The sequence below is a fragment of the Halichoerus grypus genome, chromosome 4 (genome assembly GCF_964656455.1).
Source record: "Halichoerus grypus chromosome 4, mHalGry1.hap1.1, whole genome shotgun sequence".
Lineage (NCBI taxonomy): Eukaryota > Metazoa > Chordata > Mammalia > Carnivora > Phocidae > Halichoerus > Halichoerus grypus.
The window spans coordinates 164,348,555-164,470,807 of record NC_135715.1 but is presented as its reverse complement, the minus strand read 5'-3'; the positions used below and the strand labels follow the sequence as shown (position 1 = coordinate 164,470,807).

Here is a 122,253-nt window from a genome sequence, read left to right as displayed (position 1 = left end):
AATGCTGTTCCTTCAATTTGGAAAGCATCTCCCAGGCACTTGGCTGGGCCAGCTCCTCCTTATCTCTTCAGGTTTTAGCTTAAATATTACCTCCTCAGAGAGGCCTTCCCGGTCAACCATTTAGTGGGAGTAACCCTAGTAATTCTTTTTAAAAGGAGTTTTAAAGAACTATATTGTAGTAGATTTCAGATTCATTAGGTTTCATTATGGTAAGTGTTGTTGACTATAAAAGACCATTGTATTTAATTACAGCAAATCCTGTAACATCAGTAACAAAGAGACGTGTTTTGCAAATACAAACTCACGTAACACAAATATTACACTTTTACTGTCTAGTAATTTTCCATCAGAGCTACCTGTTTACTGCCTTCACCACATTTATGTAACCAATCCTTATTTTATGTGTTTGGCTATTTGCTTTCGGTCCCCCTCACTGGAGTGTAAGCTCCAAGAGTTTACAGAATCAGGAAGCGCTCAAAAACATTTCCTGAGTAAATGATTGAACCAAATTTTCTTTCCGGGGGGAACAGAACCCCAGATGGGGGCAAATTTGGTTTGTTGACTCCTATTCATGTGTGTATGTGTGGGAAGTTCATAATAAAGCTTCTCCTTCCTCCTCCCTTGGGAACTTGTACTACCTGGAATGAACGGCCTCCTTTAGCTTTCCTGGGCCAAAGTCTAGTTTTTTTCGAATCCAAAAACCCACAGGTGAAAGATCCCTATTGGTTTTGGGAGGCCAGGCTACTTTTCCTTTCTCCTAGACCAGAGGTTCTTAAACTTGAAAGTATACCAGAAGCCCCTAGAAAGCTGGTTAAAACACAGAGCCCTAGGCCCTCCTCCCAGAGTTTTTGATTCAGTAGATCTGGAGCAGAGCCCAAGAATGTACACCTCTGACAAGTTCCCAAGTGATGCTAATCCACTGGTCCAGGGACCACACGTTGAGAAGCATGGCCACAGACCTTAGAATCACCACAGATATTGACAAGCAAATGTTTGCACAGGAAGGAAGCAGCGAAGAGTCAAAAGTTGCAGGGCATTGGCCATGTCTTGGGAGGAAGAGGTTTTACAGGGATGACAGGCTCAGAAATCTACCAGCCAAGTCTTTGAGTTAAAGCAGCCCACCTGGCCAGGTAGCCCAACCCCCATCCCCATCATATTTTCATTTTATAAAAAGCCAGCCAGCCAATCAACCTACTAACTCCATAAGAAGGGTTAAGAAACACTGTCCCAGGAGAATGACTAACCATCCTGGTTTGGCTGGGATTGAGGGGTTTCCAGGGATTTTCAGAGCTAACACTCAAGAAAGTCTTGGGCAAACTGGGATGACTTGGTCACCCTAAACCCAAGTCTCTTTGTCTCCAACAAAAACATGCAGAAAATATCTCTGGTATAATGTTTATTTAAATAGCAATCTTAAAAAGGCTTTATACAAATCATATAAACACAGTTTGACCTTGTTGTTTATTTTTTACATTGAAGAATCACAGTAAAAGCTCTCAAGTTCCCGTGATCTGGCTCAGCCAGCAAATGGTCGAATACCTTTAACTGCAAACCCTGGAAAAGTTAACCTTCTGTGTGACCGTTTAACTTTTCTCCTTGTTTTCTTGCATTCATGCTCATTCCTCGGACCCTCATCCCTGTTGACTCCCCATCCCCACCGAAGAGAGAAAGCAAGCCTGTGGCCCTGTTGACTGCCTAGTCCGGGAGAGCGTGGAGGTAATGTGTCATTCAATACAAGGCAAAATAGATCAATACTGTGAGTTGGGTTTCCCAAAGGGAATGACTCAAGGAGACGGGTCAGCTAGCCTACCTGCAGATAGAGACAACAAATGCACCAGGGTGCCCCCTGGCCGAGTTAGAACCAGGCCCCACTGTCTTTCTGTCTTACAATAGACCAGTCTCCAGTGTTGGTGAGGTATCTACGCGTAGCCCTGGGTGGCCTGCTTTTGTGTAGCAGGGCCCACCCAGGGCTTCAAACCAGCCAATGGTGAGTATGGATGGAGGACCCTCATGGGGATGCAGGTTGGCTTGTGCGTAACTTAGAGGTGAACTGCAGGCTGAAGACAGGGCTGGTCTTGGGTGGGGGGCACTGTATAAGGACCCACAGAGCGTGAGAGGGCCCAGACCCTCAGAGTAAGCTTTTGAACTTCTCTTCTTCTGCAGGCAACTTCTGGAAATCCCTAGGACTTGCTAGCTTCCTGAACACTGAGCTACGTGGGAAGGCGAAGAGGAGGGTGGGCTAATTAAAAACTTGTTTTCGATAAAGCGTTAAGAACTTGCTTCTGCTGCATGCCCAGCTTGGAGGGGGGGGGGGTTCCTAAAGCTAAGCCCTTGGGCTTGACAGCTTTACTTTTCACCTCTAACTACCCCTGTGCCAACGAGTGCCGAGATCAGCAGTTACACTCGGGGCCCTAGGTCAAAGTCACAACAACATCACGGAGTCCCACATGACCATTCACATACACAGTAGATACAGAGAACTCAAAGGCTTGCAAAGACACACACACATATGAATAAATAGCTGTTGGTTTGGACTCGCCCTCTCCGCATACAAAACACTGTGACATTACCATTTGAACTAGCATTTCCATAAGTTAACATTGAAAGGAACCAGCCAGTCCCATTCACCCTTTTCCTTTCACCTGGGTAGGAGACAAATGAAATTGTGGGTGACCATAGCAGCAAAAATGGTCTGACAGTTTACCACTGATAAGCATACTGGTTGGGTTTCAAATGTATTTCCAGCACACAGGCAATCTTTAGGCATTACTACAATATCAAGATTTGGATCTTGACGTGGACAATCTTATCCTTCACACAGTTTGATGCCTCCCGTCCTGGAGTAGTTGAGAGTCATCTAGGGCCATGCCTACCTCTCCGGCAGCAGGGCTCAATCCGTTAATAGGATCAGCGGTGAGCTAGGGGAACTGGCAGTGGAGTCACGGGGGTTTGGGAAGAAGGAATGCCTTACTTTTATGATATTCACTGATTTCTACATAGAGGGAAAATACAGTTTTTCTTCATTGTTTCAAGGCACTTAATAAAAAACACATAAATTGTGTGTGTGTATGTGTGTGTGTGTGTGTGTAAGAACATAGATCTCTCTGGGGCTGAAGCAGTGTTGTTAGTGTTTTGGTCCATAGTACTTGCACACTTCTGGTTAAAATCAGCTCGCAAACATCCTACCTGACTCTCCTGAAATGCTGAGGTGGGGGCTCTTACCCCAAGGAAAACTCAATGTTTACTAGCCTATCAAAGAGACTAATTCATCAAAATGTCTCTGTAGAGTCTGCTTAGCCTTTGCCATGACACAATCACAGAAGTTGGACTTCTTTTTCCCTCTCCACTGTTCTCCTTTTCGTCCAGTGGTCACCAGTTACATCTCACCGGTGGAGAAAACATACTAACAGCCAGTCTTTGTACCCTCCCTCCATCTCTGAAGATATCCAACAATGCTACGTCTTGGGGAGTAGACACCTGATGAATGTGTGTGTGTGCATGTGTATGTGTGTGTGTATGTATATGTTTTAGAAGAACCAGGAGGAGGCAAAAGAAAAAGCAAATCCACCACCAGAGGCCCCACGCAGTGGCCTCACAGCCACAAATTCTGGGTCTAGATTTAATGAATAGCTCCTAGTCATGAAGCACGTTAAGGCTTGTCCGCTTCTAACATGGAGGTGCTTCTATGGATTTTGACGTGTGAAGTTTCCTTTCTGGTTTTAAATCACATATAAGAAAGAGCTATTCATCCTGACCCAAAAATGGCAATTTTCCCCTGGATAAAAAAAGTTAAAGGCAACAACATCCTACTTAAATGCTAGGACTGGAAACGGCAGCTTGTAGGATTGGCTGGAAGGACCTACACCACAGCAAATCCCGGGAGTCATAAGACGATCAGAGGACAGGATAAGTTGGACGGTTTTTTTTGTTTTCTTTTGTTTTTGTTTTTTTCTAAAAGATGAAAAGTCTGAAAAGACCTTTTGCTTTTCAAGTGTTGATTAGAATGAGAGAGCAGAGTACCACTGACCACTACTCTGCTTCCATCCTGGAAAAGTCATTCTTCTCTTCTGCCTCTTGGAGTTGCTCACAGACCAAAGAAATAAAATATATAATAATAACAAACTCACAAACAAAATAGAACTGTGACCCCAAAGAGATGAGCTCCCGTCTTAGTCCCAGCAATGACTCAGCTGCGCCGCTCCCAGGTGGGTCCTAGCCCCCTGTGTGGCCGCAATCTCCCCGCCTCCCTCGACTCGTCTGTCCATTCTGTCCACACCTTCGGTATTCTGGATCGGTTTGATTGAGATTATGGCATTCAATTTCCAAAGGGGAAAAAAAAAATGTAATCTCCACTAGCCCCTCTTGCTGGAATGAAACGTCAGATGTGATTTGGATGCAATCTGTCATGCTTCGGAGCAGCACTTCTGGTGGTTCATCTTGACCTTGTGCTTGAGGCCGTCGTAGAGCTCAAAGTTGTAGTTCTCCAGGGTGGTGCAGCTGCGGGAACTCAGCCCCGAGTAGGAGCAGGTACAGTAGAGCAGAAGCCCCGCACACGTGGCCCCCAGGAGGACGCCCAGGGAGCTCATGGCGATAATGGTGATGAGGATGGGATCCAGTGTGTAGAGCCAGCTCTTTTCTTTGTCGGCCGAAGGGGCCCCAGACCCTGAGGTTGGGGAAGAAGAGTTGCTCCAGTCCACCTCGTACTCATCTGTGACATAAAGTACACGAGAGATTGCGGGTGCTGCCCCTTGCAAGGTGAAGTAACTGAGCCTCCCCAGCCCGGTTGACAGGGTCTCCAGAGCACCGGGACGATCGGGGGGACTCTGGAACTATGCTGGCTGGCGTCAAAGCCCACCCTCATCACATCCTGGCTGTGTAACTTTGGGCATGTTATTTAACCCCTCTTTGCCTCAGTTCCCTCCTCTATAAACCGGGGGTACTCTTATGTATCCCTCACTGGGTTGCTAGGAGAATTAAATGAATTAATATTTGTAAAGTTCTTGGTGTCCAGCACACACCTAGTATGGTCTAAGTATTTGATATTTAAATAATTTAATTCCTACTAGGGAAGTTCGGATTTTGACAGAAGCTTCGGGGTGCCTTTGGAGCACTGGGGTGGTCCTGTGTTCTGGGCACGCTTCTTTCTTTGCCCCCTCATCCCCCACTTCCATTTGCTTCAAGTTAAACCAAAGGACAGGATGAGACTATTTTTTACATGACAAGTTTCCCAATGTAGCATCCCTGGCCGTCCGAGCTGTAGACTTTTTTCCGAGCCACCACACCTCACTTGACATACATCTTACCTAACTGTTATGGGTTGAATTACATCCCCCAAGGCTCATATGTTGCCGTTCTAACCCCTAGTACCTCAGAATGTGACCTTATTTGGAGATAGGTCTTTATAGAAATAATCAACTTAACATGAGCTCATTAGGGTGGACCCTAATCCAATATGGACCGTGTCCGTATTAAAAGGGAAAATTTGGAGACAGACACAGATGGGAGATTGCCTTGAAAACATGGAGATAACCATCTATAAGCCTCATGGTCCTCAGAAGGAACCAACCCTGCTGAACCTTATCTGGGACTCCTAGCCTCCAGAAAGGTGAGAAAATACATTTCTGTTGTTTACGACGCCCAGTTTGTGGTACTTTGTTATGGCAGCCCTAGCAGACTAATATACTCAGGTTTCTATAGTGTGGCCAACGCATGACCACATCCACAGCTCATTTTGTGGGATTTCCTAATAATCCCATGAAGAAGGCAGGGTGCTATTATAATTTTTTTTTTTTTTAATAGATGAAGAAACTCAGGTTTTTCTTAAAAGAAATTAGGTGGCTAGGTAACTCCCTCAAGGTCCCGGAATTAGCAAGCAGTGAAACTAGGAATAGGACTCAGGCTTTCTGCATCCTCACGCCCTGCTCTCTGTATGCATCATAGAGCTTCAGCTGCTTGACCTACAGCAGCCTCTCCTTGTAGGCCAGTTCCCCAGCTTTGTCCATAAAAGGAATGCTAGATGTGGTTTTGCGGGAGAGTCTGCACTGAGTTAACAAGGTGCTGTTTGGGTTAGTCACTCTGTTTCTATAACTGCACTTGAAGTGTTTGATTAAGGTCAGGTTAAAAGCAGCTGTTCTATAAACTGCTCTTCTTAAATGCATCAATCTTGGTCTAAAGTTGTTCTTTGAGGGAAACCTTGGTGATCTGTCTTGGAGATCAGTTCTGGCACTCAGAGAAGCCCAGAGAGACCCATGCTGCCCTGAGTCAAGGGGAGAAATTATATCTACATGTTTGCTCGGTGGCCCTCCAGTCAGGGCTCTTGCTTCAGCCCCCTCAAGTATGTGTATTTGAAGTGGGAGAATAGAGCTTCTAATAAGTATGAAAATACAAGATGGGCATTGTAGAAAGGAAACCTAAATCTTGTAGTGGGCCCCAACTTGGAGTCTTGGATAGTGTGAGAAAGGCTCCCCTCAAGCCAGGAAACAGGAAACCACAGAAAGCCTAGGAGAATATTCACATTTATACTCATTTTCTCAAGTTCTTTTTTGGGAAGAGGTCAATGGGTTCAAGCAGCGACACACATAGGGGAACCTGGCTTTTACTTCTAAAGGGTTTATCCAGATTTGAAGTCCATCAATGTCAAAAGTTGCCTTACGTAGGGGACCTGTTTCCGATTAGGCAGAGGGAACTCAATAAACTTTCTAAATTTCTAAATTTGACCTTGACAAAGCAATTGATGGTTTCGTCATTCCTCTCTGGATTCTTTTCACTTATATTTCTGACTGGTAGTTCTAAATCCTGGCCTTCCAATACCCCGGGCATTACTTTTGTTGACGTCTTTATAACCAAACTTGAATTTCATGATTATCTGCTAAATCATACCAATACTCACCATCAATTTCATCTTCATAGCCTTCTCTCCCATGTATTTCTGGAATGTCCACTATAATGAAAAAGAAAACAAACAAATCAAGTTATAACGAGTTCTATCGCCATGGCTAACAGGCAGAGATGCAACCTTCCTCGGAGTGACTCCCTGGTACAGTAGGAAGCTAAAGAATCACATCTGCTTCTAGATCATTTAGTACGTACATTACTGGATTCTTTCCCCTTCAAACGATTTGTCTTTATTTCTAACAGCAACCAGAAGAAAAGAAACAAAAAAGGTTTTTCGCGCCAAGAAAATCCTCACTTGTGTTGTTGTAATGACTGTAGTTCATTGCCAATATAGGTTTGCATTTATCCAAGGCAACCTGGATGGCATGCCCATCATCAGTTGCCATTACTGTGATGTTTATATAGTATAACTGACCCTCCTCATATGCATGCATCTAAGTAGACATATACTACGAGGGTCTTTCTCCTGGATTTCAAATAAATGTATGGTAATTTAACAAAGTCACATTTCATCATCGTATGTTTTAATGTAGAAGTAGAACTGCAAAGAATGTCATAATGCCTGACCACCTCCACATATCTGTGCTAATCTCTCTCGTCTTTCCTCCTCAGTCTACTTTTCCTACTGGCTTTCTTTATGGCTTAGAATAGGTCAAACACGGGCATCCAGTCTGACTAGCCCAGGCTTGAATAGAGCTAAGTTAATTTACTGTGAATTTTCTCCAGTGTTATCGCTGTCTATCTTTTCTTTTTTTATGATAATTTTTGGGGGGAGGTGGGAAAGACAGTCTCTTTATTCACTATGCTGTCCATCTTATAGAAATCAGAGCCAATGAAAATTACCTGTCTAAAATGGTAAAACATCAAAGAAGAGAATCAAAACGTGGTGATTTATCATTTCTTTCTTTCTCACAAGTTAATTATGCCTGCCCTGGCCGTCAGCTCAGGATGGCACCAGCGAGCATAGGGCCCTTTAGGAGTTTTATTGAACCCCAAGTCAGGTGAACAACCTTGAGGTCAGCACTATAAATTGATACCTGAAAACCCAGGCTTAAGCCAAGCCCAAATTCCAGACAGCTAAAACTATCAAACAAGAGGAAAAAAAAGAAGAAAGAACTTCAGACCGGCCTGAACTTTTCCCTCATCAGCACATCTCAGAGAAGATCTACTTGACCATGACCCGAACTGAGGATTGATCTATCACTGCTACGCTCGAAATTCAGTCTTTTCCTGGAGGCCGTGTTTTTAATCACGTTAGATAGAAGTCTTCCTCATTCCTGACCAAAGTGCTAAAGCACATTCTGATCCCCCTGGTCACCAGCAAGGGATGCAACAAAACAACTTGCCAAGACCCCCACTTGAAAGGATCAATGCCATGTGGCACTGATTTGCCATAAATCCAGCCTGTTTCTGGCATGTTTATAGCACAGCAACTGGCACCTGCAGGTCACGCCAGCTTCCCCACCTCAATGCCCATCCCCTGCATTATTCTCCAGACCCCTACGATGCAGGCTGTTTCCTTGAAATGAAGATGTGAATATGAATCAACAAGAGGCAGGTGGTGTCCGTCATAGGGATCAAACCGAGCTTGTGAAAGTCAACCTGGAGACTTTTTTTTAACCGTATGAAACAAACAAACATGGACGAAAACCATCACATTTCCAACAATTAATTGTTTTGACGGGATGCTCATATGCCTTAACACCTTCACGGTTAAAAGATGCAGAACACTGGATAAGACTATGGGAATCTGCCTAGCACAAAAACTGTGGGGCTCTTGCCAGTGACTTTTGGGCCAAATCCTGTTCTTGCTTTTAGGGATTTGGTTTCTGCCAAGGATGTGACAGATTCTTGGAGGCTAGAATGCCATTTTGCTCCATCTCATACCCTCAGGGAAGAACTCTTAGGACACTATTGATCACGGCTAGAAAGGGGTGTATGTGGCATTGATCTTGAAGGATAAAGGGTAAAAGGATGGTAATGAGTATGAGAACATTTCGCCCCAGGAGATCACGGCCTCTTGTCTCTGGAGACAGAGGACTGGATGAGATGACCTCGCAAGAACTGGTCCATTTCTAAGGTTCTCTGAAATTGATTGCCCAGATGTGGCTGAGATTTCTGCACCTGGAGAATGAAAGGCTACTCAAGGTGAAGAAGAACACTGTAGAGGCTTGACTTGGCTTTTTGTATAATCACTGTTCCCAGGAGTTTAGGTGAGTGGGAAGGGGTCGACAAAAGGATAAGTTAATCAACATTTTCAAAAGCGCATCTGTTCACCAAGCCTTAAAGAAAGAATGGCACACTGGGGAAAACCCAAATAAAGGGAACATTTGTACAAAAAGCAATTTACTTTGATAGCAATTTTCTCTAGTCCCCTTGCTAATATTCTTGATATCTGTGTTTGATTAAGAGCTTTTTTTCTTAAAAGCCCCTTTGCCCTTCACGGGCCACTTTCCTTTTCTGTTAAACCCAATAGGTAAACCTGAGCCTGTTTCCTCAGGATGTTGGCAGGAAAGGAGTGTGGCTCTCCCGCCAGGTCCCTGTAGTTCTAGCTAGAAAAGGCAAGGGTAGAGAGGAGGGAGAAATGGTGAGCTCAAGACACAGAGGGGAGGCAGCACTGCCCTGACAGCAAAAGACAGCAAAAGCATGTAGGGACCAGGGACTCGGAATTGAATTGAATTGTTCTTTTTTGTAAAGGACAAACTTGGAGAGGACCTTTTAGGACTCCGGTTCAGTGGGTGGGTGTATCTGTGAGTGGGAGATGGATGAGGGAGAGTGGAATGGGCCACACCTATAGGATAACACAGATCAGGAACAGATCTTACCACCCACACAACTTCCACTTTCAACCTTTGTGCTCCCATGACCCGATTTCCTCTGGGACCCTGTGTAGACTCGATCTCAGGCCAGTTTGACTCCAAAGCCTGAATTCTGACTCTCAGTACTGTGTTAGGGCCAGAGGAGGCCTCCCACCCCCAAGCAGCGAGTTCTTTGGATATAGACAGGACACCGCAATTACCACCATATCATCACTACCCTCTTCTAACAGGCTAGTAATGGATCCTAGTTGACTGGATATACGCTCTCTGGCTGTTTGCCTGCATCGCCAGCTCACCACTTTGATGGGAACTCAGGAGGATTTCTCATGAATGCGAAAATCTGATTTGAAATTTGAGGCTCATGTTTTCTGTGACAGGCGTTACTCAGAGGGGGGAAGTCTGATTTACCTTGTTCTTCCAAGGGCTGTCTTCATTAACCAACCAATCAACCAACCATCACTTATAAAGGGGATTTACAAGGCGCCCGGGAACCACACTGAGGACTTTGAAAAATGAAGATGTATGGGACCAGGTATCTACAATCAAAGCCCTTCACCATGGTTGGGAAGCAAAGACCCGTCCATGCCAAAACAGCAGAAAAGAAAGCGGGGCATTGTAGACGGGACTCCAAGTGCTGCTGGCGTCCAGGGTGGGGATTGGACACATGAGGCTGGGCCGCTGCCAGGAAGGGAAACATGCGAGTGGGGAGGAGGATGCTTTGGAACCGAGGCTGCTGTGAGGTAAGGGTTGGGGAGTTCTAGCTCCTTTATCTATGGAAAGGAATGGTTCCACACATAGCACCTGAGTCTTTTCACTCATATACTGATCCCTTGGTGTTGGCTTGAATTCACTTCTACCTGATCCATTAAGGAATTCAAAGAGATTGCCATGCCTGGCTACAGATCTTCCACCTGGATTTCCCTTTGCGAGAGTCAGGTCTCTGCTCCTCCCCCCGACTAGCTGCTGTGAGCCAGCAGAGTGAAAGGCAGAAGTGAACTCATGCAGGACTGGAAAGGACTTTCATAGAGTTCAAGTCATCAAGTGAGCAGAGTGGCCACCACTTAAAAAACAAACAACACAATTCAACAAAATCTGGTCGTTTTCATATTGTGATAGAAGCCTTGGCTGCAAAGTCCCGTTTCCCCAGGAGCCCCTCCCCTTAGCACCATCAAGAGGTGGGTTAGGTACACAGTGAAGAGTGATTCAAGTTCTTACCCATCCCCTCTAGTCCTGATTTTTCAGGGCAAGAGGCCTGTAGGGGCTAGTTACGAAAACATTCACTCACTGTTCTAGGAACACCCTCCACACTAGAAGAGTCACAGACTGTCAAGTGTCCTTATCAGTAAACTGCAACACTATGGCACGAAAGTTGAAAGGCCATACCCGTTCACAAACCAAACCTACTCTAAGGAGATGTGTTTTTCCCTGTGGGGTCTGGAACGCTGCCTGGTCAGACCACACATGCTATGCAGGGGAAACACCCCCAACACTCCAACCTGCAGCCGGGAAATTCCCCACTGAGCATGCTTTAGGCCGCAAACAGGAATGCTCTCTCTGTCTTTCCTTCCCATTCTCTCCTTCCCCGCCTTGTGTACGCATGCGCACATGCACACACGCTTTATCTTCCGCTCTCCCTCATTTTCTTCCATTTTTTCCCCCCGTCTTACATGAAGATTCTTTGGGGTTAGACTGCTTTTCTGCAGGTACTCTTAGAAAACTTTCCACCTTCACTTTCCCAACTTCTCCTAGGCTGTGGTCTCCTGCGAGTGTATTGGCATTGACGTTGTTCTGTTTACTTTCTGCATTGTAAAAGGAGCTTTGCAAGATTGCTCAGGGAGTGAGAAGCCTGCCCCAAACCACTGGCTATTTTTAGATAAATTATTTAGGACAGCCCATTCCTGGGTCACTTGAATGTAGATCATTTCAGGATAACTAACATACTTTTCTGTGAAGAGTCCCTTCCATGCCAACTCGGAGCAGTGGATTAAGTGGCCTGGTTGCTGTGTATCTGAGGGGAAGCAGCATGGGCTATGGAGGAGCACTACACTGGGAACAGGCTGCCTACTTCTCGTCTGAGTTTGGCGATCCACCCCAGGTGTGAGAGCCTGGGTGAGACCCCCTGAGCCTCAGTTTGCTCCTCTGTCAAGTAACCACTGGCGTTCTTCCCTGCTGTAGAATTGTGTCTTTTTTTTTTTTTTTTAAAGATTTTTTATTTATTTATTTGAGAGAGAGAGAATGAGAGAGAGCAAGCACATGAGAGGGGGGAGGGTCAGAGGGAGAAGCAGACTCCCTGCCGAGCAGGGAGCCCGATGCGGGACTCGATCCCGGGACTCCAGGATCATGACCTGAGCCGAAGGCAGTCGCTTAACCAACTGAGCCACCCAGGTGCCCCTAGAATTCTGTGTCTCACAGGAAGAAAATGAGAAGGGTCAGAGGGCCTTTCAGATGAGGACTCTCTCAAGAAGCTGCTGGTTGAGGCAGACAAGGTGACTCCCACAGAAAAGGGCCCCACACTACTCATTGCCTCAGTCTTCCCCCCAGGTCTGTCTTCTCCTGGGTCGTTGCTCCCTGAAGGCAGCCATCTTAAGGTGTGTGTGGAAAGAGAAGACCACGAAAAGGACAGGTAAAGGGGAAGCCACGAGGTCCCCTGTTTTCGATACTTGCTCATTTGCCTTAGGAACCAGCCCTGCTAACTGGCAATCAAGGAAGTAAGAGGGTAAATTATGCCCCAAGTGTTAAGCCTCCACCTCAACTGATAAAACCAGTCTGATAACATGGCCACTTAACCCACCAAACCGCAACCGGCCTTTAAAGCAAGGATTGAAGAGTCTCTTACACACAGGGGATCATCGAAATCATTCATTTTCACAGGTACAGGTGTCATCACCTCTAAAGAGGAAGAAATTGAGGAAGGAGGGTCAAAAAATGCAGTAAGTCATTGAACAAATCAGTGGTGAAGTGAGTAAGCCACATTTTCGACACCTTGTTTGGGGCTGTGATTTATGTGGGATAAGCTCTTTGGCTACTTAGAACCCTTGCTGAATTTGATTCCAAGTTCTTGAAACCCCTGAGCCAGCTAAATCACTGGACTGTTCAGACGGGAGTAGTCTTCAGAAAATTCTCTCAGCCATTTTGTTTTGATCCCAGCAGGAGATATAACACCGAGACTGAAATAAATGAGAAATAATGAAGGACTAGGAGATATTTCTTGGCCTTTCAAAGTGTTTAGTTCAGTTTAACATTTAGTATTGGCTGAAGCTCCCCCCGCCCCACCACACTTAATTTCCCTAATTCAGTTTGTTCATCCCCAGTTGCTACAAGGAGCCAAGAGTTCAGATGTTGATGAAAACTTTGCCAAAGCTCCTCCATTAGGGAGTCAGGGTACTCGAGAGCCATTTATCCCTTGCTGGGTTTGGCTTCAGTTTAGAAACACCATCAGAAGATCCTTTATCATGGGTTTTTATCTCTTGGGCTGATAGCCAAATATATGCAAAGTCATGGAAAAAATATCTTTTGGAGTTTTCAAATGGTTTCAAGCTGGAAAACATGGGGGCCTTGGTTTGAGATATCTGGAGTCTGAACTTGAATTTAGCCATTATTTTTTATTATTTTTAGTTGAATAACCAGGAGAAAACACTAAAAAGGCCTGGAAATACCAACTGCAAATGAGAAGGCTGTGAAATGACCTAATAATATTTTCAAGTGTGGAGGCGGATGAGCAGCTGAGGCCAGAATGGCTCCACTGAGCCCCAACAATGGTGTGAAAATAAGAAAAATGCAGCCAGAGAAATATTTTGCTGTAAAGATGGGATTCACAATTGTGCAGGCTGGAAAAACCCCACTACGGTGATGGAGGAAAATTCTGGAATCTGTCCTCCACCCTAAGTCTTGGAAAAATCAGAGACATTCTTCATGACTATAAGTAGATATGTCAACAAGAAATAGGCTGTTCTTTTGTTGGCTACCTTCTTAGAGTAGGAAGGTGAGGAAACTATAAAATTTCAGGGTAGAGGTGTCTCTCCCCAATCTTATTTTTTCCTGAGATAAAAGTCTTACATTTTCACATTTCACAGAGCTCCCCTGGTGGGCTTTGACATTTCTCCTCTCCTCCAATCCTGATGCTCAGGAAGGGTGCATACTGGGAACAGCACTCAGGTGGCATAGTTCCCTACGACCTGGGTGAGCGAAAGGATAGGGTCGAAGAAACAAAACTGCGTTCACTCCCCATGTGACCAAAGATGTCTTCTTAAAGCTTCCCCTCATATTTCATAAGTCCCTGAAGAAAACACCCTATGCATCTCACCAAGGGAGTTTGTTATACTTAAAAGCTGGGCTCTTCTTCAGAACATAAGAATTGACAACTCTGTGAGATGTTAAGGGCTCCATAAAGGTGCCTCTCTCTACCCATTCAGGGGGTGACTTCCCCCAGAAGCCTGCTGGTGACCAAGGACTGTAATTATCACATAAGAGAATACTTTAGTCTCCAGTAAGAATGCAACTCCTTGGAGGAAAGTAACCAACTGAGCTTTGAGGGAATCTGCCCCACACTTTTCTGGGAAAGGGTTTGGTGATGGTGTGACAATGACAGAGGAGAGGAGGAGGGGGGCCCCCAGGAGAGGGGGATGATGCAGAAAGGGGAGTCTGGAGGTTGAAGACGAGCAACATCTGGCACAAAGGCAGATGGGCGGGGACAGGTCCTGCTCGGGGAAAGAGGAGGGGATGGTGGCCCTATGAGGAGTTGCAAAGCCAGACAGCCATGACAGTGTGGTGGGCCTGGACTTCCCATGAACACTATTCCTGAGCTTACCCGCTTGGTCTACAGTTGGCCGAGGCTGATGAGGTTCCCTGGTCAGGGGGCTGCTTTTACAACCCACGTCAGCCCCTGTCTAGGTCCTAATGCTGCTCTCCGCATCTCAGTGCCTGCTGTCAGAACTGCCCACGCGGAGCAATGGGGAGTCCACACGGGCCCCTGAGGTCCTCATACCCCCTCTCCCAGCCCCTGGGTGGCAGTTAGGAAACACAAAGGGACAAAATGGTTCTTTAACAGTCTGCTGAAATGCAGCCTCAATAACTGGCGGGCTGGCTGAGAATAGGACGTTGGTCAAGGCCCCCTCTGGCTCAAAGCTTTCTCTGCACTCACATCATCACTGGAGCCGGCTGCTCTCTAGCAAGTCAGAGAACTCCAGTCCAGGCGTCGTGTTAATGAGTCCCGCTACCTGACAAAGAAAGCGCGATTGCTGAAAGCCAAGACATGGTATACTATCATTCTAGTTCTGGCTTGGAGCCCTTGCTTAGGGGGTATGTTAGTTAATGATCTTTAAAGAGTTCAATTTTGCACAATTAGAAGACAAAACAAGGCGTGTGTGCGTGTGTGTGCGTGTTTGCAGTGACATATCTCTAGCTCATCCGTACCTCACGCTCATGCTGCTCTCTCTCCTGAGCCACCCCGAGTTATCTACTTGAACCCCATGCCCAAGAGGCAGAAGTCCTGGATTTTTTGGCAGGTCAGAGAAAAAAGCCCATAAAACCCATATATGGCAGTAGACACTGTCCATTATGCTCAGAGTCAAAGTCCTATTATTTAAACCCTTTGTCTTAGTGCATAGTAGAAATCAGGGTGGTGCTCTTGGAAGAAACGGTGTTTTGAACAAACAGGCCCCTTGGCTTCTCTTCTACTTGCCACTCCTTGCTGGAGCCATTTGGGGCCAGCAGCTTGGCCTGCACATATAAACCTCCCACTAGAAAACAACCTCACCGCCCGTGATGACTTTCCTTGGGTCACATCAGCCCCGAACCTCCTCGGAAGAAAGCTGGACGCCACCTTTTGGCCTGGAGAGCCTGCTCTGCTCAGGCCCAGTGTGGGGGCCTTGGTCCTAAGGCCACAAGGATTGGAGACTTTCTGTCGGCTCGTGGGCCTGCTTGTGGCTGCTGGAATATTTTAGTCTGCAGCACAATACTGTGCACTGACCTTAAAGGATGTTTTTTACATGAATTTTTTAGTAGAAAACATAAATAAATAAGAGCAAGGCACAGCACAGTCCCTCTTTGAAGAAACCAAGTGGAACTCATTAATCATGGAGAACAGGGCTCTGCCTACAGAAGCCAGGCATGGAGTTAACTCCTGTGCCCCGGCGGCCACAGCTCCTGTGAGCTGCCACGTACTGCCAGGCCCACATCCTCCACCAATGGACAGTTTTTGAAAAAGTCCCCACAACTACAATTCCCTGCAGTTAAAACTATCTAAAGTTTTCTCTGGCAAGCACTCCACCCACTTTAGGGAAGAGAGATAGTCACAGAGATTACATGGCCTGTGCAGATGTGGCAGGGGACAGAACCCAGGATGTCCACTAGAGATCCACTATCCTGCACATGGGGACAGATGCACTGTAAAAGATAAGCCTCAGCCATTTGCAGCATCCCTTAAAGTGAAACTAGGCACACCGTTTGACCCAGAAATTCTGTCGGAGAGAAACGTGCACAAAGAGGCAACCTCAAAGATGTTCATCATGGTATTGTTTACAATAGGGAAAAAAGTGAACTAGACACAACCCGAATGCCCACAAGTAGGGGAGCAGTTAATAAACTATGGTACGTCGACACAATATGGGATGCTATGCAAGAGCTAAGAAGGATGCGGTAAGTCTGGAGGTGTGGACTGAAATATTGTCAAGATTTTGTTAAAGGAAAAGGAAGAAGGTTGTCCAACAAAGGAGGAAATGCTGTGAAATCATTTATGCAGAATAAAACCAAACCACGATCCAACCAGACCACACTAACTGGACACAAATATACATGTTTGTCATGGTATAAATCAAAGCCTGGAAAGAGATACCTCAAACTGTCTCTCGTGATTACTCTCTTTGGAGAAGAGAGTGAGACTGGTTAGCAACGAAATGGACTTCTGCTTCTTCTGTGTTACTTGCATGTTTCCAGGATGTAGTTGTGTATAACTTGTAAGTTAAAGAGAGAGTGAGAAACCCAGGCAGTTATTATCCTAAAATTTCCCCAGCAACTTCTTTCAGGATCAATAACCACTCTGGTCGTAAGCCTCCAAAACAAGATGTTTCCCTACTCAACACCCAGACTGCTACTAGAATGTCCATTGCTGATTTTTCAAACAGCCTCTCCTATTTCTTGGTCCAATGCCCATGGGCCTTTAGGTTTTTTTGGCTCTTGGAGGTCAGTGACAGCAAAGCCCAAGAACAATCACTTTACCCAGAAGAGAGTAGAATGATTCTGGGTCTTCTGCCCACTGGGCTAGGGGCAAGAATGGTTTCTGCTGGTTGCCTGGAAGCGCCTAGATTCTCCACGGTGCCATACTCTGCTAAAAGGGGTTTTGTTTTTTGGAAATTTCATATCTCTTCAGTGCTTAGGTCTGGGGCCAAACGGAACTCCCCCACATAGCGCAAGCATACTCTGGCTGAGGCATGTGGCCTGACGCCTTTTAAGGGTGCGGGTTTCTGATTAGATCTCACCTCTAGACATACTTCAGTGCACCTGATCTATGTCAGGCTTAATTAAATCCTACACTATTCTTAGCTTTTAATTTATTTATGTAAGGCGATTCTTTTCCCTGCCGATTTTAAGACCATCAGCTGGCGTCCCCCTCTCCCCTCCTTCTGCTCTGGCTGGATTTGTTTTGTGTTTTCTTTGGGCCATCATTGAAGTGGATGAAAGGCAAATTACAGCTGTGAGGACCCCAGCGATGTGCACAATTAAAGAGAGAAAATAAGCCGCACCTATAGATCCGCAGTTTGGCTCAGATGGGTAGCCCACGACAGACAAATCAAAACTTAAAAATGAAGCTCTTTTCATCAAAGATTACAGAAAGGCCACAGTGTTTGTGCAAAGCAATCGCAAAGTCAGTGAACAGGGGTGAGGAAAATGAATGCAGTGCTGCTGCAGATTGGCCGGGCTTGGGTGATCTGGGCTGGCGGGGGTGGGGGTGTCTTGCTTCAACAGTGAGAACACACACTTAAACCGTCATAAAGGGCCAGGTAGGAGCCAGAAAAAGACATACTGGGCCTCGACATCTGGCATTTATGATCCATGGAAACACAATTTCTGTAACATTTATACTTGAGCTCGGTGTGAAATGCCACACTGGTAACAGTGCTGTGTTTGATGCCTAAGATTCGAGTCCTAACAGTCTTCTGCCCTTTTGGGGAAGACAGAATACTTCTAGAATAAGCCTTGGGACTAGAACCAAAGCAGGAAGAGCAACGATGAAATGCTCAAAGGTAGTTCCAAAAATGGTAATGCTAATGAAGCGTAAGGGATGGTTAGTTTAACTTAGTCTGGCAAATTTGGTCCTGGAGCTCAGGAAAATGTTGACTGAGCCTGGGTCTTTGCCTGACATAAGTACTTTTGAGATGCTTTCCGTTTCTCCTTTACTAATGGGAACAAATGGCTTTAAGGAAAGCCAAGGGTTATTTAGACAAAAAGGGTAATTATGCTTTGTCATTAGAGTAACAAACAATGCTTGGGCATTCTACTCTATTCTCCCGCAGAGGACAGATAGCAACATTTATACTGAGCCATCTGTGCGAACAGTTTCCTGTAAGATCTGAAAACCAAAAGCCTGCTTCTTTTCAGCACCACTTGGACAGGTTTACAGATGTAAAAAAAAAAAAAATACTCCTTCCTGAATCTAGGTTTTGAGGGGAAAAAGCAGGACTCTGCTGGAAAGAGGGTCTTCTGGACATGTCCCTTTCCTTAGGACCTTTAAGGATGGTTCTTTGACCCCTGAGGAAGGCTCCTGGGTTGATGGAATGCTCTTAATACACCCCATGAGTCGGGGGTGGTGGAAAATCCTTCTACGACTTCTTCTTGACCACCATTTAGAAGCATTAAACAGCCAGGAGGTGGTATTTCCTACATTTTCCCCCCAGCCCCCCACTGATAGAAATATTTTATATAACTAATCACTAACTACTCAGAAAGGAGAAGTGAAGAAAAATACATGTCAACACAATCTGGCTTTCTGCATAAGTTTCCCCAAGCCCCTCTCGAAGTTTTTATAGAAAGTTCCTCTTACAAACTGTTCCAGCCTGATGGTTCCAGGTTCATAGTCATCATATAATTATCTTCATTACTTGCTCCAAAATGAAGTCTGGAATATTTTGGAGCCTTGAACATGCGGTAAGTTCCCATTTTGTCTGGGAAAGTACTCATAAACTGGAGATCAATGTCCCCACGGAAGAAATAATTTGGTAGGCAAGGGGTATGATGTCGCTGCTACCTCTCCAGAGGAAGCTATCTGTCTCCACAGGGCCGAGAACATGATTCAGCTCCACTGGTCCCATTCCCCCTGGGGCCCCTTGACAGGAGAGTCCAATCTCCAGGGATTTGCCGTCAAGAGAAATTTTGTGGAATCACACTGAGCAATTTAGCACTTAGCAACTTTTGCAAAATCCCACACCAATCATAAAAGTTGGCTCAGCTGCTCAAATTGGATAAAACTCCTAACAAGCAGTAATAAAAATAAAAGAAGAAAAAGCTGGCATTCAGCCTCAAGGAGAAAAACCCACCTACCTCCCACAGCAAGGCCCTGTAGCTCAGAAGGCGATATGCAAACTTTGGAAACATCAATTTGTTCAAAGCCTACATTTCAACTTTGTTCTCAGAGGCAAAAGTGAAAAAAAAGCCCAGATGTTTGTATAAAAATATCATCATTTTATTACATTCCACACAATACATTTTCAAATAGTTTCCAATGTCCACAAGTTATTTTGACACACAGGTAACTGAGCAATGCAAGAGATGTCACAGTTATAGGAAGAGGGAATAAGAATAGAAAGTAAAAATCTTTAAGTTTTCTTGTTTTGTTGTTGTTCTTTGGTAATTTTCGATTATTTAGGTGTTTGCTTGCCTGCTAGTTTCATTTGAAAGACAGGGTCTTTTTAAAGATGGGGTATCAATGTTGGAAATATTACTGGATTTCCTATCCTATTCTGGCTTTAATCCCAAAAATGTGGGATAAGGGAAAAGACAATTTCACTTTATTTTCAGTGTCCTGTTTTGTCAATGACAATGCTATGATTTTTTTTTTCTTTTTTCTGCCTTCACCAGCAATTAGGGGGATAGCAGTTGTTAGCATAATATCAAGGAAGGGATTTTTTTTTTTTTTTTTTTTTTTTTTACCCCAGAGATAAGGGTTTCCCTCCTGGAGCTGTTGAGATGGAACCTCTACTAAGGCAAAAACATTACCAGCCCAAGTTAGACCTTCAATTCATTCATTCATTCATTTATATTTTAATAGTTGCTATCACCTCTTTGTCTTCTGAGAAGCAACTCTAAACACATGCATGCATGCATTCCCCTGTCCAGTCTATTTTTCTTAGAAGAGAGTGATCCTTCCCCGCCCTCTATGAAATACAGAATTTCGCTTTCTAAAGCTGCGAAGCATGATTTTATAGAAGAGCTGCCCTTTGAGCATAGTAGCTGGATAATACTATGAAAGTTGCTGGGCCACAGAGAGAGAGAGAGAGAGAGAGAGAGAGAGATGTGACATCCCCAGCTGAACTGCATCATGGGATTCACAAAGATTTGAGCAGTCTCATATTTTCAACTATGGCATGTACATAAAGATGATGCCACATGGGGCATCAGATAAAGACACAGCAAATGCACAAAGTTGTTGTCATCTTCTTTTAAAGAAGGGAAATCCTCAAGGGTATATAGTAACTCAGACAGTTGCTACACTGGCTGGATTTTCCAGGTGTAATTTCCTGACACCATGCCCCTCCACAGGGTGCCTACAGGGATGTCAATCATTTCGAGGGAACGCCTGGCCCCAAACGCACAACTGGATGTGGACACCTGAGATAAAAAGCCCTTAGTGACTGGCATGGAATTCATCACACGGTATGCTGGGCCCTTGCCCCTCCCCCTCTCCTGGCTTCTTTTTCCATCTTTGGCTGGGGTAGGACACTTGAAATCTCAAGGTAGCTCATGCTCTGGCCTTTCATCTTTTCTTTTCTTGGCAGCGCTGCTGTGGTTGAGACAGAGTAGCTCTTTGAAATAGAATAAGAGTGGGAGAGCACCTTTCTTTCAGAAGGATGAAAAAAGCCAGATGTGAAAGTGAGTGTGTGCTGGAGGGATCTGCCAATATACTCTGAAAGAATGCTAAAAGTCTCTCTCTCCCAAGCAGCCAAAAAAAATTAATATTTTGTTCTCAGAAGGTACCTGGAGGCTCTCAGCCCAGGCAACCATCTTTGGAGAGAATCTTATCCTTCCCTGGTGGATTCCGAGCAGGAGGGTGAGAAATCAACACCCCCAAGGCTGAGCCCCAGTTCGCTGAGCATCTCATTAAAATACACATTTCCTATCAATGAAATTGACTTCATTATTGAATCTATCCTTTGTGCAATATCATTAGGCAATTTATCTCCAATATCCCTCTCCCTGCGTTGCTTAGAGAAGACACATGGGCAGCAACAGATTTATTTTCATTATATCCTCTCCTGATGCAGCAACATCTGGAAATGCCAGGCCAGCCTATGAGGGTGTATTTGCCAGATGCTACGAATGCTTTAAGGGGTAGCATACTGACACGTGAAAAAAAAATGATTACTTTTTTATATTCTCATAATATTTAAATAAGTCAGGTGGACAGTCTTATGTTTTAGTGGCTGTAGATTCAGGCACACATTAACACCACGAAAGGAAAGCAAATGATCCCTTTCCCCCATATTTTACAAATGCTATTACAGTGACCAATAGAATACCAAAGAATATGATTTTTAACCTTCTTCCTCAATGCCATCCCAAATTGGGCACAATAAGCCCCCCAACCCCCCCTGAGTGAGGAGACTTTTAAAAGACCACACTTCAGTCCTTCCTTCTCCTCCCTTCTCTCCTCCACCTCCTGCTCCCAACTTAAAACAGGCTACTGCTTTTCCTACGCCAGTCTCAGATTTGTTATTCTTTATGACTTATTCCAAGATTGGACTTAACTGATAAAAGCTAAACATTCATTATGAGCTTCTCTTTTATAAGGCAACATGAGACAGATTTGCTTCAGGGCTGGAAGTCGAGATGGTTCTGCACACACCCGAAGGCCGGCTATCTTGCTCCTTCAAAGACTCCAGGAGACATGACAACGGGTCATGTCTGAGTGCGTTGGGGGGACTTTCCTCTTGGGTCAGATGGGTTGGGAATGGGACAGGGAGGGGAGGGGCCACATTTCATCTCATGTGGCCTCTAGATTTTTAGGTACCTGGAGATGATAATGGTAGCCAACAGAAACCCAGCCAGAGCTAGATAAGGCAACAAAAAGCTTCAATCTCTTCTCCAAGTAAACAAAACTAGTACAGTATATTATTTTCTTGTAACATGTATCCCCGGAGAAGTAACACAAGAATTAAAGGGGGTCCTCTCTGAACACACCCACACACACTACTCCCCACAATGAGTCAGTCTCTCTCTCACACCCACACCCCCCACACACACAGAGCTATTCACACGCAAATGTATACTATGTACAAACACACAGAGCCAGGTTTCCTCTCGAGTCTCCTGGCAGACTGCCCACCGAGAGGAGGTAGGGGATAAGGCAAGGGGAAGAAACAGGGAACCAGTCTCCGAAAGAAAACCAGCTGAGCCTTCAGTTGTGAAGTGCTGAGGGGTGTATCTCTTCTCATATTCCAAGATGCAGCATTAGAGTTGGGGGTGGTTGGTTTGGAATCAACAAAAGGGGGGAAAAAAAGGACCCAAGGACAATGGTCAGGATGAATAAAAGCACACAGGGTTTGGGCCGAGAGAGAGAGAGAGAGAGAGAGAGAGAGAGAGAGAGAGATGTCTGAGAGTTCACACAGAGACTAGGCGAGGAGAAAAAAGTGCAAAATCGAGGCAACGTGTTTGCAGTCTTTCTCGTTTGTTTTGGGTGCTGTCCTTTGCTTCGGCCCTCAGCAGTGCGAGCCGCGGTCTTGCTCTAGTTTAATGGTTAGGGTGGGCTCCACCGCCAGAGGGGCCCCGTTGGTGTAGTGGGAGGTTTTGTAGGTGATGGAGTGATCGGTCTTCTTGGCCGCATAGCGGAACCGGTGGTAGTGGAGCACCAGGGCCAGGGCGACGGAGACCAGCACCAGCACGGCGCCCCCGGCGGCCATTACGTAATACCAGTAGGCTGGGATGGGCTGCACGGGCACCGTGTCCACTGTGGGCTCGGTCCCTGGTAGGAGGGTGCCCCCTGGTGGAGAGACACAGAAGAGTGTTGCTAGGCTGAGAGCATGCAGACTAATCAAAAAATTAATTAAAAAAAAAAAAAGAAACACATACATGCTTTGGAGTGGATAGGGAAGGGGACAGGGGAATAAGATGGTACTGAGTATTTCACTCGTGCCAAGCACTTTTAAATGATTGATATTATTTCCTACTCACAACCGTATGAGATAGGTACTGTTGGACCCATTTCACAGATGAAGTCTAAACAGAGGCTCAGTGAGGTTAAATGAACAGTGGTTATACAGCAAGTAAGTAGGTAAGTATGGGAGTCAACCAAGAGCTGTGTGATTACAAGGCTCTTTTCTTCTTTCTGTTAAACCACAGTTACTTTATCATAGATAGAAGCGTTATTAATTCACACACATACATACACACATGAATACACACAAGTAAATGATGCTGAAATGAGTTCCGGGATTCCGTAAGGCTGATTCTCTGAATGGGTGGAAATTTTTGGTCTGGTTGGCCAGCATTCTTAGACAGTGTATTAATTAGGCTGGCTAGACTTAAAGGTGAATTCCACTTTGGTTTGCCAAAGCTTCCATGCCCATTGAAATCAGCCTGGTCTTGTCTAAGCAGGTCAGTTATCACTGTCAAGCCATGCCTAACACATCTTCGTTTTTTTTTTTTTTTTTTAAATTGGATAGAGGATCTTAAAACCTGATTGGAAAGACGTTGCAACAAAAAAAATGTGGGCACAAATGATAGTGGGTATGAGAGAGAGAGAGAGAGTGAGTGAGTGAGTGAGAGCCAAGGCAGGGAGATCATTCTTAATCACGGAAAAGACAGAGGAGGGAAGAGAAGCTAGCAGAGGATTTCGAAGGCAACCACGTTCACTGGCCAGCCTCTGGTTGCCATGGAGATGATATAGCAGATGTAAGCCCAGGGTAACTCTGGGGAAAGACTGGCTAGAGTCCCACTTGATGCAAAACAGTGCTACAACTTGATTCTCCCAAAGATTTACATCAGATGAGAATCTGGGCCAGAACGGGACTAGGAGCTTTGGAGCTTGCCAAAACCAGACATGATCTTTACTTCTGAAAAATGATGCATGCTTAACCTATGAAAGCTTACATCCCTAGTTGCTTACATCAACTGGTGGTGGCCAGAAAGATGCATCCTCTCTATCCCTGGGATCCCCCCAGGGAGAGCCACGGCTGGGAGGGGCCGATGCCTTCTTCATCCATCCTTGGTCCTACGCTGTGGATGGATCTCTCTGCTCAAGAGGCAGCCAGGGCGGATTTATATTTCCATGCCTCCCCCATGAGACCTGGAGCCCCTCAAGCAGAAGAACTCGCTCTCCCGTTGATTTCTACCTCAGGGTATGCACAAAGAAGGCGCTCATGACTAAAAGACCTTCTGAGGTGAAGACTCGTAGGGGTCAGTGTTGGCCAAGTCCTCAGCCTGAACACCAGAATGCCTCTCTTTGATTTGGGGATTGGCTGAGGGGTGGGTCAGACCTTCTGATGTTTTCTCAGAAGTGGGAGAAACATGAGAACCTTTTTCTTGGAATATCTTTTGGAGCCTCCCCACCCTCCCAGGCTTTACTCACTGGCTCCCCCAGTGTGAGGGATCCTCTTCCGCTAAGGTGCAGGATCTGTCGGTGCCTCTTGGGCCCTCAGGAGTGCCGCGGTATTGGAAGAGCTTTGACAGGGATGTGTCAGACCGCAGACGGACCGGCGGCCACAGCAACAGCCCCACTCTCCCCTTTCTACCTTGTCTTCTTCATGACCACCTACTCTGTTTTTCTTTATTCCCACCTCATTTCTGTCATTTAATAATTTCATTACTGTAGCTGAGGAAGCTCTTTATCTCCCTCCCTCCCCCTCCCTCTCTCTCTTTCTGTCAATCTTTGTGACCATATTGAAAATTATGCACAGAAACAGAGAAAGCAAGGCGCTGAAAACGGCTCCTTGAAATGGCCAGCTTGCGAGCCACAGTGAACTGGTGTCAACTCATTATTCAGGTCACCAAGAGTATCTGCTGCCTGGCAACCGTCCTGCTGTTGGATTTGCACGTGGGCTCAGAAGAAGGCATGAGAAACAACAAAGTGTGTGGGGACGGGCTGACGTTCCCTGGTGCCAACCCCCTCTCCCCAAAGGGCGTCCTTGGGTTTGCCTCTGATTTCTGATTTCTTTTTTTTTTTTTTTAAAGATTTTATTTATTTATTTGAGAGAGAGAGAATGAGAGAGAGCGAGTACATGAGAGGGGGGAGGGTCAGAGGGAGAAGCAGACTCCCTGCCGAGCAGGGAGCCCGATGCGGGACTTGATCCAGGGACTCCAGGATCATGACCTGAGCCGAAGGCAGTCGCTTAACCAACTGAGCCACCCAGGCGCCCCTGATTTCTGATTTCAATTTGGTGCCACAGTGAGAGAGAAAGGAAGGGGATTCGCCCCCAGGGATTAACTCCCCACCTGAACGAAGCACCTGACCAGACCACAGAGGTAGGAGCACACATTTTTGTCGAGTGGAAAAGTCATAACTGCCCACCTTCCCTCCAAATCACATTGTCTCAGGTTCAAAGGCTTTCCTTCAGTCGAGATGCTGGTTTTCAACATTAAATACACCGCCTCCCCCCAAGGCTCAGAGTGCCAGGGCTGGGCCTTAATGCTACTCCTAAAGTGTTTCTTGTGATAGCGACAATGTTGGGGCATGGTGGGGAGGATCTGGGGGCCCACCAGAGGGAGGGGAAATCGTAATACGTGGATTACATGTTCAGAGTCAGAGCTAGACCTCTGGCCTCAGAGTTCTGCTCTGCTTTGGAAGACACACCCCACATTTGGTAGAAGACCCGCTTCCCCTTTCCTACCAATGCTCCTCTCCCCCCAAATTATCAACATGAAGAAAATTTTCATGACAAAAGCCATTTTGTAGACAGCGATGGACAGTATATTAGCTCCTTAAATGTTTTCCTTGGACAATTGTTTTGAGAAATGAGAAAACATGCTACATGAGTTTGTGTTTATAATGTTAAGGGAGTTAGAAAAGAGAGGATCCATTTCACAATTCTCCCCTCATCCCTTGCAGGCAATTTTGGGTGACCCGTAGTTGGGGCCAGAGTTTCTCAGAACATTCTCCAGCTAAAGAGACTCAACTCCCACAGGCAGGCGGATCGCTGGTTTGGAATCTGGCTTTGCGGCAGCCTTCGAGGGCTGCATACTAAGGCTCTGCTTTGCCAGATAGAGGAAAGGTGACAGATCAGTAGGGGCTAAATGTCCTGCCAAAGCAGCAATCCAATGAATGTCAGACGGACGGATGGATGGATGGATGGATGGGGGAATGTATTTGAAACAACATCCAGATTCCCCGGAAAACATTAATGACCCACTGGTACTTCACATAGCAGTTATCCTTGGAAAGTGCTAGTCATGTTGCTGGCTCATATTGTGCCTCTAGGTGAAGTTGCAAGAAAGGGGCCCCCTTCAGACAAATGTCACCTGTACCAGGTCCCCAGGTTGGTGATTGGCTCTATTTTGGCCCCACTTGTCCCCTCAGTCACATGGGGTGACTGGGCCATTGCTTTGCAACAAAGGAGCCTGGGCTGGTCCCCCAACATGGGAGAAAGAGTGTGGAGAAGACTCTAGCCTTGTCCAGAGCTGGCCACGTGCCAACCTGAACGTTCCTTTAGATTGCACTAACTCTTACCACTTACTCACATCCCCTTTTCTCCCCCCCCCCAATTGGAACATGCTTTCAACTCTTGAACTATTTTTCATTAATTACCATCCTCTAATTCTCCACAAAGTCTTCTCATTGTGTGAGATAATGAGAAACAGATATTTAAAGAGTCAATAACGCCAAGTGTATTTGCAAGGTTGAGCAGGCTTCCATCTGTAACAGTTCTAAGCTCCCTGGAGGAAAGGGGGCAATGCAAAGGCAAAGAATTTGAATTGTGACAAACAATACATTGTAAGAAGCCATGCATAGGAGGAGACCAAGGGGGAACAAGGACACAGTGGGTAGTGCTCCTTCCATTCCTATTGTGCAACTAGGGTTACTAATTAATAACCACTGGGAAACGTGGCCAGAACAGCAGCTAGAGTGAGCGGTCATTTCCTGAGTGCTGGGTGTGGGGCTTCGGGCCTCCCATGAATCACCTTGTTTATTCCTCGTGACCCTCAGATGGGAAACCTGAGGATCTGAGAGGACAAGCGATTTTCTCCTGGTTTGATCTGGAGGAAAATTGAGTAAGAGGGCAGAGGAGCACAAAGTAAAATGCTCAGAGGGAGCAGAGTCCTCGGAGGAAGTTCACAGCGCTGATAAGTAGCAGGGTCAGGACCAGAAGCACATGCACCGAATCTCCGGCCAGTACGGGAACCCAGGGCTCAGATAACCTCTCTGGCCCACTGCCTATTTCTGTCCATTCTAGAACAAAGCCGCCCTTATTACCTCGTGCTTATGGCCACTCCGGTGCTACAAGGGCAGAGTTGAGGACCTGTGACACAGAGTCTCCTAAAACCCAACACATTGACTGTCTCTCCTTCTACAGAAGAATTATGCAGAGCCCCGTCCTAACCAAGCTGGGAAGGGACAGAAGTAGTCCTCTCCCTCTCTGCCCCCGACTTCTGCCCAAACCTGTCTGAGGACTGTCTCAGTCAAGTTCCCGCTGAGTCATGGTAAAGAGAAAGCATCTCCCACAGCTAAGCTCATCAAATGTCCTCAGGACCTGGAGGAGTCCCCCAGGTCTCCAAAAGAAATGTTTTGAAGGACACCAACGGTGAGGCATCTCTCTCAGAAGAAAGAAAAAAGGCTCAGGGCAAATAAGAACTGTTTAGGCCTGGCCTGTCTGCAGAGTCCTTTCTGCACAGGTTGAAAATGAGGTGCTAGGGAAGGAGTATTTCAGATAAAAGGCTTGTTTAGTTTGTGAGATTAAACACACAACAACAAAAAAATGGGTTGCCTCCTCTAGAAGAGTTTACAGAAGATAGTAGAAGAATGTGGTCACGCCTACTGATCTGTTTGGAAGAAGAATGTTAAAATACAAAATCTCCCTGAGAAATGGCTCTTCGATTTGCTTACGAGCAGTGTTTGGGCGGGGGCGGAGGGGGGTCCTCGGGAGGCTTCCACGAGGCTAGCAGATGCTGCACTGAGCTCCCATATCTCTCCAAAATGCCCTAAATTCAGATTGGTGGCTGCCAGTTTCGGACCCTTCTCTTCGGTGGCACTCACTTCTTGGAGAGAGGAAAAGTCGGTAAAAAAACCTGTTCTCCCCTTAGAGAAAGTGATGCTGGCAGCTGTTTAGATGAAGGCACGCTTGAGGGGAGGGGCGCGTCAGCCCCCTTTGTGACAGGAGAGGCAGTCTGCGCGAGCAAACCTCACAAAGAATGCCTCGGTGTCCCCTTAGGCAAGCAATGGCAGCCAAGCAGTGACGAGGTTTACACACATCTCATCTCCATGCTCCCTTGCTCAGCAACACCTAGCCTTAATCTGGCAGCTGGAGACGTCAGGGGTGGGGGGGTTGGGGATGAGGAGAGAGAATTGCACACCACAGCTGCCTATCGGGAACCCTGGCAGGCTTCAGGAATACTTCTCTGCCTTTCGTACCGCACCCCCTCTTGGAAGTGCTTCTAGGAGAGAAGAGCAGGGAAGCCAAGGAGAGAGGGAATCTGAGGCCAACCCCAGGTCCTGCGCCCTGGGGTGAGGGACACTACGTTGGTAGGCGACGCCTCTGGGGGGTGGCCCGTGGGGGAATGAGGATGGGGGGAAAAGAGGAGAGATGGGCAGAGATGGACCAGTTGGCACCAAAGAAACAGAACTTAAACCCCGAGGCAAACCCCAGCCAGCTCTGTTGCTACCCCAGGACGGGTCTCTCTCATGACTGAGATGTTCACTTTCTCCTGGTTTTACCTGGAGGAAAATGGAGCAGGACTGTGGAGAGTGAAACCCAGAGATGGGCCCTACAGCTCTCAGAACTGGTCTGACACATAAAACCCAGGCTTACAGCCATTAGTAAGAGATACTGATGTTCCTTTTAGCATCCATCAGTGGTAGACACAGCGGTTCTGAATCCTCTACTGTAACAACCACCCCTCCTGAGTGCACCCGTGCCTGGGACTTCCATGGGTCTCTAACGGGGAAGGTACCAGACCCAGTCTCTCTGCTCCTGCGTTGTTCAAAGTCCCCAGCCTCTAACGTGAACAAAACCTCTTGCTTCTACTGTGAGCTGCTAAAAATAACCACCTGGTCAACAACTACAGAGCTCTGATCATGGGCTTTCCATATTTTTACTGGCTTCTTTATTATTCTTTTTTCTTTTACTGAAAAAAGAAAGTATTGGTTAAGAGGAAATAATCCATCATCTTAATTATACCACTTTTTGGTTCTTTCTTTTTTTTCTTTTCCTTTATACAATTTTTCATTTGTTAAAGCTCAAATTCTAGAAAAAGATACATGACGGCACTACGGTTATAGCTGCTGCTTAAAAAAAAAAAAAAAAGAAAGGAAGAAAAAAATGCACACCCAGGCTACATTGTTTAAAATGTGACTCATAACAACAACAACAAAAGTCTTCTTACAAATCACATGACAACGCAGCTTATTCATTCTCTCTCCTCCTTGTTCCTTCTCTACACATTCTCTTTTTCTCTATGGCTTGTTTCTCTTCATTACGGACTCACACCCTGGTTTTCAATCAAAGTATACACACTAAGCAGAACACACAGGTGACTGGAATAAAAAGAAAATGTTTCATGGCAAGAAATGAGTAAGAGGCAGAGAATGAAAGACACTTTCAAATATAAAAGATCAAGAATACCTCATAAGACCCAGCCCAGAGGCCACTTTTATTGCATTTCCTTAAAGATTTACCTAGTACACATCGGTCTCTCCTAAAGAATGAGATTGCTTCTGTCTCATGCTTAATTTATAATGGAAAAGAAAAACAACCGGGATTCAAAAAAAAAGCCATACTAACAATGTAACCGCCTATTGTTATTAGCGTTACACCATCAACTTTCCACATCCTGCCTGCCCAAACCTGATTTCTCTTTGTTTCCCTTTTTGAGTGAAAAGGCTGATTTAATCCCAGGACACCCACGCCCCCACTGGGGCTGCCACTGACCAGGAGAGGTACGCTATGCCGGTCACTCACTAGGTTAGACAGAGCAAATGGCCATCCCCTTTCCTCTCCCCAGTAGAAGGCTCTGCTTGAGTCAAAACCCAGAGTTGCATGCTGAGGTCAAAGGGGCCTCGGCCCAAAAGAAGACCGGCCCTGAGTTCACCTTGCTACGGCCTCCGAGTTCCGCGTACAACTTGCAAACGTGATAGAAGTTGTCCACTTTCAATTCCAATCCTGCCCTTGACTCTACGTTCCTTGGCCAAGTCTCTGCCCCTCAAGACTTGGTTTCCTTCTTCCAAAATGCTTGCACTCTCCAGAGACAACAGTCAGGGGCCAATCCATGCCTCCCATGCGCTGCTTTTGCTTAACCCCCGAATCAGCCCATCGGGAGCGTGCCGGAGATGCTTACCTTCAAGTCACTAAGCCCTGTGTTTATTTTGGCTAAGTGAGCACTGCGGCTCTGATGATATTTTATTTATATATTGTGTACAAGGGAACATGACTGGACTGTGAAGCCTCACGGTAAACAGAGCCTCAAGAACAGCACATGCGCCCTGCATTGTTGAATCTCTTAAGAAGCAAAGCACTTAGCCCCTGTACCTGTCAGTCATGGACTCAGACATGCGGGCTCACACACAACACTGCGTGCCCGTTGTCAGTCTTTAGCCAGCCTTCCTGGGAGCTTGGAGTCTTAACGAGCAGGTTTGACTTGCCCCACAGAAACATTACCTTGGGTCCTGGAATTCCAAGAACTTGAATTCAACTGTGATCCAAGTGAGTCAGTTCGGATCTCAGCTTCCCTCCCCACACTTGGACCCGCATTAACATAAATCTCACACACCGAAGAGCATCAACACAGGCCCAGGTACACACTCCATACTTTCACATGTGCCGTGGGGAGCGGGGATGGCGTTCGGGAGGCACGGACGGGGGAGAAAGAAAGAAATTGTATTCTGTGTCGGTCTGTCATTCTCTTTCCTGCCACTTTCTTCCTCCCGCCCCACCCCCCTTGTCTTAGAGGATGATGAGTGGAAAATTGGGCCAGATGATTTGGAGTCAAAAGCGCATCTAGGTGGCAAACCGGGAATTCATCTCTTTCTAGCCAGGAGCTGGACAGATTAATGAGAGCGAAGATAACGAGTCTAGACTTCGGATATAAAAATGACTTCCCTTATCTCTGGAATGCTGTCACCCCTGGGGTGAAGGCCAGCCGGTACAAAGAGGGCACAACAAGCCTCGCCGCTGTTCGTATGAAAACCCTCAGGGGTCAGGTGAGGGGGAGTGTTGGTGTGCGCTCTGCCACCCAGGCCAACAGAACGGAAGCCCTTCGAGGGGCTTCTAGACACTCAGCATTGGACAACTGGGTGGAAACTTCATCGGTGTCAAGTCACTGGAGCCCAAGGAGGGCAGGAGGCGAACCCCGCTGCCCCCCGCAGCACAGACCGTCACCACCACCCTCGCTCCGACCACGAGGCAGCATCCCAGATTCGTCTCTCTCTGCTCTGCTCTTTGTTAGGGAGCAAATGTCCTGTTCTGGTTTTCAGTCCTGTATTTAAATGCTCTAAGTCCAGGAGGCAAACATGCCTCCTCGTCCCCTTCACCGGACACCAGCTCCAGGATTCTGCAACTCTTTCTCCTCAGGACCGTCACTCCTTGTGTCTTTTCCCTAACTTTCTACGCTCGCAAAACCGCCTGCCACTGTACCTCACTGGGGGCTCACTGCGACCCCTGTCTTGGTGCCCTGCAGCTGGAAAGAAACCATCTTCAGGCAAAAATAAATCATTGCCACCTCGTTTCACTTTTAATTTACTGCTGATTTTTGTTGTTCAGTCTCCCCCACAGCCTCTCCTTTCTCACCACTCATGCATTTTTAGCCTCATTGCTCCCCGTTGGACAATGCAAGGCTGAAAGGTTTATCTGTAACCTATTTGTCTCTATTATAGGTTTCTAAACTTTAATTAAACAAGAGACAGTGAAGATCTCAATCCTCTTTCTGGGAATCTACAGGTGTTGTTGGTGCCATCTAGTGGCGGGAAGGTGTGGTGTCTGTTTTCTCTGGAGAGATCTGTCAAGTTTGGAGGTTCCTTCCCCACACCAAATTCACATCACATGGGTGGAAGAAAAAGACATGCAAAAAAAAAAAATTTTTTTTTACCTTTAAAATTCTCACCTGCAAAAGCCGAGATGGGTTCTGGGGAAAAGAGAAGAAAAAATATTGAGTTAGATAAGGGGAAGAAATAAGGGGGCAGGTGTAAGGTATGATGAAGATGACTTTTTGTAATACCCCATGGAAAATGTCCCCATGTCCACCTCATGCTCTAGACTGTCTAACACATCATCATCACAGGGGCTGGGGAGGGGGGTGAGAGAGTCCCCAAGTTGCTTTGGAACAAAAAGTCCTTTATAGAGCAATGGGTCTCTAAAGCATTGTAATCAGTCATTTACCACTGATTACTTTCTCAGAGCCTGGAGTACGTTTAGATGCCTGGGGCCTAAAGGGACTGGGGTGGTCCCAGGTGCTTCTGACATCATCAGGCACACACACATCCAGGACCCATGTGCCAAGAAAAGCTCTCGGTGAGTGATTACAGTCACTCTGCCTAGTAAAAGCAGGTCCCGTTCCTTCTCAGGATTCCCTCTTGCTTTTGGAAATGTCCATGTCTCCCATGGGAGACGGTCAGGATGCCCTTGGGGGTGACCTGGGTAAAACGTGTGCATCTTCTGTGGGCTGGCTGCTCAGCACTTCTGTCCAAAGGGACAGCCATGCTGTCCTTCCTGTGCTGGTCACCTGGCATGCAATGCTGAATCTTACAGCTCTGGGATCTTGGGCATTGAAGCTGTTAGCTTCGGAGCAAACTCTAAAATCTTACCTCACCTGCCATAGTTTGCCCTGCAGTTCATTCAGATAAAGGAACAAACTGGGTAGTTGTGTTATCAGTCTGATATAACATATGTACTATTTTTGCTCACCAGTGAAGGCTTCCATTAAAAACATCAAAGCTTTGCAGCATGTAATTCTGACTGGCAGCTGTGCTCATCTTCTAGCATTTTCTTTGCTAAAAGCTGGAGTCTGATGATGGGGTCTTGCCACCCTGAGTTTCCATATACTTAGTGCATGTCTATTTCTGAATGGGAACAGGAGATAGAAGACTTCACCTCATTTCACACCCCTCCCATCCTGAATGCAGCCTAAGCTACAACTACATTCATTCCTCACCTCCTGCATAGACCGTTGCTGTTCTACCCACTGGGTACAACTGGGTTTGAAAATGGCGTGCTGCCTCCTCTTGTATATCCCAGCCCCCGGTGTCTTGTTTGGAAGAGCCACAAAGAGACAGGTGTTCACGTACCCATACAGTTCTCCAGTGGGACATCAGTGCTTATCCGAATGTCGTCGATGGCAATTTCTCCTGAATGTCCTTTTCCTATGACTCCCTCAAACACAATCTAGAAGCCAGAAGAACAAGAGCCATGTTAACCGAGCTCCCTGGTTCAAACAGTGCAAAGATTTCCAATTTTCTGTTAACTGCAGCTTAAAGTGTGTGTGTGTGTGTGTGTGTGTGTGTGTGTGTGTGTGACTGTACCTGGTACACATCTGTTGACCACAGGGCTATGGTACTTGAAATCTTAATTTAAAAAGAGTTGGTTCAAATCAAATGCATATCTGAAGGGATTAAAAATACACATAACAAGGTGATGGACAGTGTTGTCCAGTAACTGGAACATACTGATTAAAAGGACCGGAATCAGGACATGTTTAAAGGAGGGTTGAACTGTCCCTAGCCATTTTTGAAGTTCCTTTCTTGTAAATCTTTCAAATGCCCAATCAGGTATTTGGTAACTCAGAGGACATGACAGGTGGGGTAAGGTGAGAAATACAGTCCGCTGGGTTTGGATTGCCTCTGGCATAGCATTGTCTTATGGCTCCATTATTACAGCTAGGAGGGAGAGGATTTTTTCCTTCACAGTAGTTGACGGAACACCTACTATGTGCCAGGCACAAGGACGGTTACAAAATCTCGTAAGTACAACCTCTGCCCAGAGCTCCTCACCATCTGACGGGTGAGACGAAATGCAAACAGGTCCTTACAACACAGTGCATTAAGGTTTATAAATGGGAACGCAGGCCAGGGTGGGGCAGAACTCAGGACACCTTACAAGCTCCGGAGCGACTGCCAGCTGCATGCAGAAGCCCCTCTGCTCTGTGGTCTTCAATCATTCCTCGCTCTCACCCTCCCTAGGTTCTCTCTGCAAACGAGCACATGTCCTCTGGCAAGCTGAGCGAGCAGTTGGCTGCCTCACCAGCCGTCTGTTGCTGCTTCTCGTCTGGGGAGGAGCAGGTTAATGCCTTGGCTGGTTCTCAGTCACCTCTTCCACAGTGTGTCTACTCCTACCCAAGCCTCAGCCACAGCTGTGCATACCCATCTGTGCCTCAGTCTTTCGCTCTGTGGGGCAGAGATAATAAAGCTCAACTCCTGGAGCGGTGGGGAGAGGAACCACTCATTTAGGAGTCTTTCTGGTTTGCTGGCCACTGAGTGCAAACAGCCACCCTCCCCTTCCCTCGCCCACGTGCCCCGGGACAGGTCTGGCAGGATTCTCCCCTCTTCTTGGAGTGCAAGGGGGCTCGGCAGCCTTCCTCCCCCGTGTGTGGAGGCTGGTTTGGGTTTATTTCCCTGGCTTCTGTGTCCCTTTGTCAGCCTACCTGATAGCAATCTAAACTAAAATGGAGAGAAGAAACATTTGTTGGGAAGATTTCAGCAATATAAAAGGCAATAGGAGGAACAAAGAACCAAGTCTGGGTGTAGAGATAGGCACATTTTGAATAACAAATAAGAGTGTCATTTAGTTGCCATGGCAATGTGAGAAACACAATGAAAACAGCGTCGCTTAACCACGTTCCCTCATGATGAATGGGCACGGCCCTTTGCAATATTGAAATACGGATCACAAAGATTCCCGGGATCTCTGCACCCACCTCCCGTCACCACCCTACCTGATACTCCACGTCATAGCTGGGCAAGATGATCCGCCCGTGTTTCCACTCATTGCCCTGGTCCTCGCGGATGGCCCAGAGGAGCTTGCTCTCCTGGCGGGCCTCGCGCACCACCTGCAGCGCCACCCCGCGGCCACCTGTGGCTTGGTACTGGAACTCCATGCACACGGGGCTTTGGGGCAGGTGCACGGGAGGGCTGATGAGCCGGGCGTACTGGCCCTCTCTCCGCCCGTCGCTCTGCAGCCGCAAGAAATTCCTGTCATCTGTGGGAAAGAAGCCCAGAGGTTCCCATTACACTGGGGAAAGAGACCAGTTTGCGGCTGTGCACCCCCCCCCCGAGAAAGCTGGAACCAGAGTTTGGGGGTCTTGTTTATTCACGTCCTTGTTCTCCAGGCCCTGTGTTTTCTTCTCAAGCTTAAGAGCTGGGCTCCAAAGCTGCTCCCTTTTGAAGCCTCTTTGGGAGCCTTGAGGTCAGGTTGGTCTTTCCTGCCTATTTCTCTGTATCACTCTCTCGGTATCTTTGTGCACAGACGGTACTTGGAGCAGTTGGCCTTACGTCTTGGCTGGTGGTGTCTGTGCCTGTCTTCCCCCCCTAGAACCGAAGATGCCAGACCCATGTCTTATTCCCCATTGGCTTACCCAAAGGGCCAATGCATCCTAATGAACTAAATTCTAAGGGGGCGAGGTGGCTGCTAGACTGGAAGATGATTCTAGCCAGTGGCTTACGCTTCAAGCCTTTGTCATCTTGGCTGGGCACTGGCCAAATGGAAGACATTTAAAACCGTCTGTCTCCACCCGTGCTCCTAGGTGGTACCTGGACTCCAGCGACTGTCAGAAGCCAGCCTCGACCTCAAGCGGAAGAAGGGATGGTGGCTGTGGAGGGGTGGGGGTGAGCCAGGGGGGCCGGACACCCTACTCCCTTCCCTGTCCAGCCCAGGGAGGCCCGAATTGGCCTTTTTCAGGAAGCCAGGCAAACAGCTCCACGAGAACAGGCACAGTCATCATCACTAATGAAGGCTACGTGTTTAACAGAGAATATACACTGGATGGGAAATTAAGGTTTCACCCATCCAAATGTTTGGAGGATGGGCCTTTTGGCTGATTAGTTTGCAAATACATCAGACCCCATGCAGAAGACGGAGGTCTTGTTGCCATTTGCAGACCCCATGCCCTGCAGACGCGCGTATGGGGGCCTGCGCCTGCAAACCCAACGTACACAGGAGCGTTCTGGCCACTTGTACAGAAAACAGGGTGGCATTTGAGAAGACAGTCTCACCGCCTCCTTTTGGCCCCGAAACATCCTATGCCGAACACTTCCGCAAGGTGGCGGGGGATGTTCACACCACACAGCCAGCACATCAGACCCTTGTGGATCATGTTAATCTGAGACACACGCACCCAGCTTTCTTATTCACCAGGGACCGTGAACATCCTGGGCTTGTCAGGGGAGAACAGGCAAGAACTCAGAGCCCTGAATCAACAGGTTACCGTTGCTACCCCTGCTGACATCGTTGTTCTAGCAATGAGCGTGTCACTGGCCCCAAAACAGCGCCTTCCTTCTTTCCCACAGCCATCTCTCTCCTTCCTTCCTGCAACCCCCCCCCCCCCCCCCGCCAAGCCCCTCCAGTTAGATTCTCTAGGATTACTGCTCCAGAAGCTACCCTCCCCTGAAGTCAAATCAGACCAGTTCAGGATGCATAGTTGGGATTCCAGTTTGTCTCCTTAACCATCCAGAACCACATGTCTAATACCCCCACAACAGGAGACCCCTTCAAGGCCAGAGGCAGCACAGATAACCGGGCAGCTGTCCACAGCACACATTTCAAAGGTGGTGATCTGCCAAGGGAGGAGACACGGGGGCCGCAACCAGACACTCCAAGGTCTTCCAAACCTACGCTTCTCCTATCAGATCCCGTTACTACCACTATTAATGATAATAATTATAAGTCATATTTGCAGAATGCTTTGCAGGTTTCCAAAGCACATTCACATGCATTGTTTCGTCTAATCCTTCCTAAATGCTTGTGAGAGCTCTATCTTCTGCATCTTATTTGTACAGGACGAAGACATGGAGGTCAGAAAGGTTCAAAGGACTTGTCCAAAGTAGAGAGGGTGGTAAGGAGTACAGCTGGACCTGACGTCAGGTTTTCCACCTCTGCAGTGGGTTCTTCGCTTCAGCTGTGCCCCAGGTACCTGCCCCACATCCAGGCAATCGTCACACTCTATTCAAGGTAAACTGGGCTTCCCCCCCACACACCCCCGCCCCTGCTCCCGCTTCTCCTTCCTGCCACCCCTCCCTCCCCTACCACTCTACCTCTCCCACCTCTTTCGCTAGTTCTTCTCCTACCCATTCTGGCACATTCCAGCTAACGCCTCTTTTGTCTCCACAACTCGAACATTTTACTGACTGTACCACTGATCTTGTTTTTAAAAAGACTCGAGGCCATTTCTCATGCATTTCAGCAGGTAACCACCCACTGCCTCGCGCTGTAATTTAACTGGTTTGCGTGTGTCTTTCCCCTCGCTACAGTGAGATGACAGAGTCCCAGGCTTACACATATAAGGGTTAATACTCTGCTGCTTCTCCCTGCCCCTCAACGGTGATATATAGATGCTGCTACTCAAGAAAACTTTGTTCCCACAGATGAATGAATGACAAACACACAGATAAAGGAACGATAGGAGGCTCTATATTCTCACAAGACACAAAAACAGAGGAAGAATCAGCTAGCCTTTGCTAATCCCACAGATTCAGATAATCTCTTCACAATTCCCTCCCACTCTCCTGAGCCAACGCCCCTTTCAAAGGTGAGGAGAGCTGATGATAACAGGGTGACCTGGGGACACACCGTGGAGCCACCAGTGAGACCCTCCCCGCCCCTCCCCACTCCAATGCTCCCGTGCTCCAGTAATTTCCAAGCCCTGACTGCTTCCACCTCAGATAGAAAGGAAACCAGATTTCAGAGACTTATTATTCAGCCTTCTTCCTTCACAGTTTCACAAATAAGACCCACTTGCTGCTTGAAAATTGCTTGGCAGAAATACTGTCACTTGTGTGAATTTACATTCTTAAGCGGCAGGGGATTCATAGCATAATGGTTAGAATTTAGTAAGTGAAATGTGTGTGGAGGTGGATTTTATCTGGGTCTGTTCTGTTTACCCATCCTGGTACTAAAACTTCAGGCACCATCAGGCCAAAGGTCTCCCAGGCTACTGTGCCCCGGACCCCAGCTAGCCCCCTCCTCCCCTCCTTCCCCCTCCTCTGCTCTCTCTCTCACAGTAAGACGATAATCGCACCGCATGATTTAAAGGACCACTGGAAGACCGGGGAGTTAATGCTGGTGGCGTGCTAAGCACGAGCAGCTGAAGGATCATAATTCAGTGCTGACATCTAAGCTAATCCACTAGTTTGCAGAATCTCAAGACAAGCAGGCCTCTGGATTTCACTTAGTTAAATCATTTGTGCCCCACTTGTCTGTTAAGTGCTACGAGCTCGAGGGAAGAGAGATGATATGTAAATTTAAGGAATTAGCAGTAGACATCAGTCAGAGGGACGCTGAGCCGCAAAACGTCCCTGCCTGTCGCTGAGGGGGCCTGATTAGAAGCAGGACGTCATGAAGGGATGGCTAAGACCGGGCAGGGCCCAGGGAGGGGACAGGACAGGCAGGGGCAAGGGAACTGGTGTTCACTGAGCACCTACTGTGTGCCCGAAGTCGTGCAGGAAGCGCCGTCTGCCTTTTCTTATATAATCTTCCCTGTGAAATCTAGGTCTGTGAAGCAAGTACCATTTTCTCCATTTTTACCAGAGAGGAAGCAGAGGCTCGGAGAACTGAAGCCACGTGTCCGAGACGGCTGCTAGCTGGAAGCACCGCACAAGGGAGCAGAATCGCCGGAGCGTGGCCGCTCATCTGGGCTGGAGCCCTCGGCTAACGCTCACCCATCATTTAAAGCCTCAGTCTCCCCGTCTGTAAAATGGGTCTAATAAGAACATTACAGGAGAGGGCTGTGAGGAGAAGGAAATGGAACAGGCCATGGGAAATGCTTTGCACGCTAACAGGGACATAGTAACACTCAATAGTAACAGGGACACAGTAAGCACTCAATAAAAGCTCTGATCTTTATCACTACTACTATTATCACTACACACACTGACTCCTATGTCTTGCCTTTTTTTTTTTTTTTTTTAGAAAGGAAAAGGGCCAAAAGAGCACCAATAACCTGGGAAGACCAGTCCTAGACTCACAAGGAAGTATGGTTTGGCCGGAGGGCAGTGGAGGTGCTCCAACCCCAGCAATCAGCCGGCCCCTGCTTGTGCATAATGCACTGCTTACCACATGTCTTTCCTGTCACTGTATAGGAGATGAAATAAACTACTACATGATTCTGGAATGAGAGTGGGACCTCAAGAGACAGCTTAGATCAGGTCAGCCCGGCTGCCCAGAGGAACCACGCTGAAAACGTCCCCAGAACAGCTGTCTACCCTCTGCTTTAAATTCTCCAGAGCAGGAGTTTCCATAGGCCACATCGGCAATGTGTTTTCTGGGTCACAACCCTAACTGTCAGGAACTTCTTAAATTCAGTTTTAAGTTTTCCTGCTGTCACTGAGACACATGTCCTCCTTCTATCCCTGATGGAGCACCGCCAATTTCTGTCCTCTGACTTGGAAACCTTTTCACTCGTGAAGAATTCAGACCCTGAGTCTTCGCTTTCTTGGGAAACTCAGCCCTTGCCTCTTCAAATGTCTACTTTGGGGGGCCTTAGTCATGGGGGTAGGTCTACACTAATGCTCCTCTAAGCTAAGTGCTTCAGTTCTTTGAAGTCATGGCACCCATATATGTGCTGTGAATGAAGTCTGTTCGCGTAGAACGTTCTAATTTATGGCCTACCACTGCCAAACACAGAGGAAAGTTGTAAGCACGCAGTGGGCTGGCATGACGTGGGGGGCGGAGGGCTTTAGCTATTGACTTGGACCTCAAGGAAAAGCCCTTTGGATTGTTAAGAGGTCCCCAGACATGACAACTGACCAGCTCAAGACCAGCTCTGCCTGACTATCTTCTTGTTCTTGTAGCCGAGGGCAGTGATGCCGGCCATGGAGAGCTTCCAACAAAAAGACAATAGAAAGGAAATACGTTCAGTTGCTGAAAGAGAAGGAAGAAATAATGTCCCAGAGATACAATCCCTCTCCTCCTGGACCTGACATATTTGGGAGGCATTTTGCGACTAGGTCCTTGACTCAAAACATCTGTTGTTGCCCATGACACAGGGAAAATAATCACATGGGAACCAACCACAGGAGTTCAAAAGGGCAGGGAGGACATGCAGAGGACAGGGTCATTCAGGCATTTTAACCTGCCGCTGTCTCTAGAAAGGATCTCCTGATACTTCACCTGGCGATTTATGGCCGCATCTGGCTTCAGCTGCAGGAGTGCTGTGTGAGCACGTGACTGTGGCTGGCCCAAAAGCAATGGAATTGGTTGTGTCCACACCTTACCAAACCCTGAAGTACATCACAGTCTGATCGTCCTGGCTACCGCAAAGCCAAACGCACCATCTGTCCGACACACACATCTCCTGGCTCGCATCTTGCCCTCCTACTAGAACAACCATCTGAAAGAATATTTAGTGCTGCAGGAGATGTAATCTCTTTGTATAGGTCATGCTTAAACCATGAGTCAGCCCCTCAGCTGGCCTCCCAAGGTCAGTCTATCTCTGCTAAGGTCCTCAAATTAACAACCGGTTAAGGGAAACATTGACTTTGGATGAACTCAGCAGGATGTTCTCAAGGTTTACAATTGACCATTTTGTGGACATTTGAGGTCTCAGGTCTGGTCTTCCTAGAGCTGGCTCTTTTTTTTTTTAATTTATTTTTTATTTTTTTATTTTTGTATGTCAGCTTTCATGAAGGTTTTACAATTGAGGCAGTCTTGTCATCATTCTGCCCTTTCATTATCAATCTGCACACTGCTGGGGAACTCAGCCAATCATGACTTTCAGAAAAAAAGGAAACGAAACAGATGAACATAGAGGAAGGAAGGAAAAATAAAATAAGAGGAAAATAAGAGGGGAGGTGGGGGAGAATGGGGCAACTGGGTGACAGGCATTAAGGAGGGCGCTTGAGGTAAAGAGCCCTGGGTGTTATATACAACTGATGAATCACTGACTTCCACCTCGGAAACTAATAATACACTATATGTTAATTAAATTGAATTTAAATAAAAAAATTTAAAAAAAGGAATAATAGCTTCTCTTCACTGCTGTCTTTTCTATAAAGTCAGAGATGTTTTTATCCTTCCTATTTTCCTTAAAGAAGAGCCTCTATGCTTTCCTTTTCCAGTTGGAGGTATTCTTTGAATATTGGCTTTCTTTTAGCCAAGTTGTTCCTGGTCTTTAATTGTCCCCCATAGTCTGAGCCCGAGAAGCTCTCGTCTGGCTATGAGCAGTGGCTGTGTCCCGCCACATCATCCTCTTTCCAACGGCAACTCAAGCTAATGCCAATGCAGAGTCTGGATCCTTTGATGCCCTGGTCCCACCTACAGGGGAGGCCTTTTGAGTTCTGAGACAGTTGCTTTTTCATTCACAGGGTCACTACTAGCTCCCGGTCAAATATCAAACCCATCATGAGCAAGTCCACTCATCAATTCTTTTCTGTAATTTATTTGCAACCACCTACCTCCCCCCACCCACAACCCCCACCACACACACTCAATCTCTCGCACCTGTGCCCCAGTGAATCACAGTTCTGGTCCTCTACTTCCATGGAGTTTATAAATGGCCCAATCTGCACCAAAACAGCCCCACGATATGTTAATAACTCTACCACTGACATGTGATGGAATAGCTACCATTAACAGTATTCAAATATTTCAGAACATTGTATTCTTAGTCTGTCTTGAGCTTGTTTTTGAATCCAGAGTAAACATATAAATGCTAGGCAGCCAAAGCTCTGTCTTTTCATAGTGGTGTACTGTTACAAGTAGGCATTGCCTGTTTTCTTTATTTTGTTTTATTTTTTGTTATTTATTTATTTAATTTTAAGTAGGCTCCATGCCCAACGTGGGGCCTGAACCCACAACTCCGAGACCAAGAGTCGCATACTCTACCAGCTGAGCCAGCCAGCACCCTGCCTGTTTCCTTTATATCACTTCCATGATTTGGAGTGACTGAAATGAAGTACTACTGTCACCATAGTTCATGAGGCCAACAAACGTATAAAAGAACACACGTGTAGGGAGCCCACACACTTGAGGATTCTGAAGCTGACCTGCCAAGGTCCGCTCTTTCGCTAGTCTTCTTGTCTCATTCCTGATAACAATGATAATAATAATAACCATAACTATTATTATTATTACCACTATTATTACCATTATTGGTATTACTTAGTATTTACTTCTTTTTGGTCAAATGAAATAGTTCCTACCCTATCTAACGCTACGCTACTTGCTTACCTTACTGTGGTTGCTCACTGAGGTTGAACGACACAATGACGAAAGTAGCTGCCACTGGACGCTCCCACCAAGGGACCGCAGAGAAGGCACGTCCACCTAAGTACTTGCTTCTTGGTTTACACTGCCATCGGTCCCCTCTGTGCAGAAGCAGCATCAGCAAGGACCCCAGAGATCACGCACATGTCAATACCAAAAGATGCCTACGCAGTCTGACCAAGACAGTCCTGTGATGACGGCCACGGTCTACAACTGTGCCATCCGATATATCCTGGCCACCAAGCCCCTGAGACGAGGAACTAAAATTATAGCTGTATTTAATTGTAATTAACTAAAATTAAAATAGCTAGTGGCTACCATATTAAACGGTGCAGCTCTAGACACGCGGACTCACCACGGCATCTCAGAGTTTTTACCTTGTCCCTGAAACACAAGAATTTGATCATCCTCAAAACCGGGTTTACGATCATCGCACTCGAGAATGTCTCTAGAAAATACTACGGCTCCCACAAGGGAAGACATTTCTGTGAGGCTGTAGCTGCAGAGAAAAGGCAAAGTGGCTTCTCAGAGGACATGGGGCCGGCTCCTCTGCAACCACCAGGGGTCACTGGATTCGGGACAGGGTCCCCAGGGGCTGGTGTGAGCACACACTCCAGGCTTGTAAGCCTCAAGCAAAGAGCTAAAAGAAGGGGTTCTGAGCGGCTTGAAAGACTATCTTGAAAAACAAAAACAGTGGCATGAAACCAGTGGGTGTCTTGTCAGCCTTAAGCAACTATTACCACTGGCCAAAAGAACAGAACTAATTGCTGACTTGAAAGGAAAAGAAAAAAAAAAAAAGACAAAACAAAACATGAGAAAAGAACTAAATCAGAAAATATCTAAGGAATGTAAGTTGTTTCCACAGACACTTCTGAGCAAATAGGCTGTGTATGATATTTCAACATGGCTATTCTGTTGTCCTTTTCCTCCCCCCTCGGCTCTCCCGACACCCCCCATGCTCGATGAAGACACCTCCTTTCCTACACGCAATTACTTTTGCTTAGCTCTCCCATAAGGGGATAAAACATATGGCACACTTCTCTTAAAGAGTGTCTCCCCTTTGTGGAGTGGCGAAGTGTGGGGGACACAGGGCTTTTGGGTTTGACTGGAAGGTCCACCATCTGCCCTGCCCTTGATCAGGCACAGCTGTTTCCCCTCTCCCAACTGCTCCCCTCAGGCACCCCCCCCTTTTTTTAAAGAAAGGACCACCCTGAACAGAAAGGGCTTTCTATCCTCCCCTGCTTAAAGCCCCATATCGAGCCTTGTAAGGAGAAGGAAAGTGGCAAATACAGCAAGTGACTTTTAAAATCAGAGGATAGAAGGAAGGGTTCTGAAACCAACAGTATGATTTTGTTTTCTGGAGACAGGTTACAAGAGCCACCTTTTCAAACTTCAGGGATTCCTCTGGAAGAGGAAAATAATTATTTTCCTTCTCAATATCTTCAGGGAGAAATAACATCAGATCGAGGAGTTCCTTATGGCCCTAATTTTCTTTCTGTCCCCATCCATCCAGCCAACGGTTGGAATTCTGCCTGCTTTGCGAGCTTGCTCTGAAAAGCCCTCCCAAACCGCAGGGTGTAATGAATCAACTGGAATGAGGATAAGAGCTAGAATTTCCAACCGGTAGCCAGGGTGGCAGAAGGGGCACTCAAGGTGAGGGCGAGGCCTGAACCAGGGGGCGGTGGAGGTGAACGGGCAGAGGGACAGAGGTGAAGGCCAGGCTCAGATGGAGAGTAACGGAAGCTCTCTCGGAAGTGTCACTTGCTAAATGGTGGCCCTGTAGACTGGACGGGGCTGGCCTCCGAGAGAAAATCTGCTCAGAAGAGTGCAAGGGAGAAGGCCGAATTCTTAGGGAGAACCTGAAGACAGCTGCTGAGTAAGAGCCAGTAAACCTCCCCATGCTGCGTCATCTATGTCCCTTCATTCAAAGTGCCTCCGCCAAGCTGCCCCCTCATACCCACCTCACGCAATGCGCATGCACACGCACGACACGCATACACACCGCAATCACAATCAACCACGCGCACACACACAGAGGTTCACATGTAAGACACGCATACAAACGCATGCACACACATATTCACAGACACACCAACATCTACACATAAAACGCATGACATGTGCACACACACACACACACACACAACCCACAAAGACCTTGCGAAAGAAACACATATGCTGACACATAAAGACACCCATAACCCACAAGTACACACTAGGCCTACACATGCTGACGCATACCCCACAAACCTTCTTTATGTTCGGATACAAAGTGGAGGTTGGGAAAAACAACCAATTAATTGGGCCAGGTCTCAAAGGAGAGGAAATGAAATGCAAAATCCAGGCTGGGTTATAAAAATAAGTATTCTTTTTTTTCCAACGTGCAGGAGGCTCATTATATTAATTAAACATTATTGCAGTGAACGAGAGGGGGGAGGGTGATTAAGGCTGGGACGAGGGTAAGTGTTCTCTCCTGTTGCCCGAGGCCACGGTGATCTTCAGATATTAATCTCTCCGAGCACTCAAATGCTGAAGAGATAAACACTTGAAATATGAAAATGTTTTTCTCCAGAGCAGACGCTGTGACCCTCCAGGAAAGCAAGTGCGGGCTGTGTCAGGAGGCCAGCCCGCAAAACTCTCCTGGCATCTCTCCCACTGCCGTCCCCTGGGGGCAGGGGACACCGCCAGTCCCTGGGGTTGAGGGGCAGCAGAGCTGCTCTGGGGAACCCTGCAGAAGGAGGGGGGCCTCATCCCCCTTTTATTCTCCAGTCAGGCAACATTTGATCTACCAATTTCCAGAACGGACCCCTTTGCTCTCAAATGCTTATGGGGCTTCGAGGTCCAGGCCAGGGGTGCAGAACAGTGAAAACCTAACGCGTGGTGGGCTAGAGCCAACGTGTGTTGGCTTGCGAGAGCCGGCTGTTAAATTTTCTGGAATTTTGCGAGGCAGTTGTTAAACGCGGTCATTATTAAAAATTAAATGACATAAAGTTACCATTAAATAAGTTACATTAAAAACGAAAGGTCGTAAATTCTCAGAACTCAACACCTGCTCAGTATTTGGATCCATCTTGCCAGTCTCTATGCTCCTGAAGTCATCCCTATCTATCCGAGCTGTCTGATGGCAGAAAACGATCTAAGGCTGTTTGCATTTCCCACCTCTGCCTCTGGTGACGTGTCGGTAGCGTAACCATGGGGGGGGGGGGGGGCCTTGACACCACTGAAAGTGGCAAACATTACAAGGCAGGGTTTCTCTCTTTCCCCATCCCCGCGGAGGTGGTGGTTCAACGCTGGCCAGAACCCCGCTGTAAACGCACACTGCGGTGGGCAGAGGAGAGCCCTCCTGCTCCTGCAGGCTGAGGAGGGCTCAAGGCAAGCCCTCTCCATCCACAGTGCCCCAGGAGGCTGCCCAAAGCCGGCACTCAGAAAGGGCAGCTGAACAGTGTGTCGGGGACTGTCTTCCAGCAACACTCTTCCAGAAGCCGAGTGCCAGGCAGCTCTGCGAGACCCCACGGGCACGGCAGCATTTTGGCCCCTCAGCTTGGTTTGCTACCGCCGTAAGGATACTCTCAGAGAATTATCCGTCGGGCTGGAGGCCAGTGGTTTCCTAAGGAGGCATTTTAGGAAGTTTTAGGAGTGGACAAGAGGCTCTGTGACGTCGGCCGGGAACGCTACAGCCATGGTGACAGGGGGCACTGCCTCATCCCGCCTCCTGAAACCTCCCAACTACTCTTCCTTTCTTCTTTTTCTTTCTTTCCTCTTGGCCTCTCTTGCTCCCTCCCGGCTTCCGGGCTGCACTGTTAATCACAAGACAGGGCTAGGAACCACGACTCAGCTCTTCTGCAGGGTAGATGCTGTGAGCAAAGACTGTGGTGGTTTGTGGGCGCAGAGCAGAGGATTGCTCCGTGGTGGGAAGTTACGACGCTTGTCAGGGCACCTGGGGCTGCGAGACGTGCGGCCAGCTAGCCGTCACTCTTTCCTCTCCGAATCTGCCGCTGGCTTACCTGGAAACGTCCGGTCGTTTGGGCTGGAGCTGCCGGTCCAGGTGCTCCTGAGCCACTTGGCATGGTCGTACATCCAACCACAGGGCTCCTCGGCGAAATCAAAGTTGCAGTTGAATCCTGAAGGGAGCTGCAGATCTTTGTCTGAAAGGGGGGGGGAGGATAACCCAAAGAAGGCAAATGAAATGGGTTGGGACAACAGCCACAGTGGTGCTATTCAAAGCGCTGGCAAGGCCTAAGTGGAGGGCAGAGAAAGAAGTGGCTCCCTTTGCTGATTCATTTAACTCATCTTGGCGATCGTTGGCTTTCAGGTCAGCCTTTGGTCTCATCCTTCCCAGGCACGAAAGCCAAGTCTGCCAGTGGTTCCCATAGTAAGCAATTATAAATGAGGCCACCAAATGGCTTCAGGCTCTAATCAGGCTCTTCTGCCCACCTCAGAGAGCAGACAAATGTGAAAATTGCTGTTCCCTAAGTGCCAGAGAAGAATGTCTCCCCAGTGCCTCAGTGGAAGGCTGGCTCCTGCCAACCTGGCTCTCACAAGTGATGGGGCAGCCCATTAGCATCCAGAGAGGCTGGCGTGCTGGGGAGGTACCGGCCAGGGAGGAGAGAGTGAGCTCCGAAACAAGGAAGGCTTGTTTGTCCCCCCTCACCTCCTGTGATAGGTCTTCCGTGCCAGGACACAGGGTCAGCTCGGCCTCCCCGTGGGGCGGCACGGCCAGGTGGGCGATTTGGCATGGTAGGGCAAAGCGAGGGGCCAGAGCAGCCGGCCGCCTCGCTCAGCACGGGCCAGGAGCAAAAATAATCTCGCATGGCACCGAGTATCCGCGGGCCAAGATCTCAGGGGCAGCAGGGAATGCCTTCCTCATGGAAATGTCAGAAGTGACCGCACAATGGCTCGTCCCTGTCTGCTCAGTGGTCCCATGTCTAAGCCGGAAGACTGAACCCAAAGACTTTCTTTGGAGGCTCCAGTCAGCTCTAAAAATCCACTATGAGCTGGTGCCAAAGATGTGATGAAGTGGGGGCGGGCGTGTGGAGGTGGGAGAAAGGAAACGGGAAGCCAAATCTGGATGCCTGCCGGCAGCGGCTGCAGAGACAGTGGAAAAGTGCTGGCTAACGCTAGTAGCCGGGAGGAAGTGGGGTCTTTGGCCTTCTCACTTCCCTTCCCAGGGTTCCCAGAGAGGAATTTCCGTGGGGAAGGCCTAGAATGCAGGTTAGGAAGTCTACGGGGAACAACGGCCTGGTGGAGACAAATTGCTCATGCCACGGGGGCGAGGGGAAGGGCGCTGCTGGCGGCAGAGGCAGACTGCCACCAGGCCCTGGGCCCTGGCTGTGCCTCCCCGTCCCAAGAGGAGTATTTCATGTTTGCCCACCCTTGGCCAAAGTCAGCCCAAGGCCAGGAGAAACACATGGAATTGATTACAGAAGCCACAACCTGTGGCTTGGAAAAGTCAGCCCTTAGCCCTCACCCCCCTGCTCCCGACAATTTCTCAATTTCTATTTTTCCGTTAAAAAATACGGAGTAATTCAATATACCATAATTCCTCTCTCATGTTTACACGCATACTCTGTCTCAGGAACCAAATTCCACAAAGAAACCTTTTGCAAAAAAGAAAAAAAATAGGGAGGAGCCACCAAAGAAAGCTCAAATGAAACAAACCACTATAAACGGGGAAATGACATTAAACTTCTGAAAGTTTACAGCAGAACTCTTAAATTTTCCTCTGGATCACCATTTAGATAGAACCCCCTCCTCCTGCCCTCCACCAAGCTAGCTCTGCTAATCCGATGCCATATATTTACTCCCTACGCATTCCACCGTGAGCTCGCAGACCATCTTAAACGCGTCTTGGAAGATTCTCCAAGTCTCTTTCTCCTCTTCATAAAACAAAAACAAGTTCATTAAAATGTCAGAATCTTGTATTCAGCTCACCCTGACCAATAGTGTTGCCCCGCCCACACAATATACAAAAGCACATTCCTGAAAGCATATGCATTAAATTATCATTTTTCAGTCACACAACTTCAGCGTTTATGTCTGGCTTCCCTCCCATTCTCCTCTGTAGCCACTTTCTGGAGGCAGCCACTCCATCAGTGGAGTGGTGTTGGTGCGTGCGCGGGGCGCGGGACCTCACAGACTGTGCCATCTACCTCCCGAGTCGGTGCTACGCTGTGTCTCCACCAAGTCTCTCCAAGTCTCCCCAAGTCTCTCCACCAACCTCCCCTCATTTTGTCTAATGAACGTCTAATAAGGATCAGTAATTTACTGTAAGTGGAGACTGTTGAGCCTTAAATTCCAGCCCCAAATGCCAGGTGTTCCAAAATTTGTGGCTTGTTAGGAATGTCCTCATACTTGGTAAGGTGACGTCCTTTTGGGCTCTGCCAATTATTGTTTTTATCTCACCCGGATGCGTTCAGAAGGTGAAAGGAAGGTGATACAGAGCTCCCACGTGAAGAGGCTGATCTGGAACGAAGAGCCCCTGGGATCTGAAGGAAGGGTTGAGGTGCCTTTGTCACTGACCTGTGCTCCCGCCCCATGGAGGATGGGATGCGTCATTTTCTGGAGCCATGATTATTACACTTTCTCAATCAGCAGTGGGCAAAGACACAGGGCAATGCGGTCATGGAACGGTTAACTGCTGAGTTAACCTGACTGCCGCGCTCCATGGGCCAAGTCACCCCGATGACCACCAGATCTTCACCTGACTTTACGGTGGAGACACAGCTCAGTACAAAGAGGCTGAGGATTCTAATGATTTGAAGTGAGGGCAAAAAGGGAGACTTCTCAAATGAGGGGTCCTCTCTGGATGGACCCTTATCTCAGCTGATGACCAGCAGGTTCATGCCTGTAGGCTGTCCCTGGTTGGTTGTTCCAATATGTGAATATTTCTAGATTGGCTGTAAATGGCCACTGCCCCAAGCTCCTGACTACCCACACCTCCCTGACCTCTGATCAGGGGACGTCCAGGTCCCCGCCCGAGCCACAAGCCAACCGCCTCTGATTGTCAGCACTGTGCCATCCCAGATGAACCATGACTCACCATCCTCAAAGCTGCAGTTCTCCCCACACTCTGTGGCCTCCTCATCAATGGGATATGGGGTGGTGGTCTCTTCACTCTTCACCGTGGGTCCCAGTGTCTCTACTGTGGGCTTTGAGTCTGCGTAAGGGCAAAGAGAGGGGGCAGTGAATGCTGCACGCGGCAGCCTGCATTGAAACCCAGCAGGAAGATGCCCCACACTCAGTTTCCTTTCTAAGTGTGGGCTTTTAAAGGAGGAAGAAAAGATAATGAATGAAGATGGATACATACACATACACGCACACACACATCCCTGGAGTCACCTCTGTGTGCTGTCAATGAAGTCAGAAGCACGGCCTGAGTTGAACAAGAATAGTCCCTAAACTGCAGGAACGGCCACAACACAGGCAGGGACACAAACCCATGTCCCTGCCGCAGACTCCACAGCAAAAGCCCTGGGGCCAGCACAAAAGGCCAGGTGGGACCGTGAGGGATGTGGGCGAAGCGGACCCTAAGGCAGGCTAACACACACACACACAGTGAGTGGTGCCCATCTGAAACAGTAGAGTCTCAGTGCCTAATGACGGGAGCTTCCTGTGTACTGTCCCTTAGGCGGCTGCTGACGGGCCTTCCCAGCCGGCTCACCCCTGCTCTTAGGTGGAAGAGACGTTCTCTTTTCAGCCTTCTCTGACTCAGACAGAACTTTTTTGAACCAAAGCTAACTGACCTAGGAGGCCCGCCTCTAACAAGATCATCAGAAGCACAACAGCCAAAGCTCTGAGTGAAGGCAGACAACCACAGCCGTTGTTGTTCGCGTTTGCACAAAACTGGACGGAAAGGGACCCAAAGGGACTCAGACTCCACTTGCCGGAAGTAATTTCGGCTGTGCCTTTAGGTCAGGGTGTGGCAAATTCAAATGCTTCCTGGATGCACGCAGCTCCCGTAAGCCAGACGGCTGACTGGGGGCTGGGGAGAGTTCGGTGCGGGACGGAAGGTGGCAGAGGGCATCTCGCATGCCCTGATTCAAGGGAGGCCACCAAACGGGCTCCAGCACACTGAAGGCCTGAAGGGAGGGGGCCCAACGTGGCCAGATCTTGCAAAAAAAATTTCTTTTCCAACACGAAGCCAATTCCATTCCCATGGAAGATCTCTAGACTTGTCCATGTTGGCAACTTATTCAAAGTATTGTAACAAGGAGCATGCAACAGAGCTTGGCCAGGCCAAACCTGGCTGCAGGCAGTCAGTTCTGACCTAGGCTCTAGGTGATTCATTCCCCCATCCATTCACTTGTCTATTTGCTCACGCCAGTCATTCATTCAGCAACTATTTATGAAATGAATGAAACAGTGAGTCACGCCCTGGGTGGGGCGAGGAGGGGTTCTGGTAACTGGCATTCAAGTCCGTGCCTCGTGGGGTGGGGTCTTCAGCCCCCAGTTGCCCTCCAACGAGAGACTCGCCGAATAAGCTCGTGCATTGTTCCTCCCATTTCTATACATGTTCCTATGATTAGGTGCCTTTGTCAGGCACACTTTAGGATACCATTTAATAAAGCCAGGAGCTGAAGGAAATTGCTAAATACGCTGAATAGCTTTTTCACGGTCGACTTCCCATCTTTCTGCTATTAAATACGACGCACATAACCTTTCATACTTCCCTTTGCCGTGTCTGCCTCTTGCTCACAGTAAATAGCAAATAACCTCGAAGCGTCTTAATTTGTAAGTTCAAATTTGTCACTGTGTCATAGAATCTCAAACTCAATTGTAAAGCAAACTATGGGCAGCAAAGCAAGAAGTAATCATTTGGAACACAAACAAACTAACAGGTGAAGCAGTCCTGTCAAATTATTTAGCTGCAGTGACTCAGGCCAGCCCTGTTATTTTTTCCTGCTCTCCTTTTGGGGTAGGAACGAAGTGAACCAGGGACGCGTCGCAGAAAGGAATGGGAATTTGAAAAGCAAAAAAGCTACGTGGCCCACGAGAGCAGTTTCTGGGGAGGTTAGGTAGCTGGTTGGTAAAGATCACGTTAAATCCGGGGGCACAGGGGTCTGAGGAGGCAAGGAGAGGACGGGGTGTGTGAAGGATAGTGAGAAGGCAGGCCATGTCCGCTGCGCTTTCCTGGGAGCTCGGGGGTAACTGCCCATCAAACTGCAACGCTCCCCTTACAATTGAAACCAGATGTCAGCAACTTCAAAGGGAAGGAGGCTGGGCGGAGGCTAAGAAGCCCCAACTCTGATCTTCCAAGGAATGGCCAGGCAGGACTTTGAAATGAGAAACCTGTTGCTGACCATCGCCAGGGTAATTTGGACCAGGTTGGGGCGGGGGAGCAATAAGAGGAAAAGGACATTAGCAACTGTCCAGCCGGTCATAAAGCAGGGCCAGCCCGGGAGAGGCGTGGCACAGAGGGGCAGACCTCTGACAAGTAGCTTCCTCTCTCTGGGACTCAGTTTCCCCATCTGTGATAGCGACGTTGGCCTAGATCTGTGATTTTTTTTTTCATAGTGTATGCCACACTCGTTTGTAGGTTGTGGGATCAATATGATGGGTCATGATCAGAATTTTTGAATGTGGACTGTAATATGTCAGAGTGTGCTCACATGGGGAAAATGAGCACTGATCTGGGGACCGTTCGTTCCAGTTGCGTTTACTTATTATTGCAGGTTTATTAGGTGCCAGGCAGCAGTCTAAGTACTTTATATCCATTATTTCACTGAATCCTCATAACAACCTAGGGGGTGTAGATATGCTATTATCATCCCGATTTTTCAGCTGAGATAACCAAGATGCCGAGAGTCTAAGGAACTTGTCTGAGGTCATGCAGCCAGCGATCAGCAGAAGCAGGGCTTGTACTTGGCAATCTGTCCCCAGGGTCCAGCACTTAACAATACACTGTAACCCGTATGCACACACCGTGTGAGTGTGTGCTTGCGAGCCAACTGGATTGTGATATAAATTTATTTTAAATTGTGGATCATGGTCAAAAATGTTTGAAAGCCACTGGCTTTTAGAAGCTCCTGGGTCCCCTGCAGCTCTAACCCTTTGATTTCGAAGAGGCCATAAACGAAGCCAGCTTGTATCACTCTGGAGGGGCAGTTTTCCGCACCTGCAAGCAGACAGGTGACTCACATTCAGCAGGCTGCAGGGAAACCTGGCCTTTCCCCTACGTGAGGGGGAGTAAAGTATCTTCCCTCTAAAATGTGTTCGCTGGGGCTGCCTTCAATCCAAAGGTGAGAGAGGCTAATTTGGGCCCGATTTCCAGCCTGCGTGCCTCAATGGGGCTCCTCCTCTGAGCCATCGGACGCGGCCTGCTCCCCCCTGGGCGCCAGAGGCACTTCTCCGACATGCCCTTATTATCCTTCCCGATGCCCTGCTGGGGGAGCTGGAGACGGTAGGGCACCGACAGGAAAATGGAGATACCTGGGGGCCTGGCGGACAGAGGCAGGGCAGCTCGGCCTGTCTGCCGCTCCTGCTGGCACTGGGTTCAGGTGGCTCCCCTGAGCTCCTTTTGGAGGGCAGTGAGCCAGCTTCAGGTGAGATCTCGCGCCAGCTCTGCCCAAGGAGGTGCCCAGAGGAAGGGGGGGGCCTGATTCAGAAGAAAAGGGTGCTTCCCGGAAACAGGGAGGATGGGCATGCGCAGTGGGCCTTACCTGCAATAAGGAGAGTTAGAGGTCTTCCCTGGGCCTGGGCCGCCGAGGATGGCGGGGTGAGGTGTGGTGGGGGGGGTAGGTGGGGGGGGGGGAAGGAATGAGCAAGACTCCTGCTTGCGCACGGGGAAGAAGTCCTACTCCCGGCAGCTCCCCTACAACAGGGTCCCTCCTGAGCAAATAAATGCCTTTTACAGATGTGGCTTCGAAACGAAAATGAAGTCTCTTAGCCACTGACATCTGGAGGCCAGATTCAGACATAAACCGATTACTTTATTATCATGAGGGGTTTTTTTCTTCCCTAAATCAACAGCCACAGCCTCCTGGCCCGAAGAGTCAGGGTCTAATTGAATTTGGGTGGGTGGTGTGTGGTTATGATTTGTTTTTGAGAGACTGGGGTTGGGGAACTGGAATGATCCTTTAAAAAAGACAAAACACATCCCTCGAGAAATTATCCCCTGTCCAGAGGCTGGAGTGCCCAGGGTTTGAGGGCAGGAGAACATGACAGGGCCTGGGGTGGGTGGGGTTTCGAGCTGACAGAGCTTCACCGGGGAAGGCTGCCCCCCCTGCCCATCCACAACGTCATGGTCTGACCTCCTCCCAGGGCATCCCGGGAAGCCAGGGTCACACGACCATGTGAGCGAGACCTGGAGTGGGAAAGCAGGCCTTACCTGTCCAGTCACAGCCCAGCACCTCCAGCCGCATCCCAATCCCTGCTGGAGACCACCTCTCGGGGTACACCCGCACGTACTGTGCCGGAACGGGGTCGAATCTTCGGATGTCAGGGGTGTCATAGTGCATGTTCCCTTCAAACAGCTGCAGGGGAGACAGGCCACTCAGCCCCTCTTCTGTGGGATCCCATCCCCACCCCTCCCCTTCTTCCCTATCCTTCCCCTTCTCCTCCCTGCTCTGCACATCCATCCAAAAGGTAGCTTCATAGTTGACTCACTGGACATTACAACCCATAGGAACTCCATCCTCAGACCAAAGTTTGGTTCATTTGGAAGATGGTTAGGGTCCCAGAAACACAGAAAAGAAGGAGCAAATGAAAGTGGCAATTGCTAGGTTCTGTCTTCTACCGTTGGACTGGAGACTGTGGACTCGGGAAAGAATTAGGCTCTGAATGGACTTGGCTGGAGAGAAGACAAGTGAATTTCAGGCTGCTTTGCCCATTGTCTTCGAAGTTCTTGTTGTAGGGGCACCTGGGTGGCTCAGGTGGTTAAGGGTCTGCCTTCGGCTCACGTCATGATGGAGCCCCATGTCAGGCCCCCCCCACCCCGCTCAGCAGGGAGTCTGCTTGTCCCTTTCCCTCTGCCCCTCACCCCACTCATGCTCTCCCTCTGTCTCTCTCAAATAAATAAAACCTTAAAAAAAAAAAAAAAGAAGTTCTTGTAATGCTTAAAAGTCTATGTAGAAAGCCCCAGCTGACTGACAGGTCACTGAAAGGCTGAAGGTAGAGTGACCATCCTCTTCTCCAGGCTAATAACAACATCCTCTCATCAGACATTGATAGTCTGAGACCGTGCCCCCCAAAGCTTTGTTTAGCAGGGCCAGTTCTGCCAAAACAAGGCTCACCTAGAGCCCCAGGACATAAACTGAGGGTAGTGCGGCTCTCCTGGTCCAAGCCACGTGGGGGACGCAACCCAGAGCACATGTGGGAGCCACTGATTAGGGCCATGTTGGTGTGGAGACGTGCCAGGGGCTGGGGCTGGTCAGCACCTAGGGATGCTGCCGGGCTACCTCCTCTGCAGGACGCCCACAATTCCAAAAGGGGGCACCGTCATGGGGAGGGTAGGCCTTGACACTGGCGAAGATCATCTCCTTTCCCAGGCTCCCAGAACGGGTCAAGAAGAGCCAGGGTCAGCTCTCCCCGGGAAAACCCATGGTCCAACTTCTGCTCTGTCCACGGAGGTTTCCAGTTCCCAAGTCCTGAGTCTTTCCAGGCCCCTCAAGTGTGAACTGGGTGTTCACATCAGCATCGCCAAGCCTCCACCCAGCCTGTGCCTCTACATTAAGAATGGAAACATTCGCTGAGCAAAGGGGACCAAACAGAGACATGAAATTCCCCCTTCCTTGGTAAAAGAGGCCTGCTTTTAAATGAGGGTATCAGCAGTTAGGATCAGAATGCCTGACTCCCCCTGAGATTGACCTGGAGAGGGACAGGCATGATGTCTTCTCCCCTTGCTGGGGGCTCCTCCATACCCAGCATTGAGGGCTGACCCTTACTCCCTGATGGCGGGAGGGGTGGGCTGTGCTGGCCTGGGAAGTTTCTCCTGCCTCTCCCAGATTCAGTATGAGAGGTGGGAAAGATCTAAGTAGCGTCCAGACTGGGAAAATACAAAGGAGTGCAGCGACATTCAAAAAAACAGTTGTTTTTGGAAGTAATCCCCAAGTTTCTATACTTAGGCCTCCAAAACCTACATCCCCTTTTGGACGTCTGGTCAATTCCAAGGAAACATCATCTGAAAGAGGGTGTAAAGGGTGTCAAACTTGACAGAAAGGCAGTGCGGGGTGGGGGGTAGGTGTCTGGGCTCTGGAGTCAGACTGTGTCTGTGTCTGAATCGTGGCTCTCCACGATATACACCGTGACCCCGGGGGTGACACCAAGCCTCAGTTTTGTCATCTCTAACATGGGAGCGACAAAAGGATCCTCCTTCTAGAGATGTTGGAAGGATTAAAATATGGCATTTAGCAGGGTGTCTGGCACAAAGTAATCTCTCAGCTAATGTTTATTAGAATACAGGGGGTCTGGTGACGACTGTCTAGTTAGGAAGTGAGCACCCCCAAACTAAACTTCCCCGTTGGCGGTTGGGTTAGAGAGGTCTTCCAGGAATGGCCTACCTTCGGCTGCTGGGTCCTGGGGTCCTGGATGTGTTCCCAGTCTCTGCCATTTAGGCTATAGGAGACTTTGAACTTGCGCACAAACGCCCTGGCTTCCACGGCAGTGATGCTATCTCCCCCGCGGGCCCCCTGGATGATGATGCCCTTCACCGTCTTGGGCACTCCCAGGTCCACCTGAAGCCACTCCTCGCCCGGCTGGGCCTGAGGGATCCGGGGAAACCAACCCGAGCGGCTGCTGACCAGGCGGGCGGCGCTCGGGCTCCACAGGTACTCCCGAGTGGAGGAGGCCGAGATCTGAGAATCAGGGATGAGGCCCGAGAGCATCCCCAGCATGTTGGAGCAGGGGGCATCTGTGGAGGGGAGGGAGACGCAAGAGCTCGTGGCCGCACCCAGCTTACCGGACAGCACCTCCCCTTACAGTGAGCTGTGAAAGAACCCGACTACCACACGCTGGAAGTCAGCACTGGTTTCTTTGCGTTTCAAGCACCGTGGTTAAGAGCCCAGACTGAGAGCCAGACTGCCTGGGTCCATGTCTGCTTTGTCCCTTACTAGCTGTCTGACCTTAGGCAAATGATTCCACTGCTGTGTCTCCAGGTCTGAAAGAGGGCTAGCGGCAGAACTTACCTCTTAGGGGTTATTGCAAGGACTCCTTCGGTTACTACACAAACGGTCATGGCACAGGGCCTGGCACATCTGAGCATCCCACACTGTTAGCCAAGGACTCTCAAATCCTTGTGGGTGACACCAGGGCCCCCGGAGCCTCCCAGGGCTGTGAGCGCAGCAAAGCTCAGCTGAGCCCTGAGTTGTTTCCTGGATGATTGTTTTCCCAAGCATGGAAACTTTGCTGGGGTCTTTGCTTTCACATGTGTTATCATAGCTTTTTATGACCTTGTGCCCTTTGCACATGCTGTTCCTGCTGCTCCAAATGCTGTTCCCCTCTATCATCATCAGACTAACCTTTACTTAAGTATCACATCCTCAGAAAGGCCATCCCCAAACTTCCAAACAACAGTCAGTTAGGTCCCCCACTCTTTCTCCGAGCCCTCTGTCCTTTTCCTTCATACACGCATCTTAGTTTAAACTATCCAGTACTTGATCTGGTTATGATCTATGCTGCCCACCAGCCTGAAAGTTTCATGTGGTTAGAGACCCCATCTGCTTGTCACTTCCCCTGTCCACTTCCATTCCCAGTGTGGCGCCTGTTGCACAGCAGGCCTCCAAGAATACTTGTGTAGCCAATGAGCAGATGCACAGATAAACGGTATCCGGCAAGACGGGGTCTGCAGTCAGGGTGCATTAGCTACTGCTAAACAGAGCTCCAGGTGCAAGTGAGCCTTCTGGAAAGGTCACACCCCCCCTCACCTGTGACCCGGCAGCCGAAGAGCTCCAGCCGCAGGGCAATGCCTGAGTGCCAGGTCTGGGGCCGGATCCTGACGAACCTGGTCAGCAGGGGCGTGTGCAGCTTGTTGAGAACCACCTCTGTTGCGTCGTTGTTGGCTTGGAACACCTGTAGGGTGAGAGGAGAAACCACTGTCAGAATCCCTGCTTGCAGTGTGGCCGCTCACCCAGCCTTTGAAGGGGGTGCAAAAGTTCCGTTGAACCTTATTTCCCCTCAAGCTTGTAATAATCAGTGTGTTTGTTGTTTGGGGCTTTTTTAGAAGTACCATGAAAAAAAAATTTAATTTCTCACACTGCTCTAACTTGAAAACAATAACTGGTCTTCACAAAAACTTTTAGAGGAAAGAAAAATGTTGCCTCTGGGCTGAGAGCAAGCAGAAGGCGGCGCCTTAAATCTGGAGCAGAAGGGTCATCTTTTAGGGCTAGTGGACCTCATTAGCTTGAACTTGATTCTCCCCCTCCCTCACGGTGCAGGCATATAGGAATATTTGCCAGGTATTTTTATAAAGTGCTTCACAGTTGTTTTGTTAGTTACTTAGAGACCTCCCTGCTCCGTGAATGGGTGAGAGCATGGGGGCGGCGGGGTGGGCAGCACCATCTACTCCTCGGGGCCCTGTGTCAATCAACACTTTCTTGGTTCCCTCTGGTCTTTGTTGGATGTTCAGGGTTGCAGACAGTCTCTCAGAGTCCTGCCCTGGTTTCCTCTCACTGTGGTCCCACCCTGTAATGAAATCCATCCCTGTCCCCATCTGACCAGTGCATCTCTTAGGGGAGGAAAGGCTTTTCGGAATAGCTTCTAAGCCAACATGGTAGGAGCAAGTCCTAGTTTACCAGATGGCCCAAATCAATAACTGCCATATGGACCTTATGCTTTCCTGTGCTCTCCATTAAATAATAATAAAAAAAAAAGTAGCTGGCGCAAGTATATGTGAGTTTCTCTTGGTTTCCTTGCTAAGGGCTGGGGGAAAGACCCACTAACCAAGCATCACTTCTAAATCATACCTGTCATAGCTATAACAACCAAGAGACTCTGCAAATCGACTCGAGGGACTAGACACTTCAGCTCATGATACCTAGAACAGGCCAGGTATGTGGACACTGACAGGGCTGCGACCAGAGGATGGGGAAAAACTGGTCTGTTCCAATACCCCTGAGATAGACACCATGTAAACACAATTACATCTATAATGCCTTGGCAAGTTAAGTATTATTATTTCTGCTTTTTTGATGAGAAAACGGAGGCTCAGGGATGTCCGTCTGGATCCAAAGCCCCTGTGGAGATGGATCGTAGGTTTATGGTTTCCTACGTTGGCTCTCACCTCTTTTAACAAATTCGCAGTGTTTATATTGGTGGCGAGGAGTCTTGGAGTCCTTAAGGTCTCTGAGCCTGGGCTGAATGGAGGTGGGGTTACTCTTCAGGGATGTGTGTTTATAATCCTGACTTGAAAGCTCTGGATAACAGCAATGAGCTGCAAGCCGCTTAGAGCTAATTAACAACGTGGTCCTTTCTTTCCCATGAACTGTAACTAGGAACTCTGCCATTTGGCAACCTTGAACCCTCCATATTTCCCACTTGCTGAGGTCAAAAGTTAGAGTCCTTAAATAGCACACCATTGATGGTGGGGGTGAAGTTAGAGTCCTTAAATAGCACACCACTGATGGTGGGGGTGAAGGGTAAGAGACATTACACCTTTGCAATCAGATCAGGGGAAGTGGCTTGCTTAAGACAGATGGAGCAAAGGAGAGGAGGAAACAGGTTTTCACTGGCCCACCATATTCAGTTTAAACCCCTTATGCCTGGTGCTAAGCGCACCGAAGCCAGGGGCGCTCCCACCCAGCCTGCCCCACTTGCTGCTCCCTGTCCTCACTAGGGAGCCTCCCGCCCATCCTAAGGCCAAGTTCCTTCCTTTGCTGCCTTGCTAACTGCAGGGGGCAAGGGGCAGAACTGCTTGACCACCTATCACTCCCAGGTCTGATCTGGCTCCTTCCTTTCTAGTGACTGGGGACAAAGAGGGGCTAGAAGACAAAACAAGGGAAGAAAGACCAGGCAAACAGGAGGAAAGTGGGTTAGAGTCAGGCACCTGGGGGGAGGCTGATGGAGAGAGGGGCCCAAGCCTCTGTGATCTTAATCTTGGAGAAGGACGACCGAGGGAGGGGACAGGGCCCAGGAAGGCCCCGGCCTGGCCATGCCCGTTTCATGGCTTCTCTGGAGCTTATAAAGAGCTCCTCAGCTCTGAGGCAAGGAATGAAGGCACTGAATCCAAGGGAAAGAGATTAATCAATTCTCTTAGAATTCAGCATGAGGCAGAGGCTTTTGTTTGTTTTTTGTTTTCTTCTGGCAAGGAAGAAGCAAATGCAGCACTTTGCTTATTTGGGGAGGTGCTGTGAGCCATGGGGGGCCGCCACCGGCCCGCGCCCTGAGGATTGTGAGGCTGACTGTGTGTGGCTGCCATCAGGAGATGCGAAGGAGTTCATCTGGGGAGGGGAGCTGGATTTGTCACGTGAATACATAATTGGAGCGTTGAGTGGATTTGAACTTTAACACAGCTGCTAATCCACAGCATATACACCACGCTGGTACCGTTTAGAAACACAGCACGTCTTATGTGTTTTTAATATCCAATTTTATCTTATCTGACCCCTTCATTTCTCAGCCTTGGCAGACAACACTAAGAAACCTTTCTTCCCCCTCCCCCCCCCCCAGTAAGGAAATGACTGTGTCTTTGGACTCCCTTTGGGAGGCTGGTACGGGCGTGAGTGTGGCTGTGCGTGGGCATGTGCACGTGCACGCACACGCGTGTGTACCTGTCCGGTGAGGGGGCTGGTCTTCCCACAGAGGCACGCGGTCACAGGCTTTGGGTGAGCCCCCTGCTCTCTGTGTACAGTGACACCTGTCAGAAAGGGAGGCGAGGACACGGTCTCTCTGCTTAGACCACCTACCTGGCTGCCCGCACCACCCCCCCAAGCTTCATTCTGCCTTCCCGTTTTGCTCACTCTGCTCCTACCCTTGCTCGGAACCAAATGAATGCTCATTTAACATGGCCTCGAATTGTCCTTTGGGTTTCTGAGCCTGCTTCCTTCTTGGTTTCTTGTGTGCTCTTGACTTTGCACTCATATCTGCCCCTGCTCTCTGGACCCTTTGCTGACGGAGTACCAGCTTATTTTATTAAACTCTTTATACACTTCTCACCAGAGTGGGGAAAAAACCCCCCAAACACCACTGAACCAGGCACCTGGGGAGACAGGCTGCTGCTGAGCTCATCAGTGTGGGCAAATGTCTCCACCTCCCCCAGGCCCCAATTTCTCCCTCTATTAAATGAGTTGATTTGTCAGGTCCTTTCTGGCCCCCAGATTCTAAGGCTTTCCGTGTAAGAGTTTCCAACTAGAACTGCCCTAGCAGTGCTCATTTTGTAAAGGGCATTTTAATTGTCCAGGGTCCCTTAAAGACTAAGTACTTTGGTGGACGAGGGCTGTGGGTTTTAATACACTTCAAAGAGTGCCCAGGACACACAGTGAGTGCCCCACTCAGAGGGAGAGTATACCTTGTTGATGTTTTCGCTCAATAACCGTCCCAATTATTAATAATGAAAAGTAATGAATAACAACACCCTAGTCCTTACATACTGTCTTTCACCCAATGATATCAAAGTGCAATTTATGAAAATCCATTTTTAATGAAATATTAAGCAGTTTCTATTTCTCCTGACCCAATGGATTTACGAGGTCTCTATTTTTCTCCCTGCATCTTCCTATTTATAGCTGGGAAATGCTATCATATATTATACATCTTTATGACTTTCTCAATGCTTCTGTGGTTTCAGAATCACCCTTCATATGTTTTCTGATCAAATTCTCGGAGATGGATTCTTGGCTTCCAGTCTAGGCATTGCAAGGTAAGGGGTTGTGTGCATGGGAAATGATGCCAGGAAATTGGTTTTATTCCCTATTCCCTGCCGACTCACTGAATCACTATAGGCAAATCAATAATCCTTAGATACCTTGGTTTCTCCTTCAGGAAAATGAAGTCGATAGAGGCTTGCAGACAGACACTAAGGTCTACCAGTCCTCCCTGTTGGCTCCAGCGCCGGCAGAGCACCTAGGACCGATGTTAGAGCGGAAGCCACTAACACATGGGTCTCTGTTCAATGGGGAGGCTTCAAACTGTGAAAGCCATTGACTCCCAAGCCCCAAATTTTCAGGCCATAACTTGACAGTGAGGTGTCCCTGATGCTAAGAAAACTCAGCGGGTCGTCAGCGTATGGTACACGCCGATAAGCATACACCAAATGTGATGATTCACATTATAACATCTGCTTTAAAAGCTGGATGTCACAGATGGTACGCATTTTTGTTAATTTTTAAAAGCAAAATGCTAATATGGTTGCTTTATCACCCAAAAGAAAACCAGAAGTGTGTTCAAGGTGTCTCTAGCTTTCTTAAGAGGTAAGGATAGTGTTGATTGATGTAATTATTAAATTATGTGTGTGTGTGTGTGGGGGTGTGTGTGTGTGTGTTTATGTTGAACACAGATTTCTTCAAATGCATCTCTGCAAACCAAGTTTAAAAAGCAGTTCAGGGCACAAAGTGGTTTGGATAATCCATTTGGTGCCTCGCTGAATTCTGAACATAATCCAACACTTTCCAATTGATTCTTGAGACCTTTGGTTTATTTTCAGAAAGACAGAATCTGAAACCGGCAGCACTTCAAAGATTTTCTGATTTGCACCTCTGGGGGGGAGGGAACATCTGCCAATTAACTTGGCTGCTATCCAACATCCCAGTGTGGTGACTATCTATGTACCCCACCCAGGAAAAGAAAAAAAATCAACATGTTTTGACCATGCCTATGAGCTCCTCTAATACTATGTAAAATAAAAGAAAATAATACGTGTGATCTAATAGGAAACATCTAGGCCGAAAGCATCCCTGATGGCTTTGAGGTCATCTTTTCTCTATTTTTCCACCCCATTTCTTGTCACAGCCACCCGTCCCTGTCGCCCTGTCCTTAAGTCTTCTTGGAAGAATATGCAGTGACTCGGGCGCCTGGGTGGCTCAGTCGTTAAGCGTCTGCCTTCGGCTCAGGTCATGATCCCAGGGTCCTGGGATCGAGTCCCACATCGGGCTCCCTGCTCCGCGGGAAGCCTGCTTCTCCCTCTCCCACTCCCCCTGCTTGTGCTCCCTCTCTCGCTGTGTCTCTCTCTGTCAAATAAATAAATAAAATCTTTAAAAAAAAGAGAACATGCAGTGACTCTAGCACTGAGTGTTGGCCTGCCTACCTCGGAGGCCTCTGGGCAGGGGGGGGTTTGCCGCCAAGCCCAAGTTCCTCTCCTGTACACCAGTAATCCCTGCCATCAGCATCTAGGTGCCCAGGATGGTGCGGACGCTCCATGTCCGTCACAGTCTGAGCTCCTCGGCACAGAGCTGCGGCGCAGGCTCGTGGTGGGAGCTGGCCATATGTAACCTTCCTCCACCAGGCGGGCCCTTCACCCGACAGATGCAGGCTCTCATTATGTGCACCGCCTCCCATTTGAGTAGGGCTTCGGAATGCAGTCTGCACACGCCTGTCTCTTCATTACCTATGGTGTGACCTACGGTTTATTCCTATTTTGCTGTAAATATCTGAACGTGGCCAGCTCCAGGGACTGCAAAGAAAGCAGGAAATTTTTCAAAGACAATATAGTGCTGGAGCCCTGAGGTAGAAATTGTGCAGGAGACGGTCTTCTTCCTTTTCTTTTTTTTTTTTTAAATAAATATTTCTCTCCACTAATAAATGTTTCATTGCATCCAAAGTTCTCCTTTTCGATCTACTTGGCACAAACATTCAAGGAGGAGGAGAACAAAGCAGGTAGAAAAGAGAGGTAGCAGAACAGAGGGCAGAAACTGGGGAAACCAATAGCACATTTTAAAAATTTCTCTCAGAAACAATTGAACTGATTCATCCTTATTGCAGAACCAAATGCCTGTCCTCTCTCCCCCACCCCCTTCCCCGGCATTTTCTCTAAAACCAGCTATTGCGTCCATACATAAAACTAAATTATTAATCAATGGACGCCATCCTGTTTAATTAATTTGTTGCACCAAACAGGCAAGGGGTGGGGGGCAGGGTAGGGGTGCATTGCACGTGGGGAAAATGATGTTAAGGTAATGGACATTTTTTTTTTCTTTTTTGTAAATCATGGCCCTGACATTTCTCTCTTAAAACTCCTCCTTAAAGACTATAAAAAAATTCTTTTAAAGCTGCTTTCATTCTAGTGGATGTGGGAACTTAGCCAGACACAGAGTCAGAAGGGCTGTGTCTCATATATATGTGTATACATATACATATATGAGAGAGAGCAGTGGGGGGGAACTTAAGGTAGGGTGAGAATGGGGGTAGGGCAGAGAAAGTTCCCTAACCACCAAATGCTCATTTCTGACCATGATGCCCTCCTGTCTCCTGCCCCTTTACTGAGGGCTGTTTTTGTCATCAAGCAGTTCTGCTGATGCGGAGGAGACAGGAGCAGGAACGTGTCATGGGGTGTAGGGCGGGGGAGGCCGGTGGAGGTGGGTGGGATGTGCACATCCCATCTGTGTGTGCCTTGTGGGACCCGTTAGATTTACTGCGGGATTATGTTACCCCATTGAGACGTAGAGCCCTGGAACATAGCATACTAACAGGATTAGGGTTTCGGGACTGGAGACAGAAAAGCACCAGGGAGGAGAGCAGAGGAGGAGAGGGGAGGGAAGCTCAGGGATTCGGGGCTGGAGGAGGGATGGGACATCAGAGCACTGGAAGGGAATGGCCAATGTCCTTCTGTAAAGGTCGGGGGAGAAACACAGATGTTCTCACCGGGTTGGCAGGGTTCTCCATACTGAAAACCTCTTGTGACATCGTCACATTTTTTGAGAAGGCACCTCTAACTTGCAGGTGGGCAGAAGGGGGAGCAAAAGGGTACGGGGAGTAAGGTTCCTGAGCCTATCTGCCATCTGCATTCCTCTTTGGTGCAATCTCAGCCAATCACAGAGCAGGGAAATGGTGATGTGTTCACCCCAGGGCTCATCTAGGAATGCTGGAGTGAGGGCAAAGAGAGTGTTTGCAGCCCAAGCAAGATCACTGTGCCCTTTGACATCCCCTGCTCACTTGCCCTGTCCTACTGGCCTCAGTGCACAGCCATGAGATGGAAAGCACTGGGAATTTGGCATCGAGGCCATAGCGCCAGGGAGGCTGGCCTCAGCTCCCAGAGACGATTTGGCACCCATGGGAGTTGGGTGAAGCCAGCCATGGGAGCCTGAGAGAGAAAAGGTTCCAAGCTTATGTATAATGACATTTTCCCTTGGGCTTCCTAAGTGGAGAGGCTAAAGGTCTGAGCTCATCCCATGGCAAATGGATAAGGGACAAACTTAATTACCTAGGGCCCTGGATTCTTCTTAGTTATAACTGAGGGGGGCAGAAAAACTGGGGGATATGAATTTCAAAAGGGCATTGGCTCTCTTTGGAATATATAGAACCCCAGTTCGATGATGCAATCAGATGCATGACTTCTGAAGTCTGATGCCCATTCCCAGCTGACAGCTTGAGTCACTGTTGTAATCTTATATATAGTCAACAAAACTGCAATGAAAAGGATAGGGGAAAACCAGTCATCCACCAGGAGGTAAAAAAAAAAAAAACAACAAACAAAAACACAGTACTTTTTGGAAACTCTAAGTTATTAATTGGAGGAATAATTGCATCCCTAACAGAAGAATGAAACTGAGAAGGGTAATGTTTATCTGAGGCAGCTTGAGTGCAGGACCCATCAGATGCAGAGAGAGGTCTGGATGACTTATCAGGTCCCTTCCAGACCTATGATTTTAAAAGAGGCAGATAAATATCCCATGGGGCCTTGTTACTTTTTAAATTGATAACTTGCTTCTGCTCAAGAAGAGCTTTGTGGGTCTAATACATTAATTATATCTGCAGAGAGCCTTCCATCTACAGATCCCAAGGTGCCCTGCCAACACAAGCTAGAGCACCATTCTGTTTGGGCAGAGGCGGAAACACTGAAGCACGGAGCTATTAGGAGAAATTTCCAGGGTCACACGATGCATCCTCTAAGAAGATCTGAAAATAGACGCCACATGGTTCTGTTAGCTGACTGACTTGGGGGGTTTGGTTTTCTGACACTGTTCTCTCTCCTCTTAAGTCTCTGATAATTTCGAGGAGGGTTCTAAATTCTCCAATGGCTTTCAAAGTGATTTGTTTTAATTTAGAAAATAAATATAGGACAGAGAATGTTTTGAAGTGGGGTGTGTATGTGTTTTGAAGGGACGTGGCCAAATCAAACGCGAAGCAACTTCTCTCAGCTCTACATCCTCGGGATTCTAGGAATCCGAACTCCAAACTGATGAGCCGGGCACGCTAATCCATGCTGTCTGAGCACAGCTTTGCCCTTGGGTCTCCACAACGATGGAGGCTCTCCAGGAAAATGCACGCCTCTAGACCCCTAGACTGAAGATCTAGAAAGCCGGCTTCCCTCTGGATGTGAGATGACAGCAAGGCCTGGATCAGATTTCGGGAACATCTTCCTGGAGATCAAAGCCCTGTGACCAGGTGCCTTTCAAGGGGACTCCACAGTTCCCCTGTCCCCGGGGCAAATTACTCTGTCTCTAAGAGCTTCAATTCCAGTCTTTGAAACTCTGTTCCATTCTGAAGCCAATGAGGTGGTACCTGGAGGTTCTCTGAGCCCCTTGGAGGCCACCACTGCCTTAATGGGATGAGCTTATTTAGCACATTTCTGCCACTCATTACAGGGTAATTCTGAAAACTCTTGGACCTCATCCCTGTCCTCACCCTCCCATCCTCAATCTGGCCATCAAGATATATTTAGCACCTCCACAGACTCTCTCTTTGAGCCCAAATTTCTTCCAAATACATCAGAACAGCCAACAGCACTGTGACTAACAGCAAGGTAACCAGGGCTATGTCAACAAGGAGATGCCCACGTTTACCAAATAAGGGAGAAATGAAGACAAGGCCTTTTGCCTAGACATATAAGGGCAATGGCCTCTGTCCCCCATCCTGACACTAGTCTTGGCCATGTTCCATCCAGTGTACACCCACAGAGCTAGCCATTCAGAGGTGAGCGGGGTCCTGGCCAAGGCCTCGAGCCTCCAGCTACTGCCATTTTTCTCCCTGCCCTTCCTGTGGCTTGTGTGTACATAACTGTGCCCATAATTATAGACACATACGTGAACCTTCTAATACTGTATTTACAACACCATGTCTATGCTAGGGGTGTTATTAATATGGCTGGTGAAACCGAAAGCAGTAGTTTTCTGCTTGTGGTTTCTGAAGATATATATGTGAAGCAATTTGTATAATCTAAGGGAGCACATGGGCTGGATATGGGCTCCATCAGGCGGACAAGCGCTCTGCCTTGTGGTTACGCCATAAATATGCATAAGGAGGGCCCACCCTATAGGAAAATCATAGGTTCCATATTTATGGCATGTGTAATTGGATAAGGGTTTGGGGATGTGTGGCCTGTGTAAATGGGCCGTGTTTTGCCAGGAGGATGCTTGCAATACCCCCCACGATAGTCAAATGCCTCCGTCAGCGGCAACCTCACCATGACCTGTTAGGTAGAAAGAGACGAAGAAGAGGCTGCTCACAGGCTGGGGGAAGCTGGAAAAGAGCTCCTTAGTCTTCCTCACTTCCTGGCCACAAGAAGTCATTCCCCCGTAGGCCCAGGCTTTGCCTCAGCCCAGCCTGGGTCCACGGCGTAAATCCTGTATTGCAAGGAAACAGCATAGCCATCGCCCACCACCTTCAGCACTCATTAATCTTGTTTTTCTCCGATTTCCCCAATTCCCTGGTCTTTGGTACATAGCACTGGTGTTGACAGTGACCAGGGAATTGAAATCAAGTTCCCGCATTTCTGCCCCAAACATCACCATCCCCTCTTCACACCCTGTGCACGGATTTGCATCTGCAAACCCTCCCCCTGCACCGCAGAGCGGAGCACGCGGCCGCCTCTACCTCTGCTCTGCTTTGCTCACAGGTCCTGCTGTCTGAATGGTGCTTGCAAGCCCACCACCTAGCCCCAGTTAGCTTGGCACGGCGCCCACCCGCCGGTGGCTACAGAGAGAAGCTCAGTGGTAGCGGCCGTTATAGACGCGGCACGGACGAAGCCTCTCCCCGCCCCTCCCCTGCCCCCAACTCCCCTCCTTAGCCACCTCCCCTTCGTGGCAGCAAATCAAACTGCAGCAGACCTGACAAATCTATTCGGCAGGGTTCACTCAACTATTTCCACCCGAGCGGAGATCACCCCCGGAGGGGCGGAAGGGCAGGTCTCCCTCGTCGCCCACCGCACCCGCAGTGGGGCAAGGCAGCGAGGGGAGGGGCCAACGCCTAATTGGCAGGCCTTACGGTTCTCCTGCCTCCTTCTAGGTAGTCAGAGAATGAATATCTAATGGGGGAGAGAAAGGGTTTTTTCCTCTGCCCAATGCTTTTTATGCGGGCAGGACTGATGCACTAAAAAGCCAAACAACGACAACAAAACAAAAATGAAATTACCCTTTGGCTCCTGAGGAAAGAAATCTAGCCAAGGGTGAGAAGGGGAGGTGAAAGAGAGGGAGAGAGAGAGAATGATATATCCAATATGAAAAAGTTGAGAATGATTCCAAAGGAGCCCAGCAAGCTAAATTCAGTTCCCAGGAATATCTTCCCTGCAGAACGAATACCAGGGATAAAGCCAGGGAGGGCAGCATTCTGTCAAAATGTGCAGTGCTAAGGTATTTCCAAAAGCAGATTTCCTACAAATAGTGTTTTAAATAGCATCCCAGTCCATCTGCGTGCTTTTAAAATCAGCTTATGCTACAGGATCCCTCTGGCCAGTGCTGCTTAGTCATTGAGCCTGCACAGGGAGGCAGTCAGGTGAGCCTCCTTCTTCTCCCCCAGGACCCACTCCTACTCAGCGCTGGCCCTCGCCTGCCTGGCTGAGCTGTCAGCTTCTACCAGTTTCGTACTGAAAAGGGTGGGTGAGGAGAGAAGGCATGGGAAAGTGTCAGGGGGATGAGTTTTCAATTAGCAATAATCGCGCCTCGGATAAACCTCATCGGCTACGATACTGCCACTGCGCCAAGCTCGTCAGGGGGATGAGGACTCAGTCCCTTGCCCAGAGCATCCAGGGCCAACTCAGCCTTGCCCTTTCCAAGCCATATTTGCAACTGAAACAAAAGAAGTCAAGGAGAAGCCAGACCTGGTTGACCATGTCAAGGTGGGGAGGTCTTTTAACTGCTAAATACCTCACTTTCTTGGTCTGTGAAATGAAGAAATTGTGTGTATGTGTGTGTGTGTGAGAGAGACAGAGACAGAGAGAGAGAGAGATACCTGGTAATATCCAGAAGCTGTGATTTCCAGATGAATGGTGCCATGTTACTATGGCGATTTTAGTAATAATAATAAAAAAAAAATCCACTGCTTTAAAAACTCACACTTCCTGAGTGAATCAGTGCCGACATCACAGTTCTGCACCTTCTCCGTCCAACATTTCCAGTCTCGGCAGCGAGGGCAAGCAACCTCGGGGCAGTGGCAGGAGCCGAGGAGGCCATGTTTGGAAAAGATCTCTGGCCTCTCTTGGGTTGGTCACATGCGTCCCGTTTTGATAATTCGCAGCTCGACAGGCCAGGGGCCCTGGCAGAAAGGGAGCACGAAAGGGGAGAGTCCCTTTGCCTGTCCCCGCTTCCATTCAGGGAAGGATGGGCACTGTCCTCCCAGAGCGGAGAGCCAACGCATGACAGAGATCGTCCCCTGCCCGGGCGAGACCACCAGCCGTTCCCAATGAGCCCCCCATGTGCCGAGCGCACCCCATAACCAGGATTGGCGGAGCCGGCCCCAGGCCTGCTCACTGCCAGGATGCCGCGTGTCCTACGAAAGCCAAGTGCCCCACATTCATCCATGTGTACAACAGAAGCCCTGCGTCACCCGCACGGACACACCTCCGAGGACCACAGACACTGAGGGCACCAGCCGGCAGAGTTCAATGTCTTACTGCCAAGCATGATTGCCAGTTCAGATCCCATCCCCGACAAACTGAATTTCTCCTCATTATTTATTGTCCTCTTTCTTCTTCAGGACATTGTGATTTCCTCCCAGGATTTGTGCCCTTTCATTTCTAGACCTCGGTAACTCCTGAACCACAGTTTCATGTGGTTTTGTGATTGTTAACCCAGCATGTGGAAGGGACTCAGGCCATAAATGCTCAATGAATCCTGTACGGGCAGGCGCGGACTGGGGACACATTTTCTCCTTCATTTGCAGTCAGAGAGCACTCTGCAAGCTCGCGCTCGCTCGCTCGCTCGCTCTGCAATGCCACACGCCACAGAAGCCAGGCTGTCGGAGAAACTGTGTTTTCCAATCGCTTTAGCATAAGAAAGAATATTTTCAGGGCCACCGCCTCCCATGCCTCCATCAATTATTCGAGCCTCACCGAACCAGGCCTCCTCCCCTCTGTGGGGTCGCCTGGCAGCTCCTCTCGTCCCCAGACTCCCGCACACCCCAACGCCCCAACGTGCCTGCGAGGCGGGGAGGGAAATGGGTTTACCTTGTGGTTTTTGCCATGCCGGTAGACCATCCAGTCTTCCCCGTTAGTGCTGACCTCCAGCTTGTAGGATTTGACATAGTAGCCATTCTGCGTTTCCCTGGAAATCGCTCCTTGCGTTGCAATGGCTGTGAGCATGGTTAGAAAGCGCAGGTCCACCTGAGGAAGAGGGGAGGAGGAATAAGGGACCCACGGCTCCTGACAGGAGGGCAGCAACCTCTTGCTTTTCCTTCCAAGGACAGAACTGTCGTACTTAGCTTACGACTCGTGTCTGTGATCCACCAGAATCAGAGGGATCAGTACCAGTCTGCAATTCCAGACTGGATGGTCAAACTCAACTTATCTGGCCCTAAATTGGACACCTTTGAAATTGTACCTGGATGATTGTTCTTTTTTTCTCTTTTTTTGCAAATTTGAACGGACAGTATTCAGTTTATCTTAAAGGGATCCTCGAACATCTAGAACTGTGACCTCTTCTTTTTGAACTACAGCCTGCCCTGCATAGTAAAAGCAGATGCTGTTTAAAGAAACAATGGCTAAATCCACTCCACCCCACTCCAGTCCAGTCCAAGCCAATTCACTTATGATGCCCTAGTTGCAACGTCTCAGCTCAGGGCTGCCTCGCCTCCCCTCCCCTCGGTCCCTCACTCCATTGTGTATTTAGTCCCTCAGGTCACTAAAGGGTCAAAGGGCATCCAGAGTCTGCCCAAGCAATTAGGCTTATGCACCAAGTCCCGACCTTTGGCTCGATGAGGAAGATGACCCACATTTTAAGGCATCTCTCTTCCCACAACACCAAACCCATTTGGAAATTGCTGGATGTCATTCCTTTGCTGGCCGCAGTGTTTCTTAACGGCAACCTCTGTGTGATCAAAATTTAGCCAGCGCTCACTGGCCAAATTTGATTCAGGAAGCATTTATTGGTACTTGATATGTGCTCGGCGTATTACGCAATTCAAAAGAAGCATGCAGTACTGTATGTGCACACGATAAACAGCTGGAGGCCATACGAGAAAGCTTAGGGTTGAGGACCAAAAATAAGAAGTAGAATCTGTGGAACACTGATGATAAAAGAGAACGTTCTGGAAGCTTTGCAGGAAGGATGAGAAGGGTTTTTGGAGCAGCAGAGAAGAGATAGTGACAAATGGCCTTAGGGTTGTGCTGTTAGGACCTCTGTGGACTCCCTGGAAGTTTCTAAGTGGTACTTGTCCCTGTCCTGTTGTCTGCTCTGCCATGTCCTTCTCAGAGCAGAGGTCATCGGGTCACATCAGAACTAGGACCGGCTTGTCAATGGGTCACAAGGCTGTCCGATGTGTGTCATAAAAGCAGTCATTGCCCTAGCGTGGACCTAGCAGCTCGCTCTTCCCCGGAGATGAGAACCGGACCAGTCTATAGTTTTGGCGGGGGGGGTTATTCAACATACATTGCAAGTCTTATTCAGAACGAAAGCAAACAATAGTCTGAATAGACGCTGCAGAGCATCTGGGCAACTAGAGCTTCATTCCCGGTAGTGACATTTTCCCATGTGTTCTTCTGATAGCTATGTGAAAAACCTTCCTGGCAGGGCTCCCTCCAAACAGCAAAGATCATGAGAAGCTGCCATGCTCAGCTAGCAACTCAACAAGTCTGCCCTCAGGAAAAAGCCCTCCCCCGACCACGTCTCTGATGCCTCCCTGTGCCAAGAATGAGGAAGATCTGGAACTGTTTATAGAATGTTCCTTGGATATCTATACTAAGAGGCAAACAGCACCCAGGCCAAACAACTTCTCCAAGGCCTGGTAATCTTCACAAGGGGTGGCAGTATCTGTCTTATCATCATTTTATCCCAGCAGTTAGCACAGCGCCTGGCTGAGTCTATTTGTGCCTGGTACATGTGGGTGTTTGGATGGATGAATGAATGGAGCTCTCGAGTATGCTGTGTTTATTTTCTTTGTGTCCTCTGTCCACTCCAGCCGAGCCACCTCCCTCGCCCACCGGTACACTCACACTCGGCACACCCTCTGGTATCGGAGTAAGTACCTGGAGGTACTCCTTGCTGGAATCCAAGTTGGGGGTCCAGCCATTGTCATCGCCATGGAGCCGGCTTTGTTGAGGTGTCCACCTTTCGTCAGAGTAGGTAGATGAGGCACTAATCTGTTCATTAGCAATCCGGCCAGATTCCATTCCCAGAGGCACATTGCACTGGAAGTCTGGGGAAGGGAGAGAGTCAAGGGCAGAGTTATGTCTCTTAACCTCAAACTCCTGGGACCCCCAAAATGTTGCTGCCTTCTAGGGACAAGTCCTTGCAGAACTCCCTCATCTTAAAGACCTAATTATACACTCACATTTTGAAAACAACTCTGCCAAGTCATAGAGCTTGACAACCCCTCTGGGTCTGAAAGAAACTAAATTGGACCTAAAAGAAGTCAGGCTGTGGGTAAATAAGAATCATCATACAAATTAAAAATACAATCTAAAGCATAAGAACTGTTGGTGCTGCAGGCGACGGATGCTCACAGACGCCAGATGCACCGTTATTGAAATACAGGTAAACGTGTGATAGACTCGTGGCAATCTGGGTGGGCTGATACATCGTGGGAAGCCTGCTTTCTTCTTCATAAACACCCAGGAGGCACTTCTGCTTCTCTCTTTCACTCAACTGTCTCGAGTTCTGGCACAGAAGACCGACATTACAGAGCAGTGAATACCCGTCTTTGGGACATCTCTCCCTGAGCACGGGCACATCACTCTCTTCCCCTGTGCCACGTGCCTCGGCAAATGGACCCGGAAGTCACTGACTCTGGCTACGCACCATTAGTTCGACTGCTGTCCTTCCCACGGATACTGCAGACACTGGTCAGTACCTGCGTGTGCAGGCGTCTGACAGAGACTAGCAATTTTCTCGGGTATCAAACCCATTCTTGAGCTCCGTGACTGCGCTGGCCATTTGCAGCACTTGGTGCAAATGTGTAATACTGTTTTCCTGTCACCCAATCTTCATGAGCTCTTTGAAGAAGAACAAAAGCAAAACCCAGAAGAAGACCCATCGCCTTTCCAGTAGGCCAGGCTGCCATGTCTGTGGGTATGCACATGGTAAGCTGTCTATAAGCATGGCAAGATTTCCCCGGCTCCAATCCTCCCTAAAGTATTTCTTTGGGACTTAAAGTTCTCACTAGGGTCTCTAAGTATAAATGGCAGCACATCTGAAGCATGTGTCCTAGAGGAGCTGATCTGAAGATGTAGTTCAGAGTAGATGTGGATGGAAGCAGGAGACTCAGGATGGGCATTTCCAGGACAGCTGGGGTCGGAGCTACACTTTAGGCTTTGCACAGTACCTGGCACACGGTAGAAGCTTGGAAACTGTGTATACTGAAGCATGACGTGGAAGTCCAAGCATATACCAGTCTAGTGAGAGAAACTCTATCCAGGGCCAGAGATGTTCAATGTAAAATACATATATGAAGGAGGTTTACAAATTGTTCAGTTTTCTGACAATGGCCGCTGAGGCTTAGAGAGGGAGAGAAGACTCAAAAAATGTTAGCCCAGGGTGGGGACTCTATGTAGATATCCTAACTCACCTCTCTTTCATTCACAGATGAGAAAACTGAAGTGGGAGATGGTCCTGTGACTTACCCGGGGAATAACTAATTCTTGGTGCACATACTTTCTAGAGAAATGAGTACTTGGCCCACATGGGTTCGACTCTTATTAATCTCTGCCTAGCAAGAGGATATAGCCCCCATTCCCGGAATTCAGAGGTTACTAAGAATTCTGGAGAATTTCCCTCTCCTCCCAAAGGCCAGCCTCTTTCCACCGTATATCTCATAGCCCTGATGGAAGGACAGGACAGAGGTTCCCAACTCGCCAACTCACTTTCTGGCGGCTCTTGGTGAACCAGGTAGTAGCGTGCAGAGAAGCCATCCTTGGCCACCGCCATGTCCGTGTGAAAGGTCAGGGAGAGGATCCCTGTTGATGAGCGGAGTTCAGAGGGTGTTTTGGTCCCACAGTACTTGCCAATCAGAGGGCCAACTGGACAGGCAGGACAAAGACAGGTCAGTAGAAATGGAAATGTCAAACACCATTTTCAATACATTCACCCTTGCCACAATCACCAAGTCACTCCACAGAGCACCCTTCGGGTATGCCTTGGCATAAAAGAATGACCAAAGATAGGTTTTAAGAACAATGTCTAATATTTTTCCTGTACATTAAAAAGTACAGTTGACCCTTGAACAACACAGGCTTGAAGTGCATGGACCTACTTACACATGGATTTTTTTTTTGACAAATACAGTACTGTAAATGTATTGTCTCTTCCTTATGATTTTCTTAATACCACTTTCTTTTCTCGAGGTTATTTTATTGTAAGACTACAGTATATAATACATATAACATACGTAATATATGTTCATGGACTATTTATACTATTGGTCGGGCTTCCGGTCAACAGTAGGCTATTAGTAGTTAAGTTCTGGGGAGTCAGAAATCATGTGTGGGTTTTCGACTGCATGGGCAACTGGCCCTCTTAGTCCCCGCGTTGTTCAAGGGGCAACTGTACTTTTTTCCCTGTTCAAGGGGCAACTGTGTTTTCCCTGACCTGGCCTCATTTTCTTCTCTCGCTCTGTTCTGGGGACGGGCGGGAAAGCTATCATGATAATGCCCGTCTTACAGAAGAATGAACTGAGGTTCGGGAAGGTCACATGACTGTTCCACGTTCACACGGCTAGGAAATAACAGAGCTGAGACTCACACCCAAGTTTTCGGACTTAGTCTTATGCTCTTCTCAGGAAATGAAACTGTTTAGTCATCAAGCCTCCCTCACAGGGCAAAACGCTGAGGCTGACTACGAAAGTGAACGATTGGTTTTCTCACCAATACTGACTATAAAGACCTACGCTGGTCTCCACCTGAGAAGTACCAGTTCCACTGGGCCTTGGGTGATACACCTTTTTGACATCTATGACTGTTCTAATAATAGTAAAGTCATAGTAATAATAATGATGATGAAAGCAGCTTATTTATACGGATAGGACACAGGGTTTAAGTGAGCTGACCAGGATTGCAGAGCTGCCTTATAGCAGACCCAGGATCCAGACTTAGTCAGTCTGGCTCTAGCATCCTATTTGGGCAGAGAGGGTGGTCACGGAGTCACTTTCCACGGAAATCCTGACAACCTGGGGCAGAAAAGAACATTACCCATAGGCTTTCTCATCTTCAACCAAGTATCTACTCAGTCTCCTCCTATCCTTCTCCAAAGAAATATTTCCAAGAAAGGAAACTGCCTTTCTGCAATTTCTCTGAAATCATCCTTGGTGAAGAATAAGAAAGAAAGTCATCATGGGTCATACACAAACCCTAAGGAGCTTTGAAGTCTTTGTTCTCTCTTTTTATTGTTACCAAAGCAATTCATAGGCAAAGATGAAGCTACTGAGAAGGGCCTCGTGACGGCGACATCACTCACCATGCGGAATGCCGTCCCAGATGTCCAGCCAATCGTATTTGCAGTCTCCTTCTCCCACCTGCAAAGGGTCGTGCTCCAGGTCAAAGGTCAGGAACTGCAGGATGATCTCCATCTTGGGTTTGGCCAGGATGGTAAAGGTGCAGTCCAAGTTGTGTGGGTACTTCTCGGGAAATCCAGGGGATTCAATGGTCCCGTTGGGGCTTGTGAAGTTTTTGGAACAATCTTCGGAGCCTGTGTGTAAAAGAGAACTGTAGCATTACGGAAAGAGAAGAAGATGCCTTTCTTTGCTGCCTCTGTCACACGGGTTAGTTAAATGTTTGAGCCCCGATCCCCCTCCTCATAAGGTTTTTGTTTCCACTGGAGTGGCCCTTGAAGCAACATACTCTTCACATCCACGTCTCAAGCCTTTAAGCCAGACTCCCTTTAGGAGAGAAATTAGGGGAGGAGAGATGGCGTGCTCTACATAATAGAGGATGAGCAGCAATTGAGGAGTTGGGGAGTAGAGGGGGGTCAGAAAGAAGTGTGTGTGTGAGATTCAGAGAGAGAGAGAAAGGGAGAAAGAGAGAGATTCTCTTGAAAAGAGGAACAGAGTCTTCTTTCTCAATTACTCAGCTGCTTGCTCCAGAAATGTAAGTTATTTCAATCCTTAAGGAAGGCTTGCTGATTGCCAGCAGGGAAAACAATGTTACCCCTTATTTATTGCTGACCTCAACACTAGCCCCTATTGTACCAGAGCCAACTAAGTGCCCCCTTCTCCCTCCAAGATCCAAGGTGCCTCAGGGGAGGGGCAAAGGGGAGCTTGGGTCTCATTCATGTCATGACTATATTAAAACGAGCTGCTCTGTAGTGGCCAGACAATTAACAATCGACTTTTGTAGCTGGTGGATCACAGCAGGGCGTTGGGGATGTTAAGGGCCGCTGCAGCAGCAACTTTGGAAAAAGGCGGCAGTGTCTTAACATTTGGAAGGCTTCTGGTCCCTTTGTGGTGGGGATGGCCTTGCTTCTCTCCGAAGCTCTTGTGGCTGCTTTCTTGGGACTCGGGGGAGGCGTTCCTATTAAATGCGGCACACAGTCGCATCCCCGTGTGGCTTGGATGGCAGTGGGAGCTCTAAGAGGATTACAGCCACCAGATCTGCGAATGCCTCTAGGTGGAGTCACATTAAAAGGGCCCTCATGGGTTTTCACCCACGGCGGGCCTCAGGCCGGTCCAGGGACACTGTAGCCCAGGCCACGGGCCCACGGAGCAGCCCCGGGCCAGAGGTGATACCAGTCAATGCTGCGGATGTGAAGGCCGGACAACCACAACTGATTTCACTACGTTCTGATTTTAAAATTAAAAAAAGGTAGCAGGATTTATGAGGAGGATAATAGGCACTCTAAGCATGAAGAAAAAATACAGAAATACTCAATAAACCAGGTGTTTACTGGCAGGAAGTGTCCTCTGGGGATCCCGCTGAAATAGAACTGTGTGATGTCAATACACTGATCTTTGCCCGCAGCGATGTCTTCATCGGCGGCTCCTGGAGCAGGCCCCTCCACGGGGCTCTTTATTGATGATGGCTCTCTGGGAAGTGCACAGGTCTGACTTGGAAAAGGTGCCACGTAAATAAGTGGGACAAGGGGACTGCAACTTCCTTTAGCATCAGACAGGAAATTCCAACATCCCTACCTGCCCATCCGTCCCCTCTGCCCTTCCCACCAGCAACCAGCGCTCTGCCCTGGCAGTGTGGGGACCCGCGACAGCTGGGGTGAGAACTAACCTTTTCAGGATTCTGAACACTCCCTAAGCACCACATCTGCATCTTGGAGGCTCTGCACTCCGTCAGGGGCAGGGCGGCCCCATGGGCAGCCAGGGCCAGAGGGCTGAGCGGGGACGGCCTTTCCCCAGTTTGTTTGCCACCGAGCCCCCAGCTTTGTTTACTGTCTAACCCCACACTCTGGAGGGCCTCCTCGAGGGTCCGGGATGAGGCGGTTGGGTAAAGCCAAGCCAGCTGGCAGGTCTCTGGGGGGCTGAGAGGAATCTTGAAAAGGTTAGTGTGTACTGCCATTGTGCGGCCTCCTCCATGTGGGTCACTTAGCCAGAGGAAATTAACTCTCTCTCCACGACTTGCTTTCAGAGCTAGAAAAGGCATCCTGACATTCCCTCCTCGGGTTTGCTCTCTTGTCATTCCCTTTCAAGGCCAGCGGAATCCCCAACCCCCCGGGAGTGGGGAATTTTTGGTGGAATCTTTCTTTGGTTCCTCCCGTCCACGGGGGACAAAGTTTTCCACCATGGACACCCAGTAAGCCCGAGAGAGGTCTGGAGCCTGTGCGATTCTGAAGTACCCAGTTTCCAGGGTTCTGAGGTCCTGCATTTGAGTGGTCAGAGATCTTCAATATGATATTCTTAAGGCAAATCAAACAAACAGAAGCCACCAAAAAGAGTGTGTATCCCTCTCTGCCACATGGCTATACATGGGTATATCCTCTGGCTTATTTTAAACAAGGAAGAAAACCAGTTTTATCCTTTCTGTGCCGAACAATCAAACTTGTCCATTACAGTGGTGCCTTCATCTGTAATCATGCCACTCACAGTTTGGACTGTGGGCAAAGTGTCAGAAAGCAGAAGGCTGAATAGTAACTGTGGAGAGGAGAGCTCAGAAGAGGGGACCCTCTTGGGACAAAAGTGGAGTCTTGTAGACTTCTAGCTCATCCAAGATCCTTTTCTGCCATGTGTTAAAAGAATTAAAGGTTAAAAAAAAAAAAGCTCAGTCAACAAATACTCCAGTTCACTCAATGCTAAGACTGTCCACGCAAGCTGGGGGATTTGGGCTGCAGTGAATGATTTTGTACCAAAGGACTCTGGTGTGAAAAATGCCCACTCCATGTTTTTCCACCGTCAATGTTACAATAACTCTGCAAGTGAAAGAAGAATCTGCATGCATAAAGCTATTTAAAACATGGTGGATTTATCCCAACAGAGCTTGGCCTGACCTTGAAAAGTGAATTCAGTTCAGGGAGGAGTAGGGGGCACTCTCTAAGCTTTCTCTATCTGTGAATGACCCCAGGGCTTTCAGTTTCTGAAATGTCACTGGATACCGGAAAAGAAAACTTGATCTTGAACTTTGGTCAAAAGAGTATCAGAAAATGAACAAACAAAAAAAACCACGTTTTCCAGTGATCCAGCATCCAGTGTTACTTTTAAAGTTATTTTAAAATTCCTTTCTCTATTATGCTCATGATTGGGCAATCTGAGATCCTTTAAGTGCGAGAGCTGTTTTGGTTTATTCTTTTATATGTGGACAGTCTGGTATTACATCGACTCTTTTATAAACCACTTCATTCAGGGCAGACAGGAACCTCCCACTCTAGCCACATGCCCCCTGTCTATACCCGAGCTGCGGGTTTGCGTCTGTCAGTAGAATTCTGCAGCTGAACCTGGCCAGGGCAATGTGCAGTCGCAGGCTTCCACGGTCCTCGGTACGGTTATTTTGTGTGTCTGTGTTTACAGTCCCCCCTTCTTTCTCTTCATGAATCTGACTAGCAAACATAGCTGTGTTTGTTTGGATTTCTTCAGCATGTTCACGCATTTCTTTCATGTTCTGTGGCTGATGTAAACTTTGTGTATTTTCTTTCAGGACTCCGACAGTGAAAATGTGGGGGCAGGGAGGGCATGGCACCTGGAGGAATGCTCATCCTCCTAGACTTCTCAGCTTTGAATTTTGTAGCCTGCACACGTATGTGTTGTATATAGGATTGATTTTCATGCCGAGAGCTGTTCTCTCAGGCAGGCATGATGGGAGGAGACAGTGGCCCCCAAGAAGACCACTGGGTTCTCATTTTCTCTCTTATGGTCCCCCAGAGATTTGACTGTTGTCGGTGGGGCTATCTCCCACTGCAGGAATCTCTCTCCTCCTTCTTTAGGCCATCCTGGTCCTTGAAGTGGGCTGCCCCATTGCTCCACGCCCAAGCCACCTGCCATGGGCTGGCGCTCTTGCGTCTAGGCATCCACAGACTAGCGGTCTCAAAACAGTAGTGCTCTGTTATGCTATCCTCCTGGGCGTCTTAACTTTTAACCTCATCCCTTCAAATGTGCATCATGGATAGGGTTCACATTCACTCCTACTGTGGCTTTCCGGAGAATATGGCACCATCCTTTGGGAAATACTAAGTCCGGAAGCCTGAAACAGAGATGAGCTTTAATGGTCCTGCTCACACTTGCTGAGACTTCCCTGGGCCAGCTCCCCGGAAGACCTTGCTTAGAGCTGCTTTCCTTTTCCTGTCAGCACAGGGTTGCTGAGTGATGGCGTTAGCACTGGGGACCTGACTATCGAATTGACCTCCCAGATGCCCCGCTTGCCAAGCCACTCAATGGAGCCCTCGTTTTCATAACCGGAGCACGTTAATCGCACTCTTACTCAGTGCTGACTCCTACTGCCTCATATTATAGTTTTCCTCTCAATTTACGTAGCTATTTACTTATGTTCATCCAACGATATCCACTGCGCGTCTGTTACGTGTGAGGGTTTACATACCTGTTTGCTCACTAGAAGAGAGCAAACATCCTGTTTTATTCCTTTCTATCTTCTCTCTCCTCATTGCTCCCCAGCAGAAGAGGGTATGATGAATGTTCCAGCTGAGCTGGTGGACTGACTGATTGGAATCTTGCGCAGGACTCTAGGGAATATGGATCGAGGCATTCAGGAGCCTCACAACAGCCCCTGGGACACTGGACACACAGATTGTCGGTCCCTATGATCTCATGTGGCTGGGAGCGTGATGACCCATGACAGACAGACCTTCTTGGGACTTGTGCCCCGGGACAGTCTGTGCTCCCACTCTGGCTCAACACAGTTCCCCCGGTCTGCCCCTTCATTGGATTCTACGTTCTTGCTCTCAGGCAGACAAATCTGACAAATATTTAGACAGAGTGGATATAAAAAGTGCTTTCAGCAGCTACCACTTCCTTTCAAGAACTGTTTAGTGAAAAGAAAATATATATGAATAGGTCCCCTTACACTGAACTCAACAGGCGCCGGACTTGGGCCTCTCGATGACAAGGCGGACAGCCTCCCCTTGCGCCAGACTCTGTCCACGAGCTGTAAAACACAGGCTCGGAGGGGCCGCACTGGTAGATGGGGTGGGAGCCTGTGAGGTGGGGGAGCAGGCTGGGGGTGAGGGGAGACCTGGAGGGTGTACCTCGCTTAGCCTCGAGATAATGAGCTCTCACCCTGGAGGGAAGGGCGTGCTGCTTGGAGCATGTCAGTGCAGGTACTGAACCAGCAATTTGTGAATAAAAGTTAGATCAATCCAGTTATGGAAATAAGGATGGGGCCATGTTCTCAGAGCCTCAAGTAATCAAAGGGGGGCCTAACGGAAAGCGGGCAGTCACCTTAAAAGAAGTGCAGTGTTCTCTGTCTCTTTTTCTACTATCTTTTTGATTGCTTCTCAGGAGGCGGTTATCCTGGCATTTAGGAAGTAGGGGGTCAACAGGTGGAAGAGGTAAAATGGGTCAGTGAGGGGAATTCCGACAAGCCACATGTGAATTTAAAAGCTACTATATGACCCCACTGGTAAGATCTTTTAGAGACTCTAAACACTGAAAAGATTATGTCCTTCTGCCCATGAAATTCCGGATCAAGGCAACATTAAACCATGAAGTAATTAGGAGGAAGTTCGACCAAGTTTTGCTTTTTTTCCCATGAAGATTATTGTGATTTTTAAAAACACACAAAAATTGAATTCTTTTCAAAAGTGTTGCTCTAGGGGGCTCGAACCCTGCCTCGGGCTCCCTGCTTTGCGGGAAGCCTGCTTCTCCCTCTCCCGCTTCCCCTGCTTGTGTTCCCTCTCTCGCTGTCTCTCTCTCTCTGTCAAATAAATAAATAAAATCTTAAAAAAAAAAAAGAATTGTTGCTCTATTTAATTGGTGCTCCTTCCTCTTTCGGTGCCACAAACAATGCTTGTCTGCCTGGCGGGCAGCACCCAGCACTAACCATGCAAGGCGCCCTCTCAAGTTGGATCATAAGTTAAACCGGCTTTTTCATCTCAGGCTGTGTCCAGGGTCACCGTGAGTCTCTCTTCCAACTCCAACAACTTTTGTAACCCTTCCCATCTGTCTCACTGGGCTCCATCTACGCGCATATAACCATCACACAGTTCCCTTGGACAGCGCCCCACGGTGACACACCGATGGCAGCGGCGGGTCTCCTTGGGGGCACCCAGCACCCCGCTCTCCACCCATCACCCCACTGACCTGTCTTGAAGATCTCATAGCGCAGGGAGAAGCCTGCCCCCTGCCGGGCGTAGTCGGAGGTGAACTTGATGTAGAGCACGGAGCCCGAGGAGATGATGGTGGGTGGGGCGATGTTCCCACAGTGCTTTCCCAGGAGGTCTGCGGATTCACTGTCCCCATCCCGAATCTCGATGAAGTCATACCTACGTGAGGATGGTACAAAGGGGCACGTATCGGCAAAGATCACTCTCAGGAGAGGAAAGGGACCAGTGTCTCACCTCAGCTCCTGCGCTCGCCCTTCCTGGACGTTCAGGTGTTTTAGACTGATAAACAAAGGGCTCTTAGGTTTGCAGGGCCAGTATAGACTGGCCCACCTAGATGTAGGAAGCTGCATTGCCCTATTGAAGCCACAGAGAGAATGGGCACCTCAGTGGATGGCTAGATTTTAAGGCCTTCTTTCTTTCTTTTCTTTTTTAATAATCCGTTTTTTTAAAAGATTTTATTTATTTATTTATTTGACAGAGAGAGCGAGAGAGCACAAGCAGGGGGAACAGCAGAGGGAGAGGGAGAAGCAGGCTTCCCGCCAAGCAAGGAGCCCGATGTGGGGCTGATCCCAGGAGCCCGGGATCATGACCTGAGCTGAAGGCAGACGCTTAACCATCTGAGCTACCCAGGTGCCCCTTAAGCCCTTATTTCTTGCCCACATAAGAGCAGTAGCATCCTTCTATCAAATATCTCCAAACAAGCATTTTTCCTTCCTTCCATAGCACCATTTTTATTTCCACCATGATCTCTCTGGATCTTCGTCTTTTCTTCTTAGCTCTGCGTCACTGCAAGTTACTTAACCCCTCTGAGATCAATTTCTTCATCTGTAAGATGAGGATAAAAATATCCAGTTCAGAGGGCTGGGTTGGAGATGAAATGAAAGATATAAGGAAGGTGCCAGGCACCGAGCCAGGCACACTGGGGACGTTCCTGAGAGATCTGCTTACTTTCCCACCCTCTCCCCCATGTTTCAGTTTCCTCCTGGGTCACCCCCTCTTCCCTTCTCTTTAATTGCTGGTGACAAAGACTCCCATGCATGGGCCCCCTCCCTCTTGACAGGACTCTGCCTAGTTCACCTCTGCAGCATCTAGTCAACAGCACGTTTTTAAAAGGAATCAGCATCATATTAGATAAGGCAATAAAAACCTTTCTCCAAAAGCAGGGGGTGAATCCCCGGGGACCCAGTGTCTATGAGCACATAACTATTAGCTTCGGCAAGAGGCAGAGCAGGCTGCCGTCCGTCCCTGCACTGAGGCCTGAGCTCATTTCAAATGGAATCAACCTGGCCCCAGGTCGGGGAAGACTCATCAAAGACAGACATCCTTGGCTTGGTTCTCGGGATGGCGTACACACTGCGGGACGCCATTTTATCTGTACAGGCAACATTCTGGGCCTTGCTGTGTGCTCTGGCGGTCTTCACTGTGCCGACTCCGTGCTCCTTCCCTGGGCTCCCAGTGAATACCGCGGTCTCAGCTGCTGAGGTGGGAAAGTCCTTCCCCACCAGCTCCCTGCAAACTGCTGGTCACTGTACCACTATTTACCAACAACCACCCATTTCCTTCTCCCTCCCTGTTGTTTATTTTGCAGCAACCTGTTAAAACAACATGTAAGAAATTTCTTTTTTGGGGTAAAGAGAGGGAAAAGCTACCCTCCCTGGGATGTGCCTGCAGGCTCCTGGCACACACACAGGGTCTGTGGGAGCTGGCTGCCAGCAGAAGCGGCTTATTTGAGCCGCAGCGGCCTGAGGCCTCACTGCAGCCCCCAGGAGCCATATTTCAGATTGCACAGCCACTTAAATAGGACTGCGAAGAAGTGTAAGGAATGGACCGGGATTAGTTCAATCTTAGACCCCAGAGGGCTGGAATCCTACGGTCAAAAGAGTCACAGAAGCTGGTTAGTCTGGAGAACCCAAATGGCAAGATCTCCCTGCCCAGGAGCTCTGGAGAGATAGCCACAGATTGAGAAAGGCAGTGGGGGTGGGGGGAATCTGTGATTTCGGTTTGGGAGATGACGTTGACTTTGAAAATGTGCTTCCTCACTTCCAAAACAAAAGTGGAAAGACAGTTATTTTGCTCTCAAAGGAAATTCCCCAAACCTTCTGGAAAATCCCTCCTTAGTATTTCCACACTGAGGTAAGCAGTGTTGGGCAGTCAGTCACTCTCAGCTGAGTAATGGTGATGTCCCATCAGGGTGCACAACTGTTGAGAAGCCAGCTGTGTTCAGTGAGCTGATATTACCCAGTTCACCTGGAGTCGTGAATGTATGAACCTGGATGGAAGAGTCCCATCCAACCCCCCCAACCCCCGCCCCCTGCCAGGCCGTGGCCAATCCCAGAAGCAGACAGAACTAGGTTTGGATCCCAGTTTAGCCTTATTAGCTGGGTGACCTCAGGCAAGTTACTTAACCTTTCTGATCCTTAGCAATGGGGAAAATGACAGCAAAATAGGGATATTAGAACTTTTTCCTAGGGTTGTTGTGAGATTTAAACGACCAACATAATCTATATAAAGTGTCAGTACTCAGCCTGGTCGTTAGTGTTTGCTTAATAAACGTTAGCCATGATTTGTCGTATCCTCACACCCATTTCTGAGGTGAGGATACACAGCAAGTGAGTAGAGGTGCAGTATAAGTGGAACGAACATCTGTTAAAACATTTTGGAGTGCATTTTGGCAGAAATGTGACAAACCCTTTAATCCAGCAATTCCACTGCTAGGAATTTTTCCTAAGAAAATAATCAGACAATTGCACAAAGATGTATATGCATCTTTGTGAGTGTAGATATAATAAAAAAAAAAAGCATAAGAAAAGTGAAAAGATGCTTTGTTTATAAAAAACAGCATCATATCTAAATGTCCAACAACAGAGGGTGGGTGAATCAATTTTGGTATATTTATAAAATGGAATACTCCACTGCTATAGTAGATGGATAGTGCTGTAGGTCTAGATATTTTGTTTTTATGGGAAAATAGCCATGCTACTTTGTTAGTTTAAAAAACAGATTTTTAAAAAGGAATGTGTTAGGAGCTACCATATGATCCAGCAATTGCACTACTGGGTATTTACCCCAAAGATACAAAAGTAGGCACCCGAAAGGCTACGTGCACCCTGATGTTTATAGCAGCAATGTCCACAATAGCCAAACTGTGGAAAGAGCCAAGATGTCCATCAACAGATGAATGGATAAAGAAGTTGTGGTATATATATACAATGGAATATTATGCAGCCATCAAAAGGAATAAGATCTTGCCATTTGCAACGACGTGGATAGAACTGGAGGGTATTATGCTGAGCGAAATAAGTCAAACAGAGAAAGACATGTATCATATGACCTCACTGATATGAGGAATTCTTAATCTCAGGAAACAAACTGAGGGTTGCTGGAGTGGGGGTGGGGTGGGAGGGATGGGGTGACTGGGTGATGGACACTGGGGAGGGTATGTGTTCTGGTAAGCGCTGTGAATTGTGCAAGACTGTTGAATCTCAGATCTGTACCTCTGAAACAAATAATGCAATATATGTTAAGAAAGAAAAAAAGAAGAAGAAGAATGTAGCAGGAGGGGAAGAATGAAGGGGGGGAAATCGGAGGGGGAGAAGAACCATGAGAGACAATGGACTCTGAAAAACAAACTGAGGGTTCTAGAGGGGAGGGGGTTGGGAGGATGGGTTAGCCTGGTGATGGGTATTGAGGAGGGCACGTTCTGCATGGAGCACTGGGTGTTATGCACAAACAATGAATCATGGAACACTATATCTAAAACTAATGATGTAATGTATGGGGATTAACATAACAATAAAAAAATTAAAAAAAAAAAAAAAAGGAATGTGTTAAAATACCTATATTCTTGCCATATACAAACAGAAAAAAGTCTGAAAGACTACCTAAACTAAAATATTAACAGTAGTGAGATATATGGGTGGTAGAAATTGGTAATTTCTACTTCCTTCTTTGTTCTTTTCTATTATCTGAATCGCTTACAATGAACTTGCATTTCTTAATAAGCCACAAATATATAAAATAAAGCTGCTTCCATTAAGAATTTTTTTTTCACGGTGACAGATGGTAACTGCACCATCGTGGTGAGCACTGCAGAATGTATCCAGTTGTCAAATCACTATGTCCTATACCTGAAACTAATATAACATTGTATGTCAACCGTACTTCAATAACAAATAAAACAATACACAGTAGAATAAAAGAAAAAATGAGAAAAAAGAATTTTTTTCAAAGCAGGAGAGCAGAGAAGAAGAACCCAGCTCTCATAATGTAGCAGATGAAAATGTAAATACCACCACCATCATCATCACCATCCGTCTCACAGAAGTGTAGTGAGGACTAAATAAGTCACAGCGTTGGGTCACCTAGAACAGTGCCAGGGACGTGGCCCACACCCAGGAAATACTTAAAGGTATTTTTAAAAAAGATAACCAGATATCTCCAATCTTTGTGTTGCCAATTTCTCCGAAAAGGACAGAGAGAGGCCCAGACATCCCACTGGCTGGATCATCAGAAGGGGAGGGTTCTGTCTGGTTGCCTAATCACACATGCAGTAATTTAGGGGATTAACACAATCATCGATGAAGCTGGGCTCCCTAGCAAATGCCATAGCTGTAAACTTGCCTCAATTTACTCAGTGGATATACCACCCCAAATCCTTTTTTTGTAATGCTGGCAGCTACAAATACATCCTTACGTATTTATGTACACATACAGCGAAGGGATACATTTTTGAAAAAGGTCCATATACATCAATCGTATTATAAATTTTCTTTCTGGGCTTGTTATTTAAAGGACCCCTCTGGTCAATCCTTTTGTGAAGCAAATAACCGGCCCTTACTTAAACTTCTTAGAAGGACTGGATTTTCCTATCAGGTTTGCTTGAGGGGAAAGGGACCCCAAGTTACAATTTGGTGGCTAACCCCTCCCTCCCCTGCCCCCCACCCTCCCCGGACTGCCTGGGCTCTGCCCTGGGGACAAGCAGGTCTTCTGGCTGGGTTTTTTGTATAAAGGGCACACACCGAATGACATGCTAACTTCACAGAGAACGGCTCATTTACGTCCTGTGTGACTGACTCATTTGGGGAAATTTTTTATTATTAGGGATTTGCTACAGCTGGAGTAAATCTCCTTAGAAATTTCAGTGTTGTCAGGTTCATTTGGAAGAGCTCGTGGGGGATTAGGAAGTTTGTGGCCTTGAAATAAATACGGCTCCGCATCTAGCATCTGATGGCCAGCATTTGTTTGGTAAAGGAATCTGGGGTCCAAACTCAGGACTCACCCCAAGGACAGTCAAGGAGAATAATCTGAAAGGCCGTTCCTCTTAGAACACATTATTCATTTTCCAGAAGAAAACATAAACCAGCCAACGGACATATTAACTACTGTTTGCATTTCATTATTCATAATCTCCCTCAAATGAAAAAAATTCCTTCCAAAGCTTTAACACTACCTTTTATTATTTTATTCATCTACTTACTTTCCTAAGCTGAAGTAGCCATTTCCACTCCTACCTTTTTCCTTTCTCTCCAAAATGGCTCCCGGGTGCCTTTTTACTTTTCCCCTCACAGATTCTGACATCTGCATGTCGAGCATTTGTCTAGAGAACATTTTCTGTACGTTCTTCCTCGACTTCAAAGTCTTAATTTCTCTCCCCAAACCCACATTTGGGGCGTGGGAATCTTGACGGCGGAATTAATTTTCAGAGTCCACGGGAGAGGTATGAAAAAGCAACAGTCTCATCTCTTCTTCTCATCACTAGGCAAACATGAAAAGAGGCTTTCTAGTTTCCATAACTCTATCCATGCTTGACACTTCCCAGCAGGCCCCCAAAGGCTGGGTTATGTACACCGAGCCTTTACTAGAGGATCCACGACGCCCAGGCTCTTCTCAAATGGCCAGATCATGTCCAGCCTGCCAGAGCACCCCCGGAGGACTGCCACTGAGAACTGCTCGTGAGGAGATTTCTCTGTCACAGGTGGAGTACTGAGGTGCTCTGGGGAAGAGTGCTGTGCCCATTCTATGATACTTGGGTCTACACGTCACAGCACCCGTGCCCGCCCAAGTCCAGAAGCCATAACCTTTGCCAACCAGTCAATGTCTCCTTTTATGCTACTGGTATCATAAATTTTTAAGACCTCACACCTTGCACATGGCAAGCTCTTTCCAGCCTCTGGGCCTTTGCACTGGCTCTTCCCTCTGCCTGTGATACTCTGTTACCTTCTTCTGTGGCTGGCGCCGTCTCCTTCTTCTAAGTGCAAAGGTCACCTCCTCTGAGAAGCCTGTCCTGACCACCCGATTTCAGACGGCATGCCCTTATTCTCCGCCTTGCCATCGTCTCATTGCTTTTATAGCTATTATAGTCTGCAAAGTCTTGTCAATACACTTGTTTATCGTTAATCTGTGTCCTCACTACACAGCACCAGGAGGGCAAGGACTTTGCCTTTTTACTGCTGTATATTTCTACTGCTTGCATGGTTCCTGGCATAGAGCAGGGCTCACTATTTTGTGTGGTGTGAGTAAATGAATGAGGGGCCTACAGTTGGTGAGTTCAGGAAGAATTCACTCTGTGACGATGTTTCCCGAGGGGTTGGATACATTTGGTCCGTTTTATACTCTTTGCCTTTGTGCTCCAACACATTCACTGAGCTATTCTGGTTTTATCTGGAAACCAAAATGTTGCCTCATGACTCGAAAACACGAAATATAACATTTTGAGTGGAAGAAACATCTCAAATCATGCTGACAGCATTTTCACTATTAGCGGCAAACAAATCAACTATAATTAAAATGCTGTCAAAGTGATTTGAGATTTTTCTCACACTTTCAAAGTTCCATATTTCATGAGTAGATTATGGAGGCCAGAGAATTTACCACCTCCTGGAGTGCCTTTCTTCTGGGAAGCTCAAAGACATCTACAAACACTGTCTTATTAATCCTTACATTAAAACCTGCAGGGAAAAGAGGAGGAAAACACAACACTGTCACTTATAAGTTCCCAGTGAAGAAGCTGCCTGAGACACAAAGAGGCTCTGGGCAGGTCTGCACGAGGCCCAAGTCTCTGGTCCAGTCAGGCCCACGGCCAGGTCACCTGGTCTCTGCCTCAATAGTGAAATCCAGCCTTTATGGAGAAATCAGTTCACGGTCAGTTCAGATTTATTAAAGCAAATTTCATTTCCTTGAATTTCTTCCTTTCTTCGGGGCCACCCATTTAAGAAGAAGCTGGAACATCGATGGGAATATCAGTGGGAAGAAATATCAATCATCTACTGAGCGTTTATTATGGGCCAGACCCTCATTTAGATATTACTTCATCTAATCCTCATTGAATACACACCACGCTCTGTTATGGTTCCCACCCATTTACAGATGCAGAAACTGGGGTTCAGAGAGTCTAAATGACCAGCTCAAAGTCCCGTGAGAAGGATAGGTCAGAGGCAGACTTGAGACCCAGGTGGTCTCACTCCTGGGCATACAGACCTCACCTCTATCCCGTGAAAATAACAGATTGCCACGGTACAATAGCAGTAGAAGATATGGGGTATAAAAAAACCGCTTGGTTTCCGTTAGAGACTTAGCAGAATCTTGCTCTTTTTATTTAGCTGTTTTGTTTAAACAAAGCCTATAGGACGTGCCAAAATTATTAGACAAATCACCGATAGAAGCAGTGAGCGGATTCGGAATTCAGGGTTTCAAGATTCACCCAGTTGAAATCTAGCTCTTAAGTGTTCAGATGGGGTAACATATTAATTTTTGCAAGTGAAGTATTTTTATAAGCACATATATACCCATATGTGAACATATGGTCCATCGAGTGAGAAAACAGTATCCTGTGTATTTATAAGCTCTTAAAGTATCATCTAGAGCACATATTCTTAAACCCATGGATTTCCAGTAGGGTCCACAGATGAGTTTCAGTAGGTGAGGGAACCCCTATAGTCAAATGCAGAAATTTTGTGCGTTTGTGTGTATGCACATTTTCCTAGGTCTGTGACAAAAAGAATCTTAAATTACTGTGATACAGAAACATATCTGTCGATGAGTGTGTGTGTACTCTGAGAAGTGTGGTTCATGGGCTTTGTAGGCAGACCCAGCTGTTTCCAGCACTCATGAGTGCAGGCAAGGCATTGAACCTCTCTGAGTCTCAGTTTCTTCATCTATAAAGTGGAAATAATCATGGTCCTCACCTTGTTGGGCACTGCTGGAAGGACTGCAAAGGTATATACGAGCCCAGAAGAGTGCTAGATGCCTGCAAAAGTCCCTGGGAGACACTGGCTATTTTTACCATTACTTGTGTTTTTACCAAGCAGGGTGGCAGACGTGGAGGAGAGAAGGGTTACATACACGTGAACCGAACACATGAGGAAGGAATGAAAAGTCACAAAGTTAGAGATGGTCTCGATGCCCCCCCCAACCTCAATGCTAGGGATGGCGGTTTCTAAAAATCTTCCTATACAAATCCATCAATAGCGCTTCAGTCACCTGAGTTTTTGAGATTTCCTTTCAATCTCGTGTTTCTGAGCTCTGGAACAAGCCTGTCATGCCGGATTCAGAACAGCCCATGCCTTCCCCACCCCACCCCACCCCCCCTCCCCTGCCACCCCGCACTCCCACCGGTTGGTGGGTCTTGAACAACTGGGGACTCGACCTCCTTCACTGTGGTGAGTTAACGCGTGTCAACAGCTTAGCACAGTGCCTGGCACATAGTAAGTCCTCAATAAATAAATGTTAGGCATTATTACTATTATTATTGTTGTTATTGTTTTTCTTTGCTAAATAGCTGCAAGGACTCGAAGGGACCCAAGACTCGCCATCTGTTTGCCTCTCTGGGCTGGTGCCTCTGCCCTTTTAATGGCGACTTCTGGCAGTTGCCTTTTCCTCCCTCATTTCTTCCCACCACCCATCTCTGATATTTGGAGCTTATCCGCAATCCCCGCACAGCCAGGGTCTTCACAGTGCCTCAGAAAGGAGGAAATCTGACCACCCGGCAAAGGAAGTATGCGAAGAAAATAACCCTAAACAAACCGAAGGAATTATTCCAGAAAACCTTGAAGGCAAGAAAATGGAAATACAAATAACGTCTATTTATAATTGCTGGTTGTTTTCCGCAGAAGCCCCGGGATGATGGAGAGGGCCCTGCCGCTCTCATTGTTCCTGACGGAGCAGGCTGCCAAGAACGTCTCGCAACGTGAGGAAGGAGGTCGCTGCAGACAGGGTGTCTGAGAAGTCTCACTGTGGATGAACTTTCAGAGAATGAAGGGCACACAACAAAGCCTCCAGCACCTCTCCCCTGGCCCCCTCGCTGAACACCGCTTCCCCCACTGACCTGGCTCCCCAGCAAGGCGCATTCCTGAGGCTGTATGGCCACAGATCTGTTCCACTCCTGGACCAGCGAGCGCTCTGCAGGCCGGCTTGGATGGAACGTGTTTGCTTATGTAAGGAAGGATTTTCTCGGCAACCAGAGCCAATGTGAAGTTTAAGGCTGTTGGGCAGGCAGTTTTCAGCACGACGGTTGGGTCTTTTTTCCGTCAGCCGTACGCATCTATAAAAAATCCTCACCCTCTGCAGTTAGCTCAAAGGGCCCCTGGTTAGCAGAGTAGGAAGTAGGTAAGAGTAGCCCATAATTCATGTCTGTTCACCAGCAGGCTGGCACTTGGATGTGAAGGGGAACCCCACCCAGCAAGGCCAGATGGGCCTATACTGGCCTGGGTGAATCAAGCTTGCATGCCTCGGTGTGCCTCATCTCATGAATGGGAACAGGGATCATGCCTCTGTGCCTCCTAGGACTGGTTGGAAAGGGCAGGGAGTGACTGGCACCCACTAAGGGGAAATCAGAGTACACCATCCCAGGGCCTGGGTGCGCTGGCAGCCGCAGCCCTGCACTTGGCCAGGCAAACGGTTCCCTCTGGAATGGGCACTCACTAACCCTGGCTCCCAGAGGGTCTAATTGTGAGAGCAAATCATAACCTTCCCATCTGTCCGAAAAATGGGAGCCTGCTGGGAATGAGGCGTACCGGGCACCAGGGAATCAATCACTGCATCGGAAAAACGTTTTTCTAGGGGTGTAGGCTCCCAGTTGTGTTTCTGTCCCTCTTTGCTGGCATCTGGCCCCCATAACAAAACTTAGAAAATACAAAGCTTGCCTGAAAAATGTACCATGCAGAAATCTAAGCAGGGGACCACTGGGGAGTACGTGGCTGGTGTGCTGGGCCTTGTCCTTGGATTGCATTCACTGCAAGCCTCAGGTTACAAGGGCTCAGGGCTTCTCCTGGCGCCAGGGGCAGACTTCTCACGATCGTGCAAAAAGCACCTTGGTGTGGAAATGATGGGCCTGCACTACTGTCCAAGCAGGAAGGTTGCTGCCACACCAGGGTGGAGATTCTGAATATAGCACTCAGTGGCCAGTCAGCTAGAACAGCTTCCGCCTCTCCAACCAGCACTGGGTGAACGGTGCACTCCTCGATGGCTGGGTCGTGAAGGCGCCGTGGCTGCGCTGGGAGCATTTTAAAGCACTTGCCCCTCCTCATCACAGAAATGGCCCTGTATTTTGCAAGAACTGGCCAGCATCTGTGGGCGGGGGGGGGAGGGGGGGGGCTGGGAGGGGGTGGTTGGAAGCAGCAAAAGTTCAGGAATATTGGGTTCTCTTGGCTGGAGGTTCCCTAAGACTAGGAAGAAATATGTCTAGAAAGGACAGCAGCTTCTACAAGAAAGGGAACCAGATTGCAGGAAGTCTCCTAGCAGGATGGGAGCAGTGTGAGTCAGACCTTGAAGGACCTTTATCTATCCCACAGCATCGCAGACGGTTTGCTTTGTGCACGGAACTGCTCGCTGCCTGGCTGCACAGCTACCGACTGGGGGGGGGGGGGGCAGCCGGGGGGGGGCAGCCGGGGGGGGGGGCCCGCATGGGGGGAGGGAGCACTAGTGGCAGGGATGAGCTGTGAGGGCCGCACAAGTATAAGGGCCCTGGTGGGCAGGAGGGCAGCAGAGACCCCCAGAAGAGCCGTCAGTACCCCAGCGCTTAACCCAGCTGCCTGCCCCGAGGCTTAGACTGAATCCTATATCTGCTTGGACCTCAGTTTCCCAACGGATAAGACCAAAAAAAAAAAAAAAGAAAGTACTTTCTTACCCTCCTACCACTCTCAAAGGGATGACACATAGATAAATCACTTTGAACTTTTAGATGAAAGGTGCTCTATAAACTCGAGGTCTCATCAACTGTAATTGTTACGGTAATTATTTTAATGATAATAATGATGATAATGGGAGGGGGGGTGGGGTGAGGACGAAACCTCCTACCTTGAGACAAAGAAAAACTCTTCCATTAAAACCTGCGTCGTGATTCCTTCTGCTTCTCGCTCTCTCCAACCATCTCTTTCAAACTGCCAATTCCTGGGCTGAAATATTATTTACTCCTTTTCTTCCCAATAAAACAATTATTTGTTCCATCGCTCTCCCTCTCGCTCGCTCTCCGGTGTGTCTAGCTTCACCCTGACAGCTCAGCCATGGACTGTTTACATGTCTCGCTCACCTCCAAGACTCTGGTTCAGCTCCATTGACACTGAAGCAGGAGAATTCTCTGTGTGTGAGGAATCAATTACTTCCGCTGACACTCTATTACTAGCCCTCACATCTTCGGATTCCAGCTGCAGAGGGAGGCGATGGGGGGATGGCAGGGAATTTGAAGAGGATGGCGAGGGGGGCTGGAGGGGACCCGGGGAGTAGGAGGTAGATGACAGGGAGGCAGACGGAGACCATCGACAGAGCGTCACAGAAAGACCTCTCTCTCCTTGACTGCCCTGCTGGCATCCGGAGATGACCCCATGGCAGGAAGAGGCAAAGAAAAGGAATAAGAGACGGAAGAGGAAAAGAAAAGACTTGTCAAGGATATCTAAAGAAATCAGAGAGGCCTCAAATACCTAAGCCTGGGGATAGTGGGTGAGAGCTCTAGGTACAAGGATACAGGCATATAAAGGCAGCTTTGGGTGGTGGGCTTAAAATTCCAGCCCTACCATTACTATCTGTGAGATCACTCTCACAGTGTACCCATCTGTTAAATGGCAATAACAGTAGTACCCAGTCCCGTGAGTCCCATGTGTGTATATGTATGTATGTATATATATATACATATATAGAGAGAGAGAGAGAGAAAGAGAGAGAGAGACTGCCAAGATGCTTGGCTACAAAGGTAGGAAAAAAAGCATAAAAAAATCATGTGGATTTCTTTCATCACGTGAAGTCCTTTGATAGCTTTCCAAACGTAAGCCCAGTTCACATGTTTTTCTTTCTTCTTCTTTTTAAAAATTTTATTCTGACCCAGCTAACATTTTTCAGGGATTTTCCTTCCAGGGAAAAAAATTCTGATTATGTAAATTAAATACAACCATCTACTCTGCAATCACTGAGATGAGTTGTGAGGCCCTAGGTTTTATAATGAAGGTCGATTATGGAAGCTCTTTTCTAGAAGGAAAGACAAGGGCAGCTAATATGTATATATTTTTTTCCGGGATGATTTATCCAGGCAGATGTAGAAGAATGGAATTAAATTATCTATTGAGTTGCTCTTAATCCTAAGGTTTCAATCCGCCTGCCATTAAACAGGACAAAACAAAGAGAACATCTTATTTTCCATAGGACACATGACTATAGGAAAATACACAAATCACTTTTTAAGAAAAATCTAATTTCTTTACTTGGTCTCTTTCCTTCTCCTCTTTATCCCCTCCCCACCCTGAGCTCCCACTGAATTTCTGAAGACAGACTCTCACCCGGTGTAATTAGCTGGGAGAATTACATGCAGTTACATGGGGTAAGATGCTGGCCCTCTGGGACCTCTGGGTTCAGAGAAGGTGCCAGGGTTGAGAGGCAGAACAAGTGGGATTGTGTATTAGAAAACCTCAAGTGATTTTCTCAATCAGGAGATAAAATGCAATGTTAAGAAGGACATCCACAGCGAAGCTTGCATTTGGAGCACTGCGATTGCAACATCGTGTATTTAAAAACAAACTGCCAAAAATAACCGTTTTCCCAACTGCTCTTTAACCTTGGTGGGAGGAGGAGAACAATCTGTGATGTTTTTTCCCCATTTCTTCAGCAAGCGAAGTTGCTGGGTGGAGGCCTTGGTCAAGGTTGGTGAGCCGGGGTCGGCTGCCAGCTAAGCTAGAGTCAGCAGGGCTGTCCCATTTTATTGCACCATGTACCTGCAGGGGGATCTGTTTCTGTCATTAGCAGGGTTGTTGCAATACAGAAAAATATTGCCGCTCATTGGCTCCTTGGGGGAATCAGAATATTTCTGTGGTTGGGCAGGCAGTAAATCTATAACCATGTCATGAGTAATCAACATGAGGCTCTCTCCTGAGTGCAAGACACTCTCTTGAACCAGAGAACTTATACTCTGTTTCAATTTCCAGAGACTCAGGTGGACACCAGCTGAAGCCACACCTCCTTTTGGGCAATGTGGCCTCCTGCTCTCTATTCTTAGGATAAGAGACATGTGTTCAGAGAGAGCCCTGTGTAGGAGTAAACTGACAGGTGGAGCTTAATCCAGTGTTACCTGGATTTTCCAGGCCAAACCCCAGGCTCAGGCATTAAACTGGGGGCCAGAGGGGGTTTGTCCCTGGACATAGGGTATGAAACTGTAGAGAGCCTGGTCAGGGAGGGTGGGAGCAGCAAAGAGTCCTTAAAATCTTAGTCTTTCCTGCTTCCTGACCATAGCCCCTCTCTAAGATGGTGGAAGTCACCGGGCCAGGAAACAAAATTCAATAGCATTGCTCAGGCACCTCTTCACTGAAAAGGAGTTTTGCTGATCAGCAAGTCACAAGGATGACCCTTCATTTACTGTGGTTCCCTAAGGCATCAGATTGTTTCCCCGTCTTGTCTTTGACGTGATGCTCTCTACATGGACCACCAGAGATATACACCTCTGCTCTGCCTGGCTAACTTCTTTGGGATCACTTCTTCCAGGGAGCCCTCCCTGATCTCCCCAGCCTAGGCTGGATCTCAGTGCTGTGAGCTCACATATCATGCCCGGAGCACATCCGCAGTGGACATACACAGTGCTGGGGGAGGCGAAGATCATAAGAGTAAAGAGCACAGGTTGCAGAGCAGGGCATTCTGGCTTCAAATCCCTTCTCTGCCATTTCCACGGGTGGGACCTGGGGCCAGAAGTTATTCTTTAAGTCCAAGTTTCTTCATCTGTAAAACGGGAAGAGTAACAATGACTTCGCATTGTTTTGATTCAAGGATCAATGAGATGATATATGTGAAGCACTTAGCAAAGTGCTGGTCTCAGAGGTGATGCTCTAGATGTGGTAGCTTTATCATCAATAACCATATATTTTTTAAATTTTTTATTTTATTTTATTTGTTTAGAGAGAGTGTGTGTGCCCAAATGCGGGGGGGGGAGGGGCAGAGGGAGAGAGAAAGAATCTTAAGCAGGCTCTATACTCAGCCCGACATGGGACTTGATCTTGAGCCAAAATCAAGAGTCAGATGCTTAACTGACTGAACCACCCAGGCGCCCCAAACTTGCTCCTAAACTCTCAGTTCCATGAAGACAAAGAACATGATTTACTCACCACTGCATTCCCAATGCTATCATTATGTGTGGTACATAGTAGGTGTTTAGTAACTACGAATGAATGCATGGACCATTGCCATTTTGTTGGTGAAAGGCCAAGTCAGAGAGAGCTTAGTGAGCTCCATAAGCCCGTATCTCATCCTCCTGCTCTCATTATATCACATCACAAGATGGACGCATAGGGAAGACAGCTCTGTCTGCTTCCAGTGAAGGTTCATGCCATGCTGACCTATGTCCTGGCAACTCAAATGTAAAAATAACACCGAAACAATCATGTGCATGCACCTGCGTAATACTCCAAGACCAGGTGTCCTGGGGGTATAGAAATGAAATATGTAGTCCATGCCCTTAGAGAATTTACATGCTCAGAATACAACATTGACCACCCATGAACTAAAGGCAAGCCAGCAAATCAAGGCAATACACAATGCTCTGGGAGTTCGGCATTGGGACCCATAACTGGAAGAATCAAGGAAACAGAGGGGAGGACGAGGGGAGTGTTCAGCTGGTCCCTGTGGAGGGGAGAGGGAGGCCGGTCCAAGCACTGGGCACTCACAGGGTCTCATGCAGATATAAGGTTGTCTTTGGCTGTTTGACTGGAATGGAGGGTGCTCACTGAGCATAGGAAGTCACTACTGACTGGGTGGGGAGGGGCTAGATTACTGAGGTCTTGTCTGTTCCCTATGTTGACTGGAGTCAGTTTATCAACCTGGGAAGCTGCTACCTCTCTAAGATATTATCCCCTACTTTGGGAGAAATAGACACAACTACGATTTAGAGAGCTCCTCTGCCCATAAATACAAGAGTACCTTGTTTATCCAGGACACTTAGCTAGAGGCCAAATATCCCTAAACCTCCAATATCTAGAACATGGGTGGGCTTTGGGGGGAGGGTTTCAGAAGAAAAGACCTTGAGCACCTCAACTGATGCAGGGGACTCCGTGCACTGATGCTCTTCACACTCTGTCCCTGAGGGTGTGTCCCAGAGCCTGCTCGGCCATGAGCTTGGCCGACTGAAGCCGAGCAGACATGCTGGCCCTGGGGTTACGCTGGCTTGGGGCAGAGCCAAGAGCCCAGAACCAGCACTTCCCAATGGACAGTAAGACCTCCAGAAGCAAAATCCGTACAACACAATAAAAGAGTAAAACAAGTCAGAAGCGGAAGGCTCCAGGAAGCAGGCATACACCTAACAGGAAGTGACAGCAAGAGTATTGATAGAAAAAAGTCGCAGAATTTCCCGTGACAAAGGACAAAGATGCTAATGCGGTTGCTAATTCATTGTGTATCCGTATAGACAAGACAAAGCAATCTTGCAAAGTACTTATCAGTGTTGCAGGTGAGGAAACTGAGGCCTGGGAAGTTTAAAAGGTCAACAAAAACTCAACTCTCAACCTCCCTGATCCAAATTGGACATTACTCGGCCTCGATCTCAAAAATTGAAGTTTAAAATTAGAGGCCTGAATCATCAAGGAAAAGTTGACTCCCCTTACTATTGGTTTTGTTTAAGAAGACAGGGAAGTGTGGCACGGGATTTAGAATGTTCTTTATCAGAAATCCTTTCAAAAAAGACCTTTGGAACTCTGAATAGGAGTAGGTTTGAGTATCTAAACATTTCCCTTGGATGGAGCGCGGTTCCCCCATGGTAAATGAGATGAAGCTGCACTGAATGCACGCATAAAATCATTCCTATAGACTTCGTGTGGGTTCTTTAGCCCAAGAAATGTTCTTTCAGGTCTTCCTAGTGGTTTGTGCACTTTGTGAAGCACGTTTTTCAAGACACCCATCTGGAAATGACCAATTCTTAACAGGGCCCAGACTCTTGGTTTTGGTTTTACTTGGGCCTCTGGGATGGGGAGGGATGCCATGCCGATCTGAGGACTCATGAATAAGCTGTGTATCATATGCAGGTGGGTGTTCTTAAAAAACGCATATATCTTAGATTTTAGAAATGGAAAAAGATTCAAGTCTGTGTACATATGTTTCTAAAGCCCTAGTGTCCCGCCTACTGCCGGATGACTCAGGTGAAAAGCAGCAGTACCCTCTTCCTCACCACAGGGAGTGAGTGGCTTCTCCCTGTTTGCTCAGAGGGCCCTGAGTCCTGCCCTTTGGTCCCTCGGCCACGTCTGTGTGGCCAGGCCACGGGGGCCTCTGGTTTCTGCCCACAGAGCAGCCTGCGGGTGCTGGGGGTTTGGATTCCTGCTCACAGCCCGAGGGAGGAGTCGGAGAGCTCCCCACAGATGGTGGTGGCCTGAGATGGCTGACTCAGGCAAAGCTGGGGCTGTGAGCGAAAGTTTCCAAGCAAAATTAACAAGCGGCCGTTAAAGGGAAAAGGTCTGTCTGGGGTTTATTCTTCAACGGGCTCAACCCTTGGGTTGTGGATTTCAAGGCACAGAGAGCCAAGGGCCCAGGGGCCACCAGGCCGGGCCTGCTCCTGGATCTCGGGGCAACCTCTGCAGTTACTCCTGCACATGGGAGGACGGGGAGGTGTTGACCGCGGCCCTTCCTCCATGGTGGGGCTGGCTTTTTCCGGCTGCTCTTACTCACTTTCCTTTTTTTTTTTTTTACTTTTTTATTGTTATGTTAATCACCATACATTACATCATTAGTTTTTCATGTAGTGTTCCATGATTCATTGTTTGCGTATAACACCCAGTGCTCCACGCAGAACATGCCCTCTTTAATACCCATCACCAGGCTAACCCATCCTCCCACCCCCCTCCCCTCTAGAACCCTCACTTTGTTTCTCAGAGTCCATCATCTCTCATGGTTCGTCTCCCCCTCTGATTCCCCCCCTTCATTCTTCCCCTCCTGCTATCTTCTCTTCTTCCCCCCCCCCCCTTTTTTTTTTTCCTTTTTGCAGGGGTGTTGCCGCTATGCCCTGTCAAGGGGAGAGGACAGTGCAGGAGGCATTCTCTTGGTAAGCGTCCATCCACGCTTTGGGCCTGGAGAGTCAAGGCCAATTCAAAACATGCACCGGAAATGAAAAGAGAAAGGAGTCTAATTTCCTTTGGTAGTAAGTGCTTTCCAAACCCAGGATCTCCCTTGGACAGAGTGGGAGAGACGGGGAACCAGACAGAACTTCGAACCCTTCAATTAGGTTAATTGTTCCTCTCACCAGCTAGTGGAACAAGGCAGTGGGGGAGGAGAAGCTCATTTATTCTGAATGCAAATGGCCAGGGAAGAATGTTAAAAATACCTTGCAGGGTGAGAGATTGAGAGAACCGGATGTGTCTTTCTAAATAAAAAAAATCAACAAGAATGACAGAGAAATGGGGAATGGAGGGGAAATGGGGGGGGGGAGGGAGAGAGAATTAAGGACGAGGTTAAGTAGTGGAGGCTTGACCCCAGCCGAGCCTTTCTGACAACTTGGCACTGGGGAAAAGAGACCCCAGAAAGATTTTTTTTCTGACCTTCCTGATCTTTTCAGTTCAAGCTAGAAGCATCCATGGGGGAGTGGGGAGAAAAACAGGAAGCTACTTAGTAAGGATGATAAGCCAGAAGATAACCTGTAACTTGTCTGCTTCCCCTACTTCAAGTCCAGCAAGAGGCAACATCCTTGTCCCCTTTTGCTGCCAGAGACTCCAGCAACCTGAGTTCTCCCCACCCCTGGGGCTGAGTCCTGTGGGGGGAAGGCGGCCCCCGTGGCCCCAAACAGGGCAGGAGCATGTTTTCCTGGCCTTGCATACTTCCCAACATGGCTCCCTGAGTTTTTCCTTCCAAAAGCCATGCCTTCCTCTACTTCCAATATGAATATACATAAGATGACCCCTTAGCAATTTCCCTGGGAGATTTGCTGGCATAAGCATAACAGAATTTGGCCCTCAGTCGACAGAGGTGCTTAGTCAAATTTCTCTGAGCTCAGACGCAAGCTCTCTGTGCATTACGCTGCTGTCTGTGCCAACCTTCTACAGCCCAGCCAAAGGCACTGGGAGCAAAAACATCCAATATAGGAGTTCTTCGAACAGAAACTCTTGCTAAAGTCCACTGCAGGGACTCAGCAGACCTGAGATGCTGTACGAGTGTATCAGGCTGTGCATTTAACTCAGACAAAGAGGAACTGATGAGTTACCCTATGTCATCCACTGAGTCAAGAGTAGATCTGGGATTAGAAAATCCGTCTTATGACTCTTCATCACATGAGGCAGCCAGCCCAGAAACCCTCGGGTTTTCAGTGCAGACTACCTCTTGCTAGGAGAAAACCATTATGTAGGTGTGAAGTAGTCCTAGGAGGATAACAATGACATCAATGCACCGCCTCACAGTCTAGCCCTGGTTCAAGGGGGGCCTTGTCTCCTCCACGAGGATGCACTGGCCCGGAGATAGGCCTGCTCCCTTGCCCCTTTCTCACCAGCTGGCCCCTTTATTAATTTTTCCGTACTTGCAACGCCTTGGTCGCAAGGAATGTCCAGACTGTTTAGGAATCATAAGGGGACACTGAACACCCAGTGGCAGGCACATCATAGGGGCACATTTGAAGCAGGACATGATCACTGGTACATTCTTTTCTGTACAGAAAACTTGCACTATTGTTTCAATGACCAAAGACTTTCGGATAGAGTCCACTAGATGGTATAAAGCACATTCACGAATTCTTGACATTACAAAGCTACCTGCTCCTTCACCTTAATTTAAGGGACTTTGGTGTCAAGAAGGCATTCCTAAAGCACTCATGGCTGTCTAAATGCCCACTGGGTATCTCCTAAGCTGCACATTTCCAAGGTGGCAGGACTGATGTTATGAGACCAACTGAGCCTCCTCGGGTGACTGACAAGCTCTCTGGGCTTCGGTTTTCTCATCTGCAAAATGCTAGTCCTGACACCACCGACCTCCCAGGGCCATTGTGAGGACTGGATAGAGTGATATTTGTAAAGCAGTTAGAAGGGTGTCGGTGAAATAAATCTGTAACATCAGCTTTGAGACAGCACAGGTAACAAGAACCATTGCGAATCTTAGACCTACCAGTGTAGACTCAGATTTTTAACTCTCTTTCTGTAAGGAAACCAGCTGCTGCTTCATAAAATAACAGGCTGATCCTCTAGGGCTGGATGCAGAGGAAGTCTCCACGTGGGGATCTGGCTACTAGTTCATTAAGGAAGCTGGTGGGGTTTCTACATGTGGTGGCGGCGGTGGAAATGGGGAGATCTCCAGGGGGAAAGGAAATTCCAAAGTCAAGAGCTGGTATATTGCAGTCCACCCCCAGCCCCTAGATGGAATTCTCCTCCACTGCCCGCTTTGAAGATAGGGCGCTATTCTCTACACTCTTCACTCAAGAAGGCTCTTTCCTCCATACTATGGGATCCCCTAGGCCTTTATTTCCCCCGAAAGAGAACGTCATCTTGAGGTTTCCCTCTGGGGGCCACTGTTCAGCAGGTGGGTTAGGGGTGCTGCCATTAGGTGGCAGAAGAGGCAGGAGCCAGGGCAGTGGGTAGGAGTGTGTGGCTCACGGATGTACAATCAGGCGCTTACTTGCAGTCGTGCTTCTCGATTTCGAAGTGAGGGTTGAAGTTGAGGACAATCTTCTGGTTGGGTTCAGGGGCATAAACAATCCACTCGCAGTTCTGGTTGGGTGGGTAATCCTGGGGGTAACCTGGGGAGGTGATATAGCCAGCATCTTTGGAATTCAAACGACCTCCACAGGGTGAGTCTGAAAGAGAAGGCAAAGAACCCAAAGAACTTCAAATATGCTACAGCCTCTTTTTTTTCCCCCCTCTCCCTGTTTCTCTTCCCTACCAGTGGCTGATTAAAACTGTTTTACAGACCTTTTATGGCAGTCCAGAAGACTAACCTACTTACTCATTCAGTGGAAGAGATTATTTCAGCTCATCCCCCCGCACTCACCCAACTGAACACACACACACACACACACACACACGTGCACCATCACACACACTCCCCAAATCAAAATATTCCAGAAAATGATCATAAACATTCCCAATTACATGGCCTGAGATGAAACAAACAAGAGAGCGGCAAACGTAACATGCCCCCTGCCTTTTCTCGTCTCCTCTTCTTGGCCCATCTTCTTGTTCGAACCTCTCATCTCTATCTTTATCTCATAAATCCTTCATTTCATTGGGTGTCTCCCAGCCCAGCCCAGGCCGCCAGAAGTAAGGGCTCCGGGAACTGACAATAGTGGTTTTGTGGTGCCGACCCACAAGCGAGCCTGGTAACAATTACATGTGATGTGGAGGAAACATTTTCAGCTTTGGGCCAGAATAGGCCCTGGAGGGTGATTTTAGCTGCTGTTTCTTCTTCTTCTTTCTTTCTTTCTTTTTTTTTTTTTTTTTTGAGAAAGAAAAAGCAAAAACCCCAAACATTTAATTCTACATACACCACAAATTTGATTTATTATTTCATTATACACCGAGTGGAAAAAATCTGCATTGGAGAATTCACTGGCTCTGACCTCAGAGCTTCGACAAAAGTGCTTTGTGTTTTTCCCTTGCTTTCTACCCGCCATCCCTCCTGCCTCGTCACCACCACCAGAGTGTGCTGCTGCTTTGTCCAGCAGCAACCGGGACCTGGCCATTTGAAAGGCCACTGCAGGGGGGGTAGCTGTCCCCTCCTTCCCAGCTGGGCCTGGCTGGAGGTAAACAGCTTCCTGTGGGCCAGGAGGCAAGGGGGCGACTTCAAAGGCAGAAAAGGTGGGTGATGACATTTGAAGAATCTCATATATTTGGGAGCGAAGTTCTGCAATCCCCAGGAGGGGTTCCTGGGAAATGGGGGGGTTTTGCTTAATACCGCAGTAGAACAGAGGACGGGAAGGCACGAGAGACCTGGAAATATTCAGAAGCCTCCCAGAGACCTTCCTGAGATGTGCGCCTTTCTTAGCATCAATCACGATTTAATATCGCCATCTGCATGGAGCAGCACGGGCCCGTGAATTATGCATTACGGCTCAGCAGCCACCCTACAGGACGGGGTCTTTCTCCTGTGTTCGCTCTTTGAGGGAAAGGGTCATGCATTTTTTAACTCTACAGGTGCACTTTACTATTCCCCATGTCTGTTGGCATTACTGTCTTCCAGACCTCTGCTTTAGATTACCAGCCTGACAGGCTTTAAATGCATAAAAGATGGGCATGCCGCACAATGGTGGTTGGGACACACAAATCCACACAAGTAGCCTTTTAGGCATCGTGCCTCCAAGTGCTCAAACTGTGCCGTGTTGAACTGCCCAGAATCTAATGGATTCAGGTTCCATTTCCTACCGGGTAGAAAACAAAAGCAGGCCATTTCCTCTGGCTAGCAGAGCCCACATCATCCTCTAACTAATGACCCTGCACCCTCCCCAGTCCAGCAGGACAATGGGCCCAGCCCTCCCGCAGACAGAGAGGAGGCCCGGGACCGCCCATCCCTCCGCAGCCAATCCCCGCAGCCTTGCCCACACCACTGCCATGCCAGGTACCCAGCACCTTCCAGCAAGTCGAACTGTGGCCCGCTGGTGCTGGCTCAGGCACATGCGATCGGGCTGAGAAGGACCCTCTGAGAAAGCAGAGGTGTGGGGACTTAGCTCACCAGCGGCTCTTACCAGGCTAGCAGGGGAGGGGATTTTCTGCCCGCTCTTTTGCTGAAAATTGCAGCCCTGACTCACACTCACCCCCAAACCACACTGTTCGCCTTGTAACTCACCAGAGGGACCCTGAGCAGAGCTCCTGTTCAGTAATTGTGATGGTTTCTACATCATCCACGCTCTCTCCCTCCTCCCACCCCTGCTCTGCTTCTCTCCAGCCACTCCCAAAAGGAGAACTTCTCCTCCTCAACTCCCCCCACCCCACCATGTTCAAGCTTTTAGGAATCAGACCAGGCACACACAATCAGCAATAAAGACAGGAAACTTCCTCATAGGAAGGTTTCATTTCCCATCCACACCAAGAGAAATCACTTCCCCACTCAAAAAAATTTGAAACTATATATAATCCATAGCTGATAGTCTGTATTTTCCATGGTAAAAATTTAACGGAAAGAAAAAAGAGTAACTCATTTCTTTTTTTCTGTCCTTTCTTTATCTGAAGAAAATTAAGGCACTTTATTAAAATTTTTGAAAACTCATTAGAACCTCTGCCTTTGCTTTGGTGTAGTTAACCCCTTCAATACCAAAGCATGTATAAATTCACCTTCTTGTTTGCATGGCACTCACACTCAGAAGCACACACTTATATAGATACTGAGCAGACGTCGGATACATACACATATTAGAAAGTCACACTTCAGCCCCGCACACACTTTCACACCCACTCGTAAAATATCACACATCGTTTGCACAGACACATGGCCACCAAGATAAATACTACAATTTCTGCCTCTATTTTTCTTGGAGAGGACTGAATCCTGGAAAGATATCAGTAAAACTTGTAAAGAAAACACACTTAATCCTTCTACACCTCTTCTTGATCATTGAGGTTTCAGTTCCAGGTTTGGGGACCCTTCGTTTCTTGAACACAAACACGCCCCCAGGAGAAATGAACTAGACTTTCTTCTGAAGAGCTCTACCATCCATTACTCCGGAGGCCTGGCTTGTGTCCCAGAAGGAACAGCATAAATGCCCTCTGTCCTGTGTCAGAGGAGTCCAGCCCAGCCAAAAGAGAGTTGAACTCAAGGGCAAACCCCTTTAGGCCAATCTCCACATACAGAAGGGAAGTTGACCCTGTCGAAGTTGGAGCTACTGACCCTGTTCGGTGAGTTGACAAGGGACTTCTTTCTCCAGCTATTTTGTGAATACCTTTCACCTGGGGCAAATTCATTTCCCAAAGAGAAGCAGGCACACCCTGCCCCAGGCTGTTCAGAGCCGGTTTTCTCCTACATCTGGGAGAGCAGCCCGAGGGATGAGCCAGCTCAGGCCAGATATAGACCTCAGAGGCCCAAGAATAAAAGGATTAAAGTGACACCTTTAGACCTAATTGGAAAGAAAGGGAATAATAAGTCCTAAAGTCAAGAAGGTCTGACCTTTTTCCCCCCCATGATGAGTATTTCGGTGTTTTTATTGGACATGGTCAATGTCAGATTATTTCTGACATTTATATCGTTCTGTCTCTCTCTCTCTCTTTTTTTTCCCTCCTCCTCAGGAGCCCTCCTTTTGCTGGAGGCCTAAGCACCATCTGATGCGGCCTAGAGGTAACCGGGCTCTGGATCAGGTAAAGCAATTTTGTATCCACCCACTCACAATTCTGAGGCTCTTTGCCAGCTTCAGAAGGAACTCACCCTTCTACAGAACCCAACTGAAGACACACCACCAGTTCCTTGGTAATAGCTGATTTTCAGGAAGTAATGAGAAGAAGTAAAAGAAAACCTAAAAATCTGGTCCGCCTTCTAAGGAAATTCAACCGGAGTTGTTTTACAGGAACACTGCATGGCCTGCACTTGACACTAACATTCACTAAAAGGAAGCCCTGACTGCTGTGAATACTTTTAAATAATTAGAATGACAATGGCTCACTCCCGGCCAGGCGAGGGCACCAGGTGACGCTGGGCAACAGCCTGCTGGCAGTCCCTCAGCAAAACAACAGTCCCATCACTGCGCTTAGCTGAACGGAAGGAAAATGGCCTTGGCCCAAACAGGGAAGTTTAGGACTGGCTGAACGTGGGACTGGAGAGTTAGGCTGCTGCCAGAGGTGGGTCTGGGATGACGGGACCGAGTTGCTAGAAAGGGAAGTGGGGGGGTCCCAGAGTAACAAGAAGAGGGCAGTGGATGCTTCGCTTGATGACCTTCCTCGGTCTCAGCTTCCTACACTGTAATTCAATGGGTGGATTAAATCAAGTACGGAGTTTTCAAACTTCTTCTTAGAAGTGTTTGTTTTCTCTTCGAACAAAACTCTACCCAGAACTCCGATGTCCAAAGCAGGTAGAAAGAAGTGGAGCTCTCTTGGGTGCAGGAGGTAGGGCGGCGAGAAGGGGTGTAGATTCTGGGCCCCTTAGTTCCCTTGTCAACTCTGCTGGGCTTTGGGGAGCACAGTTGGAAACCCACTGAACTAGACCTCTGTTCCCTTGTTACTTTAAAATGCTTCGTGAAAGAGAAGGGGTAGAAGGATTAGTAGACATCTATTTCTTGTATATCCCTGAGGGTCCTGTGGAGAGCAGTCGGTCTCATTTTCCCTGAAAATAAGAGACTTTATTTCCTCTATATATCCTTTATCCACAGCATAATCCCATCCTGCTCCTATTTCCAGGGCATTGCTTTCATTTCATTATTAGCAGCAAGGTAAAGAAGGAGCTCTTTCTCCTGCTTAAAAAGAGAGACAGTTGTCACCTTGCCACTTCATTAGCAAGAAGAAGCCTTGTCTTCAACATGGTCTCACCACTGGCAAGCTGTGTGGCCTTGGGTAAGTCAGGAAACATCTCTGAGACTGTGTTTTCTCATCCATAAAACGAGAGGAGTGATCCTAAAGGTCAGTTCCAGTTCTTAAGTTCAAGGCCTATATAATGAGGTGGGGAAAAGATCCTATACCTATAACCCATAGATTCTCTCCCCTCCTAGAGAACAAGATGTTTATTCAAGGTGTTACTCCTGTTTCATCTGTTTGGTAAGCCTTGAAACAACCTCTAGGATTTTTCCGATGAGCATGCCTGTCTTGCATGATGGAGAGTTCAAATGTCTTTTAATCACATTAGCCCTACTGACGTGAGTTTCTTTCCTTAACCGAGTCTGTAGCTGCGTATTTATAAATATTGTGGCTATGTAGTTCTGTGTGTGAGCATGTGAGCAACACTGATGCATAGAAAGGAAGACCAAAAAGTTTCTTCAAATCCCTTGCCTGAATCATCTAAGTCCCCTGCTCGGGGTTTGAACCAAAGTTTGCTCACTAACCCCGGATAAGCTGCTTTTTAAGAGTTATTTCTGTGAGCTGAGGCTGGATTTTGTTTTATTCAAAGCGACTTCAGTCTGTCACAAGACAGTCTCATAAAATCTGTATCTTGGCTTAAGCTGGGAAGAAATGAGCCAATCCATCAGCCCAGGAATGCGGCTGTTTGACCACTTCCTAAGGCAACTGGGAAGGGATGCAATCTATTCAATTTATGGGGCCGGGTGGCAGTGAAGGATGCACTCCTGAAGGCACAGCAAATGGAAATCCCTGTGAACTTTTGCAGTGATAAAGTTCAAAATCTGAATAAAAGAACCTCTGGGAGGGCAGGAAGGAGGGGAAGAGAGGGCGAGAGAGGAGGGCAGCACATCAGCATGGAGAAAGGAGTAGGAACCAGGCAAGCTCCCTCTTCCAAAACACCTCCAGTGCATTCACCGAGGACAGAACCGGGAATTGGGTCTGGAAAGGGGACCTTTGGAAAATCACTTCCCTTTAATCTGGATTCTAAAAATGAACCTTCATTTAATCGTTAAGACGTAAGTTTGATGTGATTACCTCCTCTGACCTCGAATCATGCCACCTGTGGTAACCTTGTTATTTGTCATCTTATATCATAAACAAATGCAATTCCAATAGGGCAGCCAATATAATATCATTAGCTTATATTTATGTCCACTCTTTTCCAGCCCTCATTGCAAATGCAATTTTGATGCCATTGATGAGAGATCTGGGATTACAATTCCTGCCCATTTCAACAGACATTTGGGGAAGGAAATAGAGGAAGAATAATTTTGAGGTCTCTCCAAAAACCAAAGGAGAAAAAAAGGTAATATAATTTTTTTTTTCATTTATTTTGATTAACTGAACCGAAGGCTTATGGTGAAACGTCAGGGGCTCCCCATTGGTTAGTGAATGAAATCCAAACCCCTTGGCCTAGCAATGGGGCCTTGCATTTAGCCTAATGAATCATTTCTGACCTTATTTGCAATTATTTCCCTCCACACATTCTAAACTGCAGCTTCTGAGTGTTCCCCAAATAAACCCAGTGTCCATTTCTCTGCTCTCATCTTCCCCTGATACCCCTTTCCAGCTTTAAAGCCCATCCATCCTCTCAGTCAAGGCTCACATACCACCTCCACCAAGGGTACTCTCCCAGCCTCCGTATCTCAAACCTCCAAGACAGAAGCTCTTTAACGTCTTCTAAGGTGTGCGAGGGCTCGGGACAGCCTTAACCATTCTGCTGGACCACTGCAACTTGAAAGCATGACTCCTTCCTCATTCATCTTTGGTGAACTTTATAGGATCAAACCCAGAGCCTTGCCCAAGTCAGACTCAGTGAGGTTTGATGAATTCATCAATTACTAGTCGACTAACATAACACCAAAAGTATTACTAGCTAGCACAAACTCTGAGGAAGCCTTATTCAAACTGTTCTGCTTCTCTAGTACTACCCTTCCGTCCCAACCCATAGCTGCTATTAAATGTGAAGATTTTTTAGTGGTGAACTGAGAGTTTCAGTTAACGTGTTTGGGATCATGATACCTGGTCATAAGTCAAGGTTCAGTTATGTGAACCAGGTCTCCAAAGACATTCTAAACCTCGGATAATAATGATGCAGTTCAATGGATATTTACATTTTAATCCTAGTGATGGTAAAAATAATTTATCTGAGGGTTTCTTCACCCCCTCCCTCTCTCACCCTCCTAAAGGTGAGTTCTAGATATTTGTTATCAGTAGCACCAGGAAGGTGCACACTACTACTTCATCACTGAACTGTTTGCTGATAATGGATGATCTCTTCCTTCTACCTATCCCTCCCCATCTCCCTTCCCCTGGCCCCCAATATGCCTTTGGGGCACATCTGTTTTATTTTCCCCCTTTATCAAAACAATTATTGCTACTACTGCTCGGCCCAGTAGGTTGCAATTCCCTTTATCTTCTTTGCTGAAAGACTGGCCAGAGCCCAGATCATTGGTTATCGGGACCTTTGGAGGCGGTGAGCAGGGATTCACTGGATATGTGCATTAGGCTGGCCGGGAGCCCCATCCACTGCGTGCTACTGGGGAGAGCTTTCCTTTTGTTATTCCCAGCCCCCTCCCTTTTTCCTGGATTAGATCATGACTCTTTTATGAAGACCCAGAGGGAAATGGGATTATTAAGAGTCTTGCTGGGTAAAAGCTATTTTGTCTTTATGATGACTTTCTTGAGTTCAGCTGCTGAGGGGCCTTGATGCCAGAGGAGAATAACTTTCGGGGGAGCACCTTCTGCACAGTGCTTCCTGCTGAGCACACTTGCAGTGATGAAGGATGGAAGAGGAGATAAGGAAAGGAAAGGGGGAGAGATTAAAAAAAAACTAAGTAGAAACGAGAACACCGAGAGCAAAAGAACAAGGCGGGAGAGAGAGAAAAAAATGCAACGAGGAGACGTAAATCTAAGATGAAAATCCAGCAAAGAATATTGCTCTCTGAAGAACAGTGTGCTGAGAGATCATCTGAAGCTTATAAAACACAGACAAATGTTCAGTGGGGTAAGAGCTGAGAATGATAATTATTTACTTATTACAAAAACTCATAAAAATAGCATAAACTTATCACAATGGTTATAATGTACTTTCTATGATCACGAGATACAGTTAACTTCACTGAAGCTCTTCTGAAGATAAATGCTTTCAGAATTGGACCAAACAGTACTCTATGTAATCTGCCATAGCACAGAAAGCCCCGATGGGGTAGGTATTACTATCAAACACACTTTACAGATAAAGAAATTGAGGTACAGAGAGATGGAATGTTCTGGACTGCCAAGCTGGCCAATGGCTGAGCTGGATTTTCAACCTAGGCAGACTGGCTTCAGTGCTTCAGAAGCTGGGAAGCCCAAGGCAGGGCCCCCCAAAACTCCTACGTGACAAACTTATTTAGTGGCATTTAGGGAAAGACAAACATTTTGCCTGTGTAGAAAACTCCCTTTGCTCTTCCCGCGTGCCAGTAATCTGTCCGTGTAAACAATGAGAGATGTGTTCAAGGCTGGGGTGTGGGGAGGGCTGGAAGCACTTAACATCTTCTCCCCTCCCTGCACACACTGGCACCGCGCTCCTTGTCATCCTGGCCCTCTTTCCTGTGTACTGGAAACCAAGGTGTGTCTTTGGGGGAGGGAGGGTGGTGTGGATAGGATGTCCAGGTCTGAAACCATGTGTCACAACATGGAGGGTTTTTTGCTGGCCAACTCCCATTTCTCTCCTGTCACCTCAACCTCACTCATCCCCATCCTAAATGCCACATTGTTATTGTTCTACTGGATAGGAGCAGCATTTTCAGAAATGGGGGATTTATTTTTATAGCACAGCTGGTCTGCCAAAGGTCACATAATTTGGCAACGTTCCCAGTGGTTAAAAATTAATTTCTTCTTATTAATACAACCAAGGTCCCATAGGATCAGAGCTCAGCCTTATCTAAACTTGACAGCTTCCTAAACCTTCAGAAGATGCTTTCTCCTGGAGGGCCAGCCACGCTACAAGGCCACTGTGTCCAGGAATCCAGCCTCACTGAATCCTGTTATGTAATGAAACCATTAAGCCCCGAGGCCATTTCTCATCAAGGCAGATAAAGCTTTGAAAAACGCTGTAGGCTCTCTAGGACAAACTTACACAGTATCTTCCAGGAATGGGTTAATTAAAAAAAAAAGTGAATTCCTTACCTGGAAGGAAAGGTACAAAGACTAACTTCTGGGATCAAATTCATGTTTGCCACTCAAGGAGGGTGCCTCAAAGATCACAGAGTGGCAGATAACGGTCAGATGATAAAATACTTCAAATATGTTAATGACAACATAAACTACTGCCCAGATGTCACATTTCAAGTCCTTTCTCAACAGCGCTAGAAATTGAAAGGTATCATGCTTCTGCTCCAACTTCTAAAAAAGGAAAATCTCATCTCTATTTCCTCGTCTTTCCCAGCTGGGCTTTTGGGGAACACATCTGAAAACCCTTACCAATAAACCTGGCTCTGAATTCTATCAACCAAGAATTGTCCCACACTCTGATCACCCAAAGTCAGCTCATTCTCTTGATTACTTTAATGAGCAGTTGAATGAAATGAACAACACCAGGCAGGGGCCTCACGATCATTGAGCCCCCGGTGTTTCTCCCCACAGATGCCCCCAGACCCCTCCCAGCCCTTGTTTACATTCATGCCTTATTGCATGTGAATTGGCATTTGGACTCCTCTAACTTTTTCTATACTAAGGAAGATAGGAGCTGACCTCTCTTGTTGCAGAATGTGGACTTTACATTCAACAGCAGGGGATGAGAGCCATTTGGTAGACAGCAGGAGTCCTGTCTAGATAGCCTGGGGTTCCAGTCACTGCAGCCTTCCAACCTTACATTTTGCCAGTTGGGTGCTCTGTGACTTAATCTGAGGGCAGATTGACATAAAAGTCCAACCCCGCAGTGCTGCCCGGGCACTCGCAATTCTACCAGGCACATCTTGAACAAGAAGGTGCTTGCCTGGAGCACTCATGGGGAGCTCTCCTCTTTCCACTGTTTTGCACTGTGTGCTCTGTTGGCAACTGGTAACAGCTTCGCTACTTTGGGTGGCTGCTTATGGGGTAAAGTTTACTGGGCACGCATTGAATGCGGGCATGAGACCAGTCCCCAGAGCCTAGAGCAGGCCGTCTGTGTACAATCTAGGAGTTCATAGTTTTGCTTGCAAATCATTACACCTGCGCATAGTCATCCCGCATTTTGGGGAGAGGGGCTAAAAAGGAAACCCTTATCAGGCGCCTAGAACGTCATTGCTTCTCTTTTAGGATTTGTTTGAACGCAGACCTGTCTCCCACAGACAATTTACACCTCTTATCTGATCATCCACTCCAGACGCAAGGTTGATTGACCGCGTCTGCCCGTGTCCATGGCAATGGTGTTTAAACCCAAGCATAGATCAAAGCTCTGGAGGAAGAGGGAGGGGGGGTGTGTGTGGGAGGGAAGGTTGTTGGTTATAGGGTCCGGGTTCTTTTGGCCCCAAGCGGCGTGTCCCAGAGGTGGAGACGGTGGGGCTGGGAGTTGCCACCATCTGAAGAAACCCATTGTCAGGGCCAGAATAATTTCCTGAGCAAACCCTAGACACCCCCCCGCCCCGCCCCCCCCTCCCCCCACCACGATTAACTCGAGCAAAGGGGAGATTCGTGGCCAGGCGCTGATGAGGAGTGGATAGCGCCAGGGGGCTCTCCTCTCCGTCTGAAGCCGAAAGGAAGGGGGGCGGAGGGAGGGCGGCGAGCGGTGAGCACAAGCCAGTAAACCGGAGCGTGGATCCCCTCCCCTTCAAGAGAAATTCAACCGGAGCCGCAGAAGCTGCGACACGGATGAGCCGGATCCCCTAAGCCTGCCAGGAAAGCTGATTCCCACCCCACCCCCACGGTTCCCAGAGGAGAGACCGGTTCATTTCACCACCCCCGGCCCCCGTCCCCGCCAGCCCCTGGACGTTGGCTCTGCTCTGCGGGTGCCCCCCACCCAGCCGCCGGGCGCCTGGGACCCGGTAGGAAAAACTGCGGTGCAGTGAGCCCGAGGCAAAGGGTGGGGGCAGCCGTTTAATCACAGCTCGCCTCGCCTCCATTAACTTGTGTTGATATTAAAAAGAAATCAATCAGTGAAAATGAAGCATTGGCCGTGAATATTTCTCTTTCTCACGTGGAAAAGCAAGGAGCGAGGCGGCGGGGGAGGGGAGGCGGACCGCGCCGGCGACTGCAGAGGTTCCTCCCAAGCGGAGAACCGCAGCGGCGACTTAACTTTCTGGCACTGGATGGCGTGGAGGAAATGCCGCAAGCCTCTCCCTGGGGGTGTCCTTAGTCAGGAGGAGGAGGGGACAAGGCTGGAGTTGTTGGAAGCGGCCAACTTCTCCCAGGCTTGAGCCTCGGTTTTGCTTTCGCTGGGCATATTTGTGCCTAATAGAATGTTTATGGATCGTTCGGCTCTGTTTCTGCTGCGTAGCCCAAACAAATCGATGCGGTGTTAGAGACCGCGCTGAGGGGTGGGGCAGGCTTGGGGGCCACCACGTCCCCACCACGTGGATGCCCGCGCGCCGCGTGCTCTTCACCTGCTCAGGCGCACGGGCGGGCGCTGGGCGCTGCTAGAGGCGGTGCAAGTTGCGCGCATTCCCGAGGCTAGAGCTGGCTCCTTTCCGCCCCCTCCGCCCTCGGTTCTGAAGTCCCACCCCGACTTCCTGCCCCCCAGTTCGGCCAGCGCTCGGATCCCCAGCTCCGCCGGCCCCGGGCCTCAGCCCCTCGGCGCCGGCCCTCCAGGGGCGGCGGGGGGAATTCAGCGCACAGCGCGGGAGACAGGAGGGGGCGCTCAGGCCAGGGCCGGCTGGGCGGCCCCGAGTCCCCGAGCCCAGGCAGGAGGGAGGCAGGGAGGCAGGCAGGCGGCGGGGCAGAGAGTGGGGGAGCCTGGTGCGCGCAGCCCAGGCGGCCTCCCTGCCGCCCGTTAGTGCGAAAGGCTGCCGCCGAGGCCGCGGAGTTATTTGCTCAGTCGCTCCCCCTCCTGCACCTTCCGCCCTCCCTTTCCCCTGACTCCTTCTCGGAACGGGTTCCCGCCACCGCTGCGGCCGGCTGGGCTCGGCCCCCTCCCGGCAGGCGCGCACCGGGTGAGTCAGAGGTCTAGTAGGGCCTCGCCCTTTGCCACCCGCTGCCAGCTCCCCGGGTGCCAGTCGGGGGCTCCGACGGGAAGCCGCAGTTCCCCGCGGTTTGCGATCGCCTCTTCGAGGGGCTGGAGGATATCCACCCAGGGCGGGTCCCAGCTCCGCGTCCCACAAGGAGGTCCCACCCCGGGTGCCAGGCTGCCTGCGGCGTCGTAGTGGGTGACCGGCCCCGCGCTCCGCGCCTCGGGGCTTCTCTAGAAGTGACGCAGCGCGGCCCGGGGCTAGGGTGGGAGGGGGCTCTGCGGAGAGCGCGAAAGGCAGGTGGCAGAGCGGGAGTGGGTTCGAGCGGGTGTCGCACACACGCGTACACTCCGCGCAGCGCTCGGGGACAGATGTGCGAACATCTGGGGTAGGGGATGGCCCCTGAGTCTTCACGACCCCTCCCGCTCGCAAAGCACACGGAACCTGAAGTTGGGTGTGTGTGTGTGTGCGCGCGTGTGTGTATGTGAGCGCGCGCGTGTGTGTATGTGAGCGCGCGCGCGCCGGTGTGTGCCCCAGTGTGCGCGCGCTCGCCGGGGCCTACTAGAGTCCGTGCCTGAATACATAATATACCGTGGGCATCTTCATTGCGCGCGCGCGCGCACACACACACACACACACACACACGCACACAGCGAATCACACAAACATACATAATTTATGCAGCATCTAGGTCTGTGGGAGGTAATTTAATTTCGCTTCAAGCTGGGAACTTAGAAGGCAAGAGGGGATGGGGAGACAAGTGAGACCTGCGCCCATCTCTCCGACACGATTTGCAGCGGCCCTGAAGACCAGTTCTGGCAGAGGAGGAGGGGCAGCAAGCGTGTGGATTTGGATAGGAAAGGAATTCCTCAGTCTTCCTTTCCCTCAAATAAACACTCAAGCTTAAATGGGGAGTGTTGGCGGTGAGGGCCAGAGCACCAGACGCACAGCTTCCCCTTGGGGCTCCCACAGGACCCCCGAGGCCGCTGTGATGGAGGGGAGGTGCCCGGTAAGCCGCAAAGGGATTAGCCCTACCAGTGCCGCAGGCCGGCCTTAGCCTTGTAAGTGCCTTCCGGTAAGGGCACTTCACGAAGGCTTTATCTCCTCTCTCTTTTCCCTGTTTCCTCCAGAGATGGTTTCCCCATTCCCAATCACCTGTAGCAGCTTCCAAGAGTTTTGTCGGATTCCCGACACTGTTCTCAGAGAGAGAGAGGCTCACTCTGGGGAGAGTGGTGTGGGGAAGGAAGGACAAGCCCCACTGGATTCCCTGCACCCAGAAATCCCTTCTCAGGCCGTGTGCCCCTTGCCAGCCCTCCTCCCCGCTGCCAAATACTGGCCCTAGACTGTTCTGGGCCTTGCAGTCCTTATCTCTGCAGTCTGTCCACACACCCTTTTTGGCAGTGGTTGAGAACAAATTCCACTCAAAAGTTTCTAACCACTTCACAAGAGTAAGAGACCTTCGAAGGCCATGCAGTCTGTTTTATCTAATAATAATTTTTAAAAGAACATGATTTACTTTCCCAGAAAACACATGGATGCAGGAAAGAGAGCGGGGACGACCAGCCGCCTCGGTGGCCAGTAGCGCCCAGCCCCAAGCCCCTAGCTCAGCGGCAGGCCAACTTGTTCCATCAGCCTGCACCCTAGGATTCTGAGGCGTATCCACGCATTCTGCAAAGAATCCACAGCATTGGAACACCAAAACTAGACTCTTGTGTTTCCCAAGCTCTTCAGTTAACATTGCTCAATGTAGCTAAGTGGAGAGAATGCAAATGATTTATATTTCACTGGCTAGGTTGAAGAAACTCAAGGGAGATGTGTTCTGCTTCAAGACAGGGGGAAAAAATCCCAAAAACTGTAATGCAAAAGCTTTGTAGTATTTTTAAACCTTTGATTCAGTCCATATGTGACATCTGAACACCGCCAAATTCTATGTTTCAAAACACACACACACATACACACACACACACACTCCTAGCAGGAGAGAAAAGTTGGGTTTTAGGAGCGGTGGTGGTGTAGGGCCGGCCGGCTGGGATCTCTCTTTAAATTATTTAGTATAGAGAGAGCCTCCTTCTATGCCATTCCGTGGGGCCCGTATAAGCCGTTGCTTTTAAAGGGAAAAGCATGTTGAGATGAACAGAAAAAACTTTCAGGGGCTTACCTGGTTGGCCTCTCACTTCGTGTCCTGAAAAGTAGACAGCTAAGAAAACCCAGGTGAGAAGAAACATATCCATTTTGGAGAAGGAGGCTTTCTCCAGAACTGGGTTTGTAGATTTCTTGTATAATTTTAAGTCTTTGTGTTTTTCTCTCCCTTGCGTTCTTCCTTACAGTGTCTTCTGCAAAGGTTTCTAATGGTCAGTGTTTCCCTCCTGGGTCCTGGCGGCCCGTCTTCACCTTTATTCCTGCTGGATTCTCACCTCACTAAGAGGAGGGTGGCTCCTGAAATCAGCAAAGCGGGAGCAAGCTGGGAAGAGGGGACGGGTTTCCTCTCTTAAAAAACAAAACGCTTCTATGTCCTCTCCAGTTCCTCAAAGTATCATTTCCTTTATCCTACAACATCACGAAGATTTCCCGAAAGCCAAGCGTAAAAAATAGTAAGAATAATAAAAAGAAAAGCCCAGACTTGCCTTGGGCATCACACGTCCCCAGGCAGCTGTGTGATCTCAGAGGCGTAAACGGACACACATCCCCCGGCACCCGGGACCGACACGCGGGCGGAGGCACCCACCGCCGCCGGACGGCCGGAGTGCGAGGCGGCCGCCCAGCTCCTGCCCTCGCCGGGTTCCCCTAGCGGGAGCCTTCCCAACGACTACCCCCGCTCGGCCAGCCTGACGAGGGGAGTCAGAGGAAAGAAGCGGCGGCGGCGGCGGCGGCGGCTGTTGCTGCTGCGGCTGCTGCTGGCGGGGCGGCGGCGGCTGGGATTGCCTGGGAGCGAGCGAGCCCCTCTCCGAGTTCGCTCGCGCCCGCCCTCACCTCCACCTCGCCCAGCGCCTCGCCGAGGTCTGCGCGTCTGAGGAGGTGCCGGGGGCGGGCTGCGGGCTGGTGCCTCGCTCGCCTTCTCTGCTTCCCCTCCGGCTCCCCCCAGCCTTTTCAGGCCGAGCAGCATGTGGATGTCAGAGCCGCGGCAGAGCTATCCGATTACGCGCCGGCTCAGGGCCCGCCCCTTCTGTGTTCCTGATTAAAGAGGCAGCCGCGGAGCCGCGCGGCGCACAGCTCAGCGCCACGGCACCCGGCTCGGGCGGGGCGGCGGCGGCAGCTTCCCCCCCCAGGCCCCCCCCCCACCAGCCGCGGCCCGATCAAAGTTGAGGCGGCTCCCGTCCAGCCGCTCCTCTCCCACCCAGTCGCTCCTCTCCCACCCGCACCTCCCGCCCACCCCGGGCTCCTCCGCGCCTGGCTGCGCCCGGCCGCCCGTGCGCAATGCCCGGGAGAGGCAGCGCCCCGGGGCACCTCCGGGGCGCACTGCCCTTGGCCGCGTCGTCCCCGCCCGCGGGAGACTCCGCAGGAAATGGGGGGGGAAATCCCTGTTTCCCCCCCCCAAATTCCCGGGCTCCGAGGCCACACACGTAGAAGCCAGCACAATGCCACGCGCAAGGGCGTTACAAGAGGAGTTGGGTGGCGTACGGTGTTCGGTGTAGGGAACCAGGCGGCAGCTCAGCCATGCGTTCGCACAGGCAGCAGTGCGTGGCGGCGACACACGCGGTCAGCCCCGGCTGAATAAAACCCCAAACACTCGTGCGTTTACTCCTCGGGGCCTTTGTTGTGTCCCAAACATACTCCTCTCCTCGCTGGGTAAGGATTTAGTTCTCCCGGCGCACCTAACTTGTAACCACCAGAAGAAGAGAGAGTCTCTCTGCAAAGAATTTCTTCAGGTAATTAAATTGGATACCCCCCAACCGTCCCCAAAAGTGCGGGTACGTGAAGGCTTCTCCTCAAAATGCTACTGTAACTACTTCTATTCACCTTTTCCCCATGGAAATGTGGTCACAGCGCGCAGAGAAAGAAAACAGCATTATGCCAACTATTTTTAAATGGAGGTGTGAAAACTGTTTAGAGGGAGTTGTAAGCTAACAGCTGGGGAAACACTTGTATCTTTGTTTCTGAGGATGGCTTTGTGGATTCCAAACTGTCTTGCTTCACTAAGCACCTATTAACTATATTATCATAAAGGCTCTAACAAGAACAGTCTAAATAACACTGCATATACCTTCTCTGCCACTCTGCAGATTAAGAAAAATAAAGTTTTGGTGACAAGAAGCACACACACATCTGACTATCCCATTTATTTCTTTGCTTGTACTTGTGGATTCTTCTGGGTGGTTTTCCTCCTTATCTGGACTTGCCATTAGCTTTGTTTATCACTTTTAGTGTTTGAAAAATCTGTAACTCCCACTTAACTGTTATTTACACTGAGATAACCAAAACAAAATTGAATCAGAAGTGATTTGCAAATAGTTGAGCCAAGCCATGGAGGGATTTTACAGTGCTGTGTAAATCCACGGGCCGCATATCACACTGTTAATCTTAGATGCCTGGTTTGAAAGGGCATTTAACAGAGGCCTAGTGAGTTCTTCCAGGGAGCATATCCCCTGGCTGGCCTAAAGGCTACCTTTCATTCCTTTCATCCCCCACCCCCACCCCTCTCTCTTTCTTCTCGCCCTCCTTCTTTCCTTGGCTTGAGAGCACATCCACATTATTAAAAACTCCAGATTTACTTTTTTTTTTTCTCCCCCTGTTTAAACATCAACTATAAAGAAAGACCGCCCCTCCCCAGTATTTAATGGGACTTCAGCAGAGATCCCGGCTTCTATCATTGCCAAGATGCTAACCTAAGGACAACTAACATTACTATCTCTAGTGACACAGCCCAGATGAAGAAAATCATTTAGTATCACCTCCTCCCACGACTCACCAGACGTGCCAAGCCATTCATGCTAGCAAGTGCCCCACATGGAAGAATCCTGTTTCTGAAAGCATTACAGCCAGAGGTTAGGTGAATGGCATAGGGAAGAGGAGAGAGAGAGAGAGAAAAGTTACACCGAAACCCATTGGGAAACCATAAGAATGTCAACTCTGGGCTCCTGCTCTTGGCATCTTAGGATTGGGGGGCCCCCTCAGGCAGCTTCAAGGGTCCTCAGTTTGGTAGGGAGAAGGGTCGGTTTCAGTGTTCTGTTCCTGGACCTGATTCCCAGCATTATGGATTTTAATTTTTTCAGAGGTGTCCTAAAGAGGGAGCTAACTTACTTCCTGGCAGTCCTCAGTACAACTTCTGCAAGACTTCTCATCAATCCCCTTGAGTGAAGTCCTGATTTCCTGCAGTTGGGTAGCAGGTGAGTCTGGTTCAGAGCCCTGGGGACTCCAAGCCGCCGGACCATTTGTAACCCTCTAGGGGGCAGCACTCAATAAATAATGCAAATCCTACCTGCAGGAGCACTTCTGGCTGTGGTGCTTTTACTCCCCGGAGCTCAAAACCCTTTATCAGACCAGGGAAGAGTCAGAGTGAGACCAGATCTCCCCAGCCCACTCTGAACAAGAGCCCACGGGCCCAGGGAGCACTTAGAATTTCTTTAATCCAGGACTAACCAGGAACTAAACACAAATCCCACATGTGCCTCATGGAAAATAAACCTCTGGGGAAATTCTCCAGACTGGGACGGGCTCAGACCTGCCAGCCCATTTTTGTCTAGACTTAGAATCTCAGGGGTTTGGCAGCAGTTGGTTTAGTTTCTACCAGAGGTTCAGGGGTGAGGAGCCAGGCTCCATACTATTCATTATTTTGTGAGTCCACAAACACTGTCTACTAAAGGACAAGTAGCATGGATAGAGACGATGGGCTTGTTAACAGAAACACAGAATCAACCAGAAAACAGCTAACTAGTGAGGTTGAGATTCCTGTCAGCGTCACTGACTCACCTGGGACACTTCACATCATTATCCTTAATTGTGAAATAATAATAGATAATCCCATCCTACATTCCATTCCTTTGACAGGAAGGGATGTGGGGAACATAAAACAAATTTGTAAAAGATGCTTAGAGAAAGCTGTAACCTGGCCACACCCCAGTGGAAAGATGGGTGTTCCCAGCTAGACAGCCCCACACCCGAGGGCGAGGGCGCATCAGAATCACCCAGAGCAAGTGTTAAAAATTCAGATCTCTGGGCACCATCTTCCTGCCAATCAGGTTCCTTGGATCTAGGGTGGTGTCTGGGAAGCTCTATTATTAAGACACATTTTAGGTGATTCTCCTGCAAATGCTCAACAGGCCAGCCATTGGAAACCTCTGTTCTGAGGTGTTCTATTTACACATAGCCTTCGATGTATGCACTTCCAGCGAAGGATACCTGGATAAGTATTCCTCCACATTTTTTCTCCAGGCAGTCGTCAGACAGGGGGCAGATGTTTCAAGGAAAACATTGGGAAAAGCCTCCCAGAGCACTTCTCGTACAGTGCCAGAGCAGTGGCATTCCCAGCTTTACCTTGTGACATTTATTTAGCAGCAACAGCAAAGAGCCTTTTGAAAACACCGAGAGCCTCTACCTCTCGGGGGCGGGAGGTTTGCAGGAACGTGTTCCAAGGGCCAGCTGATGGGGTTTATGGAGCTGGATCCAGCCCTTTCAGCACCAACCCACTTAACCATGGGTTGTTACTAGAGGTTTGTTTCAGGTATGGTTTTCCATCTGTGTTCATCACATTGTACTTATTAAATGCTCATGGAAGCATGACTGTGCGGGAGGTGTGCAAGCAAATAAGACATTTGGGTCTTGCCTCCTGGGAATACGGAATCTAAAAGCTCCAGAAGTTTCATGCTTCCGCAATAGATGCCACCTGTCACATGGTGCTTCCCCTTATCTGAGCACTACCATCGACAAGCTCTCACCCTGAAAGGGGGAGATACGAGCCATAATTGCGTCTTAATCTGTAATTTACTACCTTGCCCTAGTTAATATTTAGCTACATCTGTCTCAGAGGCAAAGCTTCAGTTAAAAGTTAATAGGTCCTCATTTTTTATCCTCTCTTTTGTTTGAAGTGAAGTCCAGGTTTCTGGTCAGTAGGGTTCCGCCCCCCCCCCCCCTCCGCCGCCACTCCTTAAACAACATTTTTCTCTTATTCAATACATTTGAATACTACTTAATAGTTTCTACTTGATCTGACCTGTGAGGGGTTCCCAGAATCTTTACAGATTTCCATAAAATATCAAAATCTCCTTTACTCTAAATTGTGTCTATCTCTCATCTCTTTCTCAGACACGGACACTAGATCAGGTAGGAAGGAACCTTATGGACAAAAAAAAAAAATGAGCAAAATGTGCAAAATTCATTCAAATATCCCTGGAATCCTTGGCAAAGGAAACTAAAGGAGGTACATTGCTCTCTCTACTCTGCTCGGCTCAAGCATAGGTGGATCTCCCTCAGCCACACTGACTTTTGTACATTTGACACATCGGTGCCTCAAAGAGGTCCCCGTCAACCCTTCTCTTTAGAGCAGCATCCTCCCATACAACTTTCTGCGATGAAGGAGATATCTGTGCCTTTCACATGGCGAATGAGCATTTGAAATGTGCCTCGTGTGACTGAGGAACTGAATTTTAAATTGTATTTAACTTTATTAAACATGTTTCTGATCCCTTCAAAAAATACAGATTCCATTTGTGTTTAACAGATCCCACATTGGACAGCTCAGCTCTAGATAATCAAATACCAGAGCTGGAGATTTCCCATAGGAGCCCATAGACATGCACACCCATGTCTATGGGCTACTTTACTTGTTCACCAAAAAGGGAATCCTAGTATGGGCAGAAGCATCATTTGAAAATGTTTGGTGTCTATTTGGCAAGGAGAGAAGGGCTGGATCACATTATTATCTATCATCCTGTGCTCCGTCTGTGCTCTCTTGGATGACTTTTCCAGAGCACTCACTGGGAATCAGATACTCCACAGTGCTCCCCAGGCTCCTGGTCTCAGCTCCAGGCCTCGGTATAGAGAAGCAGGTTGGGGCAGCAGAAACCTGAGGTCAGGACAGATGGACCTTAGGTCTCTACTGCCCTTGAGTGTCCTTGAAAAATCCGTTAACTAATTTCGGACCAGTTTCCTCACCTGTAGAAATGAAGGGATTAGTTTGAATGACTTCTATCCCTTTACAGTTTTGAATTTTGGCTAGGAATGTTTCCTGACTCCATCCTCATTCATAAATTTAAAACTGTTCTAGTTCTAATTTCATAGCCACCCTAAGTAATTAAAATTAATAGCTATTTATCCCCCAAGAAGACATTAATGCATGGATGGGGCTTAACTGGATATTCCATTATCACAGTATTTACATTGAGTACATCTTCTCAAAGAGTGAGTAATAGTATGTTAGGTATCTTGACAGGGCTTTCAGAAGAGAGATTTTTTGGGACAAACCCCTTTTCTAGATCCTCAAGAAAACCAAACCAAAATAAAACAAAACAAAAAAAACCCCAAAACAAAACAAGAAAGAGATTCCACTTGACAATCACAAACAAAAGCCAAGAACTTATTTATAACTTCAAGGCATTTATAGGTGATGTGACTGGAAATTTTAGGGTTATGATCTGAAATTTTCTCCCATTCAGGAAAATCTTATTCTGAACTGAAAATTTCCG

General features: G+C 48.3%; 1 protein-coding gene and 1 pseudogene across 6 annotated transcripts; both read right to left on the bottom strand.

Moving 5' to 3' along the window:
• Positions 1–1,381: 1,381 nt before the first annotated feature.
• Positions 1,382–116,747, bottom strand: NRP2 (neuropilin 2). Of its 6 annotated transcripts, XM_078071229.1 has the most exons (18): positions 115,794–116,747; positions 101,659–101,836; positions 81,599–81,780; positions 75,367–75,597; positions 73,779–73,934; positions 71,946–72,115; positions 69,930–70,085; positions 57,328–57,472; positions 55,966–56,315; positions 53,796–53,940; positions 49,509–49,625; positions 46,474–46,614; positions 34,989–35,251; positions 33,346–33,442; positions 32,166–32,186; positions 12,550–12,602; positions 6,890–6,940; positions 4,434–4,708 (listed from the first exon to the last, which is right to left on the bottom strand). In XM_078071229.1, the coding sequence occupies exons 1-18, from the start codon at positions 115,864–115,866 to the stop codon at positions 4,583–4,585; spliced, it is 2,655 nt and encodes an 884-aa protein (XP_077927355.1). In that variant the 5' UTR covers positions 115,867–116,747; the 3' UTR covers positions 4,434–4,582. The 6 variants fall into 6 exon arrangements, with proteins under 6 accessions (XP_035922031.1, XP_035922032.1, XP_077927355.1 ...); XM_036066138.2 differs by lacking the exon at positions 12,550–12,602 and having other exon boundaries at positions 1,382–4,708; positions 32,151–32,186; XM_036066139.2 differs by lacking the exon at positions 12,550–12,602 and having other exon boundaries at positions 1,382–4,708.
• Positions 68,323–68,471, bottom strand: LOC118518998 (U4 spliceosomal RNA; annotated as a pseudogene).
• Positions 116,748–122,253: the final 5,506 nt, after the last annotated feature.

Excerpts from the sequence above, each read along its gene's own strand:
- NRP2 (XM_036066138.2), bottom strand. The coding sequence starts at position 115,866 with ATGGATATGTTTCTTCTCACCTGGGTTTTCTTAGCTGTCTACTTTTCA. Across the intron at positions 81,781-101,658 it reads ATCGAGAAGCACGACTGCAA|GTATGACTTCATCGAGATTC; the intron begins GTAAGCGCCTGA and ends ATCCTCACGTAG. Across the intron at positions 35,252-46,473 it reads AAACGACCGGACGTTTCCAG|ATGACAGGAATTTCTTGCGG; the intron begins GTAAGCCAGCGG and ends TCTTTCCCACAG.